Source organism: Arachis hypogaea, chromosome 1, assembly GCF_003086295.3.
Source record: "Arachis hypogaea cultivar Tifrunner chromosome 1, arahy.Tifrunner.gnm2.J5K5, whole genome shotgun sequence".
In the NCBI taxonomy this organism is placed as follows: Eukaryota; Viridiplantae; Streptophyta; class Magnoliopsida; order Fabales; family Fabaceae; genus Arachis; species Arachis hypogaea.
Genome location: NC_092036.1, coordinates 111072722 through 111216900, shown reverse-complemented (window position 1 = coordinate 111216900; position 144179 = coordinate 111072722). Strand labels below are relative to the sequence as shown.

General features: G+C 32.7%; 8 protein-coding genes, 4 long non-coding RNA genes, 1 other non-coding gene and 1 pseudogene across 16 annotated transcripts in view; 9 read left to right on the top strand and 5 right to left on the bottom strand.

The window, feature by feature from the left end:
- Positions 1–20054: 20054 nt before the first annotated feature.
- LOC112710271 (uncharacterized) lies at positions 20055–23858 on the top strand. Its single transcript, XR_011865912.1, has 2 exons — positions 20055–20697; positions 23531–23858. It is a non-coding gene; the product is annotated as an uncharacterized protein (transcript).
- A 3596-nt stretch (positions 23859–27454) lies between these two features.
- Positions 27455–28884, top strand: LOC112710261 (uncharacterized). The gene is made up of 2 exons (XM_025762424.3): positions 27455–28111; positions 28195–28884. Exons 1-2 carry the CDS (start codon positions 27716–27718, stop codon positions 28498–28500), a joined length of 702 nt encoding a protein of 233 aa, XP_025618209.1. The 5' UTR covers positions 27455–27715; the 3' UTR covers positions 28501–28884.
- Positions 28885–35033: 6149 nt separating this feature from the next.
- On the bottom strand, positions 35034–35453 carry LOC114925341 (uncharacterized). The gene has a single exon (XM_029292930.1). The coding sequence runs from the start codon at positions 35451–35453 to the stop codon at positions 35034–35036; it is 420 nt and encodes a 139-aa protein (XP_029148763.1).
- A 3907-nt stretch (positions 35454–39360) lies between these two features.
- On the top strand, positions 39361–40651 carry LOC112774246 (protein RKD3-like). Its single transcript, XM_072233442.1, has 3 exons — positions 39361–39427; positions 39534–39892; positions 40187–40651. The coding sequence occupies exons 1-3, from the start codon at positions 39361–39363 to the stop codon at positions 40649–40651; spliced, it is 891 nt and encodes a 296-aa protein (XP_072089543.1).
- Positions 40652–41634: 983 nt separating this feature from the next.
- LOC112710224 (pentatricopeptide repeat-containing protein At3g47530) lies at positions 41635–44466 on the top strand. The gene has a single exon (XM_025762384.3). The coding sequence runs from the start codon at positions 41937–41939 to the stop codon at positions 43860–43862; it is 1926 nt and encodes a 641-aa protein (XP_025618169.1). The 5' UTR covers positions 41635–41936; the 3' UTR covers positions 43863–44466.
- A 200-nt stretch (positions 44467–44666) lies between these two features.
- On the bottom strand, positions 44667–46537 carry LOC112710233 (malate dehydrogenase, chloroplastic). The gene is made up of 2 exons (XM_025762395.3): positions 46360–46537; positions 44667–46226 (listed from the first exon to the last, which is right to left on the bottom strand). Exon 2 carries the CDS (start codon positions 46214–46216, stop codon positions 44978–44980), a length of 1239 nt encoding a protein of 412 aa, XP_025618180.1. The 5' UTR covers positions 46217–46226; positions 46360–46537; the 3' UTR covers positions 44667–44977.
- Positions 46538–55431: 8894 nt separating this feature from the next.
- Positions 55432–67633, bottom strand: LOC140178225 (uncharacterized). The gene is made up of 2 exons (XR_011870489.1): positions 67396–67633; positions 55432–55916 (listed from the first exon to the last, which is right to left on the bottom strand). It is a non-coding gene; the product is annotated as an uncharacterized lncRNA (long non-coding RNA).
- A 13619-nt stretch (positions 67634–81252) lies between these two features.
- Positions 81253–85231, bottom strand: LOC140184048 (uncharacterized). Its single transcript, XR_011880689.1, has 3 exons — positions 85068–85231; positions 84711–84927; positions 81253–81557 (listed from the first exon to the last, which is right to left on the bottom strand). It is a non-coding gene; the product is annotated as an uncharacterized lncRNA (long non-coding RNA).
- Positions 85232–88345: 3114 nt separating this feature from the next.
- LOC112710194 (uncharacterized) lies at positions 88346–92763 on the top strand. 4 transcript variants are annotated; one of them, XR_003811467.2, is made up of 9 exons: positions 88346–88663; positions 88766–88840; positions 89496–89598; positions 89724–89775; positions 90464–90616; positions 90701–90801; positions 91322–91426; positions 91543–91944; positions 92556–92763. It is a non-coding gene; the product is annotated as an uncharacterized lncRNA (long non-coding RNA). The 4 variants fall into 4 exon arrangements; XR_011865909.1 differs by having other exon boundaries at positions 89474–89598; XR_003156750.3 differs by lacking the exon at positions 90464–90616.
- Positions 92764–94582: 1819 nt separating this feature from the next.
- LOC112710187 (geranylgeranyl diphosphate reductase, chloroplastic) lies at positions 94583–97802 on the top strand. The gene is made up of 2 exons (XM_025762329.3): positions 94583–96538; positions 96937–97802. The coding sequence occupies exons 1-2, from the start codon at positions 95846–95848 to the stop codon at positions 97636–97638; spliced, it is 1395 nt and encodes a 464-aa protein (XP_025618114.1). The 5' UTR covers positions 94583–95845; the 3' UTR covers positions 97639–97802.
- Positions 97803–98794: 992 nt separating this feature from the next.
- Positions 98795–101016, top strand: LOC112710182 (GDSL esterase/lipase At1g74460). The gene is made up of 5 exons (XM_025762316.3): positions 98795–99100; positions 99261–99391; positions 99497–99736; positions 100179–100428; positions 100512–101016. Exons 1-5 carry the CDS (start codon positions 98821–98823, stop codon positions 100781–100783), a joined length of 1173 nt encoding a protein of 390 aa, XP_025618101.1. The 5' UTR covers positions 98795–98820; the 3' UTR covers positions 100784–101016.
- A 4369-nt stretch (positions 101017–105385) lies between these two features.
- On the top strand, positions 105386–106684 carry LOC140183860 (protein FAR1-RELATED SEQUENCE 5-like). Its single transcript, XM_072233439.1, has 2 exons — positions 105386–105765; positions 105952–106684. The coding sequence occupies exons 1-2, from the start codon at positions 105386–105388 to the stop codon at positions 106682–106684; spliced, it is 1113 nt and encodes a 370-aa protein (XP_072089540.1).
- Positions 106685–119540: 12856 nt separating this feature from the next.
- Positions 119541–132156, top strand: LOC140183858 (uncharacterized; annotated as a pseudogene).
- An 11865-nt stretch (positions 132157–144021) lies between these two features.
- The window catches only part of LOC140175338 (uncharacterized), a 1296-nt gene continuing 1138 nt past the window's right edge, over positions 144022–144179 (bottom strand). Inside the window, exon 3 of the long non-coding RNA XR_011865907.1 lies at positions 144022–144179. This exon is cut by the window's right edge and continues 185 nt beyond it. This is a non-coding gene — a long non-coding RNA (uncharacterized lncRNA).

Genomic DNA, 144179 nt, shown 5'->3' with positions numbered 1-144179 from the left:
CGGTTGCATCGGAATCTGCCTTTAGTATTGGAGCTCATGTCATTAACAAATATAGAAGTCGAATGTTGCCAGAAAATGTTGAAGCTGTGATTTGTACTCGCAATTGGAATAAACGCTTTGTTGATGGTAATTAGATTGTCAGTTACTAATTTAATATTTATATAATATTTAAGTATTTATATCTTGTTCTAAATTTAGGTATTCTTCTAATTGTAGGTGAAGGTGAAGATGTGAATCCTCAAGGTGCTAGGCGAGGCGGTGTTTCAACTTCTGGATCAGATTTAAATTTTATTGATTTGGAAGTTGATAATTGATTTATGTGGATTGATTTAAGGATTTTTTTGGGTGTCTTGTTAATTTATGAATTATGTTGTGTGTTTTGTTTTAATTATAATAGGATTTATGTGTGGATTATGTGTTTGTTTTATTATTGTTATGCACTTAGCCACTTATGTTTGAGACTTTGATACTTATTATTTGTTATGTTATTTTCAATGAAAAGAGTTATAATGGTTAATTATAAATTTTTTATGAATTAATAAGTAATTTAAGATATTATTTTATATTTTAAAAAATTAATTCAATGAAATAATTTTATTATAAAATAAAATAATTGTTAGTAGTTAGTAAGTTAGTATGTTAAATTGAAAAATATGGTTAAATTTTTTTATATGATTAAAAAATATTCAAAAAAAAAAAAAGAGGCTAGTTTGGCGGGGCGGGCCGGCCCGCCCCATATTTGGGCGGGCTTTTGCGGGGCGGGGCGGCCCGCTTTGCCACCCCTAATCTTCAGAAATTATTTTTTATATAGAAAATAAAGTAAGTGATGTATTTTTAGAATATTAACATTTAGAATATTTTATAGTATTGTAGACGTTTAGAGTTGTAGATAGAAATTCTGACACAACACGTAGGTCGCGTGCTGATCTCGTCTGGATGGTGTGCGTTCCCCAACGCAACACGCGGGCGTGTTGTTATATTTAGACATTTTTTCAAAAATTATGCTCAAATCTTTTAGAATAGTTTGACTATTTTTTCTACATGCAAGCTGCATGTTGGTAGCACGTGTGGAGATTGCGTGCTGCAATTGCTTGTATGCAAGAGACAATGCATGTTCTAAAAATAGACGACACAACAAAGGATTTCATTTTTAAATTTGGCAGAAATGAAACTCTCTTCCATCGGTGAAATAAAGAAAGAAAGAATAGAGAGAATAAGAGAAAGAGACTAATGTAAAGGAATAAAAGAGACATAAAATACAAGAGCGTCTAGAGAATTTAAAAGAAGAGATATATTGTTGTTCGTAGAAAAATTTAGAGACTTACAAAATATTTGATGTATTTAGAGTGAGTTTTATATATAAAAAAATTATAAAAATGTACCTAAAAATTTATTTTTATTATTTTTATTTATTTAGAGTTATTTTAGTGTTACCATTTATAATTAATTTGTTACCGTTTATTTTGTTAATATTATTTAGTAATATTATTTTAATTTGTAATTATTATAATTAATAATAATGTTAATATTTTAATAATTATATTTTATGCAAGAAAATAAAAATAATTTTGGATATTGTTATTTTAAAATAGTATTAATTATAATATTATATTATTATAAGTTAAATAGTTGTAATGTTCATTATATTATTATAATTTGTTATTAGTGTAATTAATAAATAATTAGTATTTTTTAAACTAATTATTTTTTGAAAATAATAAAAATAATATATTTTAGATTTTTATTTTTTGGATAATTTTCATTATAATATAATATTGTTTTAACTTAAATAGTTGTATTTAGTAATATTATTTTCTTTTAATTTGATATGATTATAGATTTATAGTTAATAAATAATAATATTTTAATAATAATATATTCTCTAAGAAATTAAAAATATTTTCACATATTATTTTTTAAAAAATAGTTGTAATTATAATATTTTATTATTATAAGTTAAATAATTGTAACGTTCTTTATGTTATTATAATTTTCTATTATTATAACTAATAAATAATTATATTTTTTAATTTTATTATATTCTGGAAATAATAAAAATTATATATTTCGAAATTTTTTTATGGATAATTTTTATTATAATATTATATTATTGTAATTTATGAATGTCGGGTGTCGATCGATAACGAAGACATACTACTTTTAACCACACCTCAAGTTGTATATCAATTGATTTTAGAGGGAGTGGTAATATCCAAGGTTGCGAGAACCGGACCGATCAATAAACCGGTGAGGTTACTGGTTCAATGGTTCACTGGTTCGACCGGGGTTCAACCGGGGTTCAACTGGTTTAATTAAATATTAAATTTGAACAACATTATCTTGTGGCTGTGGATTACTTTGTGATTGTTCCATCTATAACAATCAGAAAATCAAAGACCAGAAAACATCTTCAGAAAACCATGAATATAATGAAACAGCAAGAAACAGCAAGCATATTCAGAAGCATATTCTTCATGAAGCAACAAACAGAAGCAATAAAACATATTCAAAATCAAAAACAGCAATGATTCAGAAAACCATGAATATAATGAAACAGCAAGCATATTCAGAAGCAACAAAAAATTTTCATCATTAAGCAACAAACAGAAGCAGCAAAACATATTCAAAATCAACAACAGCAATGATTCAGAAAACCATGAATATAATGAAACAGCAAGCATATTCAGAAACAGCAAAAAATTTTCATCATTAAGCAACAAACAGAAGCAGCAAAACATATTCAAAATCAACAACAGCAGTGATTCAGAAAACCATGAATATAATGAAACAGCAAGCATATTCAGAAGCAGCAAAAAATTTTCATCATTAAGCAACAAACAGAAGCAGCAAAACATATTCATTATTCAAAATCAACAACATCAATGATGAAAATCAAAATCATAAATCAAGAAGGCAGTATAGAACAGGCGAGCTCACAGAACCTCAGAAAATCAAAATCCAAAATCAAGAAGGAGCATAGAACAGAGTCTTAGCGAATTCAGAAGGACGCGGGCTCGGCCGGTGGTGGTCGTGGCTGCTGTGGATGGTTGTCGGTGGCGAATGAGGGTCGGGCTAGGTGACGTTCGGCGACGAGGAGGCGGGCTCGGCCGGTGGTGGTCGCGGCTGCTGTCGATGGTTGTGGGTGGCGAATGAGGGGCGGGCTAAGTGACGTTCGGCGACGAGGAGGCGGGCTCGGCCGGTGGTGGTCACGGCTGCTGTCGATGGTTGTCGGTGGCGAATGGTGGCCTTGCTGGGTGAATGGAGGCTGGCGCAGATTAGGTTAGGGGAAAGGGGAGCTGAGCTCAGATTGAAATTAGGGTTAGTGGTAGTGTGTTAGGTTTCGGCGCTACGCGTTTGCCTTTTCTTTTTTTTTTTATAAGCCAAAACGACATCGTTTTGGCATTGAAGTTGCAAACCACTAAACCGCCAAAAAACAGGACGGTTCTTTCGATTCGCCGGTTAACCGTCGGTTCGACCGATTTTTTCACCGATTTTTTGCCAGGCAGTTTTCTACGTCACCCGGACCGGCTAGGCCACCGGTTTCCGATTATTCCGATTGAACCGGCCGGTCCAGTCTGGTTTTCAGAACCATGGTAATATCACTCCGCATCTTTTAATCGACATAGCTTGTGTGCCGATATTTTTACTAGACCAATTAAGTTAGACTTAAATAATGCGTCAAAAGAAGATGTTGATGAGTACAATCCTAGTGTATTTTCTCCAAAAGTGACAGGTGGAATAATGGATACAACAGAAATCAATATTTTTGATATAGATCATCTGTATAATCTACGGATAGAAATTAATGCACCTGATAAATTTACTCCGCCGCCTATTGAAAAGTTGATGAAAAATGAGTTGAAGTGGATAGAAAAAAAATTAGTTTTTTTGAAATTTTTGTATATGTTTTTTATCTCAAATTTTTATATTAATAATAAAGGTAATTTATTTATAAAAAATTGTATTTAGTTACTATTTTTTATATTAATTTTAAATTAATATATAAAAAATTCAAAACTTAACTTATTAATTCAAATACGTTAATTCATAAAATTGATAAAACTTTTAATTACATTAATTCATAAATTAATATTAAATTTAAATACATTAATTCATAAAATTAACACAAAATTTTAGATACATTAATTTATAAAATTAACTTGAAAATACAAATACATTAATTTAAATATAGCGACCTAGAGGGACTTATGCATCACCACTGCCATCAACTTCGGTATACCTCCATTCAGTCCAGTACGTTAAGGACATCGACTACGGCTATAACCCTGTCTCCCACAAAGACGACATATCCAAGAACCACGCATTTTCTATGAGTCCATTTCAATCAATGAGGGTTTGTATGGTGAGAGACTAAACATGGATGAAATTATTTAGGAGACTAACTGAGAGAGAAATAACAAGATAGTGTGTGATGCAACAGGTTTTAATGAATTGGAAGAGTCTAAAGAAGAGCTTAACCCGAAAGCAAAGAGGTTTTATCATCTGTTAAAAGCTGTTATAAAATCTTTCTATAATGGGTTCATTCATTCAGAGTTGTCTGCATGTGTTAGAATGATGAGTATAAAGTCAGAGTCAAATCATACCCAAGAGTCTTTTGATATGTGGGCTGTAACACCCTACTACACAGAACTTTACGCCTAGTTCGTAAACCAAAGGTGGTAAGGCGCCACGACCTCTAAAAGTAAAATACATACATATATAACAAGGATAATATAGCAAGGAGCCTTGAAAGAAAAGGGGTACAATCAAAATAAAACCGAAGATGCATCACTCACGAAAAACGATAAAACAGAAAGCTTATATAGAAAACCAAAAGACACATATATATATATATATATATATATATATATATATATATATATATATATATATATATATATATATATAGTTCCAACAGATAATTATAAGTATAATCAAGCTCTAGACTTGACCTGCGAAACAAAGGCCGGCCAAAGTATACATATACATATAAACAACCCAAAATATTTTTCAAAAGATAAAATATAAATCTTGTTTCTCCAAGTCAACCTTTAAGAGGGACGATACAAGTTTTAATGCAATAGTAGAGAATATCCATATATATAAAAGCTAAGTACATAATATAAAAACCCCAAAGGTATATATTCGCTTCTGATAAAGTTTCCAATATGCTCAGTAAGGTACCTCACGTCTTGCATCTAAAAAATGACAAAATACGTATGGAATGAGAACCGGAGGTTCTCAGAATGATAACAGTGCCCACGTAGTTAAGATATAAGCTCCGTGAAGCCAAAGGCAATCCTAAACTTCTACAGCTAAGATCAAAGCCTAACGTCCCCACTAATAAGAAATATGGCAACTCTACCTAGGGATTTCTAAACTATCTCTTCAATGTTGGTTCTCTACAAACCTCCCAATCACCAGTTGGAATAATTCTCAGCTCTCCTCCACCACCTGAGGGATCTCTCATGGTCAAACACATACAAAGCATACAAGTAATACACAATTAAGAAAACAGATACATCATTTAAGTCATGTAGCATATAGTCATAGATAAACAAAGATTGGATTGAAGGAATGAAGAAAAAATCATGTAAAAGTGGAGAATTCATGAAAAAATGAAGTTTTGGAAATCTGTCATGTAAAGCGTATGCATGACACTCAGTACGTGACCTCATTGCAATATGCTGGGGGCGAATTCTGGGCTTCTAGAGCCCAATCAAACTCATTTCTGAAGCTATTTCAAGCAGAATTTAAGAAGAAACAAAGGGGGAGCAATTAAGTTTAGCTTAGTATCATGCTTTAGGGTATTTTCTAGAGAGAAAATTTCCATTCTCTCTAGAATTTAGGGTTGTTAGTTTAATTTTTCTTCAATTTCTCTCTTTAATTCTTGTTTTAGTGTAGTTTTATTTACTTTTTCTTGTTCAATTGCCTTAATTCTCTTAATTCTTCTTGTTAATTTCTCTTTTATGTCACTTTTTAGTTTATGAACACCTTGTTAATTTTAATTTTCATTTTATGCAATTTGATGTTTCTTTGTTTATTGTTATTCAATTGAGTTGTTATTATTATTTTCTTGCATTTGGTAGCTTTAGATTTTATTTTATTGCAATTTAATATGCTTTTATTTTCATGCACACCAAGTGTGTGATAAAATGCTTGGGTTAGTTTTAGTGTAGTTTTCCACACTCTTAGCTTGGAATTAAGGAATTAGGTGACCTTAAGTCATTGATGTTCATTCTTGATTGATATATTAGGGTAGTTAGTTGATCTGGTTTTTACTAATGCTAGTCTTTCACTAAGCTAATTAATGAGTTAGCTAGAACTTGTGGATTGAGATCAATTATGCATATTTGACTTATCCTCGATGTTAGGGTTGACTAAGTAGGATTAACTCTTCATAATCATGATATGTTTGTGGCCTATGCCTAGGATAGGAATCCTTAATTCCCAATCCTTGCCAAGAGTTCCCTTTCGCCATTTAATTTCCATCTTCATTGCTTTAATTGCTTTCCATTTAATTCCTTGCATGCTTATTTACTTTCTTTCCTATTGCTATCAAACCTCCACTTCCTCATAACCAATAATTGAACACTTCATTGCAATTCCTAGGGAGAACGACCCGGGATTTAAAGTTTCCGGTTATTTTGTGTTGATTGTGACAAAATTCTTTATTTTAAACTTTGATGGTGATCAATTGTTGGGTTGGAACTATACTTGCAACGAAACTCTATTTTGTGAAATTCCAAATCCATTTTTGGCCTTTATTAGAATTCCCAACATGTGCATACGCATCACACTGCGCGTACACACAACTTGTAAAATCTCAGGGTGTGCGTGCGCACACCCTTTGTGCGTACGCACGAGTCTCAATACACGGTCTGCTCTATGCGTGCGCGCGATAGTGTGCATGCGCACATAAACCAAAAATTCTGGTTTTTTGCAACATCACAGAGTTTAGTTTCTTATACCTAACTTTTAACGTTCATAACTTTCTCTACAAAATACAAATTTCCTCATCTTTACACTGTTTTAAAGCTCTCACATCATCTTCAATTTAAAACAGGGTTTACTCAAATCCAAGCTCCGAAGGCCAAGTTATGGCTCGTCGAAGTTGGTTAAAATTTTGTTTTTACCCAATTTCGCCAAATTCTCAAATCTTTAAAACTCTTAAACCAAAACCAAACCAATATTAACACACTCAAAACAATACCAACACCTCAAACCCTCAAATTCACAATTATTCTTAATTCCAACACTTAAATTTGTCTATTCATACAAGCATTTAAACTCACAAATCTACCAATTTCGTCAATTCCGATCAATCATTATCAACATCAACAATCATTATTCATTCCACAATATCACAATTATTATCCATCACCTTTCATTTACGTACCACATATAATCAACCAACACATACAATTCAAATCTATCTTAACGGCAACTAGCATAAGGTTCACATAACATTATATATTAACTAAAGAAAATCAAAATCATACCTTAGCCGATTTTTTCCAAAGCTCAAAACATCAAACTTCAAGCTTCTAAGACTCCCAAACAACTTCGATAAGTTCTAGCCACCAAATATTTGTTTCAAGTACTCTAATTCACTAATTTTGGCTTCAATTAAGAGAAAAATTCAACCTAATTTTATACAATTCTATCTTATCAATTCTAAAGTTTACCAATTCATCAATTCACAATCGTTTAGTAATATCTTTCCGTACCCATCGATGATTGGGGCCAAACCCATCAATTATATATCCAAGGCTAGATTGTACCTAAATCACCAAAAGTATTAAAATCACTCAATAGCCTTAACTAAAATATGAAATCATAATGAAAGAGAAAATTGTGCATGAAATACAAAATTTCTTACCACTTTGTTTGAATAGAATTGAAAAAGACTCCGAGACAAACACATGGCCACAAACGGCTTGTCAATCGGAACTCTAGATTGAAAGTTATGGCAATATGGTGGAAGGGTAAATTGTAACCTTCACTTCTTCCTTCACTTCCACCATTCTCACTCTTTCTCTCTTCTTCAATGTGAAATGAAATAGAAAAGGGGGAGGAGGCTGAAAGCTTGGCTTAAATGGGTTGGACTTTGGGTTTAATATGGACCCGGTTTAGCCGATTTAAAAATTTTTAAAATTAGTATTTAAACTCGTATTTTAAATATTTTTACTTCTCTAAATTATAACATTCAATTTTCAAATTGTCTTGGCTCATAATTAATGTATTAATTAATTATTTATTAATTTATCAGATTTTACATAGACCACCCTTTGCAGCAAACTGATACCTGTAAGGTCATCTGACATTCCCCAAAATCACTACAAAGCAAAGAAGCTAGTTTCAAAATTGGATCTAAATACAGTGAAATTGATTGTTGTTTGAATGGTTATATGCTGTACTACAAGAAGGATGCATACCTTTACGAATGTAAATTCTATAGATCACCGAGGTTCTAAATCGAGAGAGAACAGATTGACAAACTTCGGTTAAAGAGAATTTCTGTGAAACGGATGCACTACTTTCCCTTAGTCCCGAGGTTGAAACGATTGTATGTATCATTGAGTTCGGCCATGCACATGACCTAGCATAGTAGCAATAAGAAAGATGATGGGATCATGACGCATCCGTCACACAGAGAAGGTTGGAAGCACTTTGACTAGATCTATCCTACATTTACGAGCGAGCCCAAGAACATTAAACTAGCTTTGTGCTATGACAAATTCGCACCCAATTCCAATTTTGGTAACGCGTACTCTTGTTAGACCACAGTCGTGACACCTTATAACCTAAATCCCAAATTGTGCATGAAAAAACCCGTACATGTTCCTAACTTGCATCATACTTAGTCCCAACAATCTAAAAGGCAAAAAAGATGTCTTCTTATAGCCCTTGGTGGACGAATTACAGGAGTTGTGGATCCATGGTGTACAAACGTATGATATTTCGATAAAGAGAAACTTTCAACTGCGGACTATGTTAATGTAGACCTATGAAGCATGGACACTTTGCTGAGTTGTCGTGTCCACGTGTCGGACACATTTTGGACACGACACTCGTCCGACACGTGTGTCTGCTTTGTCCAACCATGTCTTAATAAAAAATAAAAATTCTTCTCCAGACACGCCTAGACACACCTAAATACTATCACGTGTCAGCATGTCCAGCCTTATTCTTAACATATATTCTTAAAATAAATTTAGATATAGTATACATTATTATTTATTAAAACAAAAAATATTTTAAATACTTGATATAATTAAAATAAGACATTAAAAATAATAAAAAAAATTAATTTATATTTTAATATCAATAAAATATCAAAATATCATTATGATTTTATCTAAAAAATACTTTATATTTTATATGTATGTGTATCCCCGTGTCATGTAAGATTTTAAAATTCGCGTGTCGGCGTATCCTGTATCGTGTCGTATCCCGTGTCCGTGCATCATAGATGTGGACCATTAACAACTTTCCAACATACGGTTTGTTGTCCGGTTAGTCCACACAGGGCAGAATGGCGTGTCCCATTTGTATAGAGGATACAAAAGCATTTTGGTTGATGAATGAAGGTAACAATTTGTGGTTTGATTGCCATAAAAAATTTATCGACATGGATCATCCTTTTCGACGTAATAAGGACTCCTTAAAAAAGAATAAGGTTGAACACGAAGAGCCACTCGGGAGGTTGGGTGGTAGGCAAGTTTGGCAGCGTGTCAGAAGAATCCTAAAGATCATCAATAATGGGACAAAGGTGAGACATCTGGGATATGGCAGGGAGCATAATTGGACTAAATAGAGTATATTTTGGAAGTTGCCTTATTGGAAAGACGACTTGATTTGACATTGTCTTGATGTGATGCACATTGAAAAAAACATGTTTGATAACATCATGCACACAGTAATAGATGCTGAGCGAACAAAGGACAATGATAAGGCTAGGTTAGACACTATGGACATGTGCAGGCGACCAGATCTGAACTTAAAGAGACTTGATAACAAATGGTGGGTTAAACCGAAGGTGGTCTTTTCTCTAACGAAGGAGAAGAGGAAAAATGTTTGTAAGTGTATTAGAGGATTAAGGTTTCCTGATGGTTACGCCTCTAACTTGGGTAGGTGTGCAAACGTGTCACAAGGTAGGCTTGCTGAGTTGAAGAGTCATTATTGTCATGTATTCATGGAGTATTTGCTTTCAGTTGCATTCAGAAAACTTCCAACCAACATGTGAAAATCCCTGATAGAAATAAGTGAGTTTTTTAGGGAGTTATATGCTACGAAACTGAGCAAGAATGACCTCACAATGATGGACAAGAACATTCCCATCATACTTTATAATAGAGGATATTCTCTCCATTCTTTTTTGACATCATGGAATATTTAACAGTCCACCTACCATACGAAGCAATGCTATGTGGGCCGGTCCAACTTCGATAGATGTACCTATTTGAGAGGATGATTGGTTTATTCAAGCATACCGTGTAGAATAGAGCTCGGATTGAGGGAAGCATCTGCGAAGCATTTTTGGTCAAGGAAACTTTCGCATTTTTCTCCTTATATTCCAGTCTCATGTTGAGTCAGGTAGAACAAGGGTTGCAAGAAATGATGAGAGGGAAGAATCCTCGTCAAGTGGAACAACATACCCAATCTTTTTGTCAGAAGGAGGCGCAATGGGTGCGAATAGTGACTACGGATTAGAGCAGAAGGAGATCAACGCTACACATCTGAATGTGTTACTTAACTGTGACCAAGTTTCACCCTACCTCATCTGAGTTTTATAAGTCTTCGTAAATATTGCAATCAGTAACATACTAGCTTTTTAATCTAATTAAAACTTTGTTGTCCTATTCTATGATACAAGTTATTTTGATAAGCAAATTTGGACACATCATTGATCAATTTTCCACGTTGGATCCGAGAATACGTCAGTGTACAGCTAACTGAACAACAAATTTAGAACTAATTACACTTAGTTGGAGCCCATTGATTAAGGCAACTAGCTACCCGATCTACAATGTTAATGGATATCAGTTCCATACCTTACAATGGTTGATTGGAAAGAAAACAGATAACACTGGAATTTGGATTCGTGGAAATTCAGGCAGGGTCCATTCTGATTGGTTTGATGTGTTGCACAACATAATTGAATTATAGAATTTTGTCTCACTACATACAAGGTGTGCATGTTTAAATGTGAATGGTATGATCCAAGTTCGCAACAAGGAACACGAAAGTACAAGAACTACGATATCACTAAAGTAAATGTAACCAGGAAATATAGGCACTACGATCCTTTTATTCTACCTCAAAATGCACGTCAGGTATACTATTTATCTTATCCGATTTCATGCAAGTCTAGTTGGGTGGTTGTAGTTAAAACTAAGCCAAGAGGCTGCATTGAGTCTGATGATACAATATAGGTTTAGGAACTTACCAGATTGACGACCCAACTCCTTCGAAAATGGTGATTGATACCGGTGAGCCGATCTTCCTTCGGTCTGCTGTTATGGATGATGACATAATTGACCTTAGACTAAATGCCGGCGCACTTCCAGCAGAGGATGGCGATCCTTAAAAAGAAGATGGGGTCGATGGCGACGAAGAAGATGAAGACGAGTTCGATAATAATCAGAAAACTACATGGAATACGAGGATGGTGAACCAAAAGAAGGAGATGATGAATCTGATTAAGGTTAACGTAAACATAGTTTTGTGATATGTATTACTTTAAGAAACTTTGCGTATTTGTAATATATGTTTCAGTGAATGTAATATAGTTAGCATTGTTTCAGATATTTCAATTACCATCATTCGGTATTTGTAATTTAAATTTTTCATACTTCACATTAGGTTTGAAGCACTATTTCAATTGTTAATTATCAGGATACACTTGAAATTGGACAAGAAAAGATAATTTAAATTTAAAAAAAATACTATTCCAACGATACCATTATTTTTTTTAAAAAAATTTAAACAACATTTCCGTTGGTATCAGCGTCGGATAAAATTCGCCGGTAATATAGCAAGAAACCGTACAAAGTGGTGCCAAATGTTACCATCGGATTATTCCAACGGTAACGTCAACGAAGGATTTGTTTTGTTTTATTATATTCCGTTGAAAAATCCAATGAAAATTACCGTCGGACGTAATAAATCCGACGGTAAACGTTTACCAGCGAGGTTTATACCAGCTAATATTTTTCGATGGTAAATTCGATGGTAACATGGTTTACTCAAAATTTTTCTTTTAGTGATTAGCCTTTATTAAATAAATTAAAAATCACTTAATGTTAGAGATCACAATAAAGAATTGACAAGTATTAATTTAAAAATAATACAAAAATAAAAAATACTGACGACTTAAATTTTTTTATTGAAAATAAGCTTCAAAATACTATTAGTTATTATATGAGATAAGTATTATTTTCGTCCTTAAGGTTTGGAGTCAAAATCGAAATCGTCCTTAACTTTTTTCTTAATTCAAAATGGTCCCTAACATTACATTTAGTATTAAAATCACCCTTTTTCAATAAATTTGTCCTTCATAAAATTTAATAATTAAAAAAATATATCTTCCTCCTTCTACTCCATCATCTTCCTACTTCTATCCCATCATCATCATCACAGCATTCACTCTCAGACTCACGGACTCTCCCTCATCAGTGAGCAGCCTTACCTTCTTCTTCCTCTCACACCCGCGCCTCCGCCTCCTCCCGGGACAATCAGCTCGCCTCTAGTAGTCCAGCAGTGCCACTGCCTCCACCAACAACGTCCTCATTGCTGCCGCCTCCACCTGTGTTGTTTTTCCTCTTTCACTCGCATCGTTGCACTACCTCCACCCGTGACAATCTGCTCGTTTCCAGTAGTCTAGCGGCGCTTTTGTCTCTACCAACAGTGTCCCTGTCGCTTCCACCTCCACTCGTGATGACAAATTCGCCTTTAGCAGTCCAGCGGGGCCTCTGCCTCCACCAACAGTGTCCCCGCCTCCGCTGTCGCCCATTTTTTCTATTACCAGTAAGTTACTAATTTGTATTAGATTGTTCTTGGTAATTGAATTTATGAATTTGTTATTTTTGTAATTGGATATGAATTTGGAAATTTTTTATTCTTGTAATTGTATATGAGTTTTATTTATTGTATTTAGGAATTTTTTGTTGTAGTTAGAGTTGGAGTTTGTTAATTATATTTAAGTATTTTTAGTTTTTGTTTTTAAAGTATTAGAAGAAGCAGAAATGGAAGAAAAAAGGTGAAAGGGAAATGATGGAAAAAGTTGAAGATGAAAAAAAATAATGGAGGATATAAAAAAGGTGATGAAAAAAGATAAAGATGAAAATGAAAAAAGATAAAAAAAAAAAAGATGATGAATAGTAGGAGTAATTTTTTTAATTATTAAATTTTATAAAAAATAAATTTATCAAACGAATTGTTTTAATATTAAATATAACATTAAAGATCCTGTTAAATTAAAAAAAAATTAAAAATGATTTTAATTTTGACTTTAAAGATATCAAGATATTTAAAATAGTTCATACCATAGAATCAGCTTAGTATGACATAGAGGATACCTATCTGCAGTACGTTAATAACCCTGTTAAATGGGAAGACAATAAAAAAGAATAGATAAACACTAATTATATGATAGTTACATACTTACATATGAGAAAGACAACTTTATATAGTAATAGGAATGAATCAATAAACCTATTATATGTCAAGTCATAAGAAATAAAGACGATAACCTAAAGATCAAGTAACAAGGATGTTTTTTTTTTAAGTAAAATAATAAATAAATTCTTAAAAATTTATATTTTGAATAGATTAATTTTTAAAAAAATAAGTACTAATAAAAAATTTTTAAGATAATAAATGTGAATAAATTAATTTAAATTAAACCTTCTATCTTATTAAGAGACTAATATATTTAAAATAAATTTTTAAAAATTTATTTATCAATTTACTAATTTTTTTTGTTTGGATATACAAGAAACAAGAATGTTAAGGTTAATCAATATGTATATGGACCCACGTTTTCATTTATTAGCCCAACTAACCAATATAATGGATCTAAGAAATTTCCTCACAATGACCCCTATACGACACCCGACCATACAATATATATTAATTATAAAGCTTTAAACTCTCCTCTCAAATTAAAAAGAAAATAGTTGTGTGTTAGAAACTAGTTTATAAAGTCAACTTATGGTCTCAAAAAAGATTAAAATAGACGCCCAATGATTAGAAGCAGAAGTAATAAAGAATGTTTCTAATCGGACAGAAAATACACAAAAATAGAGCATATATAATTCAAAATTTACTTTTTAATACATTATAAAATAATTTTATACATATATTAAATTATATAATACCATATCAAAAAAATAATTATTTTTTATATTAATTATATTAATAATAATAACTTAAAAGAATAAATATAATTATATAATTATATAAAATATTTTATATTGTCCGTATATCAACATTAATTTTATAATTCAAGATAAAAATTAAAAGTAAATGTTACTTGAGAAAAAAAAAAAAAAAAGATAAGATTCCAGTTGATGGGGGAAATAAAAATGTACTAGTAAGTTCTTTTGGTTTAGATAGATAAATCACATGTGAATAAAATAGGAAAGAATTGAAGGACATGTAGATACATGTGGATATCTGAGACATATCCCTTTTGCATTGCCCTTCTAACCAGACATTTGATTAAGTAAATCTTGTGGCAGAAAAGCCTAATGGGTCAAGAGCACTTATAGCACAGTGTCCTCGTAATGTTTTCTTTGTTGAGAGGGTAGGGACCCTTAGCTTAAATTAAATACTGAATGAATGAAACTTGGAATTCATTGTTCCCTCACATACCCACCACAACATTATGCTAACCAAATTAATAAAATAAATAATCTCTTATAATGTCATATTAATTCCTTAGTGGCCTACGTTGCATGTTGTCGTGATTTTAGATGAAGGAACATTAACTATAGGGGATTCAATTGGACCCTTTTGAATAGTCCTACACCCATTTTGGTTCACAAAACAGATTGAAAATATCGACCCCTTCTTCCACTTGGATACATATTCTTTGATTTAGCCCTATTACATTTATTTTTCACATTGTGACAACAATGTGTGAATCGGCATTAGTGTTGTTTCAATCTGCAGAGATAGAAGAGAGGTAGATCGTACTTTTTTCCTGCTTCCAATCAAAGTGAGATATTCTCCAGAAAGTGGTCCCCTGTGCAGTTTCCAATGTGAGTTTTCTGTGTCGGCCAGCTTGGATATTGACAAAAAAATAAAAAATAAAAAAGAAGAGTCTATTGGCATCATAAAACTCAAGTTATTGACTTATTGATTTATTAATTTAATCAGTAAATTATTAATTAAATTATTTAAATTATAATTAATAAATATAAATTTACAAAAATATAATTTAATTTATATATATTATATATTTTAAAAAAAGATAAATATAATAAAAATTAGTTTGATTTAATTAGTTTAGTGATTTTATTATATATATTATTTAATTAGTTTGATTTAAAAAATTTAGCGGTTCGATTTAAAATTCAATTTAGTGACTTTTCGGTCGAATTAATGGTTCCATCCGATTTTAACAACTATGATTTGGATACAAATATTTTAAAGGTATATAAACAATAATAAGTAAGTAACTCAAAAAAAAATAGAAACAAAAAATTAGAGAAACTTTTAATTAATAATTTGTATATTAAACAAAAATACTTATTAATTATTTTATAAAAATAAACAATCTAATTGAAAATGTTTTGAGGGAAAAAAATTCTGTGTGTTTAGGTCCCTTGTACAAATTTTGCCATACACCAAGAAAAGAGATGAGTAGATATTAATCACAAAAAGAAGCATAATAAATCAACTTTCAAATAGTTAATATTAATTAATTTTTTATTTATTTTAAAAATTTAAAATTTAAGATTAAAATTTATAATTTACAATTTATAATTTAACCTCTTTGTTTTGGGTGGTGGTTAATAGAGAGGATTGATTGGGTATAATAAACAAATTGTATTGGGCCTTGACAATGATGACCATACACACCCCACACCAAATTCCATTTGGGAATTGGGCCTTCCACTAACATCCCAAAACTCCCCATCCAGTTGTTGCTATCATTTCTTTTCTCAATTCTAGAATTTTGTTTTTTCAAAAAAGAAAGAGTATCACATGGTATTGATTGGCACTTCCAACATGATGAAATTATTCATCATTCATGCCAGTTTAAAAGCACACCAGAATTCAGATATTCTTATGTTTATAGAAGATGGAAGAACAAATTAAATTAAAGTGGGGGAAAAGTGACCCCTACACACATGGAATAATGCACAATGGAATGTAACAGCCACACACACTTCCATCACTTTACTTCACCTTTGCCATAAAACGACATACATATCATCCACACACATGCACCGTAATATTTCAAGGCCTTCCTAAGTTTCACACAATATTCACATTCTCATTGCTGCCTAATCTATATTCTATATTGCAATTTGCAAACCCTCACTTTTTTTAGTTATATGCATTTCCACTCATTTAAGAGTTATGCATGTACCTCATTCTGACTTTTACTTATTGTAAAATAATGGCTTTAATTTAATCTTGAAATGTTTAAATTTGTTAATATTATAAGTCTACTAAATGATTAACCGATAAAATCCCAAAATAATATTGATTTATCCGATAATTATGTTGTTATATATTCATATTGACCGTTTCAAACTTATCTTTTTGACTTTTAGTCCTTCTGAGCTATATATAATATATAATATCCTACTTCTAATATTTAATACACCAAAATATATAATATATAATATATTATAGAAAAGCTTAGAGTGCAGATATTTTTAGTGAAAAAAAAAAGTTTTCAAAATCCAATAATCGAGTATTAAATTAATGAAATTAGAGGCTCAAAGTTTAAAAATTTAACTGAAATTTAACTAAATTAAACTAAATATCAAATATAATAAAATAATATATTTATATATATAATATATATTTTTTTAAAAGATAGTTTTTATATTTTATAATTTTAAATTAATTAATTACTAAAAAATTGGGTTGGTTCAATTGATTTATCAGTTCTTTATCATTTTCTTATATTTAGTTAGTCAACTAACAATTAATTTTTACCTTGAATCGGATATGTCTGGTGATTAATTTTTGATTAATCCTATTCTTAGCACCATGAAAGAAAATGACGAGTTAAATTAGTATTAATTCAAATGTAAAACAATTATAAAAGAAATCAACTTGTGTTGATTAAGTGGTTAGAGTGTTGATTGAGTGGTCAGTTCACTCGTTTGCTTAAGTAAGTGTCGGAGATTCGAATTCGACTTTATATATATGCAGTAATTCATTGATCAGCAACAAAGTCTTAAAATAAAGCTTAGACTTAAACGAATTAGTCATTGACCTGTCAGACACAATAATATTGTGAGACACCAAAAAAAAAGTTATAAAAGAAAATATTGGTGACTTTAACACTTAATTTTAGTATATTGGAGTGGGTCTAATATGATACTTCAAAGACAGAATGTCATGGCCCTTGAAACTGTCACACACGACAACTCTTGTATGATTCTGATAATTACAAGACTATACCATTCATCAATCCAACACTCTTAAGTCTTAATATAACGTGAATGACAACCCCTTCTCTCTTTGAAGCAATCCAAGAACAATCACAAACTCTTCAAATTGAAACATTATTAGTTTAATTTTTCATCAGTTTTCAACATGCCTTTGGAAATTTATGAGGAACAGCAAAATATAAAAAAACAAATAAAGATGTAGCCGGCTTTGCACATACATATATATAGAATAAGATCTGAATAATGAAAATCAGATGAGGATCTTATTGGGCAGAAGAATGGCTGGAGAAAAGTTATGGGAATACAGACATATATATGTAATTGATTTGAAAGGTGAGGATTCTTGAATTATATATATATATATATATATCAATATATGGCGTATGTATCATGAATGAATCATGACATATGAGCAAGGAGGGCATGATCGTAGCCTCCACCACCTCCATATCCAAACTAAATTAAAAGAAGTAGAAAGGACAAACCCACAAATGGGGTACTAACATGTGCACATTATGAGAAAAATGACACAAGACAAGACTCCTCCTTCTCAATCAGATGTTGACATACATCCCTTATTTTACCTTCATTTTATATTTTATATGTATTCCACCAATTATTATAAAACAAAAGGAATATATGGTTAGACATAAAAATAAAAAGATATATATATATATATATATATATATATATATATATATATATATTATATATGTACCGAATAATAATTAATTATTGTCTAATATATATGTGTTTGTATTTGATTTTTGAGAAGAGCTAGCTATATATCTAAAAAAGAATCTTACGTCGAATGACCACCAACACGTGAAAAAGATTCTTATAATATCTTAAGCTTTTTTACCATATAAATTGATTTTTGCAGTAATGACTTTTTTTTTTTAATTTTGTAGCTCATTAATTATTAGGTTAATGCTTTTGCTGAGAATCGACTAATTGGAAAGGAGTATCTGCATGCAGAAGGTTTTAACCGGCAAAAAAGTCGAGTAAAGTGCTATTAAATGAACCAAGTTAGGTTGGTCTAGTTGTTAGCTCACTAGTCCGCTAGTCCGCTTAAGCAAGTGTCGGGGTTCGAATCCCGCCTTATGCATGCAGCAATCTATTGGTCAACGGCAAACCTTAAATAAAGCTCAGTACCACAGCAGATTAGGCCTTGGCCTGCCCGAGTTGGAGAATACCGTGAAAAATAAAAAAAAAGTGTTATTAAATGAAGTGTCACAGAATAAAATTGTCGAAATACGAACTCTTAAACACAGGATGAATACTTAAGAAAGAATGTCACATCGAAAAATCAACACTCAAAAAAAAAAATTATAAGATTTTAAACTTTTTCACTGTATGAATTAATTTTCGTGGTAACAATTCTCCAAAATTTGATATCTGATTGTATAAGGTGCTTGGTTTAGGAGGGATAGGTGAGCTATCAATTCTGGAAGACAATTGGAGGGCTATAAGGACAAGCATTCCCTCCTTCACTTCCCATTTTAAGTTTTGTCCGTTTCTCAATCCGAGGGAGCCACATAGCTGTACTCACACACACACACATACACACTTGCCTTTACTTATGACTTATTATTTATCACTTTCAATTCAAAAGAAACACATACATAACATGATCATCTTTGTGCAAGTCCATTTCCAGCTCTTTATTTCTATGCCATTATACCCAACAATCAAAAGAATATCAAACCATCATGTGTTTTAATAAATAGCAATTAAAATGCTTTTTTTGGGCAAATAAAATATTAAAATATTATTTTTTCCCCTCTTATATAGAACACTAAGGTAGAGTTTCTTTTATTTGTTTCATAAATATTATTTATACTCTTTATTCATAAAGTTTAAAAATTATGATATTCATAAATATTGTGGACTACAATAATCATCAGGTAGTTCTCTTTTTGAAGACCACAACGAGTCAAATTAAGTTAGTCGAGTCCTATTAATATCGGACTAGTCAAATAGTCAAATAATCTTGAAGTTTAGATTAAAATAAATAAAAGAGACCATATCATTATTGTCTTTTAAATTGAATTAATTAAGAATAAAGTGACAGCTTAATTTTTGAAAACATTTTGTAGTGGACAAATCTGCATTAGAAGAATGAAAACGACTTTGTTAAATAAACAATGATTTTTACGAAGAATATGAATAATAGATTTTAAAATTAGTCCAATAAAATAAAAACATATTACATCTCAAATTAACTGTCTAAATCTTAATATTAAAATAACCATCCGCACAATTGAATATCAGATATATCTATTATTCATATTATTTAATATTTTCATTCTTTATTTATACTTTTTCGAATGAAAATTATTAAATAAATTTCTGATTGTTTTGATTGGAGATATTAAATAAAAATAATAAAGAAAAGAAAAAAAAAATCTCCTATTCCGTGAGTAGCTAAACAAAGGTATGTATATAGGTGTGCATAAAGCACAGTAATGGTTCCTCGTGTCGAAATACATGAGCACGAAAAGGTAGGTACAAACATGGCTACTGATTCTTGATATACACATAAACATAAACAATCAATCACGTTCCAATTTTTTGATCTCTGAATCTGAGCCACAGAGGCAGTGCTTTAACCTTTAAAGTTGCCCCCTTTTACCCCCCTCTACTCCTTAATTTCCATTTATAAGATCTAGCTAGGGTTAGGGTTATCCTTTGTCCACTAATAACAACCGACATATATGTCTGTTATTGTTTTCAAGGCTCTGCCCTAATCTAGAAAGAGAACAAGTTAATTCAACTTGTTGGGGCAATCAAGCATGAAAAAGCGGCAAGTGGTGATGGTGAGAAGAGATGCTTCTGCTTCGGATAATAACAACAATAATAATAATAATAATGTTGTTAAGTACGGAGAGTGTTTGAAGAATCATGCTGCCAATAGCGGTGGATATGCCGTGGATGGTTGCAGAGAGTTCATGGCCAGCGCCGCCGAGGGAACCACCGGGGCTCTTACCTGCGCCGCTTGTGGCTGCCATAGAAACTTCCATAGAAGAAAGGAACTAGCTGCACCATCCAGGTAGCTGCTACCTCCTTTCTTTCTTTCTTAACAGACATGGATACTTCAATTCTACTTAGCTTCTAAAATTGTTTGAAACTACTACTGCTTCAGTTATCTAGTTTTTTTTTTATTATTATTATTATTATTATTATTCAATTGTGGGGATTCTTGTTTTGTTATTGTTAAAAGAGGGGTTTGATTTATTGATGGGGCTCATCAATGTGTAGAGTTCCATTTTGCTTTGTTGTATGTTGAAATTTTAATACAAAAGTGTGGGTTTATTTTTAGGCAGGACTATTATTATGATAAAACAAATTAAATATATATGGTGGGGATCCTAGATTCTTAGGGGAAATGTTACTTTAAGTAGCCATCATTTTGTACTTCTATTCACGCTTTTGTCCTAAAGTAAGAACAAATAATTAACATTACCAGAGTAATTAGTGAAGTGAATCATAACTTTGCGTTATTGTTTTGCTGCAGAGACTTAACTTTTAAAGCAGTTATTAATCATTGACTCAATATCAGAGACTTTAAATTATGAGAAAACGATCGATCAACAACTTGATCCTTTATCCCAATTCCCAAATAAAGTAGACAATTTAGGGTATGGCTAAAATAGATCTACACATTAATTCACGCTTTAAATTTTCTTATGTATGTATATTTGTCTTGGTATGATAGTTAACCCGTCCTGCTTTCATATTAATTAATTGTACCAGAGGCCTATATGTTCAGATCTAAAACTCTTATTAGTAACCACTCTTATGAAGACAAATTTTAGCTGAGAATTATTATATAATTTGGTTTAATATAATATATATTTCAATATTTTAGTTAACATTTTTACGTAAAAAAATTTATATGAATATCTAACTATTTATATGTCAAAATTAGAGTGAATGGTGAAAATTACAGAGGATAAAGCACACAAGGCTCTAACCTTACTCTAATCAAATGCTTTGTATACCTATTTCTTTCTTATCGTATTTATCTATTTGTTTCATACTTTTGATGTATGTAGAAGTAGAATTACGGTTTAATTTACCGTTTAGTAACTAATTTAAACTTGAATCTACTTGTAAAACTATATTCATTCTCATTTCTAAGTACTCTAGAATAACAATTCCTAGTTTCTTACCTTCATCAATTTTTTAACTCTACAGAAAAAAAAGTTGTTACATTACATTATGAGATAGCACAATGTCTATCTAATTATCAGAAAAAAAAAAGAGACTTTAATTATATTGAAATTAGAGATATGATTATTTATGTGTCTTTTTCTATATGTTTAAATTTTTAAAAGTAGTATTATAATAATATGTAAAAAAATATTTGCACACCAATATTAAACACTAAAATTAGTCATTATATATTTATAAATATCTAATTTAATTTATTTTTAATGTATATTTTATATTTTAATATGTATTTTGCTCTAATAGTAATTTTGATAACATGTACGCATAACATGGTTATATAACTTAAAAATTTAGAATTTTATTTTTTGATCCAAAAGAAAAAATTTGACATGATATAGTATTAAAAGCTTTTTTGTATTATTGTTTACTACTGAGGGAGCTGCCTGCAATTTTCTTTGTATTGATCCATTAGAGTGATAGAAAAACTGCGTGCAGTGCTAAAGATGATATGAACAGTTTACACTGCCATTATCATGGATCAGCTGAAAAGAAAGAAAGAAATATATATATACACATGTATGTGTGGATAGGAATGGTAAAAGTTAAAATGTACAGAGTACTTGTTCAATTGTAGTGTGCATAGTATTATTAGAATGATTCTATTCTTTTGATGGTTCAATTGTTTCTATTGTATATAGTATATAATTGCACGCGTCCTATAACTTTTGTACGTGATTTTTCAACTCTAAAGAGTAAAGACTGAGCTATATGATAAGCACGCACGTACTCACACCAGTAGTGTTGCATATGCATATACCTTGAGACTCATCACAAAAGTAGTGTGTATGGTTTAGTTAGGAATTTGGACCACAAGAGCAATTACACACTGCCTAACCAACCAAAATCTATACATATGCATGCTTCTCCATTCTTGGTGCATCTTCACGCTATGTTCTATTCAATCATATCTTCAATATTATTGGATCAACCTTCAATTTTAGTTAGGTACATGAATTAATGTTCCAAAAAAATGAAGAAATTGATGGAAACTTATTTTCAGCTAAATATATATTAATCACTAATGAAATATTTGTTCAGAATTTGATTAATTATCATACTTATACTTATGAGAAGGCATATTAGATCTCTGGATATGCACTGTTTATTCTACAATGCCTGTTTGAACAAAAAAAAAGTTATGTGGTCAATCTTTCATTGACAACATAAAAGATTAGTTTATATTAATTTAAATATAAGATAAATATGAAAAATGTTGGTTAAACACATTTTTTTTTATCAAAGGCTCCCAATTAATTAGTGTATAAGTATATATTAGTAGTCTACGTACATAATTAGAATTAGTTTATACAGTTGACTGAATTTAACTACTCTAACTTTAACCGTATCAGTACACTACTCTACCGTAATAATAAAGGTGTAAATACTAAGTCTAAGTTACTCAGCACTTTTATTTATAAGACTCAAATTCACATATTTTATGGAAAAAAAAAACTTTTCAAGTTACTTTATTTTAACCAACCAGCCAACTATATTAGAAGTGTGTGAGACTGTATATATATTATATATATATATAAATATATAATATTTTATTTAGTGATTAATTATTTAGTATACATATAATATTAATATATTAATATATATGATGATCTGGCATATTGAAGCTAATTTGAAAATATAATTTGATGTAGACAAAATATATGGGAGACATAGGCAATCACTTAGTCACTATAGAAGCTTGGGATTGGTATATATTGTAGGGACCGTGAAGAATGCGTGGGAAGATAGAAAGGATGATTAAATCAACAAGAACAATGCATGTGAGCCCATAATTAAGTATAAGAACATGGTTGGCGATATATGGCTGGCTTTCAAATATATAATTGTATGTCTATGCTTTTATTTGTCTCGGATAGGGTTTGATAAGAGTGCATGTCTTTCTTTTGCCTCCTTCCCCTACCTAGCTAACTCATCATAATTATATTTTTAATGCAATATCCCTTCTAAATTAATTAATAATTCAATCTGACGACGAATATTCTCATGCCAATGAATCTCATGAAAAGCATACAAATCCCCTATCTGGATTTTATTTGCTTTATAGTCTATACCATATATATATATATATATATATATATATATATATATATATATATATATATATATATATATATATATATATATATGCTTCTATCTCCACTATATTATGTCTCTTGTATATGTATATATTTCCATAATAGAAGAAACAATAATGACAACCACAAGCTAAGTGATTATTGAGTCAAGTGGTACCCTTTTTTTATATTGTTTATATCAAGATAAATGACAGCTCCCCGGCCTCCATATGAAATTGATTATTGTATCAATTTGATTTCATATAGTTGACTTTGGTTAAACTTGATGAGTTATTGGTATCAATGTAATTTAATTTATTATGTATCTATTGATTTACATTTTTAATATTTTTACTTTTTAGAAGAGATAACTATTACACATGCTCCTCACGTGATCTTAGATATTTATTTATAATTATCTAATCACAATTTATTCTTTTATTGGTGTGATAATACATAATTAAATGTGTAAATATATTTAACTACTTAGTGAATTGATAAGAAACAAACGCTGAAACTGACGTTTGGGTAATATTGATAACACTATTAAAAATATAATCGTTCATGTGTCTTCTCTTATCAATTTAATTTTTTTTAAAAAAATAATTTATGATATAATATCTGAATTTTTATGATAGATCTTTATTAGTCTAAGAGAAAAAAATTTTAAAATAAGTATGACAAAAAAAGAAAAATAATGCCTATACAAAAATTTACGTAAATCTAAAAGAAATTCTTGCATGAAAAACGTGTTAAAATTAGAATTATAGAAAATTTTAAGGACTAACACTTTCATTAAAATTTAGCTATTTTTTAACTATTAAAAAAAAGTGTATAATTTCAGATAATTAAAACTATTAATAATGACTAACTAATGATTATAAATCATAAAATGTGTTGGTCTCCTAATCCTGCTGTTATAATTATTCATATGTCTTCCTCTACCAATATAAATTAAAAAAAAATAGTTTGAGGACGATAGCATATTCCTTTACGCATAGTATTGATCAAAGTTGAAAGGAAAAACTTGGAATATAGAGATTATGTATTTAAGCGAGTGATGATGTGGTAATTGATGAGAAAGAAATTGAAATGTATGTAGGAATGAGGACAATATCATGTGATGGTGGCCTGGTGATGAATGCGTGATGTAGCACATGAAATAAACAGTGAAGTTTGCTGTGTTATACTGTTTATTACATAAGGAATCTGATGGGGCCTTAGGGTGTTTTTTACATAGGGAGGGGATTGGCCTATATATATGTTGAAGGCTTAGTGTCTTTAATTTTCACTGTTTGGAGCTTGGAGTGTTTGAGGCCAACTTTGTCCGTTGCCAAATTCCCCTTAACACCATTATTTATGTTTCGTACGGACATCAAATTCTATCATATCATATCACAATAATTGCACCATCGCAATAATAATAATCACTGCAGCCCGCTGCAGAATGAATGAATGAATGTTACAATAACGCCATTATTCATTCTGCAGCTTGGCTTAAAATAGCAAAAGGCGGCCATGGATTCAGTTACTACTCACTGTCACAATTTCAAATCATCAACAGCCTAATATATATATGCCTTAGGTAGGTACTTCTCGATCTTAAGCCCAATTCAGATATAATAGGTATATATGTATGATTGATTAGAAATAACTCAGTATTCAAACAAATATCCTTTGTCGCTTACCTAACTATTTTAACCTTATTTATTTATTCAGAATAAATACATTATCCCTAGTTGCAAATAATGATCAACATAACAAATATTTGTCTAATAAAATATATTATGTGTACAACAAATATATTTTAGGAATAATATGTTATTATTATTATTCTATATATATATTTAAGAAATAAAAAACTGTAGATTTTTATAGGTTTAATATATAATACCTATTAATATTCACTGATCCGGTGATGCCTTTACTGCAACACAATTGGTATGCCAAGTGTGGAAGAAACATTTATTTATTTTTTGAAATTGAACATTATTGCTTCCTCCCTTTTTATAATATTCGTTTACTAATTTAACCTACTATCATTAAATTTACAAAGGATGCATAAAGTTTTCAAGTATATTTTTTACTCGATATTAACTATTAAGCATACTAAAAATAAAAGATATTAACATAAAAAATCAGTTACTAAATGCAAATGTTCTACTAAATATTTTTAGGGAAAGTACGAGAAGCCAATGGAATATTTGTATAATGTGTACAATGGAGGTTTATGGAATATTAGAGATATAACTATTAGTGTTATCTTTTTCCATCAATTGAATCTTTTGGAATTAGTGGTATCATGACATGGTATTAGAGTGCTAGTTCTGAAAGGTCAAGAATTCGATTCTTGGTGAACTCCAAAATCAGTTTAAAAGAAGAAGATGAGTGTTAGGGACAGCACTTTTGTTAAATTCTGGCCAGCACTTAACCATCAAAAGTAAATTGAATGATTCTACACTATTAGATGCAATTTCATACCATTAAAAATATTATTGATGGCTAATTAATAGCTAAAAACCACAAAATCTGCTGACCTACTCCCAACAAGTTAGATTGGCTATCTTGGATGCCCCTACTCCCAACAAGTTGCTGGTCAGGATCGTAAAACTATCACTCTTTGGTCATAAGGATAATCGTTTTTATCTTATTAGTAATGGCATAACCAGAAGGGGAGTAGGGGAGACAGGGTTACGCAAGTCATTTCATGAAGAAAAAGCTTATATAATATATAGTAGTATTTAAAGTTCATAAAAAATGAAAAAAAAAAAAAAAGTAGAATGTAAAACTTTATATCATAATCCCAACAAGTAGTTAATCATACAAATAAGTATGCATTTATATTCTTACCGAATAACATGTACATTGGTTCATATTATTTTAATAACAATATGACATTTTTAATGAAAATCAACCTTTATGACTTCATTCCCAAAGTAATTTTTCAATTCAGTAATTTTTTTGTCTCAAAAATCATCCACAATCTTTTTCCTTTTTCTTCTATGATTTCAACACCTTGAACAAAAGGAGAAAGAAAGGGGGGACGGGGAAGACCTCTACAAAAAGTTTATCAAAAATAAAATATGATAAGTATTAAAGAGTCAGTAGAATTTGTGATTTGTAACTATTAATTAGTTATTATTAGTGTTTTTAATGGTGTGACTCAACTTTTTTTTTATGATTAGACGCCGGCCAAATTTTAATAAAAATGCTGAACCATAGACTTTTTCATAAAATATTTTGTTCTAGTCTTGTGTAGAGTTAAAATGTTTGTAACGTGAAAAAGAAGTGTGTGATAAAAAATTTTGGTAAGTGCACTAAAGGAGAGTTGCAGTAAAAGAGAGCTTTTATTCGTATAAAACATATAAATCATTTTTATTATTTAAAATCAAATTTAAAAAATTCATATTCTTTCAGTTAACTCCTCTCTCTTCCTAACATTATTGCTGATGTGATGATACAATATGAAATGAATAGATGGAGCAAAAATTCTTGTTGGTTAAGGTAGAAATTCTGGTGTTTATCATTGGGCCTAGGTAGTTTGAAATGGGCCAAACGGGGCCGTATTATCCGCAACAAGCTGATAGAGTCTGTATGAATGACCAAAAAGCTAGAGTCTTGTAGTTGTAGGAAAATCACTTGAAGAGTGAAGAGTTAGAGCCTTGACTTTTTTCTCAACGTGTCTGAAATAAAGAAAACAAGAAAACTGCAAGAAATTTAGTTAGGGTTTAGCTTAAACCTCAAGAACCAGAACCCTCAACCATGGAGGAAACCACCGCGCCGGAAGAACAGCTCCCGGAGAAAAACACATCCTCCTCCTCCTCCTCCTCCGCTGAAGAAATGGACGTGGACAGCCCCAAAGCAGAGGCCAAAGCGGACGACAAGTCTAAACAGAGTCGTGGTCGCGAGGAAGATGATAAGGTCCAGCCAGGCGACGACAAAGCTACTGATTCGAAGAAGCAGAAGGTAGATGACAGAAAGGGGAAAGCCAAAGTTGATGAACAAAGTGAAGAGAAGAAGAAGGAGAAAAAGAAGAAGAAGGATATACCAACCGGTCCAGTGAAACTGGGTTACAGGACCTTCGATTCTTCGGTGGACATGTTCGATTACTTCTACAACTTTCTTCATTTCTGGCCCCTTAATGTCAACGTCAACAAGGTTCAATTCCCAATTCCTCTTTTCTTAAGAAGAAAATGGATTATTAATGTCTAAAATGATGTGTTGATGTAATTGTGTGGCAGTATGAACATGAAATGTTGCTGGAATTGGTGAAGGGATACAAGCATGCTGATCGGAAGATGGGCGTGGGAGTCCGGTCCTTCCAAGTGCGCATGCACCCCACGTGGATGGGCAGGTGCTTCGTCCTCATCAGGGAGGATGGATCTGAGGAAGATTTTCGCTTCCGCAAATGTGTGCATAGTATTCTTCCATTGCCGGATGAGATGCTTCCGCAACCTGGAGTGGACACCTACTTACGCAGCAGAAGTAAGTACTCCAAACAGGGAGGGCCTGCCGCTGCCGCTGCCGCTGCCGGATCAGGAAACTGATTTCTCAGAGATCTTCACTCTTCGCTGTGTTGTGCATACTTCCTCTTAACTGTAAAACTGCACAATCCACATTTTTTACTCTCTATTACATTTGATACTCATATTCCTTACTTCACCCAAGTTCAACCAAATTTTGGTTTTTGTTACTGTCAACTTCCATTTGTATCATATTCCCAAATGCTAGACCTTTTGAATGCCTGGGAAATTGGAACAGTATCATTTTTTCTTTGAAAAATTCTAGTTGGCACGGCCATATTTTTTTAGATTTCACAAGTGGAGCAGGGTACATTGCAGACATGAATGTTATTTCAGAATGAATACCAAACATAAATACACAATGTACTTAATAGGAATGCTATAATTTGTTTGATACTTTAGTTGGAATTTACTGGTAACTTGGTAAGTGGTCGACTTATAAACCGCTGGTGTGTGAATGTGATATGGTTCAATTTCATTTTAGGTATTTTGCCTTTGTTTATCGTCTTCGTATTTCGGACTTCATGCATCTTTAATAAAGGATGATGAGTAATTATTTTCCTTATTCCTTTATCAATCTTGGAGGTTTTTTTTAGAGAAAAGGGGGGGGGGGGGGGTGTTGTCTTTTTTTTTTGGTAATACGGGGGGTGTTGTCTTTATTCAATGTTTTTTTTTTTGCTCGATCTTTATTCAATGTTAGAGTATGGTCACAAACTTGTAATGGCTTCCCAAATTTGGGTCTATGTTGACCTACATTGGAGCCCATTAGGATTTGGGCTGGCTACAAATTGTGCACTATCGATGGGTTCAAACACGTAGCCCAAAATAAAAATGAAGGTTAAATTCCAACTATTTCATTTTGAAGAGCCCATTAAGTTTCAGCTGGTAATGCATTAAGCATAGACGAACCATTAAGCCACGACCAAAAAAAAATAACCATTAATCAGCAGCCTCTTCACTCTTTGATTATACTTTCATTCTGGCAAAGTATAAAATGGCTATTAGCATTTAATAGCCCACTTCTCTTGATAATAAAGAGATGTAATGAAAATAAATTAAACAATCAATTACTCTATTATGGATTGAGAGTAACTCCCACCATTGAAAACTAACCATCAAAGTTCATTTCATAACAGAAACAGAAAAATGATTAGCCTTTTTTATGAATCCGTTACATCTTATCCTCTCTACGGAGATAATACTAACTATTATAATGGGTTCATTTCTTTCGCCTACAATTAAAATATCAAACAAATAAATAAATTTCAATAAAAAAAATAAAAGGAAACTACTAATTGATTGCTACTGGTCTCGAATAGTGATAATTAATTAGAACATAGGAAGTTGGCAGGGTAGTCAATGATTGTGATTTATTTCAAATGTATGTAGTCTATTGCTTAAATGAAACAGAAAACGTGTAGAAGCAACCATACATACATGCTCAGGAAGTAGAGTGAATTAATTGGTCAGGTTGAACAACATTATTTAGCTACTAATCATTCTCATTTGCAATTAACTTATGTATTTTTAATTTTTTACCAAAATAATATATTTCTTAAAACTCTTAAGGCCTATTTGAAATAATAATTTCACAAAAAGAAAATTAAAAAGTAATTCATTAGGATTAACTCTCGGGAATTTACATTTTTATTTTTGACACCCTACATAGATGGACGCGTCTCATTCGTTGGATTCAAGAATGAATAGAAATAATCCATTACAAAAAAAAAAACTGCAATTAATGAAAGCCTTACTGAGTCGAGAGAATAACAATAACTAACTAGTAATTGCTAATAATTTGATCTGAAGGTTCTCAAAACCAAACAAGGCCTTATGCAAGTTTCGAACTGAATGGAGGAGGGTTGGACTAAAGGATCCAAACCAACACGCCACTCATGAAACTCGCAATAACTAACTAGTAATTGCTAATAAGTTAATTCTGACAAATACATGGATGAATAATGGTACTAGAATTTTTTTTGAAATACCGGAGTAGTTGTTACTTGTTAATAATCCATTAGTTATTACTTCCTCCATTTTTAAAATAAGCGCAAGTGAGATTTTACTACAAACAGTTATTTCATGCATTTAGAATGTTTAATTATTTTATTTTATTTTTATCCATAATAATTATATAATTTTAAGAAGAAAACAAGTGTAATCCAATTTATAAGGTAAAATATCATTTTTATTCCAAATGTTTGGAATAAATATTAAAATAGTCATTATTTTTTTTCCTATTTGTATACTGAATATTTTAAAAATGATTTAATTTTACCTTTCTTTTAATCTCATAAAAAACACAAATGGATAATGTACATCTTGTCAAACTCAAATTTTTTTCTGCAATTCAGTATTAAAAAAATATGGTTTCAAACACATGTAGAAACATCACAATGATGTGGAGTGAAGCAGACTGATGAGTCATTTATAAATTAATTTTTCTTTATTTTTTTTTTAAATTTTAGAATTTAGGTAATTTGTGCTAAAGAAAATATATATTTTTAGAGTATAATAATAACAAATTTTAAATTTTTATTGTATTTAATATATTAAAATATATAAAAAAGTTTATCTTTTCAATAATTTTTAGTAAAATATTTCTAATAATAGTTCTCTGATCTTAAAATATACTCTTAGCAAGACCCTAAATGTTATTGTTATTTTTTAACTATTTCTTAAAGTTATTTACAACAGTAGTAGTATCATATGGTCACTTTCCTACGTACAATATTTTTACGGGTGGAATAACATCAGTTTCATTTGAAACATTCAGGAGACAAATAAAACGATAGATATGTTAGGAATAATATTAATATTTATCCTAATCGTTTGGAACAAAAGTAATATTTTAATTCATATATATATATATATATATATATATATATATATATATATATATATATATATATATATATTTAAATTTCCAGTAATTTTATTTAATTATATAATTATTTGTTGTTATCAGAACATGTTTATTTATTGTCGTTTATCTTAAAACTATATATCTATTTTTTTATTTTAAGATAATTATTGTGAAACAGATAAAGAACAATATAAAAAGTATATTTGAATCAAATTATTATTTTTTTATTTCAATAATATTACGTGAGTAAGTTATTTTAATAATTAAATTCAATCAAGTTAGCTTAATAATTTTTTAGCATAATAAAAACTAATTAAATAAAAAAATGCATAAATTAAATTAGTTGAATTTAATTATAAAAATAATTTGTTCATCTAGTATATATATTTTTTAAGAAAATTAGTGAAAAGGATAGAGAACAAGATAAAAGTATATTTGAACCAAATTATTAATTAATGTGTTCTAGTTACGCATAGGTAGCAGATCGAATTACACATTTTGGGCTATAAATTAGAGGAGATTAATAGATTAATAGATATAATCATGGTACTTATCTAAAGCGTGAAAAACAGACCAAAGGGTCGTAACCCACCAATGTTTTTTAAAGATCAAAATCTTCCAAATGCAGCATGCACACAAGAAAGAGGATTTCCTGAGACAACTGTTTAATGCAATTCTACAACAGCACGGCACACGAGATGATAAAGTTCTAATTTCTTTCTTTTTTCAAATGATACATTAACACCGATCCATGTCATTACAACTATTGCACATAAATATAGTGTATTAGTATTTTTATTCCTAATATTACAAAAATATACATTTTTAAAATTATTGTTTATTTTATTTTAATAGTATAAATTATGCATGATATAAAAGATTTATAAAATCAAATTATATTTAAAAAAAAGTCGTAAATTGATAAAAAAATTTTGCTAAAAAGACCAAATTATCTATAAATAAAAAATTAAATAATAAGATTTTTAGTTATTATTTTTATATGAAAAATTTAATATTTTTATTAATAATTAATTTTAACATTTGTTATCTAAAATTTAAAATAATTTAAAGTATATACTTTTACATTTAATTAGGTGTTAAATTTGTTACATAAATAAAAATAATTAATTTTTATATTTATTATTCAAAATAATATTTTTCTCTCAATTATATACATAAAAGTATAATTAGATAGCAGCATAAAAAAATTCTACTAATAGTTATAAAATTAACTCAAAATTAATTTTTTTAAAACAATTGAATCTTGATTCTAACTTTTAATTATAACATTATTATTCTTTTCAAATTATATGTAATAAATATTTGAAAGAAGAGAAATGAAAATATAAATTAGAAAGATAAGCGGTAAAAATTTAAAACTAAATAAAAAACTAAAAAAATTGTATATAATAATAATAATAATATTTTTTATTTGAATTAGATTATTTTGTTAATTTTGTTTTTTGTAGAACAGAAAAGTAGAAAAAAATAAAAAATGAGAGAAAAGAGAAAAAAATAAAGATGAAGAATGAGAGTGAGAGCGAGAGTTTGATAATTTTGGAAGAAAAATTTTTATTTTAATTGTAATAAAAAAATATCAGATGACATATTTTGATTTGTCAAATTACTAATATAAAATATAAATTATATATAGAGTAAAAATGGTAGAGAGAAATAGAAAAATGGATGAGAGAATTTAGGAAGGAAATTTACTAATTTTAAAAAAAAATATTTTAATATATGATACATTTAATAGTAATATATGATACATGTGACACATTTGATTATTAAATTAGATAGTAATATATGATACATAATATAGGTATATTTCCATTTCAATTTTAATTTTAATATAATTAAAGAATATCATGTTACACATTTTTTTATTGTCAAATTAGTAATTAGTCATTGATATTAATAATGATATATAAAATAGATATAGTAGTTGAAAGAATGAGAGAGAAGAGAGAGAGAGAAAGGAAAAGTGAAGAGGGGAGAACTCTTTAATTTTGGTAGGAAAGATTTGATTTTAATTGTAATGAGGGAGTGACATGTGGTATATTTTGGTTGTAAAGTTAGTATGGAGGAGGGAAGAATTTTTTAATTTTAGAAGAAAATATTTAATTTCAATTATAATGAAAAAGTGACATGTGGTACATTTTGGTTGTAAAATTAGTAAAGAAGAGATGAAAATTCCTTAATTTTGGAAGAAAAGATTTTATTTTAATTATAATGAAAAAGTGACATATTATATATTTTGGTTATAAAATTAGAAGAATATAATAGATAATAGATGATAGTCTTAAAAATACACAAAAATATAAAATTTTATAATAGTCTTGCAAATAAGTATATAGGGTTTAGTTAAGGATTGATTGATTTTATTAATTGAGAAAAAATATAAAAATATATCAGATTTACATTTTTAATGTCTATTATATATTTATTTAAAATAAAAATTTAAAATTCAATAATAATCTTAATATATATTTTTGGGATATTTCTTAATTAAACCTTTATTATATAAATAATGAAAATACACATTAATTATTCATATATTATTTATGAAAATTTTCCCTTTAATTGGTATATGTCATGAGAATATTAATTTGTTAAATATATTCTGTGAGGCTTTTTTATTTTTCTTGCATATTTAATATATATTATTTAATTAAAATGTAAAGTTTTTATAGAAAATATTTATTTTTATATTTCTAAAAAACACTTGTGTGTCTCTCTCTATATATATAGAGGGTAAAATATAATCTCTCATTATATATTTTATAGGTAGAATAAAAAAAATAAAAAATAAAATATTCAAAAATAAGAGATCACACTTTTTTCTTCTTTCTTTATCTCATAAAAGGGGTAAAAAATGTAAACAAGCCAAGGAGAGAACAATTTGACACAAATAAGTCAAAGCAAAATCTAATTCATCAATCAACCAAAGCACATTTCTATGTAGTTCGAACCAACATGGTTCGAACTCACTTTCCACGTAATTCGAACCTACCATAGCCACATAATTCGAACCAGTTTGGTTTGAACTCTAACTTCATAATTCGAACCAATTAGGTTCGAATTACACTGAAAAAATAGTCACCAAGTAATTTGAACTAACATGGTTCGAATTACTCAGAATTCGTTCCACACAGCAATTTAAGTTACGAACATAGTTTTCGCATCATGTCTTAATAAAACTCGTACAGTTATTTATTCCGGTGTGTATTAGACATACATTTCATTTAAAACAGCAGAGACAGAATATATTCATTAACTAAAATCCCATTCAAAGTACATCGCACTAACGTTAGCAAATTCTATCAGCCACCAACTACAAGTAAGAAAACCGATAATAGTGGAATCTAAACGCAAAATTGAAATAACAAAAGTACCAAAGCCACCAATACACCTAATCATGTTCCCGTGTGTGCTCTGCTCCTCCGAACTGTGGGCAACTCTGACGTGTGTGGCCGGGCTACCGACAAAGCCCACATCTCTTTGGCAGGTTCGGATCTACCTCGTCCATATTGATCCGTATCTGAGTGGACCTTGGACGACCTTCTCTCGCACGCCTCTTATTGGGGTCAGGGATGACAGTCGGCCCGTCATATGGTGGCCAGAAACCCTCCGGAATGGGAGGTGTGAAACCCATCCGATACACACTGAAGACCGAACTAAGACGATACACCTAGTGGACGTAAGGCTCCCATGTAAGCCGTGAGTAGGCACAGCATGCCAGTGCGTGGGGACATGGGAAATGAAGTGCCTGGAAGTATCCGCAGTCACATGTGTGAGATGCAAGCGAGACTCTGTAGCTACCCAGTGAGAAAGAACCAGTCGGAGTTGTCTCTGCAACGGTGAACTCGGAGTTATTTCTGTCGTACACAGTAACCGTGAAGCACCTAGCCGTCTTCAAGTTGGCCTCAATACACTTCACCAAGTGCTGACTAAATTGTTGTCCGGATCCCATGTGCGCCTCAGCCTCTCTCCCTTTGCGAACAAATAATTCGGCCAACCTTCTGTATGTTGCCTTCAATAGCGAGCACACCGGAAGGTTTTTGACACCCTTGAGGATCGAGTTCACACACTCAGATATATTCATCGTCATGTGTCCGAACTGTCCAACTGTCCACCGACACGAACAGGGCTCGTCCTTAGGACTACAACAGTACCAGGCATCGTCAACTGGACTCCTAACACTCACCTTGGGAGCTCGTTGTACGACTCATCCCAGTCACCATAGATGAGGGCAACAGCCTTCTGCTTCGCCAACCAGACCCTCCTGTAAGTCGGCCTAAACCCAAAGTGTGTGGCGGTGGCATTTAGGAGCACCTTGATGCTGACGAATGCATCATCCCTAACCATTGGCATAATGAATGCTGATATCACATGGTAATCCAAACTCCTGTGGTCGCTGGAAATGGAGGTGACGAGACAAGTATGTGGTCCGTTGTAACGTTTGACCTCCCAAAGTATGTGGAGGGTACTGCTGCGTGCCAGAGCTAGAACCACCGCCCGCCCCAGCAGTCTCACTTGCTCCAACATCATCGCCACTGTCATCAGCAATCATATCCGGCTCGACATTATCGTTCTCTGAATCATCCAAGAATCCATCTCCAACCCCAGCCGGTGTAACACACTGTAAAGAGGTCCGCAGATATTCCCCTTCACCGACCTCTTCGCCTACACTGCCGTTGAGATCAACAGCGAACGAATGGGAGGCGACAGGTTGGACGGGTGGCTCGTACGCTGGGACGAAGGAAGATGCAACGGCAGGTTTGGAGCTAGAATCGGCTACTGTGGCTAAAGTGGTGGTATTCCAGTTCGAACCTCCGAGCTGGACACTGCGTCAACCAACTTTGCCAACAGTTCTGGTGTCCTCACCTCTGAAAACTGCCGGCGACAATGAAACATGACCTGCAAGTCCTCATCACTCCCGATCGTGAAACAATCATACTTTATGGTTTCCTGGAGCACCATGATTGGAATTCGATAAAAAAATACTTCTTAACCCGTTTCACACCTTCTAGACCAAGTTTCAGCAGTACAGAGCTAACAAGGTCCTCATACCTCGTCGTAGGCCTGACGATAATACAGAGAGGATTCTTATCAGTGAACTTCACACCGAAACGAGTTTTCCTCTTAATGGATCCTCTGTGGTGAACCAACACTATGAAACTCTCCACACTAGCCATCTTACTCCCCTCTAATGATAGCAACTCACGTTCACACCATATATATACAGGTCTGGTCCTCACTAATTCGAACCAGCCTAGTACGAAATATGGTCTGTGTAATTCGAACCAAGCTGGTTCAAATTACTTGAGGAGTGTAATTCGAACCTAATTGGTTCGAATTATGAAGTTAGAGTTCGAACCAAATTGGTTCAAATTATGTGGCTATGGGTTACAATGTGTAATTCGAACCTATTGGTTTGAATTACGTGGAAAGTGAGTTCGAACCATGTTGTTCGAACTACATAGAAATGTGCTTTGGTTGATTGATGAATCAGATTTTGCTTTGGCTTATTTGTGTAAAATTGTTCTCCCTTTGGCTTGTTTATGTTTTTTACCCTCATAAAAGTAATGCCCATAGTTTTTTTTTAATTATTCTACTAATTTTAAATAAAAAATAATTTAATAATAACTTTATAAAAATAAAAAAAAATTGCTTTTTATCTACGTTTAGAAATATTTATCATCGAACTTTTTTTATTAATTTATAAACATTTTAAAAGATAAGAGTAGTAAGATTGACTACTTAGCTTGTTTAAAAAATGAAGAGTTTAGTTTGTTTAACTATATTTTTGGAACGAAGACATATTATTATTTATCTCATAAATAAAAAAATAATAAAAAAATGACACCTCATTCTGTCCAAAATAATTATTTAATTATAATTAAACACACAAATTAACCCATTAAAAAATGATTAATGATATTTTGATTTTAGACAAAATTTAAGTGAATGTATAGAATTACCTTAATTAGTTATTTTATTATTACACTTCCACACTTTCGTTACTTGTTTAGTAATACTACTAGTAAAAGAAACTTTATTAATGTAAAACTTTTAATTATCAAACAAACAATTATTTTATTCGAGATAATAATAATAATAATAATAATAATAATAATAATAATAAAGATTTAGTTAAATTATGTCCTAAGAACACACTTTAAAAAAATAAAATAATAATTTTTTTTAATTTTAATGTATTTAATGTATTAAAAATATAAAAATATTTATTTTTTAATAACTTTTAATAATTGTTTTTCGATATACTTAAAATGTGTTCTTAAGATATATAATTAAAAAAACTCTAATAATAATAACAATAATTAAAATCAGTCATAAATACATAATAATATACATTAAAATATAAAATCTATATTAAAATATAAAATACATATTAAAAATGAGTTAAATTCACATGTATTTATACACAAATACATAATGATTAATTTTGGTAGTTGATTTTAGTATACAAATAATATTTTGTAATAATATTAATAAAGTAGAAATTCACATGGAGTTATCTTCGTATAAAGTTGATAGTTGAAAATCGTCAGATAATTTATCATGTTTAACTAGATTATCATTTAACAATTTTCAATTATCAAATTTATATAAAGGTAACGGTATGTGAGTAATCTTCTAATAATAATGTAGGGTTAACTACTAATTTAGTACTCGAAGATTTAGCTATTGACAAAAAGTTAAAGTTACTGAAAGATATTCTCGACAAAATAACCTCTAAGTGATCCGAAAATGCGACAAAAATAATCAATCATTATTATATTTTTTGTAAGTGACAAAACAATTTTTATATTTAATAAATGACTTATCTATTTGATTTTAATTTTTATGTCAACCTTTGAATAAATATTTAGAAGATGTACAAAAAAATTTATAACAAAACTTTATCTTTAAATTTTTTTATTTAAAAAAGGTTTATTTATCATGTGCTTTTTAAGGCATATGTTAAAATTACAAAATAAAAAAAATTCATTTAAAATATAAAATATTTAAATTTTTAATATATTTATTTTATATTCATTAAATAAAAATATTTAAATTTTCTACTAGCAATAAACTTATTATGTGCACTTATGACACATGCATGTTACCCAAACTTTTTTAAGAAACATGATAACTCACAATAATTTTTTTATAAAAAATTTATTTTACATAAAATTATCAAATTTTAAAAATAAAAAAATTATTTTTTAATAATAATTACAAAAATTTATATTAAAATCTGATCTCTAAAATCTTTTTAAAATATATATTTAATATCTAATTTTTTTATCGCATTTTTTATTTTTTTTTAAATTTATTTGTTGTTAGTATCGTTTAAGATTTATTTTGCCAGCAATATAAATTTTGTGAGTGTTATTTTAATAATTTACTCTAATGAAATAATATAAAAGCTAGGTTGAACCCAAATCTAATGGCTAAGATCAAAACAGGTTTGATTAGAATTATATATTCATGCAATTAATAAGATCCTTGTAACTCTCACAACTCATAAGCATAGCATTAAAAGCCATTTAACTGGTAGAAGGCTGCGCACTTTCTCCAAGTAATTACCCTCCATTATCACCCATTTATCATCATCATTATCATCATCATTCGTATATATATTGCCAACTTCTTTCTCTTCGTATCCCTCACTCACTCACTAATCACTATATTCCTCGCTTCATCAATTCTCTCCATCATCATCTTCTTCATGGCTTCTTGCAACTTCTTCAACCCTCAACAAATTGATGATCCTTTCCCACTTCCCACCCAATTTTCCGTATATGATTATGATTATTATTCTTTCTGGTAATCTATTTAGATTAACTCGTTACAAGTTACAACACTATACTATATATACTTTTCTTTTTGTGAATTATTTGCATTGCCACTGTGCTCTGCATTTATTCATTTTCAATTTATATTTCAGTGGAAACACTAACGAATATCCACCACTGGGATGTTGGGCACACGAGTTTTCAATACAAGACATGGAGTGTTACCCTTCACTTCCGTTTTATGAAACTCTTTCCATCGAGCCAATTTCAACTATTAAAGGTATATATATCACCATGATGAGTTTTAAGTTTTTATTTTTTGCTCATTAGATTCTTATACTATTATAGCTACTTATATTATACCATGTCCTTATATATATATGCAGACTATGACTTTTATGATATCAAGAAAGGGTTTTCTGTCTGGAACGAAGTGGATGCCGGCTTTGATTGTTCAGAAAAAGTTTCATCATCATCATTACTTTCCAACAAAAACAATGAAGAAGATAAGAGCATCCGGAGGGTTATGAATAAACGAGTTTGTAGAGAAGAGAGAAGTAGCAACAGTACGAAAATGTTATCAAGGAAGATGATATCGGAGTATTTCTACATGCCAATAACTCAAGCAGCGAAGGAACTTGATGTGGGCTTAACTCTTTTGAAGAAGAGATGCAGAGAGTTAGGGATTCGAAGGTGGCCTCATCGAAAACTTATGAGCCTTCAAACCCTCATCAATAATGTTCAGGTCCCTTCATTACTTCACATTATTCTATTCTATTCTTATATAGATGCAAATTCTAAAAGCTATTAAGAACATTCTTTTTTTTTTCATTTCTTTTTTTTTGTTACATTTTATGAACACATATATACTAATGTTTTGATGTTGATACCATGTTTTTGTGTTTTTATTATTTGAGGTATCAAATTAAAGATGATGTTGTATTGTTTACATATATTGGGGTTAATGTATTGTATAAACTAATTAAAAGTTTACATTATTATTATTATTATTAATCCTTTAATTATTGTAGTAATTAAGGATACTGATTCGTGCAACGTTTTGTTTTGGGGTGTGATGGGGGTATTGAAGGAGCTAGGGAAGGAAGAGGGGAGAGAGAGTGAAGAGAAGCTAAGGAATGCAATTGAGATATTAGAGAAGGAAAAGAAGCTTCTGGAAGAAATGCCTGATTTGCAACTTGAAGACAATACCAAAAGACTTAGACAAGCATGCTTCAAGGCTAATTACAAGAAGAGGAAGCTCATGATGGGTTGTACTTCAAATTCATCCATGGAATCTTCGTCTTCATCATCATATCATATTATTGGACATAATGCATTAAGAACAGCTAGTCAGAGTAACACAATGGGTGGTGTTAAATTTATTAGCTTTGATGATGATGAATATCATGAACGAGACATCAAATCTGTGTTGTCTTTGCCTTCTTTCTCCCACAACATTCAAATGTGTTCTAGCTATATGTTTAATCACCCAAGTGGTGAATGATCAATTGGAGAGTGGTGGTATTTTGTTTTGTTTTGTTTTGTTTTTTAATCTTTTTGGCCCTTTGTAAAGGAGGTGTTCTCGCTTATGGTTTGAATGAAGCACTTTTGATTTTCATTCTTCGTCTTTTAAGTTAGAATGAATTAAGTATTTTCATGGAACTATCTTTTGAAAGGAAATGAGTTCAATAGCATGAAAGAAAATTTAATCGTAAGAATTTTTTTTCTTTGGGTTAATTATTAGATGCTTCCTTTTCCTCCGCCATAAGATGAGTTCACTATATTGTTTCTATATTCTTTTAACAAAATAACAAAAAAATCAATAAGTGATCGTATTCCGTTAATTATAGAATTCTCTTAAAATCATTGCAATTTGTTTGAGTATCACTTAAAAATTGAAAATTTGTACTTTTCATTATTTTCACAGAGAAATATTGAAAATACACTTAATTTAGGTTTCTTTACTTTTATGTTAACTATTTCTTAACTATTTTTTTTACATCATCACAAAACCGCTTAAAAATTTTCATGAATGCAAATATATAATGGCAGAATGAGTATTTTTTATTTAATAAAATAGTATCTATAGTTTATAGGTATACCATTTTCAATTTTGCATGATATTCTTTATATCCTTCTCAAATAGTGTCGTTGGATAAAAGCTTTTCTAAATTATGCTATAAAATGATGAATTTTCACAATGTTAATCGATGGAAAGAAATAAATAAAATAGTAAATTTCACAATACAACGAGGAATGCTAATGCTCGGTAAAACTATGTTTATTTAAAGAGAAAATGAAGAAAAAAAAGAAAAAAATATTATTTTTTATTATTTAATTGAAAAAAAATTTAAAAAATAGATAAAAAAATTAATAAAATCTACTAATTTTTTATCTCTTTAATATTAAAAAAATTATTTTTTTATATTTTTAATATTATTCTTATTTTTTTAATATATTTTATAATAAAAAATAAAATTATTTTTTTATATATTTTTTTTAATTTTTTTTACCCAAATATATTTAAATAAAATAAAAAATTCGCTCAATTTTTTTTTTTCAACCAAACATAACCTAAATTTTGGGAGCGTTTACGAATGATAACCAATAGAAGGGAACAGGTGGTAAATAGAATTTAATTTTTTTTTCTTGTCATTTTAAAACAATATTATTATTAAAAATTTAGAAATATTAGATTTTTTACTTGGCGGCGTAGTCAGTTCCCTTCCCTGTTTCTACTATTCTGTTCTTCAATCTTGAGAGCTTGAAATCTTTGCTAGATTCCGCAAATGAAACAAGTTGTGTTCTTCCACAACCCTTGGCTCCTTGCAGCGCCAAATCCCCAACGTCTCTCTCTTTCACTTTCTTCTTTTATTGCCATTCATCTTCTTCATCACACCACCAACCCACCGGAGCAACCTCCCCCGAATTTATGGTTACCTCCTTTTCAGCAAAGTAAACATGACCAACCAACACCCATCATGGAGTTGGTCATTTCCGCCATAAAATCTGCTTCTCACAAGACCCATCTTCTTCAATTACACGCTCATATTCTCCGCACATCTCTTGCTGAACACCCTGCAGTTTCTCTTCACTTCTTGAACCGTGTTGCTCTCTCTGGCCCATTGCAGGACCATAGCTATTCCCACCGTTTCTTCCAGAGCTTTACTTCCCCTTTTGTTTCTCATTACAATACCATGATCAGGGCCTCTTCTATGAGCGATTCACCCCAAAAAGGTCTCTTATTGTATCGAGATATGAGGAGAAGAGGTGTTTCTGCAGACCCATTATCTTCCTCTTTTGCTATTAAGTGTTGTATCAGGTTCCTGTGTCTTTTTGGAGGGGCACAGGTTCATTGCAATGTCTTCAAAGATGGACACCAATCAGATAGCCTTTTGCTCACTTCTCTCATGGACTTGTATTCACAGTGTCAGCAATGTCATGATGCATGCAAGGTGTTTGATGAGATTCCCCAGAGGGATACCATTGCTTGGAACGTCATGATCTCTTGCTTAATTCGTAATAAACGGAGTCGGGATGCTCTGAATTTGTTTGATGCCATGCAGAGCTCAAAGTATGAATGTGAACCTGATGATGTTACTTGTTTGCTTCTTCTTCAAGCTTGTGCTCATTTGAATGCCTTGGAATTCGGTGAACGAATTCATAGATACATCATGGAACATGGTTATGGTGCTGCTCGCAATTTGTCTAATTCTCTGATATCTATGTATTCTCGGTGTGGTAGTTTAGATAAGGCTTATGAGGTATTCAAGGGAACTTGCAATAAAAGTGTGGTTTCATGGAGTGCGATGATTTCTGGTTTGGCAGCTAATGGATATGGGATAGAAGCAATTGAAGCATTTCAAGAGATGCAGAGATTGGGGATTTGTCCTGATGATCAGACATTCACTGGAGTGCTGTCTGCTTGCAGTCATTCTGGATTGGTTGATGAGGGGATCTCATTTTTCAACCGCATGAGTCGAGAGTTTGGGATTACACCCAACATTCATCATTATGGCTGCATGGTTGATCTCTTCGGTCGCGCTGGTTTACTTGATAAGGCCTATCAACTGATTACCTCAATGGCTGTGAGGCCAGATTCAACAATATGGAGGACCTTGCTTGGAGCTTGCAGAATTTATGGCAACGTTACACTTGGCGAACGAGTTATTGAACACTTGATTGAATTGAAGGCTCAAGAAGCCGGGGATTATGTTTTGCTCCTGAATATTTATTCTTCAGCTGGTCACTGGGACAAGGTAGCAGAAGTGAGAAAACTTATGAAAGAAAAATCAATCCAAACAACACCTGGTTGTAGCACAATTGAGTTGAAAGGAACAGTACATGATTTTGTTGTCGATGATGTTTTGCACCCAAGAAAAAGCGAGATTTATAAGACGCTGAATGAGATCAATAAGCAGCTGAAGATTGCAGGTTATGTTGTTGAGCCTTCATCTGAGTTACATAAGATAGATGACGAAGAAAAGGGTTATGTGCTCGCTTATCACAGTGAAAAATTGGCTGTTGCTTTTGGGGTTCTTGCTACTCCACCAGGCACAACACTGAGAGTGGCCAATAATCTCCGACTATGTGTTGATTGCCACAATTTCCTGAAAACATTTTCCTGGGTTTACAACCGTGATGTGGTCCTTAGGGACCATAATCGGTTTCACCACTTCCGTGGAGGGCTCTGCTCCTGTAATGATTATTGGTAAAGGTAACCCTTGAGCTTGTCATAGGTTTGCAAAACCAAACACTAATTTTGTGAAGTTTCTCTAAAGACACACTTCAAATGGAGCACTCCCCTCAAGGCAAGTTTTCTGAAACCAAACGGCAAACACCACCTTTAGCAAAGCTTTGCCTCTGATGCAGATATGGTTGGCTTTATTCAGAACTAAGCACCATTCACTTGTTAGTCTATAAAACCAAGGGGCTTATCTGAATTTGTCTCAAGCTGTTGAGTTGATCACTTTGTATATGACTGTCCTATTAAGTGATGCACATGGTGAAGATATTGGATACTTGCCACTCAGACATGAAGGAGGATATTTGTGTTTGCCACTTGATGGGTTTGGTAGTGGCATTTTCGAGATATTTTGTTCATACTGAGGATGTTTATCTAGGATTTGTCTACATAAAGAAGAGGTTATTATTAGACATGCAGCAAGGAAGGCGTCTCCAGTGTTGTATTTTGAGTACCTCTTAATCAACTTTTGAATGATTATGACTATATTCAACAAACAATTTTTCTTTTAGCAAGTCCATACAGTTATGGAAACGTAACAGCAATAAATCAATGGTCCTACTATTATTCTCAAATGATTTTCTGCACATTTACTGTTTTGAGTGAAATTCCAAGTACACAGGAAATATCTGAGCATAGCCCTTACAAAAATTTTAATTGACCTAATATTGATCATTAGCCTTCAAGTTGATCAAAGTAAGCATAACTTTTTGAAATGTCTCCCAGCCTTACTATTCAAAAACACAATGAGAAATTAAAACTTCAAGTGTACCAATTTTACATGATAACAATGATATATTTTGATATTTTTTGATATTTCTGACAAAAAAACTAGAGCACAATTCAGTAACAGGAATGGAAACTCACTCCCTATCTACCAATAGGGCTGGAAGCAGAATTGATAGTATGGAAAATTTTGCATTCCAAGTCCTGAATGCAGTATGATTCTACAATGAAACCCTCAACCTAACTTCTCTAAGAAGTATTTATGCTCAAAGAAAGAAACCCATAATACCTTGAGAAACAACCTTTTGATTTTCTATTCTAAGGGACAACAGAGACTAAATGCTTTGATAAATTAAAGGTTTAAGCAGCAACTGTTTGCTTCTGAGCAAAAGCAATCCCCTTTTCGATGCTGGCCTTAAGTTCCGGCTTAAGTGCTTCCAAAGCCTTCTGTTCATATTCAGTCAACCCTTGGAGATCAGATGGAACCAAAGCCTCAACTCCTTTCCGGCCGAGTTTGACCCTTGAAGCAAAAAATGGAAGCTCAGTCAGGTCTGATTGTACAAACGAGCACTCATACACGTCCCCATCTCCATCCAGAGCACGAAGAGAGGACTCAACGAATCTAGCAGCCGCATATGCCATAGATAGAGTAGCAGATCCGGCACCAGCCTTTGCTTCAACAACTTCTGTTCCTGCATTCTGAATCCTAACAGTTAACTCTTCAATCTCTTCATCAGTGAAACTCGCGGAGGGCTTTGTCTTCGACAGCAGGGGAAGTATGGTAATCCCAGCATGGCCCCCAACAACAGGGACATCAACATCAATCAGCTTCAGGTTCTTCCTTTGAGCAACAAATGTGTTCGCCCTGACAACATCCAAGGTAGTAACACCAAAGAGCTTCTTAGGATCATACACACCCTTCTGCTTCAGAACCTCGGCCGCAATAGGCACCGTGGAGTTCACCGGATTACTGATGATGTGAATAAAAGCACCGGGGCAATTATCAGCCACAGCCGAAACCAAGTCCCTAACAATGCCGGCATTGATGTTGAAAAGGTCGTCGCGAGTCATCCCTGGCTTCCTTGGAACTCCAGCGGGGATAACAACAACATCAACCCCTTTCAAACAGTTAGCCAACTCAGCAGCTCCGGTGAAATCCCTGACCTGCGAAGGCGTGTTGCAGTGGCTGATGTCAGCAGCAACACCCTTGACATTGGCAATATCATAAAGGTGTAAATCAGAAACAAGCGGGGACATCTTGATGAGCAGAGCGAGAGGCTGGCCAATCCCTCCGGCGGCACCGAGAACGGCGACTCTGAACGATGCCTGAGGCTGAAGATTGTAGTGGATAGTCCTGTCTTGCGTTTGTGCCTTGGATGCAAAAGATGCTCGGAGGGCGAAAACGGTTTCCTTGCCGGAGAACGATAATTGGGACTCCAATGTGACGGAAGATGAAGCCTTGAGGCCGCAGAAGTTCTTGAGGGGGTTCTGCGAGTTAAACCTAAGTCCTCCGAGAGGCTTCGATTGAGGGAGGGAGGTTCCTCTATGGGCAGTTCCAACGGTGAAGGTAGGCGCTGTTGCTGAAGCCGCCGCCGCCATTTGAAGCTTCCTGAAACAGACAAAACGCAACAATATATTATTCCAATAATAGAATCGTCAGAAAGGCGTAAAACATGGAATCGATAAAGGGAGGGTAAAAGAAATCAGATCTGGAGTGAGGAAAATGAGATCTGAGAGCGTACCTGGGAATCGAAGTGAAGAAGGTGAAAGTTGAGATTGTAATTTTAAGAAGGAAGCTGGGGTTTGGAATTTCCGCCTATGGTTCTTTCTTCGTGCTTAACGATACCGGATTCTTGGCTAATAGTATGGTATGCAATATATATATATACACCCTGTTCCGTCACCAACCACAAAAATGCTATTTTCAAAAGTATTATTTAGTGTGTGTTTGGATTTACGTTGGACAAATTGGAGTTTGAATAAAAGTAATTTTGTAGAATTAATTTTAGGTAGAAGTGAATTACATAATTTATGTTTGATAATTTTTACTAAAATTAATTTTAATAAAATAAATATTATTTGGATAATATTAGTTAAAATTACTTTTAGATAAATAATTAATTAATTACTAAAAAAATATAATATTAAATTATAATATTATTTTTTAAGTATATTTAATTTTTTATATTTTTTTAGTATATTTTATATAGTATTTTTTTATAATACTTTGTTTTAGTATATTATAATTTTTTATTATTATAATAAAAATTAATATTTATTTATGAAACTAAAAATAACATAAAAATTGACAACTTTTTAAATATTTTTTATAGTAAAAATTAATATTTATTTATTAAATTAAAAATAATATATAAAATAACATATTTTAGTACTCTTTTTAAATATTTTTAATAATTTTATTTTTATTATTATTTTAGGTTTTAATTTTTTACAAGTTATATTTTTATTATTATTTATAATTAATTTTTTATTTAATTTATTATTTTTAATAAGAACAATAATACATATTATAAAAAATTAAAATAGTAAATAGTGCACAAAAATTAGAATAATTATTTTAATATTCTCAGTATTTATTTAAAAAAATTATGGAAAAACCAATAATAACCAACAACAAACTTAAACGTAGGTTGAATAAACGCAAAAGGTATAATTTCTTGTTTCTAGTAAACGAATTTTTGGGATGCAAAATTCCGTTGGCGTTTAGAAAAGAAAAGTTGACAAACATAAAAGATCAGCGTTCAAAGCATTCAAACCCACTTTTATCTTCTCCAACGTGATTCACAAACACACCCTTAGTCACTAAAATTAAACGGTAAAATCTGTTGTATATAGTTTAATTATTTTTAATATATATTTTATATTTTAATATATATTTTATATTTGTTATTAATTTTAATATATACCTAATATAATTAAATTAATTTACCTTATTTTTTACTTAGAATATGGATTTGAACAGGATCCATATGATAACACAAAAATATTAAACTATAAAAATTAAGGTTCAAATCAATTGATCAATTAGTTAAATTGTGAACAGTTAAAGATTCTGATTCGGTCAGAAATCAAAATCGTCTATTCTAAAATCAATCACTATTGGACTGTTAAATTGGTCAGAAATCGTCCGATCAAATCGAATTGGAATCGGTTGATTTTCACATTTTGCACCAAAATGACACTAGTTTGTGCTTTAAAAAAAAAGAAAAAAGATAAAACAGAAACTCTAATGACCTAATTCTCTTCCCCTTTTATTGAGCAATGAGCACTCATTCACTCACAACTACTAGCAACAGCATCAAGCTCCTCCATCACTCCGTCAATTGCTCCGTTTAGCTACTGCCTTTTTCACTACTATCATCTTCACCACTATTCGAAGTCACCCTCCACTTGTTCTCGTCACTCCGTCATTCTCGTCCACTATCATCTCCTCACTTTGGCACTTGCTCTTGTCTCGCGTCATTCCTCCATCGTGCAAAGTCATTGTTTTGCCGCGCCAGCTCTGTTCCACCACACTCTAGCCCTTCTCTACTTCAGCCATCCAGTTTTCTCTCTGTGCTCTAGAAGGTATTCTTCTTAAGATTGTTAATATGTGATTTTTTATTTATTTTTTTAATTATTGTTGTCATTACTCTGGTTTGGTTTAGCATTGTCAATGATGTTGATGATGTTCTTGAATCTTGATTCTTATATTGTGTGGTTCTATTGTTAATTTGTTATGGCTCTGTTGTTATAATGACTGATTTTCTTTGATTCTGTTATGGATTTATGATTCTGTTGTAAATTTTTTTGGTTGTGTACCTCTTGTTGTCATTCCTCTAGTTTGGTTTAGGATCGTCGATGATGTTCTTGTATCTTGATTATGATATTTTGTGGTTTTATTATTAATTGTTATGGTTCTGTTGTTATAGTGACTAATTTTCTTTGATTCTGGTATGGACTTATGGTTCTATGGTGAATTTTTTTTTTGGTTGTATATCTATTGAGGTTGGCATTTTATGATTGGTTGTTTCTTTTATTATTTGACTTTTGAGTTTGTTTTTAGACGAGATTATAATGTTGTGGTTGTATAATACTTTTAATTTAGATGATATTTTGAAATTTATATTAGTCTATAGTTATGTTTTAGTATGTTTATTTATATTTTATTTATCATTTTATTATAAAATAATTTTTTTGTTGAACCACGATTAAATTGGTTGAACTAATAACTAGAGTGATTCATTGACGAGTTCAATATTCAGAACCTTGACAAAAATGCATCCGAAAATGTTTTCGGATTTTATTATCAACAAAAATACTTTTAAATAATTTTAAAAAGTACCAAAAATAGTCAACTATAATTAGAGATATACTCCTTTAATGAAAGAACATAATGTGGCTCACTTACCAATATCAAAATTTCATTTGCCATATAAAAAGTTTTATTTGTTACATTACTATTTTCTGTTAATGTAAAACGTCTCAGTTCACATGTATATATATTTTGTCACATTTTAAAATAATTTAAAGATATTTTTATCGATAATAAAATTTAAAAATATTTTTATTAATAAAAAATAATTTAGGTATATTTTTGGGTGTTTATCCAAAACATAATATACAATTAATTAAATTAACTTAGTTAAGAAGAATTTCATAACTTCAATATGTTTCAATTATTTCGTGTGATTATTTGAAAATGGACAATTACTTATTTGCAAACGAATATCATTATTCATTGCACATTTAATATTAAAAATAAAAAAGAAAAAATGGATTATCACTAAACTCTCGCAAAATTATAATTTTGATGTAAATTTTTGCAGTTATTCTAAAAGAAATAGGATATTTTTATTTTTAAAATTTGATAATTTTATATTAAATATATATTGTTTTAATTTTAATTGTGATTGACCAAATTTTTTTAAAAAATAAAAAGAAAAAATTAGAGATTAACTTTTATTCTGAATTTTTTTGTGCATCTTCTAAATATTTATTCAAATATTGCCACAAAAATTTAGATCAAATAGACAAATCATTTGCTAAATATAAAAACTTTTGGTGGATTATTTTTTCTAATATGGAGAGTTTGTTGGTATTTTTAGTGGAAATAGGTATTTTGGTGTATTTGTATGTTGGTGGACATGTCAGGCATGCAGCACCAACACATGAGGACATACTGATGCAGCATGTGGATGGCGAGTTAACACCACGTAGGGGCATGTTGCTGACACCACGTGGGGGCATGTTGCTGACATGTCATTGTATGATTCGAGGGCAGCTTCAACACGTGGGGGCGTGTTGATGATGTGTCGAAATGTGATTCAAGGGCAGCTTCAACACATGGGGCGTGTTGCTAACATGTTGCTTTGTGATTCGATGGCGATGCAACATGTGGTGTGCATGTTGAGTGCTTTCTTTATATAAGGGCAAATTCAGTACCATTTCATTGCGAAGAAATGAGTTGTTTGAGTGTATTTCTGGTGTGATGGAGGGTACTGCAAACTTGATAATGTATCGCAACAGTGAGATTATATATAATACTCATGAGGAAGTAAAGTTTGTGTGTCAGAATTCATTTTCGTTTGTGGTTCCATGCACCATGACGTTCATGGAGCTTCAGAATGGTCTCTGTCAAAGCATGAAAAACGGTATGTTGAGGAGAGTGAGTAGTATTCTGTATTAGAATCCTGTTATAGTCTTTGATGGTCTAATACAGTTTGATATTATGCCGATCATTAACAAAGCGAGTATGGAGAATATATTCTATATTCAATGGCAGACTCAGGTGCAACAGCCACAGATTGAGTTTTATATTGACTTTGAAAATGTAGAGGCAAATGAGATTCAAAATGATTCAGATATAGTGGATGATAGAGCTGCAGTGTACGAAAGAATGAACAGTTACAACGAAGAAGACTTCGAAGCTACTTATGAAGCCAGCGATGAAGACGAGAATGGTGATGTGGGAGTTGAGGCAGCAATGGAGAGTGTAGTGGTTTCTTCCGCAGTTAGTCAACCGATGGACATTCCATCTTTTATGCGTAATTTGAATTTTGACACGATGCATGCATCGGAGTTCCCAGAATATGCAAACATAGGTACGTGTGATGAGTGAATAATATATTTTTCTTAATTTATATTTTGGATGGATCAATGAATGATGATTTTTGCTTTCTATAGGTGTTGCTAATCCTGAGGACGGAGAGTTCAGGATTGAAATGGAATATAGTTCTAGAAAGTCGGTCGTTGCAGCAATTAGAGGTTATACTATCTCTATAGGAATCGACTACAATGTGTATGAGTCTGAACCATAGACGTTCTATGCAAAATGCAAGACGTATGGGTGTGGGTGCAATTGATTAATCCGAGCCAGCTTGATACGAAAAAAAGGTTGTTGGGAGATACGCAGATACAACGGTAGGCACACGTGCACCATGAGAACGATTTCACATGATCATTCCAAGTTAGACTCGGATACAATTGCTGAGGCTATAAGGCCATTGGTTGAGACTGACCCGTCCATCTAGGTAAAAATCTATAATTGTGAAAGTCTAGTCAAGGTTCAACTACACTATCAGTCACCGCATATTTTGAAGTTTCATCCCGTGCATTAGAGCTTTCAAGAATTGCAAGCCTCTAGTTCAAGTTGACGACACACACCTTTATAGAAAATACAAAGGTGCACTTTTGGTTGTTGTAGCACAAGATGGTAACCAGAACATTGTGCCTATCGGTTTTGTCCCAGTGGAGGGGGAGACCGCTGATGCGTGGCACTTTTTTCTGAGTAATTTACAAAGGCATGTTGTTAGAAGAGATGGTGTGGGTATAATCTCAGACCGACATGAGTCAATCCAAACAACAATAAATCGTTTCAGAGGTGATTGAAAACCTCCATGAGCATGGTGGATGTTTTGTATTAGACACATCAGTAGCAACTTCTTAAGGGCATTCAAAGTTTCTCACTTGCAAAAGTTTGTGGTCAACATTGGATATTCAAGGACGGTGGAGGAGACATCAACTATAAGAGGTTGCAAGTGCAAGGTGAGGCATATGTCTGGTGGTGTGATGCCATTGGAATTAGAAATTGGGTATTAGCATTTGACGAGGAACATCGATGGGGCCACATGACGATAAACCTTGTCGAGTGCATTAATTCAGTTCTAAAGGATGCCCGAAACCTCCCTGTATTGGCGCTTGTCCGAGCAACATATTATTGCTTAAACGAGCTATTTACGCATAAGAGTGCTGAGGCTCACGATTGCAAGTGGGCTGGATTTACTTTCTCTGCTTTTGCACAACAGCAGATAGAAGCAAATATGCAACGTGTTGGAAATATAGTTGTGCACCAGTTTGGTAGACGAAACGAGGTGTTTGAGGTGTGTAATGCCTAATGGAAAGTTGTTGGCAGTTGATCTTGCACGACGGACGTGTGACTGTGGGCACTTTCAAGTGGAACGACTACCATGTTGACATGTTATTGCTTACTGTGCCAACCAGAAGTACCTCGAATGGTAGTTGTATGTGAATGATGTGTACATGATAACGGAGGTTCATAAGGTCTACAGATTTGAGATCGTACCATCAGGTGATCCAGAGACATGGCCTACTTATCCAGGACTGACATTGGTTGCTAACCCCGCCTTGCGGTGAACGTCGAAAGGTCGTCCCAAATTGACCCGATACCTCAATGAAATGGATTCACGAGAAAGGCATGGTCCTCGTATATGTCGTCTCTGTGGTAGACAGAGTCATAGTCGGAGTCGATGTCCTCAGCGTGCTGGACCGAGTGGAGTTGGTGATGATGTTGGACCTTAGATCTTTTTTGGTCGTTGTGTTGTATGTTTAGAGTTAATTTTATCAGTCAATGTTTTTTAGGTTCATCGTGTTCGTATTTTTCAGTTATTTTTATCAATTAATGTCTGTGTGCATCGTCTTGTTTGTATTATTAAGTTACATGTTAACTTTTGTGAGTTATTACAGTTGACAGTTTCTGAGATGATAATTTCAAATTTCATATAATGGTCTTAAAAAAGGTTAATTAAAAATTACATTAACTTAATTCCGAGACTATAATTTAAAGTTTGATAACGTAAACTTACTAAGCATCAATTAAAAACTAAACTTAATTACTAAACCCCTGCTTAATTCTTTTGTATCATCCAATTAAGTCCCTTGCCCATCATGCGCTGATTGAAATGCAACGGAGTAAACCTATCAGATGGATTCCTTTCTGTCCATAGGTTATACGAATGACTCTGAACTGACTTGCCGACATTCGGGGTGGCCGACCCACAACCTCTACCGAAGCAGATGCACCAGGGTTGTACTCCTCAACAACCTCATGCTCAAAAGTGATCGGCCCAGTATCTGGTAGATTGAGATGAGCAGAGTCGAAAATCATATGCGAAACGATGAAACCACTTTGTCGAGAATCACACAACACTCGCCTTAAAGTGCAACCAAAAGCAGACCCCTATCGACCAGTCTCTGCTGGTGTAGGGATAGTGTTGAAATGACCATAATCTTTAAAATGACCAACACCAGTGTCAACCCACTACTGTATATGATGATCCACATCCTCATCAACGGGAATCTACGATGGGATCTGCGGAAAGCCAGCACATTGCTGTCCGGGCAGAATGTGCTGTGTGGGCTGAATATGGCTGCTGGATTAACTCTGATGGCTGTGTCGGCTAAGCTCGCCGTGGTTGCTGGACTGGATGTGTGGACTATGCTAACTGTGTGGCTGCAACAGCTGGGGTCACTGGACTGGCTGACGTGACTATGCTGACTATGTCGGCTGTGATGGCTGGGCTCGGCGTGGTCGGTGGACTGGCCGTGCTGATTGTGTTGACCGTGGTCTAGTTGCTGTGGGAGATAATAGAAAAACAGTTTAAACACTACATACTGAGGTAGTCCCTAAGGTGCTAGTGGCTGAGGTTGATGTTGAGGAACTTGCCCCCAACAACATCAGCAGATGTCCGTACGACCCCATGTGCCAATCATGGTACTCAGCCAACGGTCTAAAGTCCTAATTGGAAGGGGGTGCCCATCCCGCAATCGAGTGTTATGATGGATGTCCTATTCCGCTCTCCACCCCGCATATAAAACTCTCTAGTCATGAAGCTGCACTCCACGAAAAGTCATGCAATGCTTTTCTGGTGGAATGACTCTTGCTACCTCCGGGGCGGGTTATGCATACCCGAACTTATGCATCATTCAATTCACATGGTGCCATTCAACACAATGACAATAACAGAGCAACGATGTCATACACCTCAAGGTGTCCATGGAGCTCGTCGGGTATGATCACTCCTTCGTACGACTGCCACACAAACTGCAACATGTTATTAGAAAATTAGAACCCTGATATTAATGTTGGATATTAACACACACAAAGTAAAAACATTTACCTCTTCCATGTAGTCTATTTCTTGCCTAAATGTTGCCGTGGTCTTCGATAACCACGCAGCTGTTCGTTCAGAATGACTCCACCTGAAACACGTAACATTGAAAAAATTAAAAAATGTGCCGTCAAACAAATATGCATCGTCAATAGAATACACAACTAAAATAGGAACTGTTACCTTCGAGCAACTGGTACATCAGCCATTGAAAGGTACTGTCTCGGTACGGGTGCAATACACGACATTCGCTCCCATGCCCAAACAAACAAAATATTAAGAGGGTCATCCATCTCCTTAGTATTATAACGTGATGCACGACACAATGCCCTATAAAGATGCATGAGGCATGCAGACCCAATTGTAAGTGTGGATCCGATCAAAATCGCGAAGCAACGGTAGATACTTTGCATGGGCATATACCATTGACTTATCTGGGAATAGGGTCGAACCCAGCAAATAGAAAATTAGGCATCTGACGTATCTCTGGATAGACTCCAAAGTGTCCAATGACTCTGCGTCTCTGATACGGCAAACCCATGCCAGCTTTATATAAGATATGGAGGAACTACTCACAACGGGTTCGCAGAAAATCACGATGCTCTGGCTCTGCAATAATTCACCACTACTATCTGTCCAGCCGCTGACAACCTATCCATCAATGGGTAGGCCAAATATATGAGCGACATCTTCTAGTGTCACGGTAACCTCACCCATCAACAATACAAAGGTGTGAGTTTCTGGCCTCCACCTTTCTACCAAAGCAGATAGTTAAAGGTAAAATCTTCCGATCACCCCAATTCTAGAAACATGGTAGAATCCCGTTGCTCGTAATATAAAGCATCTTCTACCATCGGGTTCAACATCTCCAACGGATCCAGTTTACAAACCATAAAATTTCTGTTAGGCTGGTACAACAAAAATATATTTATTCATTAAATATATCTATTAATTAAAAAAATAAATTATTTAATTGTACTACTTTACATTAAATAAATATATTCATTATAACAAATAATTATTTAACAAAAAAATAAAATGTAATAATAATTTGATGGTACTACTTTAAATAAATAAAAAATAAAATAAAATATATCATATTATATTATTTACTTACTAGTTTTAATAATATAAATATGGTCATAAATAAAAAATAAAATAAAATACAATAATATTATTTTCCTTCATAATTATCATAACAAATGCCTGAACAAATTTTTTAAAAATTTATATTATTTATTTATTTTCCTAAATAAAAAATATTCATTAATATTAACATCTAAAATATTTATTAAATCTATAAAAAAATAATCACTTTTATAAAAAAATTCCAAAAATTAATGAATCTACATTTATATTATTTCTTTGTTTACTAATTAACAAATATAAAATAAAATAATAATATACTAAAACTTATATTATTTATTATGTTTAATATTTACAAACTCAATTAAATAACATAGTAATACAAACAAAAATAATATCATTATGCATGTCGTATTAACACAAAAAAAATTAATATTAATTAAGATTACAAAAATTAAAAAATTAAATTACAAAAAAATTATCGACTAACATAAGTGGGGGAAGGAGCTCTATTTATAGAGCTTCATCTTGTGTCACTAATTATCGGAGGAAAGAGCGGTCTCCCGCATGTAGATCGCCTCCAACACGCTCACCCCGTGTTGTTGCAGTTCCTCGAAAACGCACAAATATCTCTACAACACTTGTTGGATTCGGAAGCAACACGCCCACCACGTGTTGTGAGAGAATTGCCACACCGCTGATGTCGCCAACTCAGCACGTCCCTCGCGTGTTGGCAGGGTGCTGCCACGCTGCTGCGAGCTCTGTTCACCGCGCCTCCTGTGTGTTGAACCTACATCCACAAACTGGCAAAACACCACCGATGTCAATATTATACAAAAACACAATGGGATATTCCATATAAAAAATAAATTCTGCCTTCTTTTCTTTCTTTTTATTTTGTTTTTTTTTTTCATGTTATTATTACAGTATTACTAATACAACCGAATTTGGATCCACAAAATCTTAGATTTTACTTAAAAAGATAAAGTATGATTTTTCACGATTTATTTTATAGATAAAAAAAACATAAAAAAAAGATATTTAAAAGTAAGAGATCATACTTTACCCTCTCAAATAAATTTAAAATTTAGAGAATTTAAATTCAATACAGCCACATCCAAATATTGCTACCAAAACACAAGAAATGACGGACTAAAATGAAGATTCAAAAGTTTAGTCCTAGCGATGTGAAGTGTATTACTATTATATAAGTAATTGCATAGTCGAATTATACTACGAATATACTAAAATTAGTTAATAAAATCAGTTACTAGTATAAAATATATATTAAAATATAAATATATATTAAAAATAAATTAAATTACACATATATTTATACATAAATATATTAATAACTGATTTTAATATACAAATAACATTTTTATCGCATAGCCATACTCTCTTAAAAAAATTATGGATTGTGTGGTCAATTACAATATATTTCCAAACTATTACGTACTAGTACTAGTGTACCCACTTTGGCTCTTGGATACAATCAAGAGCTATGGTCGCCCCTTCCAAATTACTATATTAAAAATTAATTAGAAACTAAGAAGCAAACCGTAAAAGCATGCAGGTGTAACTGTCATTACATCATGGGCATGCTATGGATGTCATTAACCTTAACTAACTTTGTTTCTTTCAGCACCTTGTTTTGACGAAACCATTGGAGAATCAACTCAAAACACACATCCCTTATTAATCACATTAGGGTGTACATGACCGAGACAAGCCGACAAAATCCATGCACCAAAAAAAAAAAAATGTAAACCAAATAAATTAAAAAAGTAATGCAGTATATTCAAGTATTTTGTTAACTAAATTCAATCAAATTATATTGGTCTAACGTAATAAAAATCAGTTATAACTAATATTATTTTAAATCTTATTAATTAATTTGATTGGAATTAATTTATAAAAAATTTTAAATGTATAATATTATTAAAAATAAAAAATCCTAAAAAATAGAAAATTGTGTTGTTTATAGGTTCGATTTTGTTATTATATTAGTTATGAAATTAAAGAGTAAAAAATAAATCCACTCTAATTTGGTTCGTTTCCGTCGGCCATACACCAAAAATGAAATAAAAAACCATAATGGATGGAACATTATACCAATAATTGATAAGATTGAATCTGATATCGAACTCATTTCTACACTACGAACACCCTTAATCACAATCAAAGTTTTCTCAATTGCTCTTCATTTTCATTAATAAAAAACTAATTCCTCGAATAGCATCGTACTTGCGGGCGGATTTTATTGTGGTGAATTGGAGATGTAGTTGGTGAAGATAAGAGGCACTTATTGAACAAGAAAAATGTTGTTTATATTATTCTTAATTTTATTAAGTAATCAACTAGTAGCAGCCAACTTAGTCAATTTTTTAATGGTAAAAGTTTAGGTACGATCAACTTTATGTATATTTAACGATTCTCGACTATTAACTTCACATGAAATTGATTGTATTTGAGTTTTCACTTTTTTATATTAAAAAAAATTAAATTTAAAAAAATGTCCTTTCCCTGAGAAGAAACATATAATAACCCACATAAAAAATATCCATTTACTTAAAAAGAAACATTTGAAATTCTATGTAAGAAATATCCGAAAAAACAATTAAAAGAAAAAACAGAAATGCAATCCCCAAAAAGAAACATTCCGAAATCTAGGAAAGAAATAATGCAAAAATTCGTAAACTATCCGCAAATACATGGAATCATATCAAGTAATACCACGACGAGTGGGTGATCGTTCTTACGAGGATCAACAGATTAAATAAGTAATGATTAATTGATTAATCTAGTCAGATAATTCAAAATTGAGTTTAGCATGATTCAATTTAAAAAATAAAGATCTAACTGAATGCAAAGATCTAATTGAAATAAAGCAACTATCTAATGATCTAAATGACATAACAATGATTGAATGAAACAATAAGGAATAAATCAGCAGCAATCAAGAGGTGGTTGAGAATTTGAATAAAAATGTTAAAGATTTAAAGATGCTAAATTCTCAGGATTAATGATTCTCACTTCCACTTCAATCAGGCAAAGATAGATCTCTGCAAATCATAAATAATTAAATCCTAATTTTTTGGTAATTCAATTTTTTTAATTAATAGCCAATTTTTTGATCAATTTCTCATGAAAAGAGGTAAAGTACATTTTCTAATTTAAAATCACAACATTCTTAAAATCTAAATATAGTTGATTTAATGTCACTTATTAGATCCAGATCTAAAATTATAAGTATTATGAGAGAGAGTTTTCAAGCTCAATTACTATGATCACTTTTCCAAGTTAATCATAAAATTTAAATCAGATTTAAACTATTCTAATAAATTTGAATTCTTGTTATGAAAAATGAAAAGTCTTTTTAAGAAACAATAACGCATGAATTAGAAAAAGAGAAGCAATAACATCAATCCATTGAATTTAACAAAGCTCCTCACCTTAATGGAGGAGAATTAATGACTCATAATTGAGAGAAAATAAAAATGGATATGAAATATATAGAGCAAGAGAGTGTGTAAAAGTGCAAAAAGCCCCCTCCCAGTATTCTCTAGTGTTGATTAAAATTTTAAATCAACTTGCATGGACTAGAATCTTCATGAAGCATGGTTAAAGAATTGAAGAAGCAAAGTTTGAATTGAAAATAATAATCATTAATTTACTAGAAGATGTTGGAAATTTGGAGAATAACCAAGAACATTCAAGAGAGTAGTATAACTACAACATTCTACAACAATGAAGAAGTTCAAAATCAAATTGAATTGGAATTGAAAGGAAGTTGCACTCATCACCTCCATACTAGAAGAATCATGAAGTGCATTGAAAGGTTCAAGATTGATGACTAAGCTTAATGAAGAATTTTCAAGATGTGCTAGAAATTACTTATTTGAATAGTCAAAGGAAGAAGCAAAGTTGGATAAGTATGTGTATTAAGAAGTTAGTAGAATCATGAACTTTTAGTATGAAACTTTGCCTATATAAAGGCATATATGCCTTATGTATTTTGTGTGTTCTATAATGAAATGTGTATGTTTTGAAATGTGAAAATTCTCTCCCTTGTTTTATGAGTGTTAGTGAGTTTGAGAGATGAAAAATATGATAGTGTCATTTATATGAGTGAGTGATCCTAGGGCCAATTCAGTTAAACTATTATTGAAGTTTGGTAATAGTACAAAGATTACTATTGAAGGAAAAGGGCACATACCAATTAGATTGAAAGATGGTTCTCTGAGTTATATTTCTGATGTTTTCTATGCTCCTGAACTTGATTACAATTTACTGAGTATGGGGCAATTATCTGAGAAGGGATATAAGATGATAACTTATCGTGGATATTGCACTGTATTTGACAACAATGGAAGGTTCATTGATAAAGCAAAGATGACCTCAAACAGAATGTTTCCGTTAAAAATTCAACATGTTAATCCCTCTTGCATGAGTTCTGTGATACTTGATGATAACTGGTTGTGGCATATGCGGTTTGGGCACTTTCATTTTTCTGGCCTAAACTACCTGTCAAGAAAAGGACTTGTTTCTGGTCTACCACGGATTCATATTCCCAATTGTGTTTGTGAGATTTGCCAACTGGGAAAGAAGCACAGAGATCCATTCCCTACAGGAAAGTCTTGGAGAGCTAGAAGATTACTTGAAATTGTGCATTCAGATCTCTGTTCTGTAGAAGTTCCAAGTAATGGTGGTAGCAGGTACTTTATCACTTTTATTGATGATTTTAGTAGATATACATGGGTATACTTTCTGAAGCAGAAATCAGAAGCATGTGATGTCTTTAAGACATTCAAGGCGTTTGTCGAAAAACAAAGTGGCTGTAAAATCAAAATTCTCAGAACAGACAGAGGAACAGAATATCTTACATGTTCAGAATACTTTAAGCAACACGGAATTCAACACCAACTAACAACTAGATACACTCCTCAACAAAATGGAGTTGCTGAAAGAAAGAATAGAACCACCATGGATATGGTCAGATGCATGCTCAAGTCAAAACAAATGCCTAAAGAGTTTTGGGCAGAAGCAGTCGCAACAGCAGTTCATATTTTAAACAGGTGTCCAACAAAAAGTGTTCGTGATAAAACTCCAGAGGAAGCTTGGAGTGGAAAGCGGCCTTCCATTCATCATTTCAGAGTCTTTGGGTGTATTGCTTATGCCCACGTACCAGATCAATTAAGGAAGAAGTTAGATGACAAAGGTGAGAAGTGTATCTTTATTGGCTATAGCACAGACTCAAAAGCATACAAGTTGTACAATCCAGAAACAAAGAAAGTAATCATCAGCAGAGACGTGACGTTCGACGAGAAAGACATGTGGAACTGGGACACAAAGACAGAAAAACATCCGATTGTAATTTCAAATACATGTGATGATGAAGAAGTAAGACAACCAGATGCAACCGAACAACCTGAATCATCTAGAAGACCTCAAAGAGAGCGGAGACTACCTGCTAGATTAGCAGATTATGAAGTTGGCAATGACAACGATCCGTCTGATGAAGAAATCATAAATTTTGCTCTATTTTCAGATTGTGAGCCGTTGAACTTTGAAGAAGCCTTTAAAGACAACAATTGGAAGAAAGCAATGGATGAGGAGATTCATGCCATTGAAAAGAATGACACATGGGAGCTGACAGATTTACCAACAGATAAGAAGCCGATTGGAGTAAAGTGGGTTTACAAGACTAAGTACAAACCCAATGGCAAAGTTGATCGTTTCAAAGCAAGATTAGTTGCAAAAGGATACAAACAAAAACCAGTGATCGAGTATTGTCCAACTGAAGAACAAATTGCTGATATATTTATAAAGCCATTGAAGATCGAGTTATTTTACAAATTGAAGAAGATGCTTAATTCTGCAAGTTTGATTTAAGGGAGGCAATGTTGATTAAAATTTTAAATCAACTTGCATGGACTAGAATCTTCATGAAGCATGGTTAAAGAATTGAAGAAGCAAAGTTTGAATTGAAAACAATAATCATTAATTTACTAGAAGATGTTGGAAATTTGGAGAATAACCAAGAACATTCAAGAGAGTAGTATAACTACAACATTCTACAACAATGAAGAAGTTCAAAATCAAATTGAATTGGAATTGAAAGGAAGTTGCACTCATCACCTCCATACTAGAAGAATCATGAAGTGCATTGAAAGGTTCAAGATTGATGACTAAGCTTAATGAAGAATTTTCAAGATGTGCTAGAAATTACTTATTTGAATAGTCAAAGGAAGAAGCAAAGTTGGATAAGTATGTGTATTAAGAAGTTAGTAGAATCATGAACTTTTAGTATGAAACTTTGCCTATATAAAGGCATATATGCCTTATGTATTTTGTGTGTTCTATAATGAAATGTGTATGTTTTGAAATGTGAAAATTCTCTCCCTTGTTTTATGAGTGTTAGTGAGTTTGAGAGATGAAAAATATGATAGTGTCATTTATATGAGTGAGTGATCCTAGGGCCAATTAGTTGTGGGTATTATACTTACATCTAGGGGATTTTATTCTCTATCCTAAATTACAATCTTAAATTCAAATGCAAATTCCATTCAAATTACATGAAATTCAATTTAACTATAAACTAGTGGTGATTCCTCCTTGTAGTTGGATCCTCAGCCTTGGTTGATCACTGATTATGGACTTCAATTAACTAGGCTTGGAATGGATTTCCTATCCTTGGTGTTTGGAACATTGGACTAGGAGTTTAGAGCGCTTGCTTTCAATTGAGCTTGCTGGTCTTTGGAGAGTCGAAGTCATTTAGAATTGGAATGCCTCCTAGACTTGGCATGTGGAACGCCAACAAAAGGAGCTTTTGGACGTGTTCTTTTATGACATTTGGAACACCACATATGACATGTAAAACACCACATGAAGAGCTAAAAATTGAAGTTCCTGAAAAGTGCTTTGGTGTTGGCGTTTAGAATGCCACATATGGCATATAGAATGCCACTTGAAGAGCCAAATTTGAAGCCCCTAGAAGGTGCGTTGGTGTTGGCATTTGGAACGCCATGTTGGGCGTTTGGGATGCTGGTGATGGCATGTGGAACGTTGGTACTACACTCAGCTTTTTTTTTTTTCGCGGGAAAGAATGGTGATTTTCACCCTCAGTCTCAGTGCCTACAATAGCTATTATATATTGTTAGAATGCTATAGATGTTAGCTTTCTAGTGCCGTTAGAACTACCTTATTAGACTTTTGTAGCCCAGGTTATGCTCGTTAGAGTATAAAGAGATCAGGGTGACTGCATCCACAAATTCTCTTTGCACTTGTCTTTGATTCTTGGTTTTCTGGGAGGTTGTTTTCTTTTGCATACCACCTTTCTTGCTTCTCCCAGGGATTTCTTTGATTGTCTTTCTCCTCTTTTGTTCTTACCTAAAATTTTTCAATAATTTTCTACACATATCAAAGCACAAAGCAACTCCAAGAAGTATTAATTAAAGCACCAAAAATCTCAATTAAAATAAAGAAATCACTAACTTTGTTCAAAGAAAGTAACTCTAAGAAAAATTGATTAAAAGCATGAGAATCTTAATAAAAACAAGGAGATCACTTACTTTATTCAAAAAAATAATAACTAGAAACAACTAAGGATGCTAATGCATCAAGAAACATTCAGTAACCCACATAAAAAAAAATCATGAAAAGAAACATCTGAAATCCTGTAAAAGAAGCATCTATTTATTCGGAAAGAAACATCCAAAAAAACAGTTAAAGAAAAAAATTCAAAAAAAGGAGCGCACTAAGAAAGGACGCTACGTTCACGAGGGACAAGACGATGCAGAGGTTCTAGACGCGGTGAATCACGAGACAGAGGGCACTGTGGCGACCAGCAACATTGTGGTGCATGAGAGAGGACGCTGCATGGGTCCTGGGCACAACAAAACTCAAGGGAGGATGCTATGGTGGTTGGCAGTGCTGTGGTGGGAGAGAAAGACAACAGGGTAAACGGCGTGAGTGAAAGTGGGAGAGGAAGGAGGAGTGTGCAGTTATTTTTTTCAATTTTAAAGTTAGGTTTGTGGGTGTTTTTTTTTTTGTGTTATTAGGCCTTCTTGTTGCAATTCATATTGTAGTTGGCTGATATTCTAGTTGGTTCCCTGAATTTTCTCATGTTAGTAATTTCATAAAACCATTAATTTACGTACCTCCAGCCATTGCTCTGTTTTCTTAATCTAAAGTTGGGACTTCCAATTCTTGAACCACGCAGAAGGGATGGATCTAGAATGTTTATTGTGATTATTGGAATTGGTGACCCAAACTTTATGAATTTTATGAACTATGGTATTCTTTCCATAAAAAAAAAACAAAACAACTTCCAATACAATTAATTAATAAAATTTCCTAATAATTACAATACCACATAAATTAATTTTTATATTAACAAATTGGACCACAAATAGAATAAAAATTCTAACATTCTCTCACTTAGTCCAACATTTATTACATATAGTCTGTAATTACATACTATGCTTAAACAATTAAGACAAATTACAGAAATAATAGTGGTAGGTCCTCATTAATCCAGTATTACCTTTTATGTATTACAATGTAACATCTCCTAATTGAATAAACTCTTTGTGTAGTAATTCTGTATGAATAAATCCAATACTTATTCTAGGTCCTTCACTAAATTTTATTTGTCATTCTCAATCACGTATGCGTATATATACTAACCAAATGAGAAACAAATAATAATAAGAATTTCATATCAAAATATGTCATATAAGTGACATTATAGAACATAAACTCATACTAGTAACATGATCCTTAATAATCATGATGGCATGCCTTTTGTCAAAGGATCGGCTATCATCTATTTAGTACTAATATGCTCTATCTATACCTCATTAGACCTAACTTGGTCTTTAATGGCTAAGTACTTAATGTCGATGTGCTTACTTCGACTACTACTTCTATTATTCTTAGCCATAAATACAGCAGTTGAATTATCATAATATATTCTCAATGGCCTAGAGATACAATCCATAATCTTAAGTCTATAGATGAAATTCTTCAACCAAACACCTTGTGATGTAGCCTCAAAACAAGCAATAAACTCGGCTTCTATGGTAGAAGTGGCTACAAGTGATTATTTTACACTCTTCTAAGATACTGCTCCATCAACAAGCATAAAGATGTATTCTAACATTGACTTCCTAGAATCAACACATCTCGCAAAGTTTAAATCTGAGTATCCAATAATTTTTAAATTGTCGGTTCGTCTATATGTAAGCATGAAGTCCTTGGTCCCTTAAAGATACCTTAAGACCTTCTTTGCAGCTCTCCACTGAATTACTTTGATATCTTTCTAACATGCCAACAACAAAAATAATGTCAGGTCTTGTACAGACTTGAGCATACATTAGGCTTCCAACGGCTGAAGCATAAGGAATACTTTGCATCTGTTCCTTTTCAAGTTTATTTTTGGGACATTGATCTAACCAGAATTTGTCACCTTTCATAATAGGTACGATACTTGGTGAATAATTTTGTATTTTAAACCTCTCAAAAACTTTATTACTATAGGTTTCCTGAGATAAATCTAATCAAAAAATTTAGAGAAAAATACCCCACTTATAATACTTGCTATATAGTGAGTTCAAAAATATATAGGCACCAATTGCAAGTTCCACATCCACGAATTACATCTGCAGAGGCGGCCTAAAAGCAATGCTGAGGTACTGCAATAGATTAACGGTCAAGAATTTACATTGGTGGTTAGCAAAATCATAAATAGCAAATGCCAACATGCATGCTAAAGCAAAAACTATAGAGGAAAAAAAGTTTCTGCCTTTGGCAACCAAGTCGGAGCCTGTATGCTAGTAGTTCATCCACAGAGACCCTTCCAATAACTTTGTAATGGTAGAAGCCTTTTCACAACTAGAGTTATTGTCATCATTGAAGTCCAGCTTTCTTTGGACAACAAAACAAACATACAAATAATTGGAAGCGCCCATCATAGGAGCCCCAAAGATAGAATTCCAACTAAATGAATATCAATGCTGAAAATAGTTATACCTTAAACGACGTCGACTTTAAAGTTGTCTTTAGAATTGAATCTTGCTTGGGTCACCTATGTAAGCTTTGCATATGAATTGTACTAAGTTTTGTATCCTTCCGACTTTGAGCCAAAGACTTGGTATGTGGCTGCAAAGGTTTGGTTGTCCTCTTGTTGGCTTCTGCAACACCCTTTCCTTGATAGTAAGCAGTTGTTAAGTGATAAATTCCAATTTATTGGTTTATCTTGTGCTTAATTTGGGGGATTTCATCACATTTTTTCACATTTATTCAATGAAATAGCATAGTTTTGTAATTCTCCCTTAATTTGTGCTTAAGTGTAAAAACTTGCTTTTTAGACCCTTAAATTTGTCATTTTTATTTACATTTGATTCCACTAGATGTCTTGATGCGTTTGTTAGTGAATTCAGGTTGAAAGGACTAGGAATGGATAAAAGGAATGAAGAAAAAAGCATGCAAAATAGAGAATTCATGGAGAAACAAGGATTTGGAGTGCATTCATTGACGTGTACGCGTGGATATGAAGTCCCCAGGCGACGCGTACGCGTGCCCCACGCATACGCGTCACTGCTCGCACGTGACCTCATTAAAATGAAAACGCTGGGACGATTTCTGAGCTGCCCAGACCCAAATCCAACTCATTCATGAGAGTATTTCATTCAGAATTCAAGTTTGGGAAATGGGAGAGCACTTAGTTAGTCATGATGAGCCTTTAGTTAGTTTTCTAGAGAGAGAAGCTTCCTCTTCTCTCTAGAATTAAGTTAGGTTTATGTTAAATTCTCTTAGATCTAGGTTGAATTCATTGTTTCCATCTTGTTTCTTCTACAATTTCTTGTTTCTATATCTTTGTTCTCTTTAGTTCTCTTGTTAATTTTTCTTTTTATGCTCCTTTTATGTTTATGGATGTTCATGTTGAATTTGGACCCCTTTTAATGCAATTTCATGTTTGATGTTCCTTTTATTGTTGAATTGAGTTGTTAATTTTACTCCTCTTGCAATTGGTAGTTGTAGAATTTATCTTTTCTTGCAATATATTATGCTTTCCTTTTATGCCTTCCAAGTGTTTGACAAAATATTTGGTTAGATGTTAGAGTAGATCTTTGAGCATTCTTGGCTTGGAAAGAGGAGTTGGGCAATCTTGAGTCATTAAGACCCAACTTGTGTTGGTGATCTAGAGTTGTTAGCTAGTATTGTTTTCATTGACTCTAATATCTTGCTAATTTAATTAGTGGGTTGATTAAGACTTTTGGATTGAGATTAGCTAGTTTTATTTGACTTTCTTCGAGTGTGAAGATAACATTATGCCTTCTTCCATCGTTGGGGATGACAAAATACGATAAATTCTTGTTAATTATTGTTAATATTAGTGACTAGGATAGAAAGCCTATATTCTCGATCCTTGCCATGAATGTCTCTCTTTATTACTCGCTTTCTTTAGTTACTTGATTTACTTTTCTTGCTATCTACTTTCTTGTCCCTTTTATCAATCAAACCCCTTGTTCTTTCATAGGCGATAATTGACCACTTCATTGCAATTCTTTTTGAGACGATCCGAGGTTTAAATACTTCGATAAATTTTCATTGGGGTTTGTACTAGTGACAAAACCAAGTTAAATTTGATGTGAGAGTTTTTATTGGTTTAGAGTTATGCTTATAACGAAATTCTTATTCCTATAAGAGAAATTCTAGACCGACGATAATTTTTCTATCACCAAGCATGAGGTCAACACGTTGAGTAATCTGTTGTGCTGAGCGAGCAGCTCAATTAAAGCTTTAAGTTACTTCGACACAAGGGCATAAAAAAGACATACTTAGTAACCCACAAGCAAAAATAAAAGGAAAACCGATATAACAAGGGAACATTTAAGTACAACATGGTAAAATGAGAAAGTGGCATGAAAAAGGGAGTCAAAGAGAACCAATGTTGCGAACAGAAAGTGGCATGAAAAACACATTTTCAAACCAACTATTAAGATGAAAAAAAATGTCGCAAAAAATAAAAAATGGAAAGGCCAAGTGTAGCATAACGACCTTGTAAAAAAAAAAGACAAGATCCATGCATTGTGAGTTACAGAAAATAATAAAAGCTGAAATTTTCTCATAAATAAGAAAAGATGGAACTATTTACGGAACATAACACCCACCATAACGCGTAACCAAAAGACAAAGTTGGAGCGGCTAAGCAAAGTGAAAATAAAAGAATACATGCATCCATGTGGTAAGAATAAGAAACAACAGTCTAATTACCTTGGGCTGTCTTCAATCTTCCCATCCATGGGTATTTCTGTGGTGGTCCCTTCATGATTTCCACCTTTGAGTTGCTCCATACCTCAAAGATGACAAAGCTTTGTCACCAAAAGAGTGTGTAATAAGTCTCCCACCACCAACTACTACACACTTGGAAAGAGAGAACCATAGGAAAGTTAAATACCCTTTTTTGTATTTAATTTTTTATTTATTTTATATAAGAAAACAACTTTACATAACCCAGACCACATTCTCAGAAATTGTTATTCACGGCCCATCATTTTTTTGGCATGTAGGCCGAAAGACATTGTTATTCATTAAACAAAATAATCACAGGGAACAACACTCATTAGTCATTACACTCTGAATTAAATTTTGCAGTCAACAACAATTTCAATGCTCAGTTTCATGGGAAGAAAATATCTTACCACTTTTACGGTGGATGTTACAATACTTTCTTGATGTTTGGAGTTTTAAAATTTCATATAATTTTAACAAAAAAAAAACACTTTTAAAATTTAATTTACTTTGCGTTGATTTAGATTAACATTTAATATATACGGATGAAATCAATAAACAATTAATACTTTTTTTTTGAAAAACTATAAACATATTAATTACAACTTACAAAATATATTTTTAATAAATGATAATTATAATTATTATAAGAAATTTAATATGCTCTATTAGTATATAAGTTATTTAATTAGTTAATAAAATCTAATTAATTAATAATTTTATATTTTATTTATTTTAATTATTTATTTAAAATGATAATTTATTTCATAAATTTTAGTTAATATATTATCTTCTTTTGTTCATTGAAAATAATGAATTTGTTCATCGACAAATTTATTCCTATTTCTGTACAATTTAAATCGTATTCGTATATTTTTATTTTTTTATTAATCTAATTTTATTCACATATTTGAATTTTAAATTTTTTAAATTTTTTATTTAAAATTTAGATAGATATAATTTAAATTAATAATTTAATTTAATAAAAATAAACATATTCGTATTATTTTTATTATCTTAAGCAAAAAATATCTCTAACTATATTTTCTAGGTAAGATTTATTAATCTTTTCAAATATTATGTACTTGTATATACACTCTAATATTATTAATTTGAAAGATTACATATATCTATCTCTTTTGTTGAGATATTTAAAAACCATGTTTAACCGCTTTAAAAAAATAATACGAGAACATTTATTTAAAATAAGATGAATATATTTATTTAAAATTTAAAAATTTTAAATAAATTTATTCGTATTAATTTTAAAATAATATGAATATGTTTGTTTAAATAAAAAAAATTTAGAATAATAAGAGTATTATATCTTTTTAATTCTTTTAAATTTTTATTTTTATCATAATTTTATAATAATTTAATATCAATCTAAAAATAAAATAAATTTAAATTAAAACAAAAAATTTAACCCAAATAAAATTTAATGCTAATTCTTTTCTCTTTTCTTAATAATTAAATGATAATTTTTTTTCTCTTTTCTTAATTAAGAAGAACTAAAATTTCAAATACGTTAACTTTTGTTTAACTCTTTAAAAAGAATTTTAATACTCCAAACCTTTTAAGAGTATTAAAATCAGGCGCCCACTTTTATATAGAAAATTTCTTACTTAAACAATCTTCTCGAAAAATTTTAACATATATTGTTTTGTGTCTTAACGTCCAAGATCTACAAAATAATCATCTAATGCTCAACTACATTGTTTTTATTAAATATTTTTGAATCACTTCCTATTTCAGTCATTATCTTAAATCCTAAATTCTATATTATATCTCTTAAATCTAAAATCATAAATTCTTCTATCATAAATTCTAAATTCTAAACATTAAATTCTAAATTCTAAATTCTAAATCTTAAATATTTAATCCTAATGGCTATTAGCTAAATTATAACTATACCATCATAAACACTAAACTATAACTATATGACTCTAAACTGTAAACTCTAAATCCTAAATCTTCAAATCATCACTAAACTATCTAATTCAACCACCCTAAACCCTAATTTCTCAAATATACAAACCTAAATCCAAAAATTTTAAAAATATTGTGCAAGCATGTATTTGTATGTAATCCTAAACACTTCATATGTTTGTTTACCCCAAAAACACACTTCATATGTTTTTTTTATTCTATAACCTAAATCCTAATCCGTAAATCATAAACCCTAAACTATAAATTCTAAACCTTAAACTCTCAAACCATTACTAAACTATCTAATCCAACAATCCTAAACCTTAGTTTCTCAAATATAAAATCTAAATTCTATATCCTAAAACCTAAAAAAGATTATGCACAGTAAGGTACTAATAAACACATTTTTTATTTTTTTTTCTAAAGCATATATTTGTATGTAATTCGAAACACTTCATATTTTTTTAATTATATAACTATAAATCCTAAACTAACTCTAAACCCTAAATCATAAATCATAAACTTAAACCCTAATTTCTCAAATATAAAACCTAAATCTTAAATCCTAAAATTTAAAAAATATTACGCAGAGTAAGGTACTAAAAAACACATTTTTGTATTAATTTTCTTCTAAATCATATATTTCTATGAAATCCTAAACACTTCATAATTTTTTTAGTTCTGTAATCCTAAATATATTTATGTATTTTTTTCATAATTTGCCCTACATTAAAATACTCTTCATCGGTTCATCCCCAAAAAAAAAATATCACAGCCCAAAATATCCAATAACAAAAAATGGTAAACTTTCGTTCCACTCAAAAATCTAAGACCCAAAGCCCAGCGTTACCAAAAAGGCAACCCACAGGCCCAAAATCTAAGGTTACGTTTGTTTATAGAGATTGGACACTGAGATAGGGACACTGAGACACAAAATTATGTTTGGCAGAAAAGACATAGACAGAGATAATGTGTTCAGAGACACTGAATTAGTGTATTGTGTCCATTCTGACAGAAAGAATACGGAGACACTAACAAGGAACACAACTTATTTTTTCTTTTTTCTTTCATTATTCTTGTTAATTTTTCATAATTATATTTTTTATTATTATATTTTTCATCTCAAAATTTTTGAATGAAAAAAAAATAAAAATAAATTAAATTTTCATAATTTATTCTAATTTATCACCAAATAGAATACAAAAACACAAAATTTTATATTTTTGTTCATTAGTATTTTATCCTATCTTATCATGTTAATAAACCAAGTAGCGACAACGTCTCTGCATTTATAGTCAGTGGTCACAAAAATCGTCTGCGCATCACCTGAGTAAAAAAAATATGCGTTTCATCGTGCTAATACTCACCTTAAAAATTTTTGGATTTAAGGTTTTTCAGCTTTGATAGATTGTTTGTTTGCTTGAATCCAGGGGCGGGGAGCCAGATACAAGTAAAGGGGGTAACGATCTTCCCTAATTTTAATTTTTTACATATAAATTATATATAAATTTTAGTTTAGTATTCTTTAAAATTTTATTTAGTTTTATTTTATTATATAAATATTTTTTGTTTTCCTCTAATATTTCATTTAGTTCTGCCCCTGCTTGAATTAGCCTCTGGATCTGTTAGATTCTAATGTTTATCAGGATTCCACAAAAGGAAAAAAAAGTCACTGCAAGGAACATTTAAATTTCCAAAGATTTATAGTCAATAGGACCACTCTAAAATCTTTTAAAATAAAAAAATTGATACAATAATAAAATGAGATATTAAATTTTTAAATTAAAATAATAAAATTTATATATAATAAAAATTATAAATTTAATGATAATTAATTTATTATTTTACTATTTTTTTCACTTTTAAACGATGTCAAAAAGTATAAGAAATTAAGAATCATGGGAATTTCTTTTTGTTTTTCGTACGCCTCATGCAAAGTTCACCATTGGACGTGCAAAGAAAACCCTTGTCTCGAAACTAGATTAGGTCAACCTAAATCCTTCCAAAAGGCTCTCCAATTATATGGCTTTGAGGATAATTCGTGACCATGATAAAACTACGAACCACATTATGAAATCAAACTATGTTTCCCCATCTCAATTGGCACATATCTCTTGGGACCTCAATTGGCACATATTGCTTGGGAAATGGATATTTTTAAGGATTAATTACTAATCCAATATCTCAAAGATTTAGTCATTTGATAAAAAAAATTTAAAAGATGTTATTGATAAAAATAGTTCTTGAATTATTTTAAAAATGCGACCAAAAATTTTTTTTATATTTAGTAAATAGTTTATCCATTTTATTTAAAATTTTGTGGTAATATTTGAATAAATATTTAAAAAATATACCAAAAAATTCGGAACAAAATTTAATCTTTATTTTTTTTAAATATGAAGATCCACAATAAAAAACTTTTAAAAAAATCACTTCAAATAAAATTACCAAAATTTAAGGATAAAAATATCTTATATTTTTAATACTAATTTTAAAAATTTGTATTAAAATTTGATCTTTAAAATCTTTTTTTAGAATACATATTTAATATCTAATTTTTTTGCCGTGTTTTTAAATTTTTTGAAAACTTATTTGTCATTAACATCTTTTGAGATTTTTTTTGTCAATAATTTAGTAATTTACTATTTTTTTAATAAATAAAATTGATTAATTAATTATTATTTTTAGTGAAATTATATTTTTGCCCTTAGTGCAAACAAATAAAGTATTAAAAGATTTTGTGTGAGTTAAGTATGATTTTGGTTTCTAAGGTATACGTCGAAATATTTTTTCATCTTCAACATTTTTTTATATACAAAATTGTGTCTAACATTTAAAACCAAATTTTAAAATTGTCTTTTTTATTTAAATTTTAAAATTTTGAATCAAATTATTTATAATAAAAATATTATAAAATAAAAAAAAGAAAAATAAGAGAAGAAGAGTGTTTTGTTCCTGCGAAGAGAAAAATAGAAGAAGAAAAAAGGGAATGGAAGAAGAAGAAGTTGTCCACGATATTTAAAATCAAATTAATTCTTAAGAACAATTTTAAAATCAAGTTAAATTTTATGGATCATTTTATATATAAAAAAGGTTAAAAACCAAAAAAAAAAATTTCAACCTATATTTTAAATACCAAAATCATACTTACTCCCGATTTTATTTAGATGAGATATATGTATTCTGGGGGAAAGAACATATCTATAAAGTGGATATGTATTATCGAGTGAGTGTGAGGATGAGCGAGTGTGTGCGTGTTTTTTGTTGTTTTAAGCATTGATATTTATTGAATCTGAGTTTTGTTCTTTCTATTAATATATTCAATAGTTAGTTTTAATTTTTAAATAAAAAATATTATGATAACATGAAAATCAGTTATAAATATATATGTTATTTCATTTTTTTAATATATATATTTTATATTTTAATATATATTTTATAAGAATAATTTTTTTATCTAATATGATTGTTTTTAAATATATTGTTCAGAACTTAGTCCTGTAGTCCTAATTAAGATTCTTTAATAGTTTTTCAATTCTTGTAATTATTAGTTTTTGTTTCTTTTTTATCTCTCCTATAATTTTTAGTTCTCTTGCTATTATAAGTTTTCTAAATATTTCTTTTTATTTTCAACGGAGATAACTTGCCTGTCTCTACTTATATCTCATTAATGTAAGGTGGACCCTTATATATGTACCCAATTCAGGTAGATACCTAACGTAATTAATAGATATAAATATCCTATTAAATGACATTTATACTTTTCTAGTATACTTTGTACTACTTGAGAATTTCCCATAATGCATGTCCCTTTCCGGTCGGGCATCAATTCCACGCAAACTCGTTAAAAAAGATACGAATTGTTTTTGCCTCTCTCAAGGAACGAGTACACTCAACATGATTAAGCCTCAGCATCAGGGTATTCATGTCCTCCACAAGTGGTTTGCATGTATAACCAAAATTTAACTCCAGCTTACTAACTATGAAGAATACATTGTTAAATTTCTACATGATCTTAGATATATAAATTATTTTATTTTTAATATTAATTTTAGTTAGTGTAGTTAACAAACGATTAATTATTATTATTTTGGTTAGTTTTAGTTGTATAGTAACATTTGATTAATTAAAATAAAATATTAAGAGTTATGATTAATTTTTAAAAAATAATGTTATTAAATTAAGTAATATTTATAGATGATTAGTATAATTTTTAGAGTAATTTTAAAAAAAATTATATATAATAAAATATATGTAATTAGTTTAAAATTAACTGTAATTTTTTTATGAAAAAGTCTAAGAAATCAATAATTTTTATGTTTTATGGCTAGCACTTAACCATAAAAAAAAAGTGAGTGATTTTTTCTATTGGATGTAATCTCACACCATTAAAAACACTATTAATGATCAATTAATAATTACAAAATATAAAAGTTGCTCGTCCTAACACTTTTTTTTTTTTTATATTTGGTAATGTATTTAAAAAAAGAATTAGTAATTTACTGTGCTTTCACGGCGAGTCTTGTAGCTTCGTGGCACTAGTCCAACAACATTTGCATTCTCTCTGAACGAGTACTTCTCAGCAACTATGGCTTCAAGTACCCCATCTTCCTCACCATGTGCCACATGACAGCATGTTCTTTGGCAAGTTAGCGTGGATGAATGTGGTCCCTTTGCAAAGCATACTATAGAGGGATCAGTTCTTCAAGATCTCTGCTTTGAGTCATGTTTTGTGTCTCTGTTGTATTTGTTGAGGTACTTTTCTGTGTCGTTTAACTAGGCAATGACAATTGGTGATTTGGTGTCACAACGTCTTTTTTTCACTGCCGTTTTTATTTACCTAATGACTTTTAAGGAGGTTTGGCTCACATATCTCACATTTGTTCCCGTTGTCATTGCCTCATTGGGGTCATCGATGACGGTGGGGTAAGTAAGTAACTGGAACAAAGTTATGGGTTTCAAGTTAAGTGTTTGCTTTGGGAATGATAAATTTATAGGTATACATTTAAGATATTTAAGATATGAACAAATAATAATAAGTTATGTAAAATTTAATCTTCACGTTAGCATCAGATTATTTTAAAAATATATATATATTATATAACTAATTTTACTTAAATATTTTTATAATTTAATAAAAATAAAAAATATATTTTATTTAATTTTATAAAAAAATTTAAATATTTTTATTTTATTTGATTAGACAAAAATACGTTTTTTTATATCAATCTAATTTTAAAATTTAACTCATTCTAATTTTATATTTTCAAATAATTTAAACAACAGAACAAAAATATATTTGAGAAACAAAAAAAAGATTATTTTTTCATTTGGGTTTAAGAAATCCTCTCTTCGATCACCTTCTCTGAATATTTTCTAGTGTTCTTCTTTCTCTCAAGGTTTTCTAGTGTTCTTCTCTCCTCTCCTCTCCTCTCTCTCTCTCCCTCCCACTGGAGTTCGATCTCTCTCATCTGTCTCACTATGGCGTCGTACTCAAGCTCTCTCCCTCTCTCCTTTCCGGTCTCGTAATCAAGGTCGTCGTCACGTCAGAAAGCATCGCCATCTTGTGCGTTTCAGAGAGTGTCGTCATCTTCCTGGTTCCAGAGAGCGTCTTCGTCTTCCTCGCCGTCTTTCTCTGATGGTTATCAGTGACTAAGAAAAATGGGGTTGAATCTTATCTTCTTTTTTTGCTGAATATTACTTTTATTTTTTTAAAGAAACTTAGAAGATATTTTTACTTTTGTCTCGTATCAAGTTGAGAGATATTTTCATTTTGTCTTCTAAATAACAAAAACAAAATTGAAGTAGGGGAGAAGAAATGTCACCAGATGTATCCTGATTCAGCTACTTGGTACAATGTAGCCTACATCCAGTCTCCATTACAACAATGATGGAATTTCACTATCTCTTTTTCAAGATTACAAATACCAATACTTTCCTAGGATCTATCAAATTCAATCTGGGACAAATCCAGATTTTAAACCCAATCCGAATTCGACTAGACTTCAATCTAGCTTTCAATAGCAAAGTGCTAACCCAACTTGCAAGGGAATCTCCACAGGATCATGACACAGAACAGAAAGATGTACAAAGAACCTCTGAGACATCTTATGGCTTTTTCTTACTATTCAACTCACTGCCTTTTACCTCTCAATGACTTTTTCTTACAAATCTCACTATATTTGCCTTTTACAATGAGACTCAGATAGATCAAAATAGAAAAAAAAAAAAGAAAATACAAAAGAAACTACTTGACTTTGGCCCCAAATTTTGATTTTGAGCGTTGATGAGCTTCTGACCCAAGATGATTTCACGTTCTCCATTGTTACTTCTTCTATGCTTGAGACCTTGTGACTTTCTTCTTCGTTCCTCGATGAAGCACAAATGAGGAAACAAACTTTTGATGTGCTTTGACTGAGAGAAATTTTCTTCTTGACCGAAGCCCTCCTTTTTTGCTTTGATTTGGCAACAATCTTTTTACCTTTCTTCAAAACCTTTTTTCTGTGCTTTTCATTTTTCTTCTTTCTTATTTTTTGAATGAGTGATGTGACCGAAGCATGAGAGAAAGGAGAGAGAAGAGAGAAGCTTTTGGTGAAAACTCCAAGAAAATTAAATTGAATTGAATTTGGAGTTTCAGTTACCAAGGATGAGATGACCGTATGAAATTTGGTCTCTTGGGTTCTTTACTTTAAAGTTTAATTCATCAAGCTTGATTCTTGGGCTTGTCTTTTCTTTCTTGATACCAAGGTTCAGCTACTAATTTAAATCAATTTTGTACAAGGCTGAATTTGTTTATGGGCTTTAAACATTTGTTCCTTGGGCCAACTTGTTTTATTTTATTTCCTGCACACTTGATCAAATGCATTAAACAACCAATTGGTAATATTTTAATAAATATTTAATTAACATTTTAATAATGTTTGATCATCATTTTTAATATTTGTTTCCAAACTCAATATCCTCGTTCTTTATTACTGTCGTCAACCTCTCTCTTCTGGTAATTTCCTTCCTGTGATTTCTGTGATTTTAATTATTATAGCATTGGTGTGAATTTTGTAATTAGTATAATTTGGTTTGATTTCTGTAATTTTATATTAGTTGTTGTTAATGTTGACAAAATGAAAAACTTAAAGAAATTATACGCGGCAATCGGCAAAGTTGGACATGAGCTTCATGTGAGATATCTTGGTGGCTAACCTTTAGTTTTATTTTGGGAGAATGACATGGTTTAGGTTTCTCATCCTAATTGAATTCTTATTTTATCAATAAAAAAGAAAGAATTCTCTGTTTGGGATATGCTCGAGAGACTTCCGCTTAAGGGCATCTATATAAACAAAGGTGATTAAAGGATTGTGCTGAATTGCGTAATCTAAAGAGGCGAGTTGAAGAAGACAAAGGAATCATTAAGTCTAATGCTTGGTAGGGGGTTTGTACCCCATTATGCTACCTAAAATGAATAATTGGTTCAACTTTGTAAGACTGGGATGGTTAATGATGCCGCTATGGCACTCTTTGCCTTAGTGGAGATGAGATTTCAGCCAGGACATGATTTTTGGGAGTATTTTGTTTGACCAAATTTAGAAAGACAGAAAACTGTTGTATGTTTTTTGAGCTGCTTGATGAGCTTGTGATATCAAATTCATCATACTGATGGTAAATTCATTTTAATACATCAAAATTTTGCTTTCTGGAATAGGCAATTTATTGGAATTATCAGTGATTCATCTTCTTTTTTTTTAATTAAAAAAAATTAAACAGGTTGTACTACTAGTTCTCGATGTTCATGCAGCTATTGCAAAAGATCCTCAGCGTTTCTGGCAGATTGTTGTTTTTCTGGTGGCATCCGACTATCTACGCACGTTAGCGTTTCGTTAACGTCTGTGCATTAAAAATTGTCCCAGGGACTAAATTAAGTCACATTCACAAAGTTTGAGAACTAAATAGAGGCAATTAAAATTTTAGGGATCAAATTGAGTATTATATATCTAAAAGTTACCTTATTAATATTTAATATAATTTTTAAAATTAATTTATAATTTTCTAAAAATTATTTAAAATACTTAAGGATAAGTAAAAAAAAAAGTGGCTTCTCCTTTAATAAAAATATTTTTATTAATTCTCTTTTAAAATAAATACTTTTGTATTTTAAAACGTATTAATTAAATTATTTATTCAAACAGATTCTTAATTTTATAGGTTATTTTATTTTATTTTCAAATTTAGATATTATCTAATTTATTTATATTATTTAAAAAAATTCTTTTTATTAGATTACACACTTTGAACAAATATTATATTATGATTAATAAGCTAACAAAATTGTTAAAATCTATCTCCTCCATGTTTTTGGATCCTCTTCATGAGTTCGAGTTCTACCACTCCTGAAATAAAAAAGGATCATAAAAAAAATCTAAAAGATAGAAGTACCAAAAAAAGTCAAAATGAATATTGATGATAAAAAAAGTCTACATAGCAGAAGTTAGCCAAGAATTAAAATTTTCAGCAAAAGAGAAGACAAAAGATAAAGTCATGTCTGAAGCAACTACAACCCCTGAGCCTAAGCAAGTCGAGTCAACCAAACTTTTCTATAGGGATAGGCTGGTTAATAATGGTTTGGATAAGTTAAATTTTGAAGAAATTGTGAAAATGGTAGCCGAAGACTACAAGTCAGACACGGAGCAAATGATTTCTACTGAAGAGGGCAAGGCTCTTGTCAATCCAAAGCCTGAGATTGAGATATCCTTGGCAGGATATGATGAATGGTGCAGGTCTTGGAAGCAGGCGCTTATTGTTAAACTGCTCGAAAAGAGAGTCAATCTATTGGCTATAGAGAAATGGATCAATAAGAGATGGGAAAATAAGGATGTAATTCGGGTGATAGATTTGGAAGAAGGTTTCCTCTTGGTTCTATTTTTTATACAGGAGGACTATGCGCAGCCCTCTTCGAGGGACCATGGATAATCGCATATCATTACCTTTTAGTCTAAAAGTGGCAACCTCTCTTTATTCCACAAGAGTGAGGTACAAAAGGTAGGTGCTTGGATTAGAATTTCCAATCTCCCAGCTAAACTGTACAACTAGCATTTTCTTTGAAAAGTTAAGAGAATTATTGGAACAATTTTGAGAGTGGACGAATTAACATCCATCCGATTCTAGAGATAAATTCACACATATATGTGTGAAAATTGATTTAACATGACAACTAATTCTCTCTTTCACTGCGTTGGTAAAGAATTTTGCTTATAATACGAAGATCTGCATTAGATTTGTTTTCATTGTGGTGGTATGGCCATAAAATTGATCACTGTTAGAAAATACTCAATGAAGCGATAGAAAAAGTTTTCTCTCAGGCGGTAATGGCCATCCAGAACCACCAGAAAACTAGCATAGGAGACAGCAGTTAAATTCAGCCGGAGCAACAGGTCCCGTAGACCAAAATAGGAAAGATCTTGGAGTAGCTGAAAATTAAGGAGAGAAGTTGAAAGAGATAGCCATTAAGAATCAAATAGGCAATCAAGCCTTAAATTCAGGGGATGCCATAAATGAAAATCAAATAAGGAAAGATGGGAGCCTTTTTGGCCCCTGGACGGTTGTCAAGAAAAATAAGAGAAGAATCAGGCAAGGATCTGGGAGTATAAATGTTGGAAATAAAGACAACAATTATGCCACCCATTTTGACGCCTTGAGTAACGATGGTATAGTTTAGGAAAGTAACAAAAATGGAAAAGATTTATTGCATTCTAACAGCTCTTAGGCGAGAACCAAAGAAGGAAAGTGGCTTCGGAAATCTGCAGTTGCAAGATAAGCCCAATTTTCAACAAAAAATTTAGAAACCAAACCAAAATCAATGTCAACCACAGAATTTTGAAGGAAAAACAGCAGAAAACAGGGAAAAATTAAACTCATGACAACCAAACTCGTCCATCAAGCAACAACAGCAATAGAAAGGTCTCATCATCCCTGAATCATGCCAGAACTCTACTGGCAATAGTAAAACATATGAGAAACAATATCATAAATATTGGCAACAATTTTCTAGACTCGGTAAAGCGATCTATCAGAACCATCATATTTAAATATAAGACTAAATTCTGTATTCTCCTTGAAACTCATGTATCAAGCAATAGGGTTGAGTCGGTTATTAAAAAGATGGACTTTGACTCTTGGTATATAAGTGATGTGGAGGGTTTCTCGAGTGGAATTTGGTGTCTCTAGATGAAAGATTTTTGGAATATAAAATCTTTGATCATACACAACCAATTTGTACACATGAAAGTTAAATGGGAGGATGACATCTTGTAGAACTTTACTGCTGTGTAAGGCAGCCCTAGAGTTGGCAGACAAAATGAACTATGGAGTAGTTTGGAAAGCATTGTTGCCATTGTAACGGGACCATGGTGTATTGGGGGAGATTTTAACTCGATCCTATCCATGAATGACACGTGGGGAGGATCCTCAAACTTAGGTCTTGACACTCATAGATTCTGCAATTGCATTAATATTTGTAATATGAATGATCTAGAATTTTTTAGATCCCTTTTACTTGGAGTAGAGGAAATATAAGGAGAAGGCTAGATTGTTTTCTTAGAAATTTGGATTTTACAAATTATTTTTCAAATGTGTGTATTAAACACTTACCAAAGCTTAAGTCTGACCATCTTCCCATTTTATTGAATTTTCAGCTAGCACACATTAAATAAGGGAGAAAACCCTTTAGATTTCTTGCTCCTTGGGTGCTTCATGAAGATTATGACAATATGGTTAAAGAAAGCTGGATTACTCATGATGATTTTCTATAAAATATTTCTAATTTTATGCATAAGGCTAAAGTATGGAATACAAATATTTTTGATCACATTTTCAAAAAGAAGCATCATCTTTTATCAAGATTGGAAGGCGTTAATAAGAAGCTATCCTTTACAAATCACCCTTTCTTAGAGAAACTCCAAAAGGATATTTGGAAAGAATACGAGGTCATAACGATTCAGAAAAAAATTTATTGGCAACAGATGTCAAGATCCAACTACATAAATTTTGGGAGATAAAAATACGAAATACTTTCATCAAAAAGCAAATGGAAAAAGGAAGCAAGATAAAGTTTCTGCTCTAAAGTCTAAGGGAGGAGAATGGATTGACGATATAGATAGATTAAAAGCTTGGGGGGTCCATTTCTTCAAGTTGCTTTATTGTTTTGATTCAGTTTCTAATAATTTTGTGATTTCTAACAAGTTTCCTAGACTGTAAGATAAGGATTATGATAAGATGGCTGCAGATGTCTCCTATGATGATATCAAAGAGGCAATTTTCTCTAAAGGAAGCTGGAAAGCACTGGACAACGATGGACTTTTGGGTAAATTCTACCAGCAAACTTGGAATGTACTAGCAGGACCCCTAGTTGACTGGACTAGAATGGTTTTTAGCAATTCCAGCAATATCAACGGAGTTAACAAGACTCTTATTGCTGTTATTCCAAGATTCCCGCTCCAGAACACTTTGGTCACTTTAGACCTATTAGTTTGTGTAATGTTTGTTATAAATTTGTGACTAAAGTTATTCCAAGTATACTAAAAGATTTCATGCCTACCCTTATCTCTAATACACAATCTAGTTTTGTTTCTAGCGAGGTTAGTGCAGATAATATTCTGGTTGCTCAAGAGGTAATTCACACTATAAGGAACAGAAAAACTAAAAAGGAGCTTATGGCTGTAACACTCTACCACATAGAGTTTTACGTTTAAGTTGTAAATTAAAGATGGTGAGGTATTATGACCTTTAAAAGTAAAAACATGTACATATATATATATATTTGAAAGGATGTTTATCTAGGAGCCTTGAAGAAAAGTTGAACAAAACAGAACTCGAAAGTCGCATCACAGTCAAACAGTTAAGCGTAGAAGAGACAGATAACAGTGTACGGAAAGGATAATATACATATGAATATAAAGTTCCAAAAAAGATACATATAGCAGGCTCCCGACTCGATCTGCGAAGCAAAGGCTAGACAGAGTATATATATATATAACCCAAAATTATACCAAAAGACAATATAAATCCTGATTCTCTGAGTCAACCTCTAGGAGGGACAAAATAATAGTTTATACAAAGTGGAGAATATGTGTGTGTGTGTGTGTGTGCAAAACATAAATATGCCCAAAAATAGTTCTTCACTTCTAAAAGTCTCCAGTATGCTCAGCGAGGTACCTCACGTCCTACCTCTGAAAAACAACAAATATATATGGAATAAGAATCGGAAGTTCTCAATATGCTAAATGTGTCCATATAGATAATATATAAGGTCCTGAAAAGCCAAAGGCATTCCAAAACTCCAACAACATATATCAAATCCTAGAGTTCTCACTATACAAAAAATATGGTGACTATATCTAAGGATTCTAATCTAACTCTTCGTTTTCTATTATCTGCAAACCTCCAAATCACTAAGTGGAACAACCCTCAGTGTCTCCTCCACCCACATGAAAGATCTGTAAAAAACAAACACAAGCAAGACAAATAGGGAAAAACACAAATATGAGAAGTAGATACAACAAATAGATCCCTTTTACTTTTTTTCTTGTACTGTGTATTGAAAGACTTTCTTATTTAATTTATAATCTAGTGAAAAATAAGAAGTAGGAACCTATCACTCTTTCAAAGGATGGACCTAAACTCTCTCACCTTTATTTTTGCAGATGGTATTGTTCTTTTTGCTAAGGTAGACATTAAATAGGTTCGAGTTATCAAAGAAGCACACCAACATTTTTGTGATTGCTTAAGACAAAAAATTAGTTTTTAAAAGTTAGTAGTTTATTTCTCTAGCAATGTCTGTTGGAGATAAGTGTGTATGTCCAACAAAATACTATCATGAATTATTATTATTATTATTATTCTTTTTTATAAGAATAAACTTTTATAATTTATGATAGTGTCCTTAATTAAAAATTAGAAACGAATAATTACGATAGAGATCGTAATAATGAGATATACGTTTTTTGAGTACTTTTAATTTAAATTGTTCTTAATCGTAGAATCACTAAAAATGGGACATTAGTGATTCGGATAGATTAATATATATATAATAGTCTTCATTGGATGAAGATTAATAGATCTCATTTGTTAAATTATATATATAAATGGTATATATAGAGATATAACCATTGAACTGACTCATTCTAAGAATTCCTAATGGTTATAATTACCGTATATTTGTCAATAGGATATTCTTATGATGAACATAATATTAGAATTTTCCTTTGACCTGCGACTATCATAGTAATTAACAATGTATTTGTTATACTTTGATTCTAGACACCTAACACCCTACGGTGTTAGTTGAATGGACATTGGGTATGATTTAAATACTTATAGAATTAATGATTAGTCAAAATGGAATCCATCAACTATGGTAATGAGTTTGAGCTCTACGATTATAATGAATAAAATAAACAATGCCTTGGCCAAGGGGTTTGAATGAATTAAGAAATGAGTTTCTTAAGTCATTCATAATTCATTATAATAATGGTAACAAGTTAGAGTTTGACAATCAAACCGTACTCTAAAAGTTAGCCAAGAGGTGAAAAGATGGAAGGAGTTGTATTTTTGTTCATCTTGGGTTCTTAGTAAAAAATATTATTACTTCATACTATCGGGTCGTCAAGGAGCGTTGCTAGACGCCAACCTTGATTAGTAAATATAGTATGACTAATATACTACCCGCTTAGTATTGAACCTATGGGGTCACACACTAACGAGTGTTCTAATCCTTGGTAAATAATTATTTAATTATTATTTTGATTAGATCAAATAAATAATTATATTAATTCAAATGGAGTATTATTATATTCTTTGCTAGCACCATGAATATAATAATATTATAATTGAGAATATTAAATAATTAATTATTTATTCTATGATGAGTTTTAAATATGGATAAGATCCTAACTGATTTGTCTCAAATTAAGTTGTAATTTGATTCACAAATCAGTCACCAATCTCATACTATATATGTGTATATGATAAAAGAAAGAAAACATAAGTTTTCTCTTTTTACCTCCACATACACAAATATTCCAAATTCTTAGTGAAGAATTGCTGGTGCAAGGAGTTGCAAGAAACTTCTCAGTTAAATCCATTGGTCAAAGAGTTGACAACAAGGATTAGTCTCGGTGTGGATACACATAGTACCTTCGTACCATCGAAGGGGAAAGCTTTATTCACTAGGGTACTCAGGTATTGGCATCTAATCCATCTTATTTCAATAAAATTTTAAGCACAAAATAGATCAATAGGATTACTTTATTACTTCTGCTGCGTGTTATGAACACTTGTAATCCTACAATGTCAACCACAATACTAGATATTATCTCAGCCACTAGCTCGGGATATCTCTGACAGCCAACTTAAAAAAAATACTTGCGGGTTCCACTCATCATGAAAGATGCCTCAATAGCACTTCTAGTTTATTATATACAGGATGCAAGCCAAACTCTCTTGTTGAAATAGAAATACTCTCTCTTTTGCATGAAGATGTACTCTGGTTCAATTAGTCTTTTCAACCATCCTAAGCTATTGCATATAAACTATGAAGATTACTACAGTGGTTTGTAACAAGATTGACAAAGTTTGCGGGGATTTTTTTTGGGGAAGCTTTGCAAAGAATAGAAAAATACACCTTATAAATTAGGATAGCATTTGCAAAACCAAGGAGAAAGGAGGATTGAAAATTCATAAAGCCCAAGAGTCAAATAACATTTTTCTCATGAAGCTTACCTAAGGACTCATCCATAATAGAAATGTGCTTTGGGTTAAGGTAATAAGAGATAAATATGATTATAGAGAGTATATTATCCCTAAAGTGCATTCCAAAAGCAGCAACTTAAATGCATGGTGTGCTATCACTAAGATTTAGAATAAGTTTAAAAGTATGTTTCTTTGGAGGCTAGGAGATGGGGAAGATACTCCCTTTTGGATAGAGTAGTGGCTGTTAGAAATTGGAGTTCTAAAAGAGGTAGCAATAATTGAGTCAGATGAGGAGAGACTGAACGAAAAAGTTACTAACTATGTGACTGCACAAGGAGATTGGAATTGGGAGGCATTCCAACATGTTCCACTAGAAGAAATTATAGATGCTATGCATACTATTAAAGCTCTAAACCAACATATGGGAAGGACTCCATAGGCTGGCTACCCTCCTCAAATGGGCTTTCTATCAAGTCATCATATGACTCCCTCTACAATACTAATGAAGAGGTAAACAACATATCCAGATAGATTTGAAAAGTAAAAATTTTCGAGAGACTCAAGTCATTTGGGTGGATACTTACTAAGAAATCTTTGCGTACAAATTAAAAAAGGAAGAGAAGAGGACTCACTTATGAGAGGACCTGCCCCATGTGCTATCAAGATGGAGAAACGATGTTCCACACGTTGCATGATTGCTCCTTAACCCACAACATTTGGAATAGCATCATACCCAGTGATTCACAGGCTAATTTTTTTGCCCCATTTTACCAAGATTGGCTGAAAACTAACCTGTCCAAAGTCCCCCCTCCAAAATGGTACTCCATGGACCATTACCTTCGTAACAACCTGCAACATAGCCTAGAGATTTAGGAATGATCTTATTTTTAATAGCCAAATGCACCAAAGTAATCAAGTTTAAAAATAGCAGATAATTACAACTACTCTATGAACATCATAAATAAAAGCAACATGGCCCTAAGGCTTACTAAGGAAGTTCTCATTGGCTGAAAATTGCCAAAAAGAGGTTGGATAAAGTTGAATGTTGATCGGTCGATCTTCCAACCAGAAAAAAATGAACTAGTGACGGGATTATTAGAGACTGCAAAGGAAAGTTTATATCAGGATTCAACAAAAATCTTAGTAAATGCACAATTACTTTAGCATAACTATGGAAAATATATACGAAATTTGTAATGACCTGCATTTTTTAAAATTTATATATAAATAAGTTATGACTTATTTTATTAAGAATGGACTTTTTATTTTATTTTTAGAACTTATTTTATTAAGAATAATTAAATTGATTTTATGATAATTAGCGTTTAGATTAATTAGGATTTTTTATTATTTTTTTATTATAATGAGATTTTTTTAGAAAAGATAAAATTATTATTATTATTATTATTATTATTATTATTATTATTATTATATTGATATTTTATTTTTACGTGCTTTAAATTAAAATAAGGATTTGTTTAATAAAATTATTATCGAGTTCAAAATCTGCCAGTATGAGTAAATATCGGTACTTTTTGGTGAACTTAATTTTACTAATGTTTCATCACATACCTTCTATTCTTATAATTTGCTTCTCATTCATCACGGAGAAAGCAAACAAGAGAGAGACAATGAGAGAGAGAAAGAAAGAATTTCATGGCACCGTGAATCTTCCAAGCTTGATTTCATGAGATCCGTAATTTCTGTCAAAAATCTAAATTGATTAAAGTGTTCGTATCTTTCTCTTCTTCACAACAGTACCACTTTCCATTGGCAGGAGCAATGTGTGGAATTGCTATCTCTCCATGCAAGGTTCGGCCAAGTGAGCCCCAGAGGTAGAGTAGCCAAATTTAATGTTTTCTTCTTCGATTTTTCGTTCAGAAAGCTTTCTTGGTGTTTCGATTTGGTGGCTATCGTATGAAGGTAGGAGTTGGTAATTTTGTAATAATTAAATGTGTTCTTGATGTGTGATTAATACATTGATGTTTGAGGTTTGATTTTGAATGACTTTGTGCTTGAATTTAGTGAAAATTTGTTGATTTATTGACTTGTGGTTCGACTTCAAGAAGACAGCAAGAACCGAACTATTTCGGTTGATTTAAGGGCTATTTATAAGCTTGATTTTGATTAAAATTTGATAAGATTTGGTGGTTGGAAGGTTAAGGTGAACTCTGTGAAAAATCAGTAATTGAAAAGCTCAAAAATTGATTAAAAATCAAACCGAAAATTTGAAGAAAACTTAAAAGAAAGTTCATTTTTTATGATGGAGATGTGATCACTAATACAAAGTTTATTTTGGAGAATAAGATTGTATTTTGATCAAAGGTCGTAGTTAAAAATAGTAATTATATAAGTTTTGGAGGTATTTTGGGTAATAAGTAAAAGTTTAGAGGTAAAACGGATATTTTATAAAAGTATAATGATATTTTTGATAATTATAATGTATGTAAATTATTTTAGTATGTTCGTAAAATACGTTGGTTCAAGATATAAATCTTTTTAAAAGTTCAAAATTAAAATGTAATTTCTAAAAGTTTGACGATAAGACTTTTAATAAAAAGGTTTTTATTATCAAAATAATAATGGTATTAACTTTTATTATTAATATTAGTTACTCATAATAATATAATTATTATTCTTTTACTATAGATATTATTTAATTTGAATAATTGTTAATGAAAAAGTGAAACAGTAATATTTTTTAAAAACTTTAGAAAGTCAAATTTAAATTAAGAATCTTATGATTCTCCTGTCATAGCAGACTTAGGGAAAGACGTGAGAATGAAGAATGTGAAGATAATTTATGTTGTTGAAATGTAAGAAAGTAAAAGAGAATAATAAGAAAGAAAAGAAGAAGAAAGAAAAAGATTAAAAGGATCTCTGCCATAGTAAAGTAGAGAGCAAAGAGAAAAAAATCTAAAGAATTTCTGTCACAGGAGAGTAGAGGTCAAAGATAAAAAAAAACTCTAAAAGACCATTTGCCATATAAGAGCAAATAAAACATGATTATTGTTTGGGTCTTAGTGCCAAATGTTTAAGGACGGAAACACTCACGAATTGATAATCATTGATTACAAGGATAACCCACGAATTGTCAAGTGTTGAACTTGGGTACGCCTATGAACAGAGGATCACTATTTCCCTGTATGTATATATTATGGCATCGAATTTTGCGTCGATTGCTAATGGTCCTGAACTGATGGTACTCTTAACCACAGACACGTATGCACGAAAGACACAATAAAAAATCATATCTAAGATTGATTCTTAGATAATGTCAGGTTGTAGGGTGTAAACTGATACATGAGTTCATAGCCTGCATAGGACAGACATGCATCATACTTGTTTGCGTATACTTTTTGGTAATATGTGATTCTATGATTGTGTGTGCTCAGTGACAGACCCAGAAAAATTTAGCCGTGTGGCAAAAATATAATAAAATTTAGGTATAGATATATATTTTTTTGTTTTTCACGATACTCACCAAATTAATGACTAATTTATCGTGAATTTGAGTTTCATTTAAGAGGGCCAATGAGTTGTTACACATACGAGACAGAATTCGAACTCCCAACACTTTCAACGAACGACCACTACAACATTTTGGGTCTATGGCCACGGTTTTTTTGGCCACAGTAAAAAACCGTGACCATAGACCCTCTATGGTCACGGTTTTTTACCGTGACAAAAAAGAAAAAGCTATGGTCACGGTTTTTTTAAAAAGGGTGACCATAGAGTACCTATGGTCACGGTTTTTTAAAAAATGGTGGCCTAAAAGGGTCTATGGTCACGGTTTATAGGGGTGACCAAAAGTATTCTATGGTCACGGTTTTTTACAGTGACCAAAAAGGGTCTATGGTCACGTTTTTAAAAAAATGGTGACCTAAAAGGGTCTATGGTCACGGTTTTGGGGGGTGACCTAAAGGGGTCTATGGTCACGGTTTTAGGGTGACCTAAAGTAGTCTATGGTCACGGTTTTTCACCGTGACCAAAAGACATCTATGGTCACGGTTTTTTGGGGTGACCAAAAAGGGTCTATGGTCACGGTTTTTCAAAAAAGGGTGACCTAAAGGGGTTTATGGTCACGGTTTTTTGTGGTGACCTAAAGGGGTCTATGGTCACGGTTTTGGGGTGACCTAAAATGGTCTATGGTCACGGTTTTTCACCGTGACCAAAAGACATCTATGGTCACGGTTTTTTGAAGTGACCATAGAATATGGTTTATGAAATTATTTTGTTAAAAACCCTACCCCACCCCCACAAAACCAAAAACGTCGTCGTTAGTTTACCCCCCTCTCTTCCCAAAATCCCCCTTCTCTCCCAAAATCCCCATTCCCTCGTATTAGCTAGGTCTTAAGAAAGGAAAAAATAGTGGAAAAAGATAACCCTAGCCAAGCCCTCATTCTTGCTCCCTGGCCTGTTCGTCGTGCCAAACTCTCATCGTCTTGCTTCAACTGTGTCAGTGTACCATCACCGTCGCCGTGGCCACTCCATCTTCTCAGACGCAGAACCAGAACCGGTGGCATCCTGCAGTAAAACACCCCTGCTAACACCCATTGCTTCCCATTTCCGATCTCACTCCCAGGTTTCTAAGATCCCATCTTCTTTTCTCTTTTTTTCTTTTTGATTAATACTTAATATTTATTTAATATAAAATATCATTTTCTTTTTTATTATTATTTTTGAGAGAGTAAAAGGGGAAGACCTGCTTACACTCTCACGCCGTCAATACCATATCGAACCTGGACCTCTTGAAAAAGCGGTAAGCTTTGAAACCCTTTCTTTGCTGTTTATTTAATTTAGGTTTTCTATAATTTTGTTGTGTTCAAATAATTGAACTAATGTATTTCACCTATCTATAGTTACTTTGATTTATTAAGTTTTACTTCTTTCTTTTACCCCATTAAATTTGTGTATACCTTCAAATATTTTATTGATTGAATATGTAGTAAAATATTTAGCTGCATTAAAGCAAATTGTTGAAATGATCTCTTGAATCTGGTTTCAAGATCTTGTTGGTTTGGCTCCAATGGTGTAATAAATAGGATTAGTGTTAGGGACTTTACTGTGCAATGTTCATGTATAAAAGAAACAGGGTTTAGTACCTCTTATCCAATCAATAGTTGAGATTTGATCACAAATTTTATGAATTTTAAAAATTTAATTATTTTAGTTAATAAAACCAATGGCAAATTCTTGGTCACACAACATAATATAAGAATATGAACCTCCCAATTTGATAGGAGTACTGACGAAATTTCCATAGAAGTTTTATGACTACATTAGAGAACTTTAGTTAATGCGCTAATCTTTCTGATAACTTTTTTTCTGTCTTGCAGTCATAATTTTTATGATATTTTTTTATCTTATTTTATTTTTTAATGTTTGGTTATAGTTATGGCACTCAATTGTTGCAGCTCTTAGCTGAAGATGCAGCTTTGAAGCCATTTAAGTCATATAAACAGAGTGTGAAAAAGCTCAAAAAGATTGGCAATATTCTAACAATTGTTGTCGTTGCAGGTAAGTCGTATTTTATTTTTTTATCTTGGTTATGTGCTGTTTGGATCAAAATCCCTATGTAGCTACCCCTTTAAGCTTTTTTTTTTCAATAGCTAATTATTATTTTCATTTTTTCTTTAATTAAGGCATGGAAGCTTAGAGGCAAAGAGTACTTGTTCTCTAGGATTGTGGTCACAGGTCGGTCCCATTCTTCTTAGCTTTTTCATTTTTTTTATATACCTTTTATTTTTGTATATACATTTATTTTTATAATGTTTCGTATTAATTTTTTAAGAAAAATTTTAAATATTTTAAAATACCGATATTTTAATAATTATAATCGTTAATTTAATTACTTAACTATTAAAACTATTAAAATACTAATATTTTTACAATATTTCAAATTTTTTTCTATTTTTTAAATAGTGTTAAGAATTTTAATTTAATTTTGGAAAAGGCTATTCAAACATTTGATGATAGCTACCCCAACGCTACCAACACCATTTATATGTATGAGTTCCTTTGATTGGAGTTTACATTATGATGACATCAGTGCCACCTTATGAAGGTCAAACTTTTATTATTACATGTTTTAATTAGTATTATTTTTTATTTTAAAATATTATTAAATGTATTAAGTTTAAGGGCTACTTTACTTCTACGTCACTAACTTACAGTTAGTTTTTTCATTTTTCTTTCATGAAAATAGCTACTATTTCCATTTCAAGTATATTTATCACTGTTGTATGACTTAAAAAAACGTAGGACTTATAGCCTGACTTCCTAATTTGAATCAGATGACAAGCATATACAGGACAAAATTCATGTTTAAATTCTTATTTATTACTTCCTCTTCAAATATTACTAGCTCTTGAATTTCTTTCAGAAAAATAATTCTACACTTTGTAATAAGGGTGAGGATGGATTTTAAGTGGGAAAGAGAAAGGTGAAGACCAAGTTGACAGCAAGCACTAAATTTTTAGCTGCACAGATAATAGAGCTTCATAAAGCAGTTTTGACTTCATTTTGTTTATTTTTGGTGATGTATTTAACCTTGATGGATCATAGAGTTGTTGAATATTCTTTAGCTTCTCTTGAATTTTTTGTTTTGTTTTGTATACAGTATAATTTTTTTGGACTGGTAAAGACAAAAGGAGTTGACTAGTTGCTACGACACTGTGTATAACAACTTCATATGGCATCTCAAAATGGAGGAACTAAGCAGTAAGTTTGTATCATACTTGTTATATAAAATAATTTGATCTTCCATTTATTTAGGTAGTAAGTGTGTATATGCTAGCTAGATTGTCACTATAATTGACCTACTAGATCATATTTAGTAAGTTCAAGTATTTACATTGTTAGGTTTAATCATACTCTATCAAAAGATTGGATGGATTCACCAAGATTTGAGAACAAGTATATAGATGGTGTTAATAATTTTTTAGAGTTTGCCTTCGTAAAGGGAAAACCGGTTGGAAAAGAAATCCAATGTCCGTGTGCAAAGTGTGGAAACACTTATTGGCGTGAACGAGACGCCGTATATGAGCATCTTATTTGCTATGGGTTTGTCGAAGGTTATAAACGATGGACTAATCATGGGGAATCAGTAATCCCAACAGTAGTAGATACTGACATGGATGATCGAGGCGGCCTTGATGATTTGTGCTTTTTATTTTAAGTATTTTTGCATCTTTCATGTTATGTGTGCTTACTTAGTCACATGTTGGTGGTTCCTTTGTAGCGTGCAAAGAAGGAGGACAATGAAGATCCATCACAATCTGAGATGTTTGTTGTAACTCGTATGAGCAAAAAAGGGGAGACTGATTCGGGAACACAAGAGACAATTGTTAGTTTTCTGGTCTCTTAGAAAAGCACACCAAACAAGAAATGTGTTAGCTATTTTTATTTATTCTGAAGCTGCTGGGTGCATGCATTTATTTTGATCCTATTTGTGTGTAATAGGAACATCTTCAAAATTTGAAAGAAGCAGGATACAATGATGATGAAGCAGTTCAAACAGTTTTCGGAAAGGAGAGACATGGAAGAGTTCGTTTCTATGGTCGATCAGTCACAAAATCCTCTCTTAAAAAGGATAAGAAAATCCGACAAATGCAGCAACAACATAATGAAGTGGTTTCAACTATGGAGAAAAATCAAACTAACTTAACTTCCAAGTTGGATGGTTTAACAAACTTGATTAAAACGTTGTTGCAACAAGTCAATCCTGGTATGAGTGCAGAACAAGTGCAAGTAATGATAGAAGCCGCCCAACAATCTCCGCCTGACGCGAGTAGTGCACCAAATGATGCGCGGCGAAGCATTCCTCCTTCACTTGGATCGAACCATGTATCAAAGGATATGGAAGTAAGTATTGTTCAAAACTTTTGGTTAAATTAATAGTATGTTTTTGGTTGTTGTTTGATTAAGTTAGCTTAGTTGAATTAGGTGGTTAGGTAGTCAATTGATTTTGTAGTGGATTTAGGTTTGAACTCTGATGTTTATTCTATCTGAAATTGATTTTCCTGTGCTCGTAATGACTTGCCCTGTTCTAATTTAGTTTCATGCTGCTGCTTCATTGATCTGCCATGTGCTAAATTAGTTTACTTGGTGCTGTTGATTAAGTTTAAACTGTTATTGATCCTATGTTGCTGTTTTATTCTTTTACTTTTGTGCTAAACTGGTTTATATGATGCTGCTGCATAGTATTATTGCTGCCTTATTCTTGTGTTGGCTGCTGCTGGAGTGAACAAATTCTGAATTATTTGTGCATTAGTGATAACTTTGATAAATTTCTGAGTCTAAGCTATCACTACTGCTGCATTCTTACAATAGCTGCTGTTTGAAGTGAATTATGGTTGTGAATAATTCTTGAGTGTTGATGTGGATGAATGTTTCCCTTCTTTTGCTGCATATCTATTGCATCATCAAAAGCATTTTTGCAAGATATTTAACATGTTTATTTCTTTTACGTGCAGGAAGACATGATGTGATGAAGAAAATATGTTCCATACAAATATCACATGGGATGGGTCTTACCACTTTAGTTATGTAAATGTAATATTTTGATGTGTTATGAACTTTGAGGTATTACATGTAATTGGAAAAATTCCACTCTATTTTGATTTGTGTTGTTTAGACTAAAAATTAAACATATCTATTTTATGATGAAACTTTTATGATTTAGATTTCTTGAATTTCTTATTTTTAGATTTATTTTGTGATTATTATCATTTTGGGATGTGATTATAATTTAAAAAAATTGAATCTCATAAACAACAACAGGCTATAGTCCGTTTTAAAAAACAGTGACCATAGAGGCTATGGCCACGGTGAAAAACCGTGACCATAGAAAGGGCTATGGTCACGGTTTTAAGGAGGGGTGACCATAGAGTCTATGGTCACGGTGAAAAACCGTGACCATAGATAGGGTTATGGTCACGGTTTTAGGCTTGGGTGACCATAGAGTCTATGGCCACAGTAAAAACCGTGACCATAGATAGGACTATGGTCACGGTTTTAAGGAAGGGTGACCATAGAGGCTGTGGCCATGGTGAAAACCGTGACCATAGCCTTATCTATGGTCACGGTTTTGGACTTATGGTCACGGTTTTTTACCGTGGCCTATTCTCTCGTGGCCATAGGTCTATAGTCACGGTTTTTTGATCTATGGTCACGGTTTTTATGGTTACGGTTTTAATTTTTAAAATCTGACACTTTAGGCCACGTTTTTTTACCGTGACCATAGGTTAATCTATGGTCACAGTAAAAACCCGTGACCATAGATATATTTAAAATGTTAAATTAGAACTATCTATACATATTGATAAGAACTAGAAATATACACACAATCACTTATTATAGTATTTAAAATAATAAAAAGATAATTTCATATACCGTATAATATTCAAAATGATTAAAAAATAATTTATAATGACTTTTTTTATTTTTGACATGATTAAATATTTTTTCTATATATATTTTTAAACAATTATTTTACTTTTTATTATCTCATATTTAATTATAAAACTTATTTATTATAGTCTTTATGATATAAATATATTTTTAACTAAAATAATTACTATAATCAAGACTATTTTAATAATAAATATTAATAGAGTATATTAATATATAGATAATATATTTTTTTATCTTAAATATTTTTTAAAAAATCACTAATAATTTAAGTTGTATTTAATTAAAAATCAAATTTTAATTTAATTATTAACTAATTATCTAATATTATAAAATTAATTATTATTAGTTTATAAATTTATTTATTTATTTTTTATTTTTATATTAAATTAAATTTAACAATATAATTATTATTAAATATTAAATTTAACAAAAAAATTTTTAATATAAAACTCAAGAAAATTATTTATATTTTATTGTAGAATAAATATAATATAATAAGAGGCATATAATATATATATATATATATATATATATATATATATATATATATATATATATTAGTTTTTTTTTTAAATTTTGTGAGGACAAATGCCCTTTTTTTTTAATGTAAATCCATCTCTGTTATATATATATATATATATATATATATATATATATATATATATATTATTTTTTTTAATTTTGTGAGGACAAATGCCTTTTTTTTTTAATGTAAATCCATCTCTGTTTGCACTTTTTGACTTGTCCCTAATTTTTATTTCTTCTTTTTAACTCTTTTAACTATAGGTGCGAAAGCTTATTACGAAGTTGTGAAAGTATAAAAAAATTTGTTTGCCAGTTAAATTATTATTAAAATTTATTTTTTTTTATTTGTTAGTTAAAATTTTATTTAAAGAGATAAATTTTATAATTGATTAATATATAATATTATAATATATTATTAATATTAAGTATATGAATATGTAGTATTTGTTTTTGATTAAAAAATTTTAATTTTTTAAAAAAATTATCGACAGATTAAAGACTTAATAATAAATAAATAATAAAAAAAATTATGTTTTTAACTCCTTATTTTTTGTCCGATCACGATGATGCGCTAAAAATTGAATCGCTAAAATGGCGTCGAGTTAAAGATCTCTCATCTGATCGTGGAATCGGACTCGACGTGTACAGTGGAACTCGTGTAGTTAGCATCGACGAAACCCACTCTGGTTCTTCGTTGATCCGCTCAATTAGAGAGTTACTAACCAAGCCAGCTGAAGTAAAGCTTCGACATATCTTCAGGGAATCTAATTACTGTGTTGATGCTCTAGCTAAACATGGCCAAATTCTGCCATTGGGAATCACTTGCTTTGAGAACCTCCCTTCTTGGCTCTTTCCGTTTGTTAGGGATGACTTGTGTAGTTATGTTGGATCAAATTTCATAGGGTTTTTTTTTTGTTTTTTACGGTATCCCCCAATCCGGCAGGTCAAGGACTAATCTGTCGCAGTACTGAGCTCCATTTAAGGGCTTTATTAGTTTAGTTTGTTTGCTTGTTGGGCCTCTCGATCCCCTCATATATCAAAAAAATTATTATAATTAATAAAAATTAATAAATTATATTTAAATTTATTAATCATCAAAGCTTAAGATTAACTATATAATATGTTCAATACCCAAAAAAAAACTATATAATACATTCTAATGTCATGGTATTTTTTGTAACTTAAAGATTAAGACTATCCTTATAAAATTATAATTCTCACTTCTATTTTAGTTTCAACAAAAATTTGTGTTGGACACTAAAAAAATATTTTTGTTTATATACTTGATAATAAAAATTTTTTTTTCCAATTATTGGAGCTGATTTATTATTCACAATTTTTAAGTTAATGTGATTTTTTTTTCTATCGTTTTCACTTTGTGAATTAATTGAAAATGAAAACACTAGTTTTAATATTTAGATTAATTAAATAACATTTGTATTTTTGTAACTTTCATAAGTGATAGGTGTTTAAAAGAAGAACTTGTCTCGGTTGCAAACTTGCAATTGAAAGTGGAAACTGGAAAGTGAGCTAGCAATTGAACACCTAGAAGCAGAAATTGCACATCGTGGCCACATATCAACCACTCAAAATACTACATACACTTCCAAACTCCAAAGTCATAATATCTCCCATACATTATCTACATAAAATCTCCACCTTTAATTTACGCTATCCAAGGGCTATAAACTCCCTATAATCCCGTACCATATCCCATCCCCAACAAAAGTCCAGTTCACAATAAAATAAACAAAATATCAAACTTTTGAAAAAACAAAAAATTACAGAGTCTCACTCCTTCTCACACTCACTAACAAGTAACAACATGAACTCCATGGCTCTAAAATCTTTCGTTGGACTCCGACAATCCTCCTTGGAAACCACCCCTTTCACCGTCCACCAGAAGCCCGCCACCATCAACCACCCCCAGAAGCTCAAGGTCATTGCCGGAAAAACCAGTCCCAAGCTCCAAGGCCGGAACCTCCGCGTTGCAATCGTCGGCGGAGGCCCTGCGGGGGGCTCTGCCGCGGAGACCCTAGCAAAGGGAGGCATCGAAACGTTCCTAATAGAACGGAAAATGGATAACTGCAAGCCGTGCGGGGGCGCCATTCCGCTGTGCATGGTGGGGGAGTTCGAGCTGCCATTAGACATCATCGACCGGCGCGTGACGAAGATGAAGATGATATCGCCGTCGAATGTCGCGGTGGACATTGGAAGGACCTTGAAGCCGCACGAGTACATCGGAATGGTGAGACGTGAGGTTTTGGACGCGTACCTTAGAGATAGGGCAAAAGAGAACGGTGCCACCATTATCAACGGATTGTTCTTGAAGATGGATATGCCTAAAGATAAGAACTCACCTTATTTGCTGCATTATTCTGGGTATGATGGTAAAACCGGTGGGATTGGTGAGAAGAGAACACTGGAGGTCGATGCTGTCATTGGTGCCGATGGGGCTAATTCTAGAGTTGCTAAGGCCATTGATGCTGGTGACTATGAATATGCCATTGCATTTCAGGTATCATCCTATCATCTTCAATTTTTTTTGTTTTGAATTTTTTCATTTTTGTTTTCTTTGATCTTTCAAATTTCTATTTAGTTAGTAACTTTATAATATTTCAATGCATTGCTTAGACAAAGTAATTCTTTCCTTTTATTTGATGAATTTGTTCCCTTTAGTTTACGTTATTTATGAATTTGGTCCCATTTGGTTTATTATAATCAATAAAAGTGCGTAATCAATAAAAATGCGATATGACAGTAAACTCTATAGATTAAATACTTATATTTCATAGAAATTAAATCTCAGCATTACCAGGACAAAAGAAAGGTTCAATTTGATGAGCTCCAATGTGATATTTTTTTTAAGAATTGCAAAAATTTTGATGTTTTTGGTGGTGCGGTTTGATTTATTAGGAGAGGATAAAGATCCCGGATGATAAAATGGTGTATTATGAAAATCTTGCGGAGATGTACGTCGGGGATGATGTATCCCCAGATTTCTACGGTTGGGTGTTTCCAAAATGCGACCATGTTGCCGTTGGGACAGGTACAGTGACACACAAATCAGACATCAAAAAATTCCAGCTGGCAACACGAAAAAGAGCAGAGGACAAGATCACTGGAGGCAAGATCATCCGAGTGGAGGCGCATCCCATTCCCGAACACCCCCGCCCCCGAAGATTATCGGGGAGGGTGGCCCTTGTGGGGGATGCAGCCGGCTATGTGACAAAATGCTCCGGGGAAGGGATCTATTTCGCGGCGAAGAGTGGGAGAATGTGCGCGGAGGCCATTGTGGAAGGATCGGAGAATGGAAAGAGGATGGTGGATGAAGGGGATTTGAGGAAGTACTTGGAGAAGTGGGACAAGACATATTGGCCGACGTATAAGGTGTTGGATGTGCTTCAGAAGGTGTTTTATAGGTCGAATCCGGCGAGGGAGGCGTTTGTGGAGATGTGTGCTGATGAATATGTTCAGAAGATGACATTTGATAGCTATTTGTATAAGACAGTAGTGCCTGGAAATCCATTGGAGGATATCAAGTTGGCCATTAACACCATTGGGAGCTTGGTCAGAGCCAATGCTATCAGGAAGGAAATGGACAAACTCAATGTATGATCAGTTGTCAATGGCTATATACTCATTATCTTTCCCTTATATATCATGTTCATCATTCTTTTTCTTTAACAGACAGGATCTTGTTATATACAAGTGATTATAACTATAAACAATTGCTTTTAAGTTTCATGCAATCTAATTACACCGAGGTTGGTTTTCCCTTACTTACAACGGTAGAATGGTAAATTATTTGTCTGATTTAGTGATATTACACTATTATTATTGTTGTTAAAAGTTATACTACTACTATTTCTTGATGTTTAAGTGAGGATACCAAAAATGTTATTTGCATATTAAAATTAGTCAAAAATGTTATTTGCATATTAAAATTAGTTATTAATATAATTGTATATAAATATATGTAATTTAATTTATTTTTAATGTGTATTTTATATTTTAATGTAGTTGATTTTAGTATATATCTAATATGGTTATTTTATAATTTATAAAAGAGAAATAGTATTGGATTGTTAGGATTTATTGTTTTTTTATCATTAGTTTTAAACATTAATCTAATTCTTTTAGTTTAATAATTTAATAATATATTTTAATTCATATTTTTAAATATTAATAATTAATTAATAATAAAAAATAATAAATTTTGATAGTTTTGTAGTATTTTTTTCTTAATAAGTTATTACTTGTGTTTCTTTTTCTAGTTTATGTCATTCGTCTGGTTAAAAGTATGACTAAAATAATTAATAAAGATAGTTTATCAAGAAAAATTCTAAAACCATAACATAAATAATAAATTTATGTTGCTCGCTCTCTTCGATTACTTCAGAACCCCTAGTTGGTTAGTATGGTGGGTTTTGAGATTTTGGGAGAATTTAGAGTGAGAGAACTTTCCAGTTTGGTGAACTTACTAGAATAAGTGAATAACACAACCCATGGAAACGTGGTTTGTTGAGAATTCGAATTAAAGGGTCACCTCTCTCTATTCCTCCAATTCCAATTCCAATTCCTCATGACAAAATTTCAACTAGAACAAATTCTCTGGACTTAATCAAACATTCACATTTGTGATCTTATACTTATTATAACAAAATATAAGGTAGTTGCATTAGGTTTGAATAAGCAATAATAGTTGGTATATCAAACAATTATACTTCAGCGCAGCGCCCCTTCTGTAACTTAGAACATAACATTCTCAACATATTATAAAAACCAAACATAGAGGTCATGTGTGAGTGTAACTTGGTACACAAATTAAACATGAAGTTGAATAATCTGGCACTAGTTGTTGTTCTAGCAGGGACCATTTTGGGAAATGGGATAATTAGAGGGTGTGATTGCAAGATTGTGCAGTTCATATTTGGTGACTCCCTCTCTGATGTTGGAAACAACAAACGCCTCAATAGAAGCCTTGCTCAGGCCAGCCTCCCTTGGTATGGTATTGATTTTGGTAACGGATTACCCAACGGAAGGTTTACTAACGGCCGCACCGTTGCAGATATTATAGGTAATTATTTCTGTCATGATATCATTTCTCCCAATAATTTAAATTGATAGGAGAAAACACCATTTCAATTCTTTTCTATTATTCAAAATATTTGCCACTTTAAAATTTTGATAATAAATTAATTCGGAAAATATTTGCTGACCGAATTATACACATTTAGGTGACAATACTGGCCTCCCTAGGCCTCCAGCATTCCTAGACCCATCTCTAACCCCAGAAATTATTCTAGAAAATGGAGCGAACTATGCTTCTGGTGGTGGTGGCATTTTGAATGAAACTGGGCAGTATTTTGTGAGTTCCAATGTTAACTTGCATTTTATTAATCTAGTGTATGTTTTGTTATATATTTTAGCCATTTAGAAAGCACATTTATAAGATAATTGTGCATATTTACAGATCCAGAGGTTTTCTCTGTACAAGCAAATTGAGCTATTTCAGGGGACACGAGAACTAATTGAGGCCAAAATTGGAAACAGTGCGGCACAAAAGTTTTTTCAGGAAGCTAGATATGTTGTTGCGTTAGGGAGCAACGATTTTATCAACAATTACTTAATGCCTGTTTACAGTGATTCATGGACTTACAATGATGACACTTTCATGGACTACTTGATAGGAACACTCAGAGACCAACTCAAGGTTTATTTTATTAATTAATTTACTTTAATTATTATTCGAACAGAAAAACAAAACAATTTCTTCATATATGAGGTATAACTAAATGCAAATACGACAATAAAGTCAGCCACCAGTATAAAATATATGTTAGAATATAAATACAAATAGAAAATAAATTAAAACTACACGTGTATTTTTTTTTTTTTTGGTTTACCCAAACGGTATCCCCCAACCCGACAGGTTAAGGACTAATCCGTCGCGGATCTGAGCTCCATTTAAAGGTCTGCCGCTGGCCAATGAGTTACTGCATGCACAAGGCGGAGTTCGAAAATAAATTAAAACTACACATGTATTGATAAACAAATATATAGGAATAGCATTTTTTATACTAATAATACATCTCGAATTTTTTTGTTTTTTTTTTGGTGATTTGACGGGGCTTAGAGCCCATTTTTTTTGGTAGTTGCTTCATGGGTTAGGAGCAAGGGAACTAATGGTATTTGGGCTGGGCCCAATGGGCTGCATTCCACTTCAAAGGGTGCTAACAACAAGTGGAAACTGTAGAGAGAAGGCAAACAAATTGGCTCTTTCTTTTAATAAAGCAACAAGCAAGGTGGTAGATGAGTTGGGGCAGCAGCTTCCTGGTGTAAAATATGTATTTGGAGATGCATATGATGTTGTTTATGATGTCATCAGCAATCCAATGAAGTATGGTAAGTAGCAAATAGTAGTAAGTACTAGTTTTGAATTCAATGGCAGTGACATTAAATGAATGAATTGATGGATGGTTTTGTAGGATTCCAAAATGCAGATTCACCGTGTTGTTCGTTTTGGAACATACGACCTGCACTTACATGTGTGCCTGCATCGAAATTGTGCAAAGATAGAAGCAAGTATGTGTTTTGGGATGAATACCACCCCACTGACAGTGCCAATGAGCTAATTGCCAATGAGCTCATCAAGAAATTCGGATTCACACGTGTTGATCAAACCATTCATAATAATAATGCTCCCTCACCAGCACCTGCTTCTGTCTCTGATCTTGCTCCAGTTCCATCTCCACAATAATAATAATCATGCATCATATAATTGTCTTAAATATTTTTTTATATGGTTTGAGCCGTCGTGTCATAATATACCATTATAACTCAAATGACATAGTCTCTCCATACTCATCTGACAGATCGTGGGTCCGAATTTTCCATCTTTGGTATATATATATATATTGTCTTGCATTGTACTCTTACTTATTACAATTCCTATAATAAGAAAGAAAATTAAAAAAGTGTCTGAATAATAAATACTTCATGTAATGTCATTCAACTGATGCTAATCTATGTGTTCTTCTCCGCATAATTAATTAATTCGAGATTGATGTTATCGTTCTTATTTTGATAATATTTTTTATAAATTCATGAAAATATATAATATAGTAAATTTATGTGTAGAATGATATTATAAAAAATAAAAATGACAACATTATTATCATTAATTTTACCATATGTAAACAAAACATAAAAATCTTACGTATATATAATTAATTAACTAATAACTAACATTCCAGATTTTTTTTTATCCAATAAAAAACTACTTAATTCATGGCCCAAATCAAATACGATTTTGAAGACTCTGAATAACAATCACAAATCACAAACGGCTTTTTATGATTTAAATCATATGAAATCATATTATTATATTTGAATTATATCTTCATATTTAAAAACGTATTTTATCTTATCTAATTTTTTTTCTTTAAAATGAAAAAAATCAATTAAATCCATCACCTCTTAAAAATCTATGTTCCACGACTCCAAGAGATAATCCTAAATTCTTATCGCTCATGGCAAATCTCTTTTAAAATAAATTTTTTAAAAGACATATCTAACTATGTTTAAAATTTAACAAAAGTATTTTTATTTTAAAGAGTGATTTTTTCACCAAAAGAAGTCAATCCAAATAAACTACTTAATTTTATTAATTTTTATAAATTAAATATAATTTTTATTTAGTTCATTGATATATTTTTAAACTATTCTCCTTATTATTCTTTTAATTTATGAATAAATAAATATTTTACTTTTTTTATCTTTTAATGTTTTCAAAGGTAAAATATATAGTTGAGTTGTTCTTACACTCATTTAAGAATTATGAGGATGGTTAGAAATGAATTAGAAATCTTAATTATTAATATTACGCTATATTTAAATTCGTATAGCATAATTATAAAACATTTGCTTCAATAAAACAAAAAACATTTGTGTTCTATTATACTTTTTTACAATCATATATAAATAACAAAGAATTATAATTTTTAATGAAAAATAAATAAATTTTGGTATATGATAATGTAGTTCAATTTGGAATTAAGTCTTTATTATTTATAAGTTTTTTTTTTAAATGTAGTCCCTTTAATTATATACTTAAGAATATTATGTTTCTTTTAAATGTTTTTTGTAACAGGAGAACCTAATTAAGAAGTTTTATAAAGTGTATGCACATGAATACATTCACAAATTCATATTTACTTTTTGTTAAAAAAAAATCCAAATTCACTTTCATGGCATATTAAAAATGTAAATAATATTCTTTGTCACTAACTATCAATGTAATATGCACAAAAATTTGGCCACAAAATCTTCTTTACCCAGAATTCCAATAATTTTTTTTAGAAAAATAATATAAAAAATAAAATAATACTTAGTAGATAGTTTAAACAGTACTATTATAAAAAAGTCAGATAATATTTATTAGTTGACTAATTAATTTTAAACTATCAATAATTTTTATATTGTATTTCACTTTTTTTATTTATATAATTAATCATGTTATCTATAAATCATATAAGAATAGTATAGTTAAATAAAATTCAAAATTATAAAGATGATAGAGAAAATAAATTATCTTAATGTTATTAGCATGAGCTATGCAATTTCTTACGGAAAATAGAAACAACATAATTTGTTTAAAGCAGAACCATGAGAAAAAGGAAAAATAATTTTTTGTATATTTACGAGAATTAGAACGAATTTAAAAAATATATTAGATATTTTTTACATATTTGTCTACCTTGCATGAAGAAAAAGAAATGAATCATGGAGAGAAAAAATATAATTTTGTAAAACGAAAAGGAAAGAATAAAAATTCTTTTAAACACAATTTTTGTGAATATAAATCAATGAAATAGAATTTTTAAGAAATCATATTATATTAAGCCTCTTTAAAAAATCTTATGAAGATCTTTATGATTCACCCAAAGAAGTTGTAAGTGTTTTTAATTTTTTTATTATAATTTTGTATATATTTAAATATATTAACAATAAAATTATATTGGTTATTATATTAGTATATAACCAATAAGTATATTAAAGTTGTTAGAGAGGGTAAGAGAGAGTATTAAAAAAAAAATTTGTGTGTATTTAAGTTGTTATAGAATGATACAATATATATAGAAAAATATTTATAGATGTTAATAGAATCAAAATAATAAAAACATAATATCTTATAATAAATATTTAAATATGCTAAATAATACTAATCGATCCTAATTATACCTTAATTGATCAAAGTGAGCTCTCTAGTTGAAAGAAGTCGCTTAAACCAAATTCCGACAAAAGGGGACTGCCAAGGACAGAAAGCTTTGAGTACCAAAAAGAGAAAAGACAGAAGATTGATCGAAAGGAATTTTAACACTGCTCACATGATGGTGAATTTTAGCATTAGCCTCACCTGGACCAGGCTCATTGTTAGCCTATGTTTTCTGACACCAGTTAAAGGTGATGTGGCAGGTCTTTAAAAAATACAAGTTTGAGCATGTGAAAGATATTATTTGTTATAGAGGTATCTTAAGATGTTCAAATTAAAAAAGAACCCCACGGCGTCACCCCTTCCCCCAACACCCCCTGAATCCGTCATTCATGAACGTCACTCACAATCAGAACCAAAGTTCGAACAATCCCCAAATCAAAACCCTAGCTTCTTCAACTGTTCTGCCGCAATCCGTCCTTCCCCCGTCCCAAACCCAAGCCCTGGGTTCTAGGTTGGTAGATCATCCCCATCCGCCCTGGCTTATATGTTCGAGGCTTGGAGCAGGGCGCCGTCGTCTCATCGGTCGCTGTCGTTTTGCCGGTCGCCGTCCGGTTCTTCGTCGAAAGTTAGTGACACAGCTTTGACTTCTTCGGTTATTTCTTTTATGCTTTGTGTAGTGAAATTGTGAATTGAAATCAAGTCATTGATTTTGCATTGTCGAAATTATTGCTAGCTATGGTTTCGTGACTCTGTTGCTGGTGTTTTTAACTTTTGAGTATGTTGGTTTTGAATTTTTTTTATAGATTTATTGTTTTCTGAAATAAGGTGATTAGTTGTTGTTGTTTATATAATTTTGTTGCTGGTTGTTCTGGAGGACGCATGGAAGATAATAAGGTAAATGGGCAGAATATTATTATGTAAAGCAAATGTGTACTTTGTTGATAAACTAAAATATTTTTGAGCTTGAGTTAGGGTCGATGTTATCGGGGATTTATTTTGGTTGAACGCTTTATTTCCTGAAAAAATTGTATCGGATCATGCGGAAGATATATATATATATATGGACCGGATAAATTAAATTTAGTTTAGATTGCTATATATTGATGCCATGCTTTATTAAAATCTTATAACATAAAATTTTACTTACACTTCGTATTGGTGTAAGGCTGCTGCATTTTTCTTTCTGTCTACTATGTCTCAATATTCCTCTTTGACACCAAATTTTGATTGAACAGGTTTTTCAATACATGCTAGTAAACCCTTGTTAACCAAAAATTCATGTCAATTTTTTGATTGAAGTATTTATTTTCAGAACTTCATTGTAAGGTAGTTACTTGTATATGGTGGGTGTATTTTAGGTTCATAAAAAAGTTCTTTAGTCCTTGCTTAGCTTCATATAAGGTGGATTATGTGTTGTTAAGTTGCACAAGCATAAGATTTCTCATTGAATATAGTACATGCAGTCTAATTCCGATTTCATGAATGAATCAGCATTTAGGTAAGACGTACTCTTATATCTTTTGTCATGTCCTTCCTTCTGGTGGTGAGGCTCTTAAAGGTGATGAGGTTGATAGGATAATCAGTTTGAAGAATTCCATAGGGATTGATGATCCAGATGTAGTAACTATGCATATGGAGGTTTTCTTGTGTTAAATGTGGACATACATGTGGAAAGATGATTCTTTTTCTGTTATTTTAGAGTGATTTTATATTTACAGCATGTCTTCATTTTCTTAAATGCAAAATTTTCTTCATAGGTTGTTGCTAGAATGGAAGAGGAAGATGTAGCCTCGTTAGTTCATGCTGTAGCGGCTATGGCCGATGAAGATTTGTTTGTCGGGAACGAAGAAGAACTGTTTTCCGATGACCTAGATGTTTGTGTAGGCGATGAACCTTCATCGGAGACAGGTGAATATGCGAATATGGATGGGTATTGTGGCTATAATGTTGGTGATGATTTTTACGAAAACTGGGAAGACAGAGGCATTGATGGGATTGCTGACTTTGACAGAATTAACTTTAAAGAAATAACTTTTGATTAGATGAGATTGCTACATTTTTCCGATCGACATGTAGCTTTTGCTTTCTACAATTTATATGCAAAAATGAATGGGTTTGCCGCAAGGAAGACCAGGCTAAGGCGAAATGCCAAGAAACAGGCGACACAATAGCAGTTTGTTTGCTTTAGGCAGGGGTTCAGAGAATTTGCTGCTGATAAGGAGGCATACGAACGTAAGCGGGAGCCTAAGCCTGAGAACTAGATGTGGCTGTTTGGCACAAATGCGTGTTCATCTACATTTGGAGAGTGGTAGATGGATTATTTCATACTTTGATAATGTTCACAACCACGAGATGCTCGACAGAACACTTACATTTATGCTTCCTGGCCATAGGAAGATGAATGCTACCGCAATTGATCAAATGAACATGATGTTGAGAGTTGGGATTAAAACACCACAGATATATTCATCATTTGTGCATACTACAGGGGTTTTCCAAACTGTGCCATTTTTGAAGAGAGACATGTATAACCAGATTGATAAATAGAGAAAGCTAATAGGGGGCGATGCGGTGTCTTGTCTTCGGTGGTTGGAATCATATGCAGAGGAGAATCTTGGAACGTTTGTGCATTACTTAGCAGATAAAGAGGGTTGTTTGGTGCACCTTTTTTGGTCTGATAACTGTAGTCAATTAGATTACCATGTGTTCAGAAATGTTGTAGCATTTGATGCAACTTATCGGAAGAATAAGTACATGTGCCCACTGATTGTGTTTTTTGGCATAAATCACCATAATCAAACTATTGTTTTCGCTGCTGCCCTTGTTGCAAATGAGAGTGAGGAGACATATTCGGGGCTACTTGAAAGATTTTTGGAAGCTATGAAGGGAAAAGCTCCTGAGTGTGTTATCACAGATGGGCACGGGGCAATGAGAAAGGCGATTGAAAAAATATTTCCTATGGCTTATCATCGTCTCTGTGCATGGCATCTCCTTCAAAATGCAACATCGATTTTGGCAAATCCAGCATTCACTTCTGAGTTTAAGAAATACATGCTTTTTTATTATGAGGTTTCAGAGTTTGAAGCTAGGTGGGAGAGATTGGTCACTGAGCTTCAGTTTCAGGATAATCAGTGGGTTTGTGACCTTTATGACCGGAGGAAAATGTGGGCAATGGCTCACATTCGTAGCCACTTTTTCGATGGATTTTGGACAACATCAAGATGCAAAGGTTTGCATTCGATGCTTGGTAAGTTTGTCCACTCCCGCCATAATTTAAGAGACTTTGTTGAACAATATTTTTGCTGTGTATCGGAGATGAGATCTCGGGAGACACAATCCGATATGCATAGCGTGGTTGGACACTTGGTGTTTCAAGGTCGGTTACATGATTTGAAAAGGTCTGTTGCAAAGTTACTAACTAGGGAGATATTTCTCTTGTTTTAGCCCATGATGTCCCGTGCATGTACATTAAAAGTCTAGTCTTGTACATTGACTCCGACATCGGACATATACACCATTTCACGGTCGGGCAATTCACATAACTGCTGGCATGTTTCACACTATCCCAAGGGTTCGATATTTAAGTGCTCTTGTTTAAGGATGGAATCCCTTGGAATACCATGCGATCATATTGTGGCCCTTCTTGTATATCTTGATTTCATGGAAATTCCAACGAGTCTTGTTTTGGGGAGGTGGTCTAAGAACACTTGGTCGAAGGTGAGGCAATATGTTAAGAAGGGACTGTTTTGTTGGGACTCTATGGTAAGTTGTCGTAATTGGATGCTGAACGACCTACGTAGGGAGATGTGTGTGCTTGCTTCAGTGAGAGAAGATCAATTTACAACAGTAACTGAGAAGGTACGCAGCGAGATCAATCAATTAAAATACGATACCGAAGCTGGGCCTTCGTCAACCGTGGTTGTGAGCCAATCGTCCACACTCGAGGGGTGCGTTCAAGACCCACTTGTTGTGCGTCGCAAAAAGAGGCCAAAGAAGGACTCAGTTAACCGTACCTTGGTTAGGGGCGTGAGACGGTGCAGCGTTTGTCGTTGGGTTGGGCATAATCAAACTTCTTGCCAGTCAAATCGCCGGCAGGGCCAGCGGAAGCAGCCTAGCCACGAGGAAGGCGTCGATGAAGATAACTACCACACTCCAAGCTTTGGGGAGGAAGTTGATGATGTTTGTTCTTTAGTTTTTTTTAATTTAGTTGTTTTAGTTTGTCTCTATGATGATATTAAGTTAAATACGTATTATCTGATACAGGAGTATCCTCATTACCACTCTGAACCCGTGGGGCAAGAGGAACACTTTTCTCTGGATGAAGAGGAGTTCCAAGTGCCATTGACGGATCCTTATTATAGTTGGCATGAGTAGAACAAATATAATTGTGGTTCAATTATTATGATTTATTGTTAGGGAATTTCTTTATTATATAAGTTAACCATTTGTGAAGGTACTTTGCTGATGTAGTTTGGGTCTATGGTGTTATTATTGTGACCTTGACATGAGGATCTGCTTAACTTGACATGTGGCACACTTAGTTTGTCTTTGTTGTGACCTGAGCAAAAGGCTTACCACTGCACATATCCCTCAATAATGTATGGGCTAATACACTTGTACATTTTTTATTAATAATGTAGTATATTTTTTTATTATTAATAACAGCAACCAAAAAGCCTTGTAAATAGTTGCATTAAAGAAAATTTTAGTAAAAAATTATTTTTATAGGTTTCTCTCCATGTCATGACCACAAAAATTGTTATCTTTCTTGTCATACTATTGCATTTAACTTCACTTTAACTTGTCCAACTTATAATAATTTAACCTTCATGTACTCTTTTGTACTCTAATTTGGAGGCCTAGTAATTCTAATTAGTAATAATAAGTTTGAACACATAATTACTGGTATCAAGAGACAATCAGGTCGTAAAGAAAAGCCAAATAAGTAATGTTATCAAAACACAACATAGTAATAATAAGTAGTCCTTGGCCACATGTTACTAGTCCAAAAGGTGGTCCGATTGAAACATAGGAAATGCATACTCCTAAAACAACAAGTTTGAAAAATGCCATTTGTTGCTCCGCAATCTGCTAGATTTACTTCAATTTCGGCATCCAATGCCTCACCTCATTGAATGGAGCCTTCAGTAATGCAAGTGTCGTGTGCACTCTAACCATGTATTCATCCATCTGCAACATAAAATAAAGAAATAGTTGGAGAATACTGAAGCATAAGATGGGGTTCCCCTACGTAAACAAAGATTAATGTTCGTAATGGTTATTGACCTACTTTGTGATGAAGATTGTGTTGAAACATATCACCCATAGTCATCCAGTTTAGAACTAAAACAGCTCATGTGTCACTGTCACGGTGAACTTGTTAATTACTCAAGTTGCCTTGCCAAAATGTCCACAAGGCATGTTCAAAAAATAAAACACAAAGACTATAATTTTTTTTGAAAACATTACTTGTGACCTCATGTTTTAGATGAAAGCTGGATATTATTCAGCAAATTTAGTTACTACTCTATTACCGTTGTTGGCAAGAAGGAACTCTCTCCTAGTGAGATTCTGAAGTTCATATGGTCGTCGGTTATTCTAGAAAACTCAATTGGGTATGACGGGTTGCCAATCATGCGAGACACCGTATCTCTCTGCACAGAAATAGGATTCGAGGATTATAAACAATACCAATCAGATTGTGCCGAGCCAACGAGACAATTTAGGGGAAAGCCATTTTACTAAATTGCGGATGAAAGCTCTCCTATTTATGCTCTCTTCTTCACCGGTGCATGAGCCCAAAAGATATATCACTCACTCTCTAAATCCGATCATCGCAAGATACCAGTGGTCTAAATGTTCTTTAATCGGAAAGTAGCCCTAAATCAAAATAGGCAGTTTGAAATGAATTAGCGGAGTTGTCAATACCTAACAAAGGAGGGAGGAAGAATCATACTCACATAATGCAGAGTCATGGATGGCTTCATCCAAATTTCCTTGTAGCTGTTAATCAGTTCCGTTACCAATTTACCTTTGCGCACATCCCTCTATAAATGTTACAGGTCGTTAATAGAAAAGATATGTTTCAACTCCAACTAAAGATAGGGAAGGTTTCTTTATTGCGAAAGATGGTGGCAAGCTCCAGAAATGCCTACCATCGAGACCATCATTAGAAAGGGTCATTCTCATTGCAAATGCATGGAAAAATCATCGTCCGGAACTTGACGTAGATGCAAAGTCCCAAAATGGTGCCTCCTGAGAACGCAATCCCGAAACCTGAGAAGCTCCTCCCTGCGAAGGAAATGGGTCATGTATTTAACTGAAGTTTCATCGAATCTTACTCGTGAATTCATCAAAATAACTTACTCTGGGTCGCCATCGTGTTTGAAGACGTATGCCACCACCAGTGATTGCAGTTGGTTAAGCTTGTTCTCGCTCGGCCTCACCAAGTTTTCATGAGAGGTCTGCCCGATACATCAGCCACCACCCATGTTCTTGAGGCTCCCGAACAGCTTTACTGATGTAGTAAAGGCGCTCCCAGATAGACCTCCATTCATCGCAAGGCCTCCAGTGGTTGGCATAGCATGAATAATTAGAGAAGGGGGCGATGACGGCTGCATAAATGGTCGTAACATGGATCCCATTTGGGGTAAGTTCGATTGCGCGCAGCTTATTGCATTCCTAGTGTTCATGGCCGGCCGGCCAATGACAGGGGGTCGAGGATTGAAAGGGACTCCACCTGCGATATCAACACTTCCTCCACCCAAGAAGGACGACATCAAGTGTGACGACAAGTGGTTACTCATCCTTGAGATTGATTTTCGCTCATCGAATCATTTGACACACGACGGTGCGTGCATTGTACCCTGCGACACGTCACACTTTCCCTGGAGAAGATTATAGGGGCATGAAATTAGGTATATCCAGGTGGAATATTTGTTTACATAACAAATTCTGTACCCAATCAAATCCAAAAAGATTGATGGAAACTAATATTAGCCCAATCGCGAGGTTTTGTACTCCCCTTTTCCTTTTTTTTTTCATGTACTCAATTGTTTTGGCCCAAATTTTTGTTCCAATTTTTTTTGTTACATCATTCCATCAAGGAAACAGTTTTTTTAACATGAAGTTTTTTGCCTTACAAAAGAAATAAAACAAAGAAAATTAACCTTTTTTTTTTTCCAAAAATCTAATTTGTTCACAAAAGTTTTTTCAATGAAAGAAAAGAGCAAAATAAAAAAAATTGGTCAATTTGGCTGCAGGAAAAATATTTACATCAAATACTAATTTTAGTATTAGGTTATATGATTACCTAAATGAAGATTCTACATTTATTTAAAAAGGAAAAGCAAAATAAAAAACATTCCTCAATCTGGCCTACACAAACAATAAGAGGAAGCAAAAGAGAAAATGCATTTTCCAAATGAGCACATTATAAACTTCCATGGACAAAGTAGGAAACATATTAAGAGGATGCAACCGTGTGTGTACCTTGGCAGCGGACTTTACTTGGATGGTTGTCTTTTGGCCATTCCAAGGTGGAGCACAGTACCTTGCCACATTTGAGCGGTTTGTTTGGGTGTCGTCGTCGTCAAGAATACATATAAACACATTAGTATTCTGGTCTTCGAAGGCGTGTTTCTCTGTTCTTGCCTTCTTAGATGCTCCGACAACCTTAACATGATGTGTCTCTATTTCAGTTAAGTATTCCAACATTGTTTGCTCATTTCGTTGAGCAGGAGAGCATAGGAGTTGGACAACACAGTCACGTTCCTGCTGCCGCCCTTCACAAGCTTCAACCTTAGACGTCAAAACCTCAACCGCTGCTATAACAGCTTTCAAAGTGGCCATAAACTCCACATTATTGAGAAGTGGAAGAGGCTGCATTCCGCAAACACCTCGAACACTCAGTATCTTGATGTAAGTACGTAATAATGAATGTAAAGACATAAGGCACTAACCTGCTTAAACTTCTGCATTAACATTGTGAGGCCTATTATATTTGGGGAGTCTTCCAGCAGCTTCAAGTTATTCTCCCCTTGTACAGATCCCTCAACGACCATGGTTGTTGCTGTCGGTGGAGGGTTATCTTGTGGGTGTGTTGACGAGCCTTCGCATATAAGCATTTGCTCTATCAGTGGAGGGTCATTCTAACTTGCTTGTTCCTTCTTTTATAGAAATACCTCCTAAGTGGACTGAAGCATGTCACACCTGCCTGGCCATGAGACAATACTAAAGCATTGTCATTAACAGCAAAGGAAGCCGCGAGAAGTGAATAAAGTTGAAGACAAGGTTTTGCTCATAGTATGCTATTGGCCATAGTCAACCTTTGTATACAGGTGATATGTAACATCAATAGAAGAGCACAGTCTTAAAAAATCTAGCTATCACATTTTGGCACCCTGCCTTTGTTTCAGTACTTTATCCACTGCCAATGAATAATACGACTTAGAATTCATTTTGTCGCTACTAATTAATTAATAATAGTGTTATCCCTGATTGCACAGACTCGCCTTTTAGATGCGATTTTTTTTACTGAATGAACATAAAAAATTAATTCACATGGAAAAAATAATTCAATTCATTTAACATTTAATTGACAGATCAAAATGCATTAAATGCTTACAAGTTACAATAGACAAAGTGGCTCTAGAAACATATTTCAGCCGACTACAACAGACAAAGTGGCTCTTGGAGCATATTTCAGCCCACACTAGCTTATGCCAGTCATGAGCGTACAAGCTATTATGAGTTCGAACGAGAAATGTAAAAACTTTTAACATTATTTGCCCTAAACCTACACTACGTTGAAGTTTCTTCCTTAAAATTTGTGGCTGCGTGCTCAAGTAGAACCACCCCTTTGCCAGTGTTGTGCCCGTAGCCTAATGAGCCCTCAGATAGCATTGAATGGTCCACCGACAGCGGACACAGCATTTCTGCCTCTCAGGGTCGAGTCATCAAGCTGTGTGAGAAATCAAAACTAAGTGAAATTTTTCTGTGAAAAAAGGCAATAATTTGTGTCACATATTTGTATTAACCACTCCACTAATGTCAAGGGAATTAAAGCAACCTTTAGGATCCAAGCATGATATAACCCATGCGCCAGAACTATCACTGCGAACATGCATTCGTTAACTATTAGTGAGTAAATTAATCTTTTAGTTAAATAGATAATAAACAGCCTTATCATGAAAAATGTTGGGTTGGTATAACCTTGTGTTGCAATTTGGAATGCCTTGTCCTCTTCGGATCGGCCAAACCCTAAGATTATTAGGTGTGTTTACTTTAAGAGGAGCATACACAGGCGATGTCATCAGATCATGGATTCTCCCGAGCTGAAACATCTAACATGCAATGCACAATCTAAGGAACAAGTCATATTTAACCTATAGCTTAAAAACGAACAAGGTATAGTTGAAGACTGACAATGTCTTTCATAAGTTGTTCCTTGCCAGGTATCATATTGGCATCCGGATAAGAGTCCAAATGGTAGGCAGCTTTATCCATGAAATCAACCATCATACAATATCAATGCCAAAAAATATCCTCAATAGGAACAAATATCTTATTCAATACGTACAATATGAAGTTCAACACCTTTAATATGGGAAAATTTGGCATATATAATGGAATAGAGAAACTCACGTTGTTAAGAAAGCGACTAGGTTTCACCCAAAATGGAATGTATGTCTCTGTGAGTTCCTCTAGTGACAATCCCTTGGCGACGCCTTCCTGAAATGGAATCCAAGGTTATTATCAGAGACTCACATCACAAACCATTAATTAATGATACAGGCCGATTATGCTCCACATACTGCAAAAGCAGGTGGGAGGCACCAAAAGAACGGATGCCTAACATGCTGAATTGAACATGTGTTTCGCATTGCTACCATTTCAATAACCCTCCCATCTATAGGTCGTCCAGGTATCAACGTTTGAATATGTCGCCTAGTGAGTCGATATTGGAGCATTCTGACAAGGATTTCCCTAAATTGAAGCAAACGTTAAAGGGAGTCACACATAACAAATCAAGCAAATAATCATCATCACATACTCATCTGAATGTCCTTCCGAGAATAAATAGTTGAATAACAGGGTATCGTCACGATTGAAATCCATGTCATGAGTGACTCTAAACTTTGGCTTAGTCTCACCAACCTTCTGATAAGAAACAACAAGACATGCACATTATGTTTTCTTTGATTTAACTACTTCAATGTAAACCACTACTGCATATAAATGTTCTAGAATAAGAAATTTTTCCCGCGTTGTGCTACACGCAGTAGCAGCTCTTGAACACTTTGTTGGTGCTGATCTGGCGCATCACCCATCCGGTGAGTGGATGAGCCTCCTTCTTTTTAGCACCGGGGCTGTCAGCGGCTGTGGCGGGTTGTTCTCCTCCGAGTCAACTGCAACAGTTAGGATTTCTAGAGGAAGGGTTGCAGCTTTTCTTGGAATGGAGGAGCCGCATAAGATGGTGGCATCTTTGCGGTTCGTCGATTCAGAAACATCATCAGCAATAGCTTGCTCATTTTCAGCGTGTCCATGCAAAACAAAGGCAACAGCGGCATCATCTTCTTCCCTACAAAAGTGTTAATATAGTATAGAAGAATATAACCATGGATGAAAAAAATGACCATGCACATAAAATGCATTTCAAAATAGCATTCATCCACCTGAGATTTCGCTGCTGGGAAGCGACTGTCCATGGTTTGGATGGAAACATGTCTTCCTACCTAGTAGACCACTTGAATATAGATGAAAGAGAAAAAAATAATTAGTATTAGACACATAAACCTCCAAACTAAGTGTGGAATATATAGTGATACCACTCTCCCAACATATGAGACTATTGGATAATACCCATCATATAATGTTGCACTATATTAGACCAGTGGATACTACCATTATTTTATTTTGCATGTCAAACTAGGCTTCACACCAACGGCCAAGTGTCCCATTGTGTAATAACATATATTTCATAGTAATTCATAATAAATTTATAATCACATGCATTTAACTTAACATGAATTCATGGTATAACAATATTTATATTAATAGTAAAAGTATAAATTATTAATACAACTAAGGATCTAACAGAAGAAGTTTTAATATTTATGGTTCTTATTAATATTATTTCAAACATTATGGAAATTCTTATATACATATAACAAAACTTTTTCTACAATCTCAATTGAAAAATTTATTTTATTCCAAGAATTCAAAAATAAATAAGGATAATCAGACTATAAATGACACAACTAACAATAACAAGATATGAAGACAGGAATATTATGGAATAATGTTATTGTTGGCTGAATACATGGATTGGTATACATTAGGAAAACAAAAAAAAAATCCACGACTTAAATGCCCAAAATTTTACTTTACTTAAATATTATTTATTGGGACACAAGGGAACCGTTGGAACACATATCTAAAATTCAATTCATGAATTTATTATGCCAACTAACAGATGCCTAGCTACTTCTTTTAAAAAGGCATGACTCAAACGCTATAACACCATTATTCTATAGCATCCCTTCTTATTTTTGATTCAAAACAATGGTCATGCCCAAAAAGAAATTCTATGTTGTTTTTCATGGAAAAAAACATGGGATCTACAACAATTGGCCAGAGTGTTTCACTCAGGTGAACGGTTTCAATGGTAACCTGCACAAGTCTTACGAGGACTATAACCAAGCTAGGATTGCATGTGAGGACTTCCTGGAAAATCAACAATCACAACACCAGGGAACTTCCATTCAACAAGCAGCGCATCAGGACCCTCTTCATCAAACCGATTACGCGACAACGTTGTATCAACGCCAGGCCACACCATCGCCACAACCCCACCTTATTACACAAGACTCTTATTCAACCGATGATGACTTCTATAGTGAAGACTTACTCAATCTTCGTGAACAGGAAGCTCTCAATGAAGGGCCCCCTTGCTGCGTCGATTTTCCCTTCGTTCATTTGTTATAATCATCATTAGTGTTGTTGTCCTATGGTATGCTCTATTACGAAACTAATTTATACCTTGTTATATTCTTCTATTATAGTAAACTAATTATAACAAGAAGCAGCAATCTAACTAATCACCATGTGTAAGGTATCTTAATCTTACGTGCCACTACATTTCAAATAATTCTGAATGTAATGCTTATATAAATATATATTAAACAATTTTTTAATTTACAAAGGCATTCCTTGTTGCACATCTTCCTTGCAGACCTAAACAAATCTATCACTACAAGCTAAAGACAAAAACCATAAATATCCCATTATGTGCAGTAGAATCATAATAAATCAAAAAACTTGCATTGTACTCTTTGTGCCATCTGACGTACGATAAAGTACTGTTCACAAACAACAACAATCCTTTCTTAAGATTTTAGCTTTTTTCGTACTGGGCAAAAAAGGATGCTACAACAAATTCTTACTGATTTAAGCTCCCTTTTACAGTTCATTTTTGTTTATTAATCTTCCCATATGACACCAATTTTCAGAAGAAATTTACTCAACTATCCTGAAAATTAATTACTTAATTAATACAATTATCAGATAACCATTAAAACCTATTCTTTCAAGTAATACATTTAGAGAACCTTCTACAAAATTGAGTTCAGATAACAGAAATGCAAGTATCCATAAACACACATTACAACAACACACCAAATCAACAAGGTTTCACATGAGAATAGTCCTTAACACCACACCTAACTTAGCCAACAAACTAGTGGAGCATTAACACCCTAATTAGCAAGAACAACATACCCCTAATTAAATTAAACAATAGCATAGCAACGCATGCAACCTAAAAAGAAGTAAAATAACAATAAAGGAGAATAGCCTAAACATAGCACACATTCAACACACAAAAAACAATGGAATCTATAATTTTGTTGCACAACTAAAAAAAATAACAAGCACCTCTTCAGATTACATTGCTTTCAACATTTTCGTGTTTCAGTGCATCGTAATGACCCCTCAGCTTCTCGTATGCCTCTTCTAATTGACTTACCTTCGCACGGAGAGCATTGTTACTGTCGTTTACAAGCTTCAGCTTCGAATAGCTATAGTCCTGAATCTCCTTTCCGGTTAAATCCAACATGCAACCTAACATCTCAAATGCTGCGTCCTCTCTTGCAGCTTTCTCAACCAAAGAGAATCGACCCCTGGCTGAAAGCTCAACTTCAAATGGATCACCCGAAACCACCATAGTGAATCCGTAAAATGGGCCTTTCTCTCTTGTAAACCATTCTTGCTTGAAAAAGCATGGGCCAGGAATTTGAGCATCATGGCACACCTTCACCAACCAATTCTCCATGTTGGCCATAATAGCAAAGTCCAAATTCAGCTCCTCTTTTGGAATAACGGGTATCCCTGGGATTACATTAAACCAAACACTAAATTTCGGCCACCATCCAGAACAAAACAAATCAACAAAATGCTATAGCAAACGCGACAACACATGTTCTGAAAAATTTACCAATTGAAGCTTTAAATAGTTACACGACACAACTGCACCACGTCGTGAGCTTTCATTCGACAAATTGTTGTTATGTCCCGAGGCTCTTTCATCAATTGTGCCAACGAATTCACCACACAAAACTTTCTCCCATGACAGCGAACACATTCAACATATGACATGTAAATCCAAATATTTAAATTCAATAATTTTTAACCTAATAAAATTTTAAATTTCACAATATCACTTAATAAATTATCAATAATTTATTAATAAAAGTTCATAAACAACTTCAAACATCAAAATTTATAACCAAAGTAGATCAAATTGCACAGTAAATCACAAACATAATGTTCAGCAAAAAACTAAAAAAATTTAACCATCAGAAAATCAGCAGCCAACAAAATTTAACCATAAAAAAATCAGCAACATCATTCATTTTTCATAATCAACAACAGCATTTTAAAATATCAGCAACTCAGAATAAGCAGATATTAATAAAATCATTATTTTTAACTCAGCAACTCAAACTTAAACCCTGCAATTCATAATTAAACCTAACTCAACAACTCAGAATTAAATAAGACCATTGGAAAATTAGCAACAACATCATTCATTTTCCCTTAATCAACAACAACATTTCAGACAATCAGCAATTTAGAATAAATAAACATTAACAAAATCATTATTCTTAGCAACTCAGACTTCAACCCAACAACTCACAATTAAAACTAAATCAGCAACTCATCATAATTAAATAAGACTATCTGAAAATTAACAACAACATCATTCATTTTTCATAATCAGCAACATTTCAGAAAATCAGCAACTCACTAAGCAAACATTAACAAAATCGTTATTATTAACTTAGCAACTCAAACTTAAACCCAATAACTTACAATTAAACCTAAATCAACAACTCAGAATCAAACAAGACCATAACAAAAATCAGCAACAACATCATTCATTTTCCATAATCAATAATATTTCAGAAAATCAGCAATTCACTAAGAAAATATTAACAAAATCATTATTATTAACTCAGCAACTCATATTCATACCCAGTAACTCACAATTAAACCTAACTCAACAATTCAGAATTAAACAAGACCATTAGAAAATTAACAACAACATTATTCCTTTCTCATAATCAGCAATAACATTTCAGAAAACAAAAAATGCAATAATCAACAGTAATTAACCTAGAATTCAGAACAAAATAACAACAATCCAGCTCTATTAACAACAATGAACAATGAATAAAATTAACGTAGAAAACAACAATCAACAATAACATCATTAAATCCAGAAAAATAACAATTAACTCCTAAAAATAAAACTGAAGAAGTAGTGTAGGATAGAGGCTTACAAACTCAGACATTCACAGTAACTAGGTAGAAATTAACAAACTCAGTATCAGAAAAGTAGAAAACTAAATAAAAATTACAAAACAAGCAAAATTAAATTGAAACCCGACGGTAAAGGAGGAAGGCAAGTGACGACGACAGAGGAGGGAGAGTGAGTTCGGATAGAGAGCAACAGATAGCTCGAAGAGGGATGTTGGCCTCGAATACACACAGAGAGAACTCAAAGAGATGACGACCGACTAAGCAACCTTCGTGACAGTAACACCACTAGGTCAACGCGTCCTGAACTATGATTACAATAGATAAAGAAAAAATTATTCGCACTCAAATATTAATTCATATACCTATTGTATTAATTCTAGTACTTATTTTCATGAGTACTTCATGCCATTGGACTAGCATAAGTTACTGAATTTCCATATAAAAATCTAGATTGAAAACTGAATTTCCAAAAGAATCAAATTTAAAATCGTTTTATAACTAAATATTTATCTCAACATTAGTATAATAGTATGAGTTATGAAATTTCTAAAGGGAGGAATGTTTTATTGAATTCCTTGAAGTGTTCCTAAATTTTTTTAATAATTTGATAAATTTTAGTAATTTTTTATTAGGAGTACACATAAATTGATTAATTTCTTTTACTGGAAGTGCATGTGAGTAAATATTTTTTGTTTTGTTATTTGTTAAAATGTTCCTAGATTTTTTTTATCATAATAAGTTGATCAATTTTTTTTCTTTTGAGAATACTTGTTAATATAATTAACTAATCATACTACTTAAAATGCAAATAATCATTTAACCTTACACTTTAGAACAAAGTTCTTCTGTAGTTCAGATAAATAATTCTAATGAAGGTGGTAATATTATAATATTTTTAAAGGATTTATATTATATAAAATAGTGGGTTTAATTGTTTAAAGTGTTTGATGCAAAAGATTTTCTTTAATCTCAACAATGATCTTTGGTGTGGTTCCTCTACGCCTGGGACACCAGAATATCGAACTATGAACGAAGAAATGCATGAGATAAAAGCATATTGGCTATTCATTGTGAGGCCCTAATTCTTGACTGGAGGAGACACCAAAGGCCTCTTCCCTTCCATCCCTTGGATACATAGAGGGGGCAGAGCTTTTGGTTTTTTCATGTTCTCAAATAGTTGAACAATGAAAATAGATGGCGAGTGCTTGATCGAATTGATCGGGTCATGTAGGAACAAGGTTTAAATCTACCGGTCTGTTAGGATGTCTCAGCTGCATACATCACTGCACTTCCACTTGACACCTATCGTTAATGAGAAACGGCTCGTCTCGTCGTGACCTTCTCTTGAATTCTCAAAGCTTCTTTTGCTCCATCCCCACAGGGGCAAAGAACCCATTGCTATCTCGGATGTGCTACTGGAAGCTCTAGGGAAGTCGGAATTGGAGATCACTCATCTTGGGGTGGGCTTACTACTTAGATGCTTTCAGCAGTTATTCGCTCCACACTTGGCTACCCAGCGTTTACGGTGGGTACGATAATTGGCACACCAGAGGTGCGTCCTTCCCAGTCCTCTCGTACTAGGGAAAGGCCCTCTCAATGCTCTAACGCCCACACCGGATATGGACTGAACTGTCTCACGACGTTCTGAACCCAGCTCACATACCGCTTTAATAGGCAAACAACCCAACCCTTGGAACATACTACAGCCCCAGGTGGCGAAGAGCCGACATTGAGGTGCTAAACCTTCCCGTCGATGTGAGCTCTTGGGGAAGATCAGCCTGTTATCATTAGAGTAACTTTTATCCATCGAGCGACGGCCCTTCCACTCGGCACTGTCGAATCACTAAGGTTGACTTTCGTCCGTGCTTGACGGGTGGGTCTTACAGTCAAGCTCCCTTCTGCCTTTGCACTCAAGGGCCAATCTCTGTCTGGCCCGAGGAAACCTTTTCACGTGATAAGCGGATAATTTATACGCTTTTTGGCATTGTTTTTAGGTAGTTTTTAGTAGGATCTAGCTACTTTTAGGGGTGTTTTCATTAGTTTTTATGCTAAATTCACATTTCTGGACTTTACTATGAGTTTGTGTGTTTTTCTGTGATTTCAGGTATTTTCTGGCTGAAATTGAGGGACTTGAGCAAAACTCTGATAAGAAGGCTGACAAAGGACTGCTGATGATGTTGGATTCTGACCTCTCTGCACTCGAAATAAATTTTCTGGAGCTACAGAACTCCAAATGGCGCGTTCTCAATGGCGTTGGAAAGTAGACATTCAGAGCTTTCCAGTAATATATAATAGTTTATACTTCATTCGAGATTAGACGACGCAAACTGGCGCTTAATGCCAGTTCCATGCTGCATTCTGGAGTCAAACGCTAGAAACACGTCACAAACCAGAGTTAAACGCCAAAAATATGTTACAACTTGGCATTTAACTCCAAAAGAAGTCTCTGCACGTGTAAAGCTTAAGAACAGCCCAAGCACACACCAAGTGGTTCCTGGAAGTGGATTTCTGCATCAATTACCTATTTTTGTAAACCCTAGTAGCTAGTCTAGTATAAATAGGACATTTTACTATTGTATTAGACATCTTGGTTCCATCTTGGTTCCATCTTGGTTTTCGTCTTTTATCTAAAATCCATCTTTGGACATTTGGTTCTTAGACTTTTGGGGCTGGCCATTCGGCCATGCCTGAACCTTGATCACTTATGTATTTTCAACGGTGGAGTTTTTACACACCATAGATTAAGGGTGTGGAGCTCTACTGTACCTCGAGTTTTAATGCAATTACTACTACTTTCTATTCAATTCAGTTTATTCCTGTTCTAAGATATTCGTTGTACTTCACCATGATGAATGTGATGATCCGTGACACTCATCATCATTCTCACCTATGAACGCGTGACTGACAACCACTTCCGTTCTACCTTAGACCGAACGCATATCTCTTGGATTTCTTAATCAGAATCTTCGTGTTATAAGCTAGAATTGATGGCGACATTCATGAGAATCTGAAAATTCTAAACCTTGTCTGTGGTATTCTGAGTAGGATTCAGGGATTGAATGACTGTGACGAGCTTCAAACTCGCGATTGTTGGGCGTGATGACAAACGCAAAAGAATCAATGGATTCTATTCCGGCATGATCGAGAACCGACAGATGATTAGCCATGTTGTGACAAGAGCATTTGGACCTTTTTCACTGAGAGGATGGGATGTAGCCATTGAAAACGGTGATGCCTGATGATTAGATTTTTGATGGTTTAGAATTTCACAAATGAATTCTCGTTGCAAGTATAGTTCCTAAACCAAACAATAATCTTTTCATACAAAAAGTTGTTTGTCACTAAAACAAACCCCTAAATTTATAAACCAAAGTATTGAAACCTCGAGTCGTTCTCCCTTGGAATTACAATAGAGTGTCTTGTTATTGGTTGTGAGTTATTTTGGGGTTTTGATATGAAGCATGAAAGATAAATGGCAAGAAAGTAAAATAAGGCCTAAAAAGGTCTTAGCAAGGGTTGGTGGTCAAGGATCTCTATCCTAATCACTAACCACAATATGAGAATTGGCAAGGATTAATCTCATTAAATCATCCTCTAACTAGTAGTAAAGGAAAGTCAAATGAGCTATATCAATCCTAGTCCATAAGTCCTAACTCTCCACTAATTCAATTAGTGAGAACTAGAGTAAATGGCTCCCAATCATCAATTACTTGGACATTAGTAACTCAAGAGTTCCTAAGTTACCTTTCCAAGCCAAGAGTATAAAATTCTACTCTAAAATCCAACCAAGCATTTCATCAAACACTTGGAGGGTACAAAAGAAAAGCATAGTAAATTGATAACAAGAGTAGAATCTAACAACAATTATTGAAAAGAATTAATAACAACAATCAAAAGAAACACATCTATTATGAATTACCTTGAATTAAATTGGAAGAAAGTAGAAGAAACAAAAGTAGATCTACAACAAAAACACAAGAACAACATAAAGGAAATTACAACAAAAGAATAGAAGAAGATGAATGTAGCAACAAAAAGTTGAGAGATAGAAGTAGAAGAAGGTGAATTGAAATCTAGATCTAAGAACTAAGCCTAATCCTAATCCTAATCCTAGAGAGAAGTGAGAGCTTCTCTCTCTAGAAACTACTTCTAGAACTAAACTATGACTAATGGTAACTAACTTGTGTTTCCCTCTTCACTCCTTGGGTTAAATAACATCAGAAATGAGTTGGATTGGACCCACAAGACTTTAGAATTCGCTGGCCACGTTTTGCTTTAAGTGAACCAGGTGGCAGCAACGGCGCGTGCGCGTACTATGCGCGTACGCGTCACCATGCGCAGTTCAACCATAGCAAATCTTATATCGTTTCGAAGCCCCGGATGTTAGCTTTCCAACCCAACTAGAACAGCATCATTTGGACCTCTGTAGCTCAAGTTATGGTCGTTTAAGTGCGAAGAGGTCGGCTTGATAGCTTTCCGGTTCTTTCATTTCTTCATGAGTTCTCCAGCTTTTCATGCTTTCTTTATTCATTCCCTTGATCCAATCTTTGCCTCCTAAACCTTAAATCACTTAACAAACATATCAAGGCATCTAATGGAATCAAGGTGAATTAAATTTATTTATTTTAAGACCTAAAAAGCATGTTTTCACTCTTAAGCACAATTAAAGGAGAATATATAAAACCATGCTATTTCATTGAATAAATGTGGGTAAAAGGAGATAAAATCCCCTAAAATCAATACAAGATAAACCCTACAAATTGGGTTTATCAATGCCCTACATACAGTTTGCCATGGAAAGGAGTAAGAAGGATTGAAAGTATGAAAGCAGTATGTTGCAGAGATTCAACAAAGACACAGCATCTCCATACACTTATCTGAAATTCTTACCAATGATTTACATAAGTATTTCTATCTTTATTTTCTGTTTATTTATTATTATTATTCGAAAACTCCATAACCATTTATTATTCGGCTAATTGAGAATTACAAGATGACCATAGCTTGCTTCATACCAACAATCTCTGTGGGATCGACCCTTACTCACGTAAGGTTTATTACTTGTACGACCCAGTGCACTTGCTGGTTAGTTGTGCGAAGTTGTGAAGAAAGTGCTGAGTTATAAACGCGCATACCAAGTTGAGCGCCATTGATAGAGATCACAATTTCGTGCACCAAGTTTTTGGCGCCGTTGCCGGGGATTGTTCGAGTTTGGACAACTGACAGTTCATCTTGTTGCTCAGATTAGGTAATTTTCTTTTCATTTATTTTCAAAAAAAATTTTCAAAAAAATTTTCCCTTTTGTTTTCGAAAATTATTCAAAATTTTTAGGAATGAATTCTAGAGTTTCATGGTAACATGTTGAAACCTGGCTGGTTGTAAAGCCATGTCCAAATTCTTTTGGATTGAGGCTTCCACTTGTCAACATAAAGGGCATGTATATAGAGTTGGATGAAGTATCAACTGTTGCATGCCTGATTTATATCCTAGAGCTGGCTGGCTATCAAGCCATGTCCAACTCTTGGATTAGAGCTTTAGGCTAACATTGAAAGATTCCTGGAATTCTTATTAAAAATTTTGAATTTCTTATTTTCTTCTTCCTATAAAATTTCGAAAAAAATCCAAAAAATTTATAAAATCATAAAAATAAAAAATATTTTGTGTTTCTTGTTTGAGTCTAGAGTCAAATTTTTAAGTTTGGTGTCAATTGCATGTTCATCTTTTTCTTGCAATTTTCGAAAATTCATGCATGTGCTCTTCATGATCTTCAAGTTGTTCTTGGTAAGTCTTCTTGTTTGATCTTGATATTTTCTTTTTTTGTGTTTTTTGTTGTTTTTCATATGCATTTTTGCATTCATAGTGTCTAAGCATTGAAAATTTCTAAGTTTGGTGTCTTGCATGTTTTTCTTTTCTTGAAAATTTTTCAAAAATAAGTCTTGATGTTCATCTTGACATTCAAAGTGTTCTTGCTGTTCATCTTGACATTCATAGTGTTCTTGCATGCATCATTGGTTTTGATCCAAAATTTTCATGTTTTGGGTCATATTGATGTTTCTTTCTCTCCTCATTAAAAATTCAAAAAAATAAAAAAATATATTTTCCTTATTTTTCTCAAAATTTCGAAAATTTGAGTTGACTTAGTCAAAATTTTTTAAAACTTAGCTATTTCTTATAAGTCAAGTCAAATTTTCAATTTTTAAAATCCTATCTTTTCAAAATCTTTTTCAAAAATAAAATCTTTTCCATTTTTTCTATTTTTTTTGAAAATTTTAAAAATTATTTTTAAAATCTTTTTCTTATCTTTATTTCAAAATTTCGAAAACTTTACTAACAATTAATGTGATTGATTCAAAAATTTGAAGTTTGTTACTTTCTTGTTAAGAAAGGTTCAATCTTTAAATTCTAGAATTATATCTTTTAGTTTCTTATTAGTCAAGTAATCAAATTTTAATTTTAAAAATCAATTCTTTTTCAAAATATCTTTTCTATCATATCTTTTTCAAAATTTTATCTTTTTCAAAAATTTGACTTTAAAATATCTTTTCTAACTTCTTTTCTTTTCAAAATTAAATTTCAAATCTTTTTCAACTAACTCATTGACTTTTTGTTTGTTTCTTATCTTTTTCAAAACCACCTAACTACTTTTCTCTTTCTAATTTTTGAAAATTCCTCACCCCTTTTCAAAATTTTCTTAATTAACTAATTATTTCAAATTTTAATTTTAATTTTATTTCTTCCTTTAATTTTTGAAAATCACTAACTTATTTTTCAAAATTAATTTTCGAAAACTCCTCTCTCTCTTCTTCTTCTATTTATTTATTTATTTACTAACACTTCTTTTCATCTCAAGAATTCGAACCTATCTTCACCCTTGTGTTTGGATTCTTACCTTTTCCTTCTTCTATTCTTTTCTTCTTCTACTAACATAAAGGAATCTCTCTACTGTGGTAAAGAGGATCCCTATTATTATTTTCTGTTCCCTTCTTTTCATATGAACAAGAGCAAGGACAAGAATATTCTTGTTGAAGCAGATCCTAAACCTGAAAGGACTCTGAAAAGAAAACTAAGAGAAGCTAAACTACAACAATCCAAAGACAACCTTACAGAAATTTTCGAAAAAGAAGAGGAGATGGCAGCCAAAAATAATAATGCAAGGAGGATGCTTGGTGATTATACTACACCTACTTCCAAGTTTGACGGAAGAAGCATCTCAATCCCTGCCATTGGAGCAAACAATTTTGAGCTGAAACCTCAACTAGTTGCTCTAATGCAACAGAACTGCAAGTTCCATGGACTTCCATCAGAAGATCCCTACCAGTTTTTAACTGAGTTCTTGCAGATCTGTGAGACTGTTAAGACTAATGGAGTAGATCCTGAAGTCTACAGGCTCATGCTTTTCCCTTTTGCTGTAAGAGACAGAGCTAGAACATGGTTGGATTCACAACCTAAAGATAGCCTGGACTCGTGGGATAAGCTGGTCACGGCCTTCTTGGCTAAGTTCTTTCCTCCTCAAAAGTTGAGCAAGCTTAGAGTGGATGTTCAGACCTTCAAACAAAAAGATGGTGAATCCCTCTATGAAGCTTGGAAAAGATACAAACAGATGACCAAAAGGTGTCCTTCTGACATGCTTTCAGAGTGGACCATTCTGGATATATTCTATTATGGTCTATTTGAGTTCTCCAAGATGTCATTGGACCATTCTGCAGGTGGATCCATTCACCTGAAGAAAACGCCTACAGAAGCTCAAGAACTCATTGACATGGTTGCAAATAACCAGTTCATGTACACTTCTGAGAGGAAGAGAGTTCTTGAAATTGATGCTCTAAATGCCATATTGGCTCAGAACAAAATGTTGACTCAGCAAGTCAACATAATTTCTCAAAGTCTGAATGGATGGCAAAATGCGTCCAACAGTACTAAAGAAGCATCTTCTGAAGAAGAAGCTTATGATCCTGAGAACCCTGCAATAGCAGAGGTAAATTACATGGGTGAACCTTATGGAAATACCTATAATTCATCATGGAGAAATTATCCAAATTTCTCATGGAAGGATCAACAAAAGCCTTAACAAGGCTTTAATAATGGTGGAAGAAACAGGCTCAGTAATAGCAAGCCTTTTCCATCATCTTCTCAGCAACAGACAGAGAATTCTGAGCAGAGCACCTCTAACTTAGCAAACATAGCCTCTGATCTGTCTAAGGCTACTTCAAGTTTCATGAGTGAAACAAGGTCCTCCATCAGAAATTTGAAGGCACAAGTGGGCCAGCTGAGTAAGAAAGTCACTAAAACTCCTCCTAGTACTCTCCCAAGCAATACTAAAGAGAATCCAAAAAGTGAGTGCAAGGCCATTGATATAATCAACATGGCCGAATCTAGAGAGGAAGGAGAGGATGTGAATCCCAATGAGGATGACCTCATGGGACGTCTCTCAAGCAAGAAGGAGTTCCCATTAAACCTCCTTCTGCCATTCATGTGCTCTGAAGACTATTCTTCCTCTGAAGAGGATGAAGATGTAACTGGAGAGCAAGTTGCTCAATATCTGGGAGCCATTATGAAGCTGAAAGCCAAGTTGTTTGGTAATGAGACCTGCTGATTTCATAATCTTAGACACTAGGAAGGAGGAGGATGAATGCATCATCCTTGGAAGACTTTTCCTAGCCACAGCAGGAGCTGTAATAGATGTTAACAGAGGAGAATTAGTCCTTCAATTGAATGGGGACTACCTTGTGTTTAAGACCCAAGGGTGTTCTTCTGTATACATGGAGAGGAAGCATGAAAAGCTTCTCTCAGTACAGAGTCAAATAAAGTCCCCACAATCAAACTCTAAGTTTGGTGTTGGGAGGCCACAGCCAAACTCCAAGTTTGGTGTTGAATCCCCACATCCAAACTCTAAGTTTGATGTTGGGAGTCTACAACATTGACCTGATCACCTGTGAGGCTCCATGAGAGCCCACTGTCAAGCTATTGACATTAAAGAAGCGCTCATTGGGGGGCAACCCAATTTTTATTTATCTAATTTTATTTTTCTTTTATTTTTCTTTTATGTTTTATTAGGTTCATGATCATGTGGAGTCACAAAATAAATACTAAAATTAAAAACAGAATCAAAAACAGTAGAAGAAAAAGCAAACCCTGGAGGAATGGCTTACTGGCGTTTAAACGCCAGTAAGGAGCATCTGGCTGGCGTTCAACGCCAGAACAGAGTATGGATCTGGCGTTGAATGCCAGAAACAAGCAGCATCCTGGTGTTTAAACGCCAGGAATACACCCTGAGGAGAGCTGGCGTTCAACGCCAGAAACATGCTGCAAATGGGCGTTGAACGCCCAAAACAAGCATGAAGCTAGCGTTCAACGCCAGAAACAAGCATCAATCTGGCGTTGAACGCCAGGATTGCATGCAGAGGGCGTTTTACACGCCTAATTGGTGCAGGGATGTTAAATCCTTGACACCTCAGGATCTGTGGACCCCACAGGATCACCCCAGGATCTGTGGACCCCATAGGATCCCCACCTACCTCAACTCACCTTCTCTCTTCTTCACACAATCCAATAACACTCTTCCCCAAAAACCCTTCACCAATCACCTCAATCTCTCTTCCTCATCACCTCTTCACCACCCACATCCATCTACTCTTCCCCATAAACCCCACCTACCTTCAAAATTCAAAATCTCTTTCCCACCCAAACCTACCCTAAATGGCCGAAACTACTCCCTCTCCCTTCACTATATAAATACCTTTATCCCTCTTCATTTTCACACACCACAACCCTCTCTTCTTCACCTTGGCCGAAACCAAACACTTCTCCCTTTCCTCCATATTTTCTTCTTCTTCTTCTTCTTCTTCTTTCTTCTCTTGCTCGAGGGCAAGCAATATTCTAAGTTTGGTGTGGTAAAAGCATAGCTTTTTTGTTTTTCCATAACCACTTATGGCACCTAAGGCCGGAGAAACCTCTAGAAAAAGGAAAGGGAAGACAAAAGCTTCCACCTCCGAGTCATGGGAGATGGAGAGATTCATCTCTAAAGCCCATCAAGACCACTTCTATGAAGTTTTGGCCAAGAAGCAGGTGATCCCTGAGGTCCCTTTCAAGCTCAAGAAAAATGAGTATCCGGAAATTCGACATGAGATTCAAAGAAGAGGTTGGGAAGTTCTGACCAACCCCATTCAACAAGTCAGAATCTTAATAGTTCAAAAGTTCGATGCCAATGCATGGATCACTAGGAACCATGATCAAAGTGTGAACCCGAATCAAAAGAATTATCTTACAATGGTTCGGGGGAAATACTTAGATTTCAGTCCGGAAAATGTTAGGTTGGCATTCAACTTGCCTATGATGCAAGAAGATGCACGCTAGAAGGGTCAACTTTGATCAAAGGTTGGACCAAGTACTTATGGACATATGTGTGGAAGGAGCTCAATGGAAAAGAGATTCCAAAGGCAAGCCGGTGCAATTAAGAAGACTGGACCTCAAGCCTGCGGCTAGAGGATGGTTGGAGTTCATCCAACGCTCCATCATCCCCACTAGCAACCGATCCGAAGTTACTGTGGATCGGGCCATCATGATCCATAGCATCATGATTGGAGAGGAAGTAGAAGTTCATGAAGTCATTTCCCTTGAATTCTACAAAATAGCCGAAAAGCCCTCTACCTTGGCAAGGCTAGCTTTTCCTCATCTTGTTTTCCAGCTACTCAGCTGGAGTTATTATAGAAGGAGACATCCTCATTGAGGAGGACAAGCCCATCACTAAGAAAAAAATGGATCAAACAAGAGAGCCCACTCATGGATCCCATGAGACACATGAGGAAGCTCATCACCAAGGAATCCCGGAGATGCCTCAAGGGATGCACTTTCCTCCCAATAACTATTGGGAACAACTCAACACTTCACTAGAAGACTTGAGTTATAATATGGATCAATTAAGGGTGGAACATCAAGAGCACTCCATCATTCTCCATGAGATTAGAGAAGATCAAAGAGCAATGAGGGAGGAGCAACAAAGGCAAGGAAGAGACATAGAAGAGCTCAAGGACATCATTGGTCCTTCAAGAAGAAGACGCCATCATCACTAAGGTGGACTCATTCCTTGTTCTTATTTCTCTGTTTTTTTTATTTTTATGCTTAATGTTTATCTATGTTTGTGTCTTTCCTACATGATCATTAGTATTTAGTAACTATGTCTTAAGGCTATGAATAATTCCATAAATCCTTCACCTCTCTTAAATGAAAAATGTTTTAATACAAAAGAACAAGAAGTACATGAGTTTTGAATTTATCCTTGAATTTAGTTTAATTATATTGATGTGGTGACAATACTATTTGTTTACTGAATGAATGCTTGAACAGTGCATATTTTTTATCTTGCTATTTATGAATGTTAAAATTGTTGGCTCTTGAAAGAATGATGAAAAAGAAAAATGTTATTGATAATCTGAAAAATCATAAAATTGATTTTTGAAGTAAGAAAAAGCAGTGAAGAACAAAGCTTGCGAAAAAAAATGGCGAAAAAAATAGAGAAAGAAAAAGAAAAAGCAAGTAGAAAAAGTCAATAGCCCTTAAAACCAAAAGGCAAGGGTAAAAAGGATCCAAGGCTTTGAGAATCAATGGATAGGAGGGTCCAAGGAAATAAAATCCAGGCCTAAGCGGCTAAATCAAGTTGTCCCTAACCATGTGCTTGTGGCATGCAGGTCCAAGTGAAAAGCTTGAGACTGAGTGGTTAAAGTCGTGATTCAAAGAAAAAAGAGTGTGCTTAAGAGCTCTGGACACCTCTAACTGGGGACTTTAGCAAAGCTGAGTCACAATCTGAAAAGGTTCACCCAGTCATATGTCTGTGGCATTTATGTATCCGGTGGTAATACTGGAAAACAAAGTGCTTAGGGTCACGGCCAAGACTCATAAAAGTAGCTGTGTTCAAGAATCAACATACTTAACTAGGAGAATCAATTAACACTATCTGAACTCTGAGTTCCTATAGAAGCCAATCATTCTAAACTTCAAAGGATAAAGTGAGATGCCAAAACTGTTCAGAAGCAAAAAGCTACTAGTCCCGCTCATCTAATTAGAACTAATATTCATTGATATTTTGAGATTTATAATATATTCTCTTCTTTTTATCTTATTTAATTTTCAGTTGCTTAGAGACAAGCAATAATTTAAGTTTGGTGTTGTGATGAGCGGATGATTTATACGTTTTTTGGCATTATTTTTAGAAAGTTTTTATTAGTTTTTATGCTAAATTCACATTTCTGGACTTTACTATGAGTTTTTGTGTTTTTCTGTGATTTCAGGTATTTTCTGGCTGAAATTGAGGGACCTGAGTAAAACTCTGATAAGAAGGCTGACAAAGGACTGCTGATGCTGTTGGATTCTAACCTCCCTGCACTCGAAATAGATTTTCTAGAGCGACAAAACTCCAAATGGCACGATCTCAATGGCGTTGGAAAGTATACATCCAGAGCTTTCCAGCAATATATAATAGTCTATACTTTACTCGAGATTAGATGACGCAAAATGGCGCTCAACGCCAGTTCCATGCTGCATTCTGGAGTCAAACACCAGAAACACGTCACAAACCAGAGTTAAACGCCAAAAATACGTTACAACTTGGCGTTTAACTCCAAAAGAAGCCTCTGCACATGTGAAGCTCAAGCTCAGCCCAAGCACACACCAAGTGGGCCCCGGAAATGAATTTCTTCATCAATTACCTATTTCTGTAAACCCTAGTAGCTAGTCTAGTATAAATAGGACATTTTACTATTGAATTAGACATCTTGGTTCCATCTTGGTTTTCGTCTTTTATCTAAAATCCATCTTTGGATGTTTGGTTCTTAGACTTTGGGGGCTGGCCATTCGGCCATGCCTGAACCTTGATCACTTATGTATTTTCAACGGTGGAGTTTTTGCACACCATAGATTAAGCGTGTGGAGCTCTGTTGTACCTCAAGTTTTAATGCAATTATTACTACTTTCTATTCAATTCAGTTTATTCCTGTTCTAAAATATTCATTGCACTTCAACATGATGAATGTGATGATCCGTGACACTCATTATCATTCTCACCTATGAACATGTGACTGACAACCACTTCCGTTCTACCTTAGACCGAACGCATATCTCTTGGATTCCTTAATCAAAATCTTCGTGGTATAAGCTAGAATTGATGGCGGCATTCATGAGAATTCAGAAAGTCTAAACCTTGTCTGTGGTATTCTGAGTAGGATTCAGGGATTGAATGACTGTGACGAGCTTCAAACTCGCGATTGTTGGGCGTGATGACAAACGCAAAAGAAATAATGGATTCTATTCCGGCATGATCGAGAACCGACAGATGATTAGCCGTGCTGTGACAAGAGCATTTGGACCTTTTTCACTGAGAGGATGGGATGTAGCCATTGACAGCGGTGATGCCCTACATACAGCTTGCCATGGAAAGGAGTAAGAAGGATTGAAAGTATGAAAGCAGTATGTTACAGAGATTCAATAAGGACACAGCATCTCGATACACTTATCTGAAATTCTTACCAATGATTTACATAAGTATTTCTATCTTTATTTTCTGTTTATTTATTATTATTATTCGAAAACTCCATAACCATTTATTATTCACCTAACTGAGAATTACAAGATGAACATAGCTTACTTCATACCAACAATCTCCGTGGAATCGACCCTTACTCACGTAAGGTTTATTACTTGGACGACCCAGTGCACTTGCTGGTTAGTTGTGTGAAGTTGTGAAGAAAGTGTTGAGTTATAAACGCGCATACCAAGTTGAGCGCCATTGTTAGAGATCACAATTTCGTGCACCAACGCCTCCATTACCTTTTGGGAGGCCTACGCCCCATAGAAATTGTCTACTTGAGACTGTCTCTTGGCTCGTAGGTCCTGGCACAAGGTTTGAATCCTAGCTCTTCTAGGGTGGTATCTCACTGGTGGCTCGGCCCCCCCAGAAGGAGGCCTTCTTCGCCCTCCACCTAAGCTGTGCAGGAAAAGCCCAAATCCAATCCCAGGGAACAGTGAAGCTTCATATGGTCTTTCTGTCCAGGTGGTGTAAGGTCCTACATCAGTTGGGGAGGGGAACGAAACATGCCTTATAAGGGTGTAGATACCACTCTCTAGCATGACGGGTTTTGACGAGTGAGTGTGGGGGGTCTTCGACTATCATCCCTATCGTCAAAGGCAAAACTGTGAGGCCTTGTGTGCCAAAGTAGACAATATCGTGCTAGCGGGTGGTCTGGACTGTTACAGATGGTATCAGAGCCTGGTCTCCCAGATCAACGTGCCAGTGAGGACGCTGAGCTCCCTTAGGGGGGTGGATTGTAAGGTCCCACATCGGTTGGGAAGGAGAACGAAGCATGCCTTATAAGGGTGTGGATACCTTTCTCTAGCATGACGCGTTTTGACGAGTGACTGTGGGGGGCTTTGGCTATCATCCCTATCGTCAAAGGCAAAACTGTGAGGTATTGTGTGCCAAAGCGGACAATATCATACTAGCAGGTGGTCTGGATTGTTACAGATGGTATCAGAGCCTAGTTGCCCGGATCAATATGCCAGCGAGGGCGCTGGGCTCCTTTAGGGGAGTGGATTGTAAGGTCCCACATCGGTTTGAGAGAGGAACGAAGCATGCCTTATAAGGGTGTAGATACATCTCCCTAGCATGACGTGTTTTGATTAGTGAGTGTGGGGGGCTTTGGCTATCATCCCTATCATCAAAGGCAAAACTATGAGGCCTTGTGTGCCAAAGCGGACAATATCGTGCTAGCGGGTGGAATGTTACAGGTGGAGGTAGTCCGCATCTTCACAGACATGTCATTCACCGGGGCTTCGGTCACCGACTCCCCTTTCATCAGGTCACCAACATCTTTGACCTTCCGACACCAAGCAGGCGTCAGCCCCCATACATGGTCTTACGACTTTTCGGAGACCTGTGTTTATGGTAAACAGTTGTTCGGGCCTGGCCACTGCGACCCCCTTTGTGAGGGGGCATCCCTTCTCCCGAAGTTACGGGGCTATTTTGTCGAGTTCCTTAGAGAGAGTTGTCTCTCGCCCCTAGGTATTCTCTACTTACCCACCAGTGTCAGTTTTGGGTACAGGTATCCTTTTGTTGAAGGTCGTTCGAGCATTTTCTGGGAGTATGGCATGGGTTACTTCAGCGCCATAGCACCTGGTACTCGAACATTGGCTCGAGGCATTTTCTCTACCCCTTCTTACCCTGAAAAGCAGGGGCACCTTGTGTCCTTGAACCGATAACCATCTTTCGAGTAACCAAGCCTCTTCCATCCCTTGGGACCAATAAGGGGTAGTACAGGAATATTCACCTGTTGTCTATTGACTACGTCTTTTGGCCTGATCTTAGGCCCTGACTCACCCTCCGTGGACGAACCTTACAGAGAAACCCTTAGGATTTTGAGGCATTGGATTCTCACCAACGTTTGCGTTAATCAAGCAGAAATTCTCGCTTTCGCTTCGCTCACCGCTGCTCGCGCGGGTCCTTTCCTCTAAGGCGGAACGCTCCCCTACCGATTCATTTATACATCCCACAGCTTTGGTAAATCGCTTAGCCTTGTTCATCTTCGGCAAAAGAGCGCCAATCAGTGAGCTATTACGTACTCTTTCAAGGGTGGCTGCTTCTAGGCAAACCTTCTGGATGTCGCTACACCCCTACCTCCTTTATCACTGAGCGGTCATTTAGGGGCCTTAGCTAGTGATCCGGGTTGTTTCCCTCTCGACGATGAAGCTTATCCCCTATCGTCTCACTGGCCAACCTTGACCTTTGCTATTTTGAGGTCATATCTAATATTTAGAGTTTGCCTTGATTTGGTACCGTTCTCGCGGCCCACACCAAAATAGTGCTTTACCCCCTAGATGTCCAGTCAACTGCTGCACCTCAATGCATTTTTGGGAGAACCATCTAGCTCTGGGTTCGAGTGGTATTTCACCCCTAACCACAACTCATCCGCTGATTCTTCAACATCAGTCGGTTCCGACCTCCACTTAGTTTCACCCAAGCTTCATCCTGGTCATAGATAGATCACCTTGGTTCGGGTCCATAAGCAGTGACAATTGCCCTATGAAGACTCGCTTTCGTTATGGCTCCGGTGGTTTCCCTTAACCAAGCCACTGCCTATGAGTCGCCGGCTCATTCTTCAACAGGCACGCGGTTAGAGTCCTGGGCTGGGATCCTCCCATTGCTTGGAAGCTTACGGTTTCATGTTCTATTTCACTCTCCGATGGGGGGTTTTTTTCACCCTTCCCTCATGGTACTACTTCACTATCGGTCACCCAGGAGTATTTAGCCTTGCAAGGTGGTCCTTGCTGATTCACATGGGATTCCACATGCCCCATGCTACTCGGATCAGAGCGTAAGCTAGTGATGCTTTCGGCTACTGGACTTTTGCCATCTCGGGTGCAGCACTCCACCGCTTCGCCTAGCAGCACGACGCCTGTATAGCTCTCCCACAACCCCGTTTTCACGATTTAAGCTGCTCCCATTTCGCTCGCCGCTACTATGGGAATCACTTTTGGTTTCTTTTCCTCTGGCTACTAAGATGTTTCAGTTGGCTAGGTTGTCTCTTGCCTGCCTGTGGATTCAGCAGCAGTTCGAAAGGTTGACTTATTCGGAAATCTCCAGATCTACGCTTATTTTCAACTCCCAGAAGAATTTTGTCAGTTACTACGCCCTTCCTCGTCTCTGGGTGCCTAGGTATCCACCATAAGCCTTTCCTCATTTGAACCTCGCCCTTAACTTGAAGGCTATGCCATCCTATAGTGCTACTACATGGAAGGATCTTATCAACGTCCATGAATAATAAATCATAGCATAGATCAAACTGCCAAATCGGAAAAATTGGGTGCTATCAAAGTTGTAAGATTCGGAACTTTTGAAAAGTTATTATAAACTAATTTTAAATTATATATATTTGTTTATAATTTTAAGTTCATAAATTATTTTATTAAAGATAATTAAAGGTAGTTTTGATTAATTGGATTTAAAATAAATTAAGATTTTTATTCAAACTCTATAATTTTGAATTATCTTCCTATTTACAATTTAAAGTCTTGGAAATTCAAAAAAATAATGATATTTGGCTATTTAAATTAGAATTTTATCTAATTTTATAATTATTGAACTATTTTCTATATTTAAATTATAAAATTAGTAGTTGTAAAATAATAAGATTTTTATATGATATTATTTGTATAAATAAATACTTTAGGTTTTGAAAATAAAGAAAATTAATTATATTGTATTATATTTTCAATTAGAGCATTTGATTGAGATTAATTAGTATTTTGATACAACAAATAATATTTTTAACTAGTTATAAGGATTAAATTAGATTTCAAATTAATTCTCTATAACCCGTAATTTTTATTAAAATTACCAAAAGCACCTTTATACCTAATTTTACCCAAAACAAACCATACTCTAACCAAATTGAACCCTAACTCCTCTAATTCAAGCAGCATCCGCAGCTCCCACTATCCTAGATACACACACGCAGAAACAAAAGGAAAAGAAAGAAAGAACGAAACGAAGAAAGGCAGAGGAAAACGGGGAAGGGAGATCCAAGGGAGTAGAGTGCCGGTGGAGGAGGGAGGAGCTCGCGCCATCATCATGGACCGCCGCTGCCACTATGTCCTACTGCTTGCACCGCCGCCGTCGTCTAGGAGGTTGCCGCTTTTGTTCACTGTCGCTGTTTGTCCTCACCACGTCGCTGTCGTCCTTGAAGTTCACGAAGAGAGAGACTGACGGAAGAGGGTGGCGCGCACGAGAGAGAAAGAAGCTGCCTCTACGCGGGCGTAGACAAGCTCAGCCGCCTTGCTTTTGACGCCGCTGAGGGTTAGCCACGGGTGAGAAGGCACCGTCACGTTGGCGGTTGCCGTCGAAAGGGAAGCCGTCGGGTCGCACACACACACACAGAGAGAGAGAGAGAGAGAGAGAGAGAGAGAGAGAGAGAGAGAGCACGAGGAGCAGAGGAGAGAGGGGGAACCCGTTCCAAGCCACCGCCGCTTTTGTCGCTCGAGATCCGCTGCCGTAGCCGGAAAAACACTGCCGGTAAGGTTTAAGTATTGGGTTTCATTTCTTTTGAGTTTCTGGAAGTGTTATAATCATTGCATGTTAGTTTCAGTTGCCGTCGCCGGAGTCCAGTCGCCGCTGTTGCTTGGGGTGATTGCCGGAGTTGCCGCCAAACCGGTTTAGAGTTCGTCGTTGCTTCATTTTGTCATTACAATAAGTATTTTTTTCGGAAACCCCGCGTTTGCGTTCTATTATGTGTATTAAAGTATTTGCGATGTTAATGGTCTTAGGAATTAGAAACCGAATTTGCATGTGACGTTTAAGGCTGTTTTGCTATTGAGAAAGCAAGCGGAGCTGAGGTTTTGGTTGCAGTCGATTCGGGTCGAGACGAAAGGAGTTTAGTTGACGCGTTTGGGTTGTGGTTTCAATGTGTCGAGGTTGGGGCTTTTTTCAGAAAACTAAACTTTAAAATTCGGAGTTGGTATATATGGATATTGATGTGAGTATTGTAATTTGTATTGAAAGTATGGATGTATGTTTGGAAAAATACGAGTTAAATTCAAACAGGCTCATATTTTAGTATTAAATATTTTAAGAGTCGTCGTAATATCCGAGCTATCAGAGTGGTACAGCCGGAAGTGTGACATTTTGATAGTTAGGGTGTTACATTAAATTTTTAATGGTAAATAATCGGGTTTTGAAAGTATGTATAAGACGGTTATTAATCACGGTACTTTAAAAGGAATTTTATTTTCACGTATCTTATTATAGTCATTCTCTAACCCTATAGTGAGAACCAACAAGGACGACGTTCTCACTCCCCTACAGGTCTTCTCTTTTTCAAGTTATGGACGACGAGGTTCGAAAGAACTTATATATTCCTCTTCTGTTTAAAAGATGTTTTGTGTTGTATTAGTTATTTTTTCTCTCGCCTTTATCTTTGCAAGTTTGTTTAAGAGGGATAGGATCTTGATTATGTAATGCGTGCTTGTAAAACTAATATTATGTAATTTGTATTGAAAGTATGGATGTATGTTTGGAAAAATACGGGTTAAATTCAAACAGGCTCATATTTTAATATTAAATATTTTAAAAGTCGTCGTAATATCTGAGCTATCAGAGTGACGCAACCCGAAAGCATGACATTTTGATAGTTAGGGTGTTACACAAATTCATATACAAAAATTGAATCAATATTTAAATTTACCTCTAAAATTTATTTTGAGTCTTAAATTATTACTTCAAATTTTAGTGGTCTCAATTTGAACTTTGAATTTTTATTTATGAATAATTTTATTGCTAAAATTGAAAAACACAAATCAAATTAGTCCCTAAAATAATTTCTTTCATTTTTATTTGATAAATTCAAAATTATTAATATTGTTTAAATCCATTAGTTTCTTTTTTATTTTTCGCATAGTGCATAAATACAAAACTTTTGGTAAATTTTTTTTAAGATAATATAATTTTTATAATAATTTAATATAAGTTTTAGAATATCTAATTATATTATTTCAATAAGATAAATATATGACTAACTAAAATATCTATTTTTTATTTTAGTCTAATTAACTAATTAATAATTTTAAATTTATAGAACAAAAAATAGAGAAATTATTTTATGAACTAATTTGACTCACATTTTTTAACTCTAGGAGCCATTTTTTTTGTTTTTTATAATATCTCCCAATCCGACAAGTTAAAGATTAATTTTTTATTCTCAGATTTAGTTTGGTCAAACTTAATTTTTTCAAAGTTAAAATTTTTTATTTTATATTTGGTAAATAAAAAAGAGTATATACTTTTGTTTGCAGCTTTTTTTAAAGTCAATTTGTATTTTCAAAAATTTAAAAGTTATTTTATCAAAAATAATTGTTATTGCTTGTGTTTATTAAAAATTATTTTTAATTTGATTTACCAAATATAAATGATACAATTTTATAAAATAAGATTCAAACCTCTAATATTTATTTAAGTAGATTAGTAATTAGACCAACCCAACTTAATTCATTTAAAGACCAATTAAAATCACTTACAACAATACGCTTTTTAATTTTCATATGGAAGTATAGTATGTGTTGGACATCGTTATGGAGAAGGGGGGTGCTTCACCTGAGTGTGGTGTCAGGTAAACCACAAATCGGACCGTGTGTCTTGTATGATGCTACTCGGACGGTCCATGTTGTAGGTGAGAAAACAGACTCTCCGACTTGTGCTTCCCCTGCCACTTGTCGCGCTCAGCTGGCTCCCCCAACGGTGCCCTGCCCAACATTAAGACCCATACTCACCATCCGTTTTTACTTTACTCTTTTCACCAAACAACACTTATTATCAATTCGTCTTCTTCCTTTCTCTACCCTCCAAACTTGCAGGGTGATAGCAAGCTGAAGATGCCAAAGAAAAAAAATTTAGAGATGTTGATCGTCCTGAACTTCATGTTATACATTATCTCAGTCGGCACTGGATTCGATGGTCTCAGAACATTTGGACCATTAAATGGTCCCATAACAAAACATGTTTTTTAAGTTTTTTTAACAACTGCGACATAGTCCTTTAACTAATGTTAATTATAAATTAACCCCATATATTTATTTAATTATAAAAACTATATTTTATTTTATAAATTATTATTTTATCAATCATCTATTATGTTTATTAACAATCAAAAACAAAAAAATAGCGAATTAGATCTTCCATTGATCGTAATAAAGCTTTTGGCCATTCCAATAGATTAAAAATTTATATTTGATCAGTGACGTTCGTCCAAGACGGCGAAATCGTGTTTCCTTAAAATCCAATCGATTGAATTATAACTCAATCGGTGGATTACCTTGTTTCACAAAACAATCGATTGAAAAATGCAAGGCAGCATGGTTTTCGCATAAATCAATCGATTGGTCATATGATCCAATCGATTGAACGATGAATAAAAAGTGGATTTTTGTAATTCAATCGATTGCTTCTACTACTTTTCTACTACCCAATCAATTGAAAGCTTGAAAATAACCTGAGATCTCACAATTCAATTGATTGGTTGTGTTATCCAATCCATTGAATTTACCAAAACAAGATGGATTTTCCAAAATTCAATCTTCCATTTTAACTTTCAACTTCTCTCAAATCACATTCTCATGAACCAATGAAGCTCTCATGACCAATTTAGGCATGATAAATTGACTTTAAGTCTTTAACATACACTCGATAAGAATCGTTTTGCATTAAATTGCTTTAGAGTATCATCTATTTGTATTCAATTATTTTGACGATGTTTAGTAACCCTTATTGGTTGGGAATTAATCGCTGAATATATGTCTCGATTTTTCTCCGAACTCTCCCAACCAATTATTGCGGCATGAGGAATTCACATACACAACCAATTGATTGATTTTGGAAAATCCATCTTGTTTTGGTGAATTCAATCGATTGGATAATACAACTAATCGATTGAATTGTGAGACCTCATATTGTTTTTAATCGATTAGGTAGTAGAAGTAATCGATTGAATTATAAAAATTCACTTTTTATTCATCATTCAATCGATTGGGTCATATGACCAATCGATTGATTTATGCGAAAACCATGCTGCCTTTCATTTTTCAATCGATTGTTTTGTTATACAATGCAATCAACTCGATTGAATTCAATCGATTGATTTGATAATCCAATCGATTGGATTTCAAGAAAACACGATTTCGCGACCCTAGACGAACGTCACAGATCAAATATAAATTTTTAATCCATTAGAATGGCCAAAAGCTTTATTACTATCAACAGAAGACCTAATTTGTTATTGTTTTTGTTTCTGATTGTTAATAAACATAATACATGATTGATCAAATAATAATTTATAAAAAAACAAATAGTTTTTATAATTAAATAAAATATATGAGGTTAATTTGTAATTAACATTAGTTAAAGGACTATGTCGTAGTTGTTAAAAAAACTTAAAAAACATATTTTGTTATGGGACCATTTAATGGTCCAAACGTTCTGAGACCATCGAATCCAGTGTCATCTCAGTCATCCAAAATATGTAAGTTTATTTTATTTTTTATTTTTTTTATATTTCGTAATTATAATTATTATTGTTAGGTGGTTAATTATTATTGTTGTGGATAGAAATTGAATTTAGGAATTATTATCATTTTTAGAGGTAGGTTTTTTTGAAATTTTTTAATATTTTATAATTAAAATTATTATTTTTTAGAAAGTTTATTATTGTTGTTATTATTGTTAGAAGTTGAATAGAAATGTGTATTATTTTTGTACTCTATCATCTAAAATAATATACTTTTAAAAGTATTCTATCGTCCATTTCTCTCATTCTACTAAATAATAACAGAAACCACACTGACAAAATTTTAGATTACATACCATGAAGGAGAAAAATATAAATGTAGAGAACCAGAGGAAGAAGACGAGCAAGTTTGAAAAAGAACACGGAATTTGAAACTGTTGAACGAGTTACACAGTTTTATATTTTCAATAATCCTAAATCGAACTCATTGTTTATCATTGACAAATTTTAATTAATATTAATAAAAGGAAACTCGGACCCTGCAATTTCATTAATATATATATATATATATATATATATATATATATATATATATATAAAGTACGGTCCGTTTTGCATTATTAAAATTCAAATTTTAACCATCAACAAGTCGTACTCTTCGACTTGTTTGTTTATTTTTGTTTAACAAAGAATTCGGACTCATCTAAAAATGACATAAAATTGTCCTACTTTCTCGTTTATCATTCTTTATTTCCATATCTGAAAAAAGCATACTAACGAGTTTCATAACTAAAAAATTGAGCCACAATAATAACATACTAGTGACATATAAACAAATCCAAATCATATTGTAATTCGTGGTAGTATTATCTATCTTAACAAATAAACAAATATCACTTTATTTCACATTCCTAAATATTGTTTTGATACATGATATTAACTAAGTTGACACATTAAGGAATTAATAAGTCACAAAATAAAAAGTTAGAATCCAAATTAAAACAATTATAATTTTAAAGGCCAATCTAAGCATTGACTTTGCAAAAAATAATTTATTTTTCTTCCCCGTTACTTTAAATAGTATTAGCAAGAGGGACTCGAAAATCATTTTTATATATGTATTACACCTGAAATAATATAATTTATGTCTATAATCTTTCATGTATTATATTTGAAATAATAATAATAATAATAATAATAATAATAATAATAATAATAATAATAATAATGTGTTATCTATATTAAAATAGATGCAAAAGTCAAATAAATTAGTACACCAACTGAAAGAAATGGATCAACATTTTTATAATTAAATATTAGTAAAAAAAAACTAGAAACACTTCAAACTCTTTGAGCACCAATCATCAATGCAATATGGATAAAGATTTAGGCATAAAATTCAATGTTAGACGTTAGACCATAGGTTTAGCGTGGTAACACATTGCAACATCTTCTTTATCCTGAGTTCTAATGACGAACTTTTAATTAAAAAAATAATATAAAATAATAATTAAAAATACTATAATAAAATTAAATAATATTTATTAGTTGTTTAATTAATTTTAAATTATTAACTATATTAACAATTTTCATATTGTGTTTCACTTATTTCATTTATCTAATGAAGGTTATCCATAAACAATGTAAGAATGATATAGTCAAATTAAATTTAAATTAAAAAATATAAGAGAGAAAATTCCTTTTCCGCAAAAAAAAATCAAGTATGCTGACAACTTTGATCGATGTTAAAATTGATACTTACATCTAAACTCTAACAATGTATAAAATCAATTCCAACAACTCACCATCCGTATGAACACTAATTTAAAAACATGAAAAGTATCCATCCATTAAATATATTATCTAAACTCTATATGCACTTTTTAAATAATTATCCAAATATTCTCACAAAACTTCATATTAAATGCATAATAAATTTGTCAAATACAAAATTAATCTTTGCCACTTAAATTAATCATCCAAATTTTTAAAAATTATTTTGTTTATGTTAAATTTTAAATTCCAAATCCTAAATTCTTAATTTTAAATTCTAAATTATAAATTTAAATTTTAAAATTGACTAATATTGACTAATTAATTTCTTATACTTTCTCATTTAATATACATGCACTCATAGGAATTCCACTACTTAAATTACTAACTTCATATGTTAGAATTATTGGCCTCAAATAAACTCTTCCAAGGGAATATTTTGAGAAAAAGTTTTTGTAGACAAAAATATGTCAAGTCCCGACAACATCATAGATCGGTTTCTCCATGGAAAACCAAACAAATGAGTTGAGTTAAATAATTATATATTATGAGGTTCTTTCAGGTCTAATAGTTAGTGGCCAACTTATTATCATTATTACAACATAAAATAAATTAAACCAACACTTTGATTTACTTTCCTATTTCGAGAAAATGTTTATTCAACACCTATCAATTTGCTGTGTGGGGGTGTGAGCAATAATGGTTCTTCATTCACTTCACAAAAGAAACCCTAAAAAGAATGTCTATGTTATGTTATGTAGATAGATTTAGTGCCAAATTCTACCTCCCAATCTAACATAACAAGAAACTTATCTGTTTTATTGTTAACTTTGTGTTTTGTTTATTCAACTACTCATACTAAACGGAGTGGTAGACTTTTTTTTTTAATCAGAGACTGATAGGCTTTATAACACCCTTTCTAAGCTTCTAAAAGATGCTTTATTATATACATATATATTTATACTTTTAATTTCTATGATGGAGTCTTTCTTAAGTAATTAGTAGTATTTGTAAAGAGTAACAAAGGAATTTAGAAAATATTCATATATAATGTAGTAAATTTGATTTTTACAATGTTTCGAGGGTTAAATACTTAAATGCATGTCAACGAGCTATAACTTAAATAGTATAGTCTTTTCATTCTCACCTAAAGATCTTAAATTCGAGTCTTACTTCTAATTTTAGAAAAAAAAAATACTTAAATGCATCATATTTTAAAAATAGTAATATTAAAAAGACAAAAAAAATAATTAAAACTTTGCTTTATTTTAAAAATGAAAATACTAGGGTTAAATATTCATATTTCATATTTTTGTTGTAACAATTAATAAATATTAACCAAGATAAATTTTAATTGCTTTTGTCTAATTTTTTTTTACCAAACATTTTTATTTCAAAAAATACTTTACAAATAAGGTCATTTTGTTTTGAAATGTAATTACAATTTTATATCGATTAGAAATGCATCATGCATGTGGTCGCAATTATTGTATATATGTTGTCGTTGCATAGCAATTACAATATCTAGTGCATAAATTATAAACTATTATTTTAATTTCTAAAAATTTAATTTTTAATAAAATAACTCTAAAAAAAGGAATGTCATTTTTGTTCTTGAAAAATAATTTTCATTTAATAAAATACACCAAATATACGAAGACAATAATTGAAAAACTTTTTTTAGAGATTATATTTTAATGTATTATTATTTGCAAGTTTGCTTAGAAAATAAAATCTTTTCATCTTTCATATTTGATAATATCATGCTAACTGAATTTCTTTTTGAGTTTCTTTTTACATGAATGGTAAAAATTGAAAATAAAAAAGGTATATATCAAATTTTTCCTCAATTTTTTGCATCTTCTTTCTAAATGGTTTTCTAATAAATATTCTAACAAAATGTTGAATCAAACTTCCATTTTTTTTGGATTACTTGTCAAAAATTGAAAATTTTTAGAACCAACAAAACAATAATTTACCGTCAATATAATGTTATTAGTTACAACCGCAACCATGGTAAAATAAGATTTTAGAGTAGATAAAATAATACTACTATAAAGCAAAATGTGATTGTACAGTGAGATTAAGCCCTATCACAGCAGAAATTTCAGGTTTTGAATTAGAAAGCAGAATTTAATTTAAAAAACACAATTAAAGACTTATCATGATTTCCCATATCCATATCAAATTAATTTAGATAGTGATGCAGGATTCAACACCAGTAGTAGTTCTTCTTATGGTACACAATTAAACTAGTTAATACTAATTTCTTAGCTGAAAGACTAAGTTAAAATATTAATCTAAATATA

Bases quoted from the DNA above. Each gene is read 5' to 3' on its own strand.
- LOC112710261 (XM_025762424.3), top strand. From the start codon at position 27,716: ATGGAGGAAACCACCGCGCCGGAAGAACAGCTCCCGGAGAAAAACACA. The intron at 28,112-28,194 runs GTTCAATTCCCA...ATTGTGTGGCAG, and splicing joins TTAATGTCAACGTCAACAAG to TATGAACATGAAATGTTGCT.
- LOC114925341 (XM_029292930.1), bottom strand. From the start codon at position 35,453: ATGACGATGAATATATCTGAGTGTGTGAACTCGATCCTCAAGGGTGTC.
- LOC112774246 (XM_072233442.1), top strand. From the start codon at position 39,361: ATGGAGTGTTACCCTTCACTTCCGTTTTATGAAACTCTTTCCATCGAG. The intron at 39,428-39,533 runs GTATATATATCA...ATATATATGCAG, and splicing joins GCCAATTTCAACTATTAAAG to ACTATGACTTTTATGATATC. The intron at 39,893-40,186 runs GTCCCTTCATTA...GTAGTAATTAAG, and splicing joins CCCTCATCAATAATGTTCAG to GATACTGATTCGTGCAACGT.
- LOC112710224 (XM_025762384.3), top strand. From the start codon at position 41,937: ATGAAACAAGTTGTGTTCTTCCACAACCCTTGGCTCCTTGCAGCGCCA.
- LOC112710233 (XM_025762395.3), bottom strand. From the start codon at position 46,216: ATGGCGGCGGCGGCTTCAGCAACAGCGCCTACCTTCACCGTTGGAACT.
- LOC112710187 (XM_025762329.3), top strand. From the start codon at position 95,846: ATGAACTCCATGGCTCTAAAATCTTTCGTTGGACTCCGACAATCCTCC. The intron at 96,539-96,936 runs GTATCATCCTAT...TTGATTTATTAG, and splicing joins AATATGCCATTGCATTTCAG to GAGAGGATAAAGATCCCGGA.
- LOC112710182 (XM_025762316.3), top strand. From the start codon at position 98,821: ATGTGTGAGTGTAACTTGGTACACAAATTAAACATGAAGTTGAATAAT. The intron at 99,101-99,260 runs GTAATTATTTCT...ATACACATTTAG, and splicing joins CACCGTTGCAGATATTATAG to GTGACAATACTGGCCTCCCT. The intron at 99,392-99,496 runs GTGAGTTCCAAT...GCATATTTACAG, and splicing joins ATGAAACTGGGCAGTATTTT to ATCCAGAGGTTTTCTCTGTA.
- LOC140183860 (XM_072233439.1), top strand. From the start codon at position 105,386: ATGCCAAGAAACAGGCGACACAATAGCAGTTTGTTTGCTTTAGGCAGG. The intron at 105,766-105,951 runs GTATAACCAGAT...CCATGTGTTCAG, and splicing joins CCATTTTTGAAGAGAGACAT to AAATGTTGTAGCATTTGATG.